Genomic DNA, 121896 nt, shown 5'->3' on the forward strand with positions numbered 1-121896 from the left:
TATGCAACCCCCACCAAACTGCTGAAGCCTGATTGCAATATGATACAGGCTGGGGGGGGTATGGTCACTTACATCCCAAGACATAGTATTACAGCAAATACAGTGAGAAGGTAAAATACATCACATGGCATCTTATACAAAAATATGGGATGGAGAAAACTACATACATCATGACAATTCCTTCCCCTCCCAACTTGTGTACGTACTAGGGACTATATATAATACGAATATTGATCTCATAATAGCAACATAAACATTATTTTTTTTTTAAGTTCTTGAAACCACTAAAATATATAAATAAAAGCTATAGAAAAAGAGGTGGCCCGCACATTCAATTTATATACTGTCCCTGAACATGAAGTTCTTGGTTTCTTATTCTGATCAGACTGTATGAATCCGCTGCCACGTCACGGCGAACCTCTGAGTGGGTCCCTAAGTTATTTGAAGCCTTAAAAAAGGGGCGTTGCACGCCAACAGCCGCCGAAGCAACAGTGCCCGTGACCTGGTGCCTCACAACACCCATGCTGCAAGATAGAGCCCCCATGGCTCCAGGACCCACCGACACAAAACCACCACAGCAATGGCCGCCACACGGCACCAGTTTGTGGAAGGTGAGTTGTTCAGCAACTTCCACATTGTGTTTGTGCTGTGTGGCGGCCATTATTTTGGTGGTTTTATGTCAGTGGGGCAGTAGAGTCATGGGGACTCTGCTTTGTAGAATGGGTGTTGTGAGGCACCAGGTCACCTGCCCTGCTGGTGCACAGTCGCTGCGGCGGTGGTTGGCGTGCAGCACCGCACCTTTTAAGGCTTAAGATAAGTTAGGGACCCACTCAGAGGTTCACCGTGACGTGGCGGTGGCTTTATACAGTCTGATCAGAATGTTATATAGGTAAGGATGGTTGACCTTAGGGAGATCAACATCCAGCACCGCGGAGCACCATCACGTGTTTTCTCAACGCAGTGATTCTAGAGCAATGCCCCCTGGGAAATATTCAAAACAAGGAAGTCGCGGAGACACCATCACATGTTTCTCAACACTGGCAGATAACTAGCCAGGTCTTTCACCGGGAAGGAAAAACCACGGGAAGGGCAGTCTCCAGTCAAGGAGACCACCTATGCCAAACATGGTATCCATCCACAGACAGCCGTTTCGGGGTATTTGCCTCTCATCAGTGTTGAGTAGGAATCTGGCTAGTGGGAGCAATGCCTAGTAGAAGACTCCTACTCCACACTGATGAGAGGCAAATACCCCGAAACAGCTGTCTGTGGATGGATACCATGTTTGGCATAGGTGATCTCCTTGACTGGAGACTGCCCTTCCCGTGGTTGTTCCTTCCCGGTGAAAGACCTGGCTAGTTACCTGCCAGTGTTGAGAAACATGTGATGGTGTCTCCACGACTTCCTTGTTTTGATCAGAATGTTAAACCAAGAACCTCATAATCAGGTATTTACATTTTTGACGAGCAGCATTAGATCGACTGATAATTTTTCGGGATAATTTTTGGAGGTGCGGCCATGTCTAATTCTCTACTTATTCTAAGACATATAAAACCTATATAAGATGGGAATCTCTATAATATTACTGACCCAAGTATTCATCCCAGATCATTTTAACAATAAATGCTAGAAAAACAAAAACCCTGTGGATCTGCATTTTCTTTTCACTATTTCATCCCACTTGGATTTTCTCATTTTTCATCATATTATTTGGCAAAATGAATGGTGTCATTCATGTCTTTATAGGGATTTTTGACTTTTAGATAAACTTTTGACTTTTTTTTTTTTCCTCATGTCTTTAATGTGTGATTCTTGCAGGAAAGTTCAGGTGGAACGATGAGTGGACTTGAAAACCCCACATCGGTTCCAATGATTGGTAAGAGCCACTCGTAAATCTTGTTTCATTTAGGGGAAGTTCCCAAATGATGTCTTGTTGGTGATTAAATTTCTTGAAAATTTAAAGTAATAATAATTAAAGTGAAGGGTCCTGTAAAGGGGGTGTGGCCTTTGGAACGGTGTGGTCTATGGAATGGGTGTGGTCTGTGAAATGGGTGTGGCCTTTGGAACGGTGTGGTCTATGGAATGGGTGTGGTTTGTGAAATGGGTGTGGCCTTTGCAACAGTGTGGTCTGGAATTGGTGTGGCCTTTGGAATGGTGTGGAATGGGTGTGGTCTTTGGAACAATGTGGTCTGTGGAATGGGTGTACATAGGTAAGGATGGTTGACCTCGGGGAGATCAACATCCAACACCGCAGAGACACCATCACGTGTTTCTCAACGCAGTGACACTAGAACAAGGCCCCCTGGGAAAATATGCAAAACAAGAATGCCGCGGAGACACCATCACATGTTTCTCAACCCTGGCAGGAAACTAGCCAGGTCTTTCACCGGGAAGGAACAACCACGGGAAGGGCAGCCTCCAGTCAAGGAGACAACCTATGCCAAACATGGTATCCATCCACAGACAGCCGTTTCGGGGTATTTGCCCCTCATCAGTGTGGAGTAGGAAACTGGCTAGTGGGAGCATTGCCTAGTAGAAGACGACATAGGTAAGGATGGTTGACCTCGGGGAGATCAACATCCAATACCGCGGAGACACAATCGCATGTGTGGAATGGGTGTTGGCTGTGGAACGGTGTGGTCGGTGGAATGGGTGTGGTCTGTGGAATGGGTGTGGTCTTTGGAACAATGTGGTCGGTGGAAGAATGGGTGTGGTCTGTGAAATGGGTGTGGCCTTTGCAACAGTGTGGTCTGGAATGGATGTGGCCTTTGGAATGGTGTTGAATGGGTGTGGTCTTTGGAACATGTAGTCTGTGGAATGGGTGGCTGTGGAACAGTGTGGTCTGTGGAATGGGTATGGTCTGTGGAATGGGTGTGGCCTTTGGAATGGTGTGGTCGGTGGAATGGGTGTAATCTGTAAAATGGGTGTGGCCTTTGGAACAGTGTGGCCTTTGGAACAGTGTGGTCTGTTGAATGTGTGTGGCCTGTGTGTGGAATGGGGGTGGTCTCTGGAATGGGTGTGGTCTGTGGAATGGGTGTGGTCTGTGGAATGGGAGGCGTAGTGAGATTATACTCTGGGATTTCTCCATGTATTATTTTCTTAAATGTCCATTTCATTTTGCTACTTGTTATTGTCTTGGACTCAGATTTCTCCAGAAAAGAATGCCATTTATTTATTTTTTTTCTTTTTCCAGATGAACATGGAATGACTGACTTTGGGGCACATCACAATGCCTCTCTCTGTTATGACGTAGAAGATAACAATATCATACAGGCCAAATTAATAACGGATGATGAACCTGCCGTCCTTCAGTGCATTGATTTATCCTCTGATGTCACTGATCACTGGATACCTTCAGCTGATCAATCACCGATCCAGTTCCAAACTGGAAATGTATGGAAATACTTTAAAAAGAAATCTAATCTTGCTTTGCCCAAGCAAAATGCAACAGACACACAGCCATTTTTATGTTCAGAATGTGGGAAATGTTTTGCCAAAGAAATTCAACTTAAGAGACATCAAAGAACTCACACAGGTGAGACGCCGTATTCATGTACTCAGTGCGGGAAATATTTTACTCAGAAATCTCACCTTATGGACCATCTAAGAATCCACACGGGAGAGAAACCTTTTGTGTGTTTAGAATGTGGGAAATGTTTTAACCATAAGAAAAATTGGTTAAGTCATCAGAGGACTCACACCGGAGAGAAGCCGTTTCCATGTACTGAATGCGGAAAGAGTTTTAGTCGGAGATCGTATCTTGTGACTCATCTAAAAATCCACGCAGGGGAGAAGCCATTCGCTTGCTCAGAATGTGGGAAATGTTTCAGTAATAAATCGCATGTTTTGGAACATTTAAGAACTCACACAGGGGAGAAACCGTATTCGTGTTCCGAATGTGGGAAATGTTTCGCCCACAAATCAAATTTTGAAAGGCATAAGAAAACTCATTTTAATGTTCAGATTGTTTTATAACATATCTCAGAGGTGAAGTGGCTGCCCATATATAATGCCTTCTGATATATACAATGTAACCCTTTCAGGTCTTGTGTTTTTAACAGAATGGCACAGCCAGAAGTCTCCCATACTAGAGCGGGACATTAGTGCTTAGTAGGCGTTCACTTTCCACCTCTGTACTCGGACGCCACGGACTCCTCGTTTGAAAGGTTAAACAACTGTCACTAAATGTCCTTTATTTTAGCCTCGCATGGATTTACATTTACAGAGAGACAAGCTACCATCCCATAGTATAGACCGGTTCTAGGAGCCAGTATGTGTGCTCGAGAGCCTCACTTCGTGGATTGTTCATTATTAAGTCTAAATAAATAATGATAACTTTTGACCTTTTATTTCTGACACCTAAAAATGTTCTGTTTTTTGTGAACTCGCTCATATCCAGTTCTCAGAACAGATGATATGAAAGTATTCGTGAGGCAGGGGGGCAGCGATTGCCCGAGTGGGTATTTCTGCCCATTTTCAGTGTGCTGAGACGGGAAGAGATGTAATAAAAATGAAAAAATAAAAAAAAAATAGATAAGGATATTGATTGAGTGAACATTTTGGTAGCACAAGCGAATAAACAGAGTGAGGAAGCACAAACAAGAAAGGTCCCATTCATCTGTAGTTTTTTTTTTTGGGGGGGTTTCATTTTTCTTTTTTAGTCTTGTGGTATTCTTTGCCATTTCTTTGTACCATAATTCTTAAAAATGGCACAGTTGGTTCACGAATGTTGTGTAAAATCAAAACTGCTCTTTATTTTCACCTTTATTCTTTTTGCGACTTTTTTAGCTTAACAAGTTGGATGTACAGACACAGTGAGAAAAATCACTTTGGGGATGAAGGGCGCGGTTGGAGCACATTTGCACCAAAATGTTGTGACTTTGTAAAACGTTGCAACTGATGAATCAGTCGAAAACATCCGGAGGCTGTCCCAATCCTCCCCCACGATGACTATATATATATATATAATCAAAATAGACAAAGACGACCAACCACCAGGATATTCCTATATAAACTAAAGCCAATGCTATTCTGGGGCTATCATGCTGATTCTATATATACCCTTAGGGCGGCTTTGCACGTTGCAACATCGCAGGTGCGATGTCGGTGGGGTCAAAACGAAAGTGACGCACATCCGGCGTGACTTTCGACATCGTAGTGTGTAAATCCTAGATGATACGATTAACGAGCGCAAAAGCGTCATTATCGTATCATCGGTGTAGGCTCCGACGTTTTCATAATTACGCTACTGCGACAGGTGCGATGTTGTTCCTCGTTCTTGTGGCAGCACACATCGCTGTGTATGAAGCCGCAGGAGCGAGGAACATCTCCTTACCTGCCGCCGCCGGCTATATGGAAGGAAGAAGGTGGGCGGGATGTTTACATTCTGCTCATCTCCGCCCCTCTGCTCTGATTGGCCGCCTGCCGTGTGACGTCGCTGTGATGTTGTACGACCCGCCCCCTTAGGAAGGAGGCGGGACGCCGGCCACAGCGACGTCGCAGGACAGGTGAGTGCATGTGAAGCTGGCGTAGCGATAATGTTCGCTACACCAGGAATCACAAGATATCGCTGCTGCGACGGGGCGGGGACTATTGCGTGCGACATCGCTTGCGATGTCGCAACGTGCAAAGCTCGCCTAAGTTGTGAGATCGGATGTATAGTTTCTGAAATACAGGCAAGTAAAGTTTGTGACATGTACTGTTATTTGATTGCTAGCAGCTGTAGAATATCTAATAGGTGGTTTAGATTTTGCTAGTTATTCCTGCCCCTGTCTGCCTGTCCTTCCTCCCCCTTTAATAAGAGACAGGGGAAGGAAGGACAGGCAAAACCTGATCCACCTATTAGATATTCTGTAGCTGCTATCAATCAAATAATAGTGCATTTCACAAACTACTCGCCTGTATTTCCGAAAGTATACATTCGATTTCACAACTAAAGCTATGTATAGAATCGGCCTGATAGTGACAATATAGCAGTGACTTTAGTTTATATAGGAAAATCCTGGTGGTTGGTGCACTTTAAAAGAAGACGCAAAGGAAAAAGTGTTACAGAGCAACAGAATTTAGACAAAGGGTGTAAGTTCAATAGGGAATCTGGCCTGAAATATTTTCAATATGTTAACATATCTATTCCTGATACAGCATCTGGTGCTGTTCAGTCTAAGCGATGCTTTTTGCCCTTTGGTTCTGTGTTCATGGGTGTTTTTTGCCGCAGCGGCTCAGTATCCTGCATGTTTGCTGTGTGCACTCGTTTGACGGCCACACACATGTGCAGTATGGTATGGCAGCTACAGTGGTTTGGTAAGAGGATCATGGGTGGCACTTACACCAATGAGACTCATTTAATCTTAGTCATGTAGGCCACAACCTTCCTCCTTTTATTGGTTATTTACAGGTAACCTCAACCTTCTGATGAAGACAGGCGAAACATGCATTGGGGTGTAGGATATTTCCTTTGTGGTAAGCTGCTCTTTAACATGTTTGTTTTAGCATCTTTATCTTTGACAAAGCTGTTACTTGGATTATAACATGTCACTTCTGTACTTTCAGAGTTATTTGTTGCCCCCAAGGATATACGTTTACATGAGTTATATGTACTTGTACCTATGCTTGTCATTTTCTATCCTCTATATTTGTTACATGTGACATCTTTAACTTACGGTCATGTTCTTTTTATACCGGATTCCTTATATAGATTATGCTCATGCTGCTGTAAATGGGATTTACCGTATTTTTCGCTTTATAAGACGCACTTTTGTTCCCCCAAATTTTGGGGGAAAGTAGGCGGTGCGTCTTATAAACCGAATATATGGGGGGGTGTACATATATATATATATATATATATATACAGTTAGGTCCAGAAATCTTTGGAGAGTGACACAATTTTGGCGAGTTGGGCTCTGCATGCCACCACATTGGATTTGAAATGAAACCTCTACAACAGAATTCAAGTGCAGATTGTAACGTTTAATTTGAAGGTTTGAACAAAAATATCTGATAGAAATTGTAGGAATTGTCACATTTCTTTACAAACACTCCACATTTTAGGAGGTCAAAAGTAATTGGACAAATAAACCAAACCCAAACAAAATATTTTTATTTTCAATATTTTGTTGCGAATCCTTTGGAGGCAATCACTGCCTTAAGTCTGGAACCCATGGACATCACCAAACGCTGGGTTTCCTCCTTCTTAATGCTTTGCCAGGCCTTTACAGCCGCAGCCTTCAGGTCTTGCTTGTTTGTGGGTCTTTCCATCTTAAGTCTGGATATGAGCAAGTGAAATGCATGCTCAATTGGGTTAAGATCTGGTGATTGACTTGGCCATTGCAGAATGTTCCACTTTTTTGCACTCATGAACTCCTGGGTAGCTTTGGCTGTATGCTTGGGGTCATTGTCCATCTGTACTATGAAGCGCCGTCCAATCAACTTTGCGGCATTTGGCTGAATCTGGGCTGAAAGTATATCCCGGTACACTTCAGAATTCATCCGGCTACTCTTGTCTGCTGTTATGTCATCAATAAACACAAGTGACCCAGTGCCATTGAAAGCCATGCATGCCCATGCCATCACGTTGCCTCCACCATGTTTTACAGAGGATGTGGTGTGCCTTGGATCATGTGCCGTTCCCTTTCTTCTCCAAACTTTTTTCTTCCCATCATTCTGGTACAGGTTGATCTTTGTCTCATCTGTCCATAGAATACTTTTCCAGAACTGAGCTGGCTTCATGAGGTGTTTTTCAGCAAATGTAACTCTGGCCTGTCTATTTTTGGAATTGATGAATGGTTTGCATCTAGATGTGAACCCTTTTGTATTTACTTTCATGGAGTCTTCTCTTTACTGTTGACTTAGAGACAGATACACCTACTTCACTGAGAGTGTTCTGGACTTCAGTTGATGTTGTGAACGGGTTCTTCTTCACCAAAGAAAGTATGCGGCGATCATCCACCACTGTTGTCATCCGTGGACGCCCAGGCCTTTTTGAGTTCCCAAGCTCACCAGTCAATTCCTTTTTTCTCAGAATGTACCCGACTGTTGATTTTGCTACTCCAAGCATGTCTGCTATCTCTCTGATGGATTTTTTCTTTTTCTTTGTCGCTCTATTGGGAGACCCAGACAATTGGGTGTATAGGCTATGCCTCCGGAGGCCGCACAAAGTATTACACTCAAAAGTGTTAAGCCCCTCCCCTTCTGCCTATACACCCCCGTGCTCCCACGGGCTCCTCAGTTTTTTGCTTTGTGCGAAGGAGGCAGACATGCACGCACAGCTCCACAGATTGGTCAGCAGCAGCTGCTGACCATGTCGGATGGAAGAAAAGTGGGCCCATATAGGGCCCCCAGCATGCTCCCTTCTCACCTCACTCTTGTCGGCGGTGTTGTTAAGGTTGAGGTATCCATTGCGGGTACGGAGGCTGGAGCCCACATGCTGTTTTCCTTCCCCATCCCCCTCAGGGTTCTGGTGGAAGTGGGATCCTTTCGGTCTCCAGGCACATGAGACCGTGCTTCATCCACAACTCCTGTGGAGCCTGCTGGATAGGAGCCGGGTATCGTTCAGGGACATGGCCCTGCTACTTGGAGGTACTCTGTGTCCCCGTGGGGACCGCGCACAGCAACACTCCAGATTTGCTGGGTGTGCTAGTGCACCGGGGACCGCGGAGGACCGGGTTAATATGTGCCATTACACACTCAGCGTTGCTGAGTGTGTTTATGTATAGGGACTGTCGCATTGACCACCGCTGCCTTGGAAATACTGCGGCGCGGCTGGGACTTGTAGTGCGCCGGGGACTTCCACGCCGGCCGCGCTTTTACGGCGGCCGCATTTATTACTAGAGTCCCCGGCTTTTTGCAGCCTAGTTTCCTTTCCTCCCGCCCATAGCCCTGACAGGCAGGGGAAGGGCGGGACGCTGCATAGAACGAGCAGCACTGAGGGCTGGAGCATGCTTTGCATACTCCACTCCCCTCACTGTGCACAGTGCGGGCACCAGTTCCCGCACTTTCTGGGTCACGCCCACGGCTCTCTCCTCTCCTCAGGACGCATTCCTGTCACGCTGCAGAAGGGGACAAAATCTGGGAGACCCAGGCAGGGACTCTGGTGGCCTCACAACCGCTTTTAAGCGGGTGGTAAGCAGCACCTGTGGTGCTAGCCCCATTGTGCAGTAGTGTAACATTATATGTTTACTTTACACTGTATAGTGCACAGTTGTTTTTCTGGCTATATACCCTATTGTGTTGCTCAGGGAAGATAATAGCATGGCGCCCACGAAAGGCAGGGGTGCCAAAACACAGGCTTATTATGTTGCCTGCGCCGCATGTACGACCCCGCTACCGGCAGGTTCCACTGACCCTCATTGTCTGCACTGTTCAGCCCCTGTGGCACTTGCTCAGCTAGAGCCTCTGCTAGGGGGGGCCCAGGGGGAGCCACCTGCTAACACTGTTCAGGTGACAGGGACGGAGTTTGCAAAACTCTCTGAGACTATGGCTAAGATACTAGAAGCCTTGCAGTCCAGGCCGGTATCTCAGCACAGGGACTCTGTTGATTCTTTGTTCCCGGGCCCACCTCAGCTGGACCAACAATGTCCTCCCAGGGTATCTCATGGATCCCAAGCTGAGGGTTCTGACACAGACCCCAGCCCCAGACCGACTAAGTGAGCTCGCTTAGATTTTCCCTCGACATCATCATATTGTTCAGGGTCTCAGCGAGGGGAATCGCTGGTCGATGACGCGGAAGTAGCTGATCAGGATTCTGATCCTGAGGCCGCTCTCAATCTTGATACTCCGGACGGGGACGCCATAGTGAACGACCTTATTGCGTCCATCAATCGTATGTTGGATATTTCTCCCTCAGCTCCTCCGGCGGAGGAGTCGGCTTCCCAGCAGGAGAAATTCCGTTTCAGGTTTCCCAAGCGTACACCGAGTATGTTTCTGGACCACTCTGATTTCAGAGAGGCAGTCCAGAATCACCATGCTTGTCCAGATAAGCGTTTTTCTAAGCGTCTTAAGGATACACGTTATCCTTTTCCCCCTGACGTGGTTAAAAGTTGGACTCAGTGTCCTAAAGTGGATCCTCCAATCTCCAGACTGGCGGCTAGGTCCATACTTGCAGTGGAAGATGGAGCTTCACTCAAAGATGCCACTGACAGGCAGATGGAGCTCTGGTTGAAATCCATCTATGAAGCTATCGGCGCTTCTTTTGCCCCAGCATTCGCAGCCGTATGGGCGCTACAAGCTATCTCAGCAGGTCAAGCGCAAATTGACGCAGCCACACGCACGTCCGCGCCACAGGTGGCGTCCATAACCACTCAGACGTCGGCATTTGCGTCTTACGCTATTAATGCTATCCTGGACTCTGCGAGCCGTACGGCGGTTGCAGCCGCCAATTCGGTGGTACTCCGCAGGGCCTTGTGGCTACGGGAATGGAAAGCAGATTCTGTTTCCAAAAAGCGCTTAACCAGTTTGCCAATTTCGGGCGAACGATTGTTTGGCGAGCGTTTAGATGCAATCATCAAACAATCCAAGGGAAAGGATACATCCTTACCCCAGCGCAAACCGAACATACCCCAACAGAGGAAGGGGCAGTCGAGGTTTCGGTCCTTTCGGGCGCGGGCAGGTCCCAATTCTCCTCGTCCAAAAGGCCTCAGAAAGATCAAAAGAACTCTGATGCATGGCGGTCTAAGTCACGTCCTAAACAGACCACCGGAGGTGCCGCTACCAAAGCGGCTTCCTCATGACTTTCGGCATCCCCACTCCGCATCCTCGGTCGGTGGCAGGCTCTCCCGCTTTTGCGACACCTGGCTGCCACGGGTAAAAGACCGTTGGGTGAGAGACATTCTGTCTCACGGTTACAAGATAGAGTTCACCTCTCGTCCCCCGACTCGATTCTTCAGGTCATCCCCGCCTCCCGAGCGAGCCGAGACTCTTCTGCAGGCGCTGGGCATTCTGAAGGCAGAAGGAGTGGTGGTCCCTGTTCCTCTTCAGCAACAGGGCCACGGTTTTTACTCCAACTTGTTTGTGGTCCCAAAGAAGGACGGGTCTTTTCGACCTGTCCTGGACCTGAAACTTCTCAACAAACACGTAAAGACCAGGCGGTTCCGGATGGAATCCCTCCGCTCCGTCATCGCCTCAATGTCCCAGGGAGATTTCCTTGCATCGATCGATATCAAGGATGCTTATCTCCACGTACCGATTGCTCCAGAGCACCAGCGCTTCTTGCGCTTCGCCATAGGGAACGAACACCTGCAGTTCGTGGCACTGCCGTTCGGCCTGGCAACAGCCCCACGGGTTTTCACCAAGGTTATGGCTACTGTAGTAGCGGTCCTCCACTCTCAGGGTCACTCGGTGAACCCATACTTGAACGATCTGTTGATCAAGGCACCCTCTCTAGAGGCATGCCAACACAGCCTCGACGCTACCCTGGAGATTCTCCAGAGTTTCGGGTGGATCATCAATTTTCCAAAGTCAAATCTGACACCGACTCAATCGCTGACATACCTTGGCATGGAGTTTCATACCCTCTCAGCGATAGTGAAGCTTCCGCTGATCAAGCAGCGGTCACTACAGACAGGGGTACAATCTCTCCTTCAAGGTCGGTCACACACCTTGAGACGCCTCATGCACTTCCTGGGGAAAATGGTGGCAGCAATGGAGGCAGTTCCTTTCGCGCAGTTTCACCTGCGTCCTCTTCAATGGGACATCCTTCGCAAATGGGACAGGAAGCCGACGTCCCTCGACAGGAACGTCTCCCTCTCGCAGGCGACCAAAGCTTCCCTTCGGTGGTGGCTTCTTCCCACTTCATTATCGAAAGGGAAATCCTTCCTACCCCCATCCTGGGAGGTGGTCATGACGGACGCGAGTCTGTCAGGGTGGGGAGCGTTTTTTCTCCACCACAGGGCTCAGGGTACGTGGACCCAGCAAGAGTCCTCGCTTCAGATCAATGTTCTGGAAATACGGGCAGTGTATCTTGCCCTGAAAGCGTTCCAGCAGTGGCTGGAAGGCAAGCAGATCAGAATTCAGTCAGACAATTCCACAGCGGTGGCATACATCAACCACCAAGGCGGCACACGCAGTCGGCAAGCCTTCCAGGAAGTCCGGCGGATTCTACTGTGGGTGGAAGCCACGGCCTCCACCATCTCCGCAGTTCACATTCCAGGCGTGGAAAACTGGGAAGCAGATTATCTCAGTCGCCAGGGCATGGACGCAGGGGAATGGTCCCTTCACCCGGACGTGTTTCAGGAGATCTGTTGCCGCTGGGGGGTGCCGGACGTCGACCTCATGGCGTCCCGGCACAACAACAAGGTACCAGCGTTCATGGCACGGTCTCAAGATCCCAGAGCTCTGGCGGCAGACGCCTTAGTTCAGGATTGGTCGCAGTTTCAGCTCCCTTATGTGTTTCCTCCGCTGGCACTGTTGCCCAGAGTGTTACGCAAGATCAGGGCCGACTGCCGCCGCGTCATCCTCGTCGCTCCAGACTGGCCGAGGCGGTCGTGGTACCCGGATCTGTGGCATCTCACGGTCGGCCAACCGTGGGCACTACCAGACCGACCAGACTTGCTATCTCAAGGGCCGTTTTTCCATCTGAATTCTGCGGCCCTCAACCTGACTGTGTGGCCATTGAGTCCTGGACCCTAGCGTCTTCAGGGTTATCTCAAGACGTCATTGCCACTATGTGACAAGCTAGGAAACCAACGTCCGTCAAGATCTACCACAGGACGTGGAAAATTTTCCTGTCATGGTGCTCTGCTCAGGGTATTTCTCCCTGGCCTTTTGCTTTGCCCACTTTTCTGTCCTTCCTTCAATCTGGACTGGAAAAGGGTTTGTCGCTCAGCTCCCTTAAGGGACAAGTCTCGGCGCTCTCTGTGTTTTTTCCAGAAGCGCCTAGCCAGACTTCCACAGGTACGCACGTTCCTGCAGGGGGTTTGTCACATCGTCCCTCCTTACAAGCGGCCGTTAGAACCCTGGGATCTGAACAGGGTGCTGATGGTTCTTCAGAAACCACCATTCGAGCCAATGAGGGATATTTCTCTCTCACGCCTTTCGCAGAAAGTGGTTTTTCTAGTAGCAGTCACATCACTTCGAAGAGTGTCTGAGCTAGCAGCGCTGTCATGCAAAGCCCTTTTCCTGGTGTTTCACCAGGACAAGGTGGTTCTGCGTCCGGTTCCGGAATTTCTCTCTAAGGTGGTATCCCCCTTTTCATCTCAATCAGGATATCTCCTTACCTTCTTTTTGTCCTCATCCAGTTCACCAATGTGAAAAGGATTTGCACTTGTTAGATCTGGTGAGAGCACTCAGACTCTACATTTCTCGTACGGCGCCCCTGCGCCGCTCGGATGCACTCTTTGTCCTTGTCGCTGGCCAGCGTAAAGGGTCACAGGCTTCCAAATCAACTCTGGCTCGGTGGATCAAGGAGCCAATTATCGAAGCTTACCGTTCGGCTGGGCTTCCGGTTCCCTCAGGGCTGAAGGCCCATTCTACCAGAGCCGTGGGCGCGTCCTGGGCTTTGAGGCACCAGGCTACGGCTCAGCAGGTGTGTCAGGCGGCTACCTGGTCGAGCCTGCACACTTTCACGAAGCACTATCAGGTGCATACCTATGCTTCGGCGGATGCCAGCCTAGGTAGACGAGTCCTTCAGGCGGCGGTTGCCCACCTGTAGGAAAAGGCCGTTTTACGGCTCTTTTACGAGGTATTATTTTACCCACCCAGGGACTGCTTTTGGACGTCCCAATTGTCTGGGTCTCCCAATAGAGCGACAAAGAAGAAGGGAATTTTGTTTACTTACCGTAAATTCCTTTTCTTCTAGCTCTAATTGGGAGACCCAGCACCCGCCCCTGTTTTTTTGTGTACACATGTTGTTCATGTTGAATGGTTTCAGTTCTCCGATATTCCTTCGGATTGAAGTTACTTTAAACCAGTTTATAATTCTTTTTCCTCCTTCTTGCTTTTGCACCAAAACTGAGGAGCCCGTGGGAGCACGGGGGTGTATAGGCAGAAGGGGAGGGGCTTAACACTTTTGAGTGTAATACTTTGTGCGGCCTCCGGAGGCATAGCCTATACACCCAATTGTCTGGGTCTCCCAATTAGAGCTAGAAGAAAAGGAATTTACGGTAAGTAAACAAAATTCCCTTCTTTTTCAGCCTCAGGATGTTCTGCTTCACCTCATTTGAGAGTTCCTTAGACCGCATGTTGTCTGGTCACCGCAACAACTTCCAAATGCAAAACCACACACCTGTAATCAACCCCAGACCTTTTAACTACTTCATTGATTACAGGTTAACGAGGGAGATGCCTTCAGAGTTAATTGCAGCCCTTAGAGTCCCTTGTCCAATTACTTTTGGTCCCTTGAAAAAGAGGAGGCTATGCATTACAGAGCTATGATTCCTAAACCCTTTCTCCGATTTGGATGTGAAAACTCTCATATTGCAGCTGGGAGTGTGCACTTTCAGCCCATATTATATATAGAATTGTATTTCTGAACATGTTTTTGTAAACAGCTAAAATAACAAAACTTGTGTCACTGTCCAAATATTTCTGGACCTAACTGTGTGTATATATATATATATATATATATATATATATATATATATATATATATATATATATATATATATATTTATATATATTTATATATATAATATATTATACTGCAGGGTCCGCTCTCGAGCGGTGCTGGGGGCAGGTGACAGCTGCGGGTGGCAGCGTTTGATCTCCTGCTCCCGCTAATATAATATGCACAGCCGTGTCCATCAGCAGTGTGGTGCTGAAACTGCATCACGCTGAGGGGCTGGGGCAGCAGGGCATATTATATCTGCCTGCGCCCTCCTTTGATCGCACATGATTCCCCCTGGGTTAGATATGGCCCCCGTGCTGCTGCCCATAGTAAAATAAAAAAAGCTTTACTTACCTCCAGCGCTGATCTCCGGTCTCCTGCTGCTGCTGTCTGTGATAAGGCACGCAGAGATGATATCACTCTGCCGTGCCGATCACATGACCGGCAGCAAGAACCAGGAAGTAGAGGAAGCCGGAGCTCAACTGCGAGGAGGGAGACACGAGGAGGGACAGCGCTGAGAAGGTAAGGAAAGAGTGTTTTATTTTATTATGGGCAGCAGCATGGGGGCCATATCTAACACAGGGGAGATGTGCCATCTATAGGGGCCATGGGCAGCACACATGTGGGCCATATCAAACACAGGGGAGGTGTACCATCTATAGGGGCCATGGGCAGCACACATGTGGGCCATATCAAACACAGGGGAGGTGTACCATCTATAGGGGCCATGGGCAGCACAGGGGGACGTGTCCCAGCACAAGGGGGCTATATTCAATATAAGGGGGCCGTATCCAGATTACGGGGGGCTAATTTTAGGATGGGGGCTATGAGGGACATATACCCTATATGATTTGTTAGACAGACACTGGCATTATAAGATGGACCCCATTTAACATTAAAAAAAAAAAATTCTCTTTTCCTTCACCAAATTTGGGCGTGCGTCTTATAATCAGGTGCGTCTTATAAAGCGAAAAATACGGTAATTGACTACTCATAATTTTACATGAAAAAAAATAACACTATAGTTATATGGACAACCCAACTACCAATCTCAAATATTTTAAAAAATGGGTGCTATATAGACGACTAGTATAAAAAAAACAAACAAACAACTGAACATCTATTAGGACTTATTATTAAATAGGTTAGTATATCGAAGGCCACTGCTATAAAAAAAAAAAAAAGACATGTTAGTGGAACTGTATGATACAACCCATTAGTTAATAGTGTTATCGAAACCTGTCTTTAGGGAGAACTTTAAGGGGGAAATAAGGGGTCTTGCATGTTGCCGGTGTTGATCAAATCAGGGCGCCGATTGATTGGAGACAAGAACATACACCATGGAATCGGTGGGGATACAAGGTTTTTCAATCCCGCTGACCGAGGCAGAGGTTTTTATTGAGAAACTATCATATCACTACTAAATAAGACCTATCAGAATGATAGAAGGGAATTGCTTGTGTAGCAAAATCAAGTAAATAATTTCTGACTGTGTTGCAGTTCTTTAGGTTTTTTGCACCCAGTTCAGACATAGAATGGAGTTCCAAACGTTATTCCTTAATGTTAGTAGTTTTTCGTTTGGGAACCCTCCCCATACACACCTATTGCCAATCCACATCGTATATATAGCCTGGGTCTCAGTTTCCCATACACGGTAGGTTTTTTAACTGCATGAGAGGACACACAAGCTAGGGACCCCAACGTAGAGAAATACTTTGGCGTAGTGTTGGGGCTCTATTGCATTGATCAATTCAGTAGCTAAATTTCTCTTGATTCATATGTTCATGGCAGTAATGCAGGTTCCATTTTTCACATTTCATTCTATACAAATAGCTATTGAATTTTTCATGTCAGTATTCACACAGCAGTTTCTGCTATTACATGTATTCCCCTTCCATAGTCACTGGTGTGCATACCTTCTCTCCCCATAATTATGTTGCAGTTCTAACCCTTGCAATGGTTTACTACATGATAATGTCCTGTCTTTTGCTTTTATTTGACAAATTGTGAAATAATAATATGATAATTTTTATTTCTATAGCGCCAACATATTCCGCAGCGCTTTACAATTCAGAGGGGACATGTACAGACAATATGAGACAATACAAAATAACAAAATTCAGATACAAGAGGTGTGAGGGCCGTGCTGGTAAGCTACAGTCTATGAAGAAATAGGGGGGCACAAAAGGTGGATGGGGGGGGGAAAGCTTGTTATATATGGTCCAGCCATCGATTTAATAGGGGATGCAAAACCAGCTGTGTGGACCGGTCGCCAGCCAGAATATATACAGGTACAGAGTGTAAAAAATTCATGAAGAGGAAGGAACCGGAAGGACAAGGGGACAAGAATTGGAAGTAAATTTTATGAAGGGCAGAAAGGGACTAGATCAGGGCGGGGAGGTGATAGGCTAGTCTAAAGAAATGTGTTTTTAGGGCCCGCTTAAAGGCGTGGATGTTGGGAATTAATTGGATTTCTCTTGGTAGTGTGTTCCAGAGCATAGGCGCAGCTCGTGAGAAATCTTGAAGACGGGAGTGGGAAGTTCGAATTGTTGAGGATGTCATTCTTGGGTCATTAGCAAAGCGGAGGGCACGGGTGGGATAATAGAGATGAGGGAGGAGATGTAGGGTGGTGCAGCACTGTGGAGAGGATGGGTGGGATGATAGACAGAGATGAGGGAGGAGATGTAGGGTGGTGCAGAACTATGGAGAGGATGGGTGGGATAATAGACAGAGATGAGGGAGGAGATGTAGGGTGGTGCAGCACTATGGAGAGGATGAGTGGGATAATAGACAGAGATGAGGGAGGAGATGTAGGGTGGTGCAGAACTATGGAGAGGATGGGTGGGATAATAGACAGATGAGGGAGGAGATGTAGGGTGGTGCAGCACTATGGAGAGGATGGGTGGGATAATAGACAGAGATGAGGGAGGAGATGTAGGGTGGTGCAGCACTATGGAGAGGATGGGTGGGATAATAGACAGAGATGAGGGAGGAGATGTAGGGTGGTGCAGCACTGTGGAGAGGATGGGTGGGATAATAGACAGAGATGAGGAAGGAGATGTAGGGTGGTGCAGAACTATGGAGAGGATGGGTGGGATAATAGACAGAGATGAGGGAGGAGATGTAGGGTGGTGCAGCACTATGGAGAGGATGGGTGGGATAATATACAGAGATGAGGGAGGAGATGTAGGGTGGTGCAGCACTATGGAGAGGATGGGTGGAATAATAGACAGAGATGAGGGAGGAGATGTAGGGTGGTGCAGCACTATGGAGAGGATGGGTGGGATAATAGACAGAGATGAGGGAGGAGATGTAGGGTGATGCAGCAAGCACTATGGAGAGGATGGGTGGGATAATAGACAGAGATGAGGGAGGAGATGTAGGGTGATGCAGCAAGCACTATGGAGAGGATGGGTGGGATAATAGACAGATGAGGGAGGAGATGTAGGGTGGTGCAGTACTATGGAGAGGATGGGTGGGATAATAGACAGATGAGGGAGGAGATTTAGGGTGGTGCAGCACTATGGAGAGGATGGGTGGGATAATAGACAGAGATGAGGGAGGTGATGTAGGGTGGTGCAGCACTATGGAGAGGATGAGTGGGATGATAGACAGAGATGAGGGAGGTGATGTAGAGTGGTGCAGAACTGTGGAGAGGACAGGTGGGGTGATAGACAGATGAGGGAGGTGATGTAGGGTGGTGCAGCACTATGGAGAGGATGGGTGGGATAATAGACAGAGATGAGGGAGGTGATGTAGGGTGGTGCAGCACTATGGAGAGGATGAGTGGGATGATAGACAGAGATGAGGGAGGTGATGTAGAGTGGTGCAGAACTGTGGAGAGGACGGGTGGGGTGATAGATGAGGGAGGTGATGTCGGGTGGTGCGGAACCGTGGAGCGCTTTATGGAGGAGAGTGATAAGTTTATATTTGACTCTGTAGCGGATAGGCAACCAGTGCAATGACTGGCACAGAGCAGAGGCATCGGTGAAGCGGTTGGAGAGGAAAATGATCCTGGCTGTGGCATTCGGGATGGATTGGAGAGGGGAGAGTTTAGTAACAAGGAGACCAATTAGTAAAGAATTACAATAATCCAGGCGAGAATGAATGAGAGCGACAGTAAGAGTTTTTGCAGAGTCAAACGGTAAGAAAAGGACGAATTCTAGAGATGTTTGTGAGGTGGAATTGACATGAACGAGCAAGTGAATGAATGTGGGGAGTGAAGGAAAGATCGGAGTCACATATAACCCCAAGACAGCGGGCGTGCTGCTGGGGCGTAATGGTAGAGCCACACAAGACAGCGGGCGTGCTGCTGGGGCATAATGGTAGAGCCACACAAGACAGCGGGCGTGCTGCTGGGGCATAATGGTAGCGCCACACACAGAAATGGTAATATTGGGTTTCGGAAGATTGGGAGAGGGAGGAAACAGGAGAAGTTCAGTTTTCGACAGGTTCAGTTTTAGATAGAGGGAGGACATGATGTTGGAGACAGGTTATATCTAATATGCCTAAATGAAGTTATATAATAACCTTGCCATAAAACATGGCTTAAAGGGAATCTGACAGCAGAGTTTTGCTACCTCATCTGAGAGCAGAATGATGTAGGCAAAGAGACCCTGAATCCAACAATGTATCACTTAGCTTACTTTGTGCAGCGGTTCTGACACAAAGTTGTTTTGATTTAGCAATGCAGCAGAGCTTGGAGAGCTGCGCCCCCCCCCCGCCCCCGCCCCTAAAACGTTTGACTGCTGTGCCGGCAACAAGGCTTTTGCTACTAGGTATTAAGTCTTGTTTGCCAGAGGGATCAAATACTTATTTATCTCTGCAAAATGCAAATACATTTATACAATGTGATTTTCTGGATTTTATTTTGGATATTCTATCTCTCACTGTTAAAGGGAACCAAACATCAGGATTCTTGTATATAAGATGCAGCCAGTGCAGCACTGGCTTTATCAGGCAGAGTGTGTACATACCATTAGGGGGCAGCTCGGATGTTTAGGCTGTGAAATCCATGTTTATAAAGTTTGAAAATTCATCATGTTTTTGATTGACGTGCGCACCTCTGCTGATAATGTCCGGGCGGGTTATGCACGTGGATTCCCGCCCCACCGCCGCCTGTTCCTCCCTCTCTCTGGCTGTATGTAAATTTTTCTATTCAGAAACACTGCGTCGGAGTTAGCGCCTGCGCATAGCGCTTATCTCCGGCGCCATGTTTATGAAGCCCGCAGTACCTAGTATTGTGCATGAGAGGGCGGCGCATGCGCCCTCGCTTCTTCAGAGCTTGTTGTGACCGCGGGAGCGTGCACGGTCACAACGAGCTCTGAAGAAGCGAAGGCGCATGCGCCTCCCTCTCATGCACAATACTAGGTACTGCGGGCTTCAGAAACATGGCGCCTGCGCATAGCGCTCATCTCCGGCGCCAACTCCGACGCCGTGTTTCTGAATACAAAAATTTACATACAGCCAGAAAATAATAGACTGTTCATGTCTTTGTCAGTGGGCAAACTTACAAAATCCGCAAGAGGTCAAATAATTATTTCCTTCACTGTATTTGGCAAACTTGAGTTTGTTTCAAGATTAAAGAACACCAGCCGGTCTAGGACAGGTTTATCTTTCAAAGAGACCGGTCATGCATCAATCCCCCCTATATGAGAGATGACTGTGCCATGAGACGTGGTCCACCATAACCGGTTCCTGCCCGCCAAGGTAGGAACTGATATGTCCACAGAACAACCAATCCTCTACACAATTCTGTAAAGGCTACTTTACACACTGCGATATCTGTCCCGATATCGCTAGCGTGGGTACCCGCCCCCATCTGTTGTGCGTCATGGGCAAATCGCTGACCGTGCCGCACAACATCGCCCAGACCCGTCACACATACTTACCTGCCCGGCGACGTTGCTGTGACCGTCGAACCGCCTCCTTTCTAAGGGGGCGGTCCGTGCGGCATCACAGCGACGTCACTGAGCGGCCGCCCAATAGCAGCAGAGGGGCGGAGCTGAGCGGGACGTAACATCCCGCCCACCTCCTTCCTTCCGCATAGCGGCCGGGAGGCAGGTAAGGAGAGCTTCCTTGTTCCTGCGGTGTCACACGGAGCGATGTGTGCTGCCGCAGGAACGAGGAACAACCTCGTTACTGCTGCAGTAACGATTTTTGAGAATGGACCCCCATGTCACCGATGAGCGATTTTGCAAGTTTTTGCAACAATGCAAAATCGCTCATCGGTGTCACACGCAACGGCATCGCTAATGCGGCCGGATGTGCGTCACCAATTCCATGACCCCAACGAGTTCGCATTAGCGATGTCGCAGCTTGTAAAGCCCGCTTAAGCATTGCCCTGTACAGGAGGTTCGGCAAGAACTATGCAATAAAGCCCGTAGTGTATAAATAGGGAACAGCCGCATTGTTAGAGATCCTCCAATAAAATGATCGTGCCCATATCCCCAATATAACGATATAAGTAATATAAATGCAAAGAAAAGTTTTGTATAGCAACAATAGTCGTATAATAACAGTCACACTAAGATAAATGGTGAAAAAAAAACTTTGTGAGGGATCACGTCACGGAAAGTTATCAGATGATCAGACTTTTCAAGAACAGTTGTGGGGTCCACGTTCTGCCGACGTGGGCAGGTGGACCAGAAATGATCTGAGTAATAACGGTTTGGTATGTGAGTGATCAAGTCCAGGAATTTATTGTGAAATGGGGTAAAATGTGTTTTACTGATGAAAATATTCTCTTTATTACTTGTCCCATAAGAATTACTCTCTGCTGGGGCCTACTCAACCAAAAATATAAAAGTAAATTATTAAAAAAAAAAATCCCCAAAACCTTACCACACAATTTGGTGTAATTCAATTGTGAGATGTGGTGTGGTAGGTTTCAAAACAGGGGGAGATAAAGGCCTTGTTAGGATGGGGGCAATTATACCAGGAATTCCGCCTACTGCTACCTACAAACGTGACCTGTTTTGGGGGGGATACTTTTGGGTGGTCGTGGGAGGGGCAAATGAAATGGCGTTCTCACAGTCTCTGGATATCCTCTGACTCGAAGGCTTCCTCCTGTGCCGTTGAATCAAACAGGAGGCACTGAACAATCTTCTCCTGGTATTGCAGGAAAGTGAGTAGTCTGTTAAATGGAAGCAGTCTTTATGAGGTAGATTGCTGCCTTTCTGTTCCAGGCCCTGGTCTTACGTGTCCTCAGATATGGTTGAAGCACCTGGTCCAAAATGCAGGGCCGGCTCCAGGTTTTTGTGTGCCTTAGGTGAAAGAGTCTCAGCGGGCCCCATGCAACGTACATGCACAGATGCATACCCATACAGGCATACGTACTACGCACATATACATATTTGAAAACAAATTAAAAAAATAACCATAAATAGACAAATATATAAGCATTAATATACACTGACATACATAGATATACACATCATACCCCTACAGGCATACATACTATACACACACAGTACAGACCAAAAGTTTGGACACACCTTCTCATTCAAAGAGTTTTCTTTATTTTCAGGACTCTGAAAATTGTAGATTCACGTTGAAGGCATCAAAACTATGAATTATCACATGTGGAATGAAATACTTAAAGTGTGAAACAACTGAAAATCTGTCTTATATTCTAGGTTCTTCAGTAGCCACCTTTTGCTTTGATTACTGCTTTGCACACTCTTTGCATTCTCTTGATGAGCTTCAAGAGGTAGTCACCGGAAATGGTCTTCCAACAGTCTTGAAGGAGTTCCCAGAGATGCTTAGCACTTGTTGGCCCTTTTGCCTTCACTCTGCGGTCCAGCTCATCCCAAACCATCTCGATTGGGTTCAGGTCTGGTGACTGTGGAGGCCAGGTCATCTGGCGTAGCACCCCATCACTCTCCTTCTTAGTCAAATAGCCCTTACACAGCCTGGAGGTGTGTTTGGGGTCAATGTCCTGTTGAAAAATAAATGATGGTCCAACTAAACGCAAACCGGATGAAATAGCACGCCGCTGAAAGATGCTGTGGCAGCCATGTTGGTTCTGTATGCCTTCAATTTTGAATAAATCCCCAACAGTGTCACCAGCAAAGCCCCCCCCCCCACACCATCACACCTCCACTATGCTTCACGGTGGGAACCAGGCATGTAGAGTCCATCCGTTTACCTTTTCTACAAAGACACGGTGGTTGGATACAAAGATCTCAAATTTGGACTCATCAGACCAAAGCACAGATTTCCACTGGTCTAATGTCCATTCCTTGTGTTCTTTAGCCCAAACAAGTCTCTCCTGCTTGTTGCCTGTCCTTATCAGTGATTTCCTAGCAGCTATTTTACCATGAAGACTGCTGCACAAAGTCTCCTCTTAACAGTTGTTCAAGAGATGAGAAGGTGTGTCCAAACTTTTGGTCTGTGCTGTATGCCGGTACATATTTGAAGACAAATTAAAAAAATACCTATAAATAGACATAAATATATAGACATTAATATACCCTGACATACATAGGTATACACATCATACATGCACACACACACAGACACATTAGAGATATTAGTAATAGGAGGATGCCGGCAGCAGTCTCACTCACCTCCCCCACTTGTCTCCAGTCAAGCTCCTCCTAGGCATGTGGCTATGCCACACTGATTGATGGCCATTACTAACAGGCAAAGCCACACAGTGCACAGTGAGACTGCTGTATATACATCACAGGAGACATGGGGGCTAAATTATACACATCACAGGAGGGGCTGGGGGCAAATATATCACAGGGGAGGCTGGAGGGCATAGACAGCATTGGGGAGCATACACATTACTGGGGGGCATAGACATCACTGGGGGAAAATACATATTACTGGGGGAGCATAGACAGCACTGGGGGGCATAGACATTACGAGGGCATACATTTTACTGGGGAGCACACAAATTACTGGGGGGCATACACAGTACTGGTGGGCAGATAATTTACTGTGGGGCATACACGTTATTATTATTATTTATTATTATTATAGCGCCATTTATTCCATGGCGCTTTACAAGTGAAAGAGTGTATACATACAGCAATCATTAACAGTACAAAACAGACTGGTATAGGAGGAGAGAGGACCCTGCCCGCGAGGGCTCACAGTCTACAGGGAATGGGTGATGGTACAATAGATGAGGACAGAGCTGGTTGCGCAGTGGTCTACTGGACTGAGGGCTATTGTAGGTTGTAGGCTTGTTATTGGGGGTATACTAACGTTACTGGGGAACATACACATTACTGAAGGGAATACACATCACGAGGGGGAGCATACACGTTACTGGGGGGGGAAATACACATTCCTGGAGGGCATACACTTTACTGAGGCCAGTGGAGGGCATGCACGTACTGGGAACGCAAAGGGGCATAAACATTACTGGGGCCAGTGGGGCATACACATACAGTTTTTTGCTGAGGGGCATAAACATTACTTGGGCTAGTGCATAGCATATACATACTGGGGGCCATACACATTACTGAGTCCAGTGGGGGGCATACACATACTGGGGACGCTGAGGGGTATACACATTACTGGGTACACTAAGGGACATACACATTACTATGGCCAGTGGGGGCGTACACATTACTTTGGCCAGTGAGGGGCATACACATTACTAAGGATACTGGGGGGCATACACATTACTGGGGCCAGTGGGGAGCATACACTTACTGGTGACGTTGGGGGACATACTCATTTATTACTGGGGCCAATGAGGGGCATACACATACTGGGTATGCTGAGGGGCATACACTTACTGGGGACACTATATACACATTACTGGCGCCAGTGGGGGGAATACAAATACTGGGGACACTGAGGGGCATACACGTTACTAGGGCCAGTGGGGGGAATACAAATACTGGGGACACTGAGGGGCATACACAATACTGGGGACACTGAGGGGCATACACATTACTGGGAACACTGGGGGGCATATACATTAATGGGGCCAGAAGGGGGCATAGACATACTGAGGACTTGCACATTAATTACTGGGGCCTGTGGGGGACATACACATACTGGGGATGCTGATAGGTATACACATTACTGGGGATGCTAAGGAGCATACACATTACTGAGGCCAGTGGGGAACATACACATTACTGGGGATCCTGGGAGCACATGCAGCCTTGGGGGATGTTGGGAGCACATAAAGCCCTGGGGGATGCTGGGAGCAAATGCAGCTCTGGGGGACACTGTGAGCACATGCAGCACTGGGGGGACACTGTGAGCACATGCAGCACTGGGGAACGCTGGGAGCACATGCAGCACTGGGGGGACACTGTGAGCACATGCAGCACTGGGGGGACACTGTGAGCACATGCAGCACTGGGGAACGCTGGGAGCACATGCAGCACTGGGGAACGCTGGGAGCACATGCAGCACTGGGGAACGCTGGGAGCACATGCAGCACTGGGGAACGCTGGGAACACATGCAGCACTGGGGAACGCTGGGAACACATGCAGCTCTGGGGGACACTGTGAGCACATGCAGCACTGGGGGGACACTGTGAGCACATGCAGCACTGGGGAACGCTGGGAGCACATGCAGCACTGGGGGACGCTGGGAGCACATGCAGCACTGGGGGACGCTGGGAGCACATGCAGCACTGGGGGACGCTGGGAGCACATGCAGCACTGGGGAACGCTGGGAGCACATGCAGCACTGGGGGACGCTGGGAGCACATGCAGCACTGGGGAACGCTGGGAACACATGCAGCACTGGGGAACGCTGGGAGCACATGCAGCACTGGGGGACGCTGGGAGCACATGCAGCACTGGGGAACGCTGGGAACACATGCAGCACTGGGGGATGCTGGTAGCCTTTTCTCTTCATCTGTGGAACAGGAACGCATTGTGCACTAACTACACTCACAGATGAACCCTCTCCTGCAATGCATGTGCACACAGCCTTCATTAGTGAACGCTGGGGTCGCGGGCTCGGAGGATTTAAAGGGCTGGTAGCCAGAAAATCTGTCTGGGGGCCAAAGGAAAGCTGGTGACCTAGTCCTGACAACTTTGAGTGGGCTACCAGGACCCCGACACTTGCTCGAGTGCTGACGCTGGCCCTGCCAACAGGTCAATGCCACCCATAAATTTATTGTACTCTGTTTCTCTTTGTCCCTGTGGCACCCCTGTCTCTGACCGCCTAAGTGCATGCAGGGTGGTCCGCATATAGACGTTCTTCCTGTCATTTACTTCACTTCAAGTAGTTGGCCATTTACCAGTGATATTGATGCCCCTTTCTCTAAACGTATAGATACCAACTGTGATGGAAAACCTACTCCGATATTTCTTACTGTCCCACAGGCCCCTGTATTTGCAGCGTGGAGGGGTTTATATAGGGGGAAATTGTATAGTATTTGTTGGTGTACACGGGGTTCTTTCTCTAGAAATGGGGTAATTAGCTCCCAGACAATTTTACCTGGGAGGCCAATCGTCTGGGGGCAGATTGGAGGATTGATTTGGAGGTCCCTACTTTCATAAATGAGAAAGAAGCGCATGTACCCACTTGTGCTTTCACACATTTTGTATAAATTGATGCCATATTTGGTGCGCGTGCAAGGAATAAATTGTCAGAATGACAGGCCGCCCTTGTAACACATCAAGGACTCGTCAACGGAAACATTTTGTTTGGGGGTAAAGGAATTTGTAAACAAATCTTTTAGGAGGGAAATTAGGGGTCTCAATTTGTTTAGTGGATCATAGTTTGTGTCATTTCTTAGGGGGCCTGGGAATTGTTCTAAAGCAGAGGAATCTCAAAAGGGTCACATATCCGGATCTGGTCATGATGTCTGAAAATACAGGGGTGCTGTGGATGTTTTTTGTTGCCAAGTAGGAGTGGAGATTGGGTTTTTTAACAAACCCCATCTTTAGGGTAATGCACAAATATTTTCTTAGTTCAGGGACATTGCTGGGGATCCAGAGACTGGAATGGATGGATGAGGGATTTTGGGATGTACACTGCTCAAAAAATTAAAGGGAACACTCAAATAACACATCCTAGATCTGAATGAATTATTATTATAGCGCCATTTATTCCATGGCGCTTTACACGTAAAAGAGGGTATACGTACAACAATCATTAACAGTACAAAACAGACTGGTACAGGAGGAGAGAGGACCCTGCCCGCGAGGGCTCACAGTCTACAGGAGGAGGACCCTGCCCGCGAGGGCTCACAGTCTACAGGAGGAGAGAGGACCCTGCCCGCGAGGGCTCACAGTCTACAGGAGGAGAGAGGACCCTGCCCGCGACGGCTCACAGTCTACAGGAGGAGAGAGGACCCTGCCCGCGACGGCTCACAGTCTACAGGGAATGGGTGATGGTACGATAGGTGAGGGCAGAGCTGGTTGCGCAGTGGTCTACTGGACTGACGGCTATTGTAGGTTGTAGGCTTGGTGGAAGAGGTGGGTCTTGAGGTTCCTCTTGAAGATTTCCACGGTAGGTGAGAGTCTGATGTGCTGAGGTAGAGCATTCCAGAGTATGGGGGAGGCACGGGAGAAATCTTGTACACGATTGTGGGAAGAGGAGATAAGAGAGGAGTAGAGAAGGAGATCTTGTGAGGATCTGAGGTTGCGTGCAGGTAGGTACCGGGAGACTAGGTCACAGATGTATTGGGGAGACAGGTTGTGCATGGCTTTGTATGTCATGGTTAATGTTTTGAACTGGAGTCGTTGGGTGATGGGAAGCCAGTGAAGGGATTGGCAGAGTGGCGAGGCTGGGGAGTAGCGAGGGGAGAGGTGGTTTAGGCGGGCCGCAGAGTTTAGGATAGATTGGAGGGGTGCAAGAGTGTTGGAAGGGAGTCCAGAGAGCAGGAGGTTGCAGTAGTCGAGGCGAGAGATGATGAGGGCATGTACTAATGTTTTTGCTGATTCTTGGTTAAGGAAAGCACGGATCCGGGAGATATTTTTGAGTTGTAATCGGCATGAGTTGAAGAGGGCTTGGATGTGTGGCTTGAAGGATAGAGCAGAGTCGAGGGTTACTCCAAGGCAACGAGCTTGTGAGACTGGGGAGAGTGAGCAACCATCAAGTTTGATAGAAAGGCTTGTTGGAGGAGATGAGTGAGGAGGGGGAAAGACAATGAACTCTGTTTTGTCCATGTTAAGCTTTAGGAATCGTGCAGAGAAGAAGGATGAAATAGCAGACAAACATTGTGGGATTTTGGTTAGTAGAGAGGTAATGTCAGGTCCAGAGAGGTAGATCTGTGTGTCATCGAATGAATGAAATATTCTCATTGAATACTTTGTTCTGTACAGTTAAGTTAAATGTGCTGACAACAAAATCACACAAAAATCATCAAATGAAATCAAAAGTTTTAACCAATGGAAGCCTGGATTTGAAGACACACACAAAATGAAAGTGTAAACAAGTCAAAATGAAAATCAAAACAAGACAAAATTAAGGTGGAAACAAGTCAAAATGAGGCTTAGTATTGTGTGTGGCCTCCACGTGCCTTTATGACCTCACTACAATGCCTGGGCATGCTCCTCATGAGGTTGCGGATGGTCTCCTGAGGGATCTCCTCCCAGACCTGGACTAAAGCATCCGCTAACTCCTGGACAGTCTGTGGTGCAACATGATGTTGCTGGATTGAGCGAGACAGATGTGCTTAATCGGATTCAGGTCTGGGGAACGGGCGGGCCAGTACATAGCTTCAATGCCTTCATTTTACAGGAACTGCTGACACACTAAACCCACATGAGGTGTGGCATTGTCCAGCATTAGGAGGAACCCAGAGCCAACTGCACCAACATATGGTCTCACAAGGGGTCTGAGGTTCTCATCACGGTACCTAATGGCAGTCAGGCTAACTATGGCGAACACATGGAGGGCTGTGCGGCACTCCAAAGAAATCCCACCCCACACCATTACTGACCCACTGGCAAACCGGTCATGCTGAGGATGTTACAGGCAGTAGATTGCTCTCCATGGCGTCTCCAGACTCTGTCAATTCTGTCACATGTGCTCAGTGTGAACCTGCTTTCATCAAGAGCACAGGGCACCAGTGGCGAATTTGCCAATCCTGGTGTTCTGTGGCAAATGCCAAGCGTCCTGCACGGTGTGAACGTTGGGCCTTCATGCCATCCTCATGGAGTCGTTTTCTAATCATTTGTGCAGACACATGCACATTTGTGGCCTGCTGGAGGTCATTTTGGCAGTGCTCCTCCTGTTCCTCCTTGCACAACGGCGGAGGTAGCGGTCCTGCTGCTGGGTTGTTGCCTTCCTACGGCCCCCTCCACATCTCCTGTCTCCTGGTAGCGCCTCTATCCTCTGGACACTACGCTGACAGACACAGCAAACCTACTTGCCCCAGCTCGCATTGCTGTGCCATCCTGGATGAGCTGCACTACCTGTGCCACTTGTGTGGGTTGTAGAGTCCGTCTCATGCTACCACGAGTGTGAGAGCACAACCAACATTCAAAAGTGACCAAAACATCAGCCAGAAAGCATCGTACTGAGATGTGGTCTGTGCTCCCCACCTGCAGAAACACTCCTTTATTGAGGGGGTCTTGATAATTGCCAATAATTTCCATCTGTCTATTCCATTTACACAACAGCAGGTGACATTGATTGTCAGTCAGTGATTCCTAAGCGGACAGTTTGATTTCACAGAAGTTTGATTAACTTGGAGTTACAGTATATTCGGTTGGTTAAGTGTTCCCTTTAATTTTTTGAGCAGTGTATATTAACAGGCATATAAATTGTTTCGGTGGGCAATTAATTGAAGGACTTCTAGGGTAACAAAAATTTTGAAAAAAACCTCAAAGGGGTAAAATTGGTGATTTATACATTTATACCAGGGGTTGCTAAAAATGGGGGAATTTGAGGGGAAAAGGACTAGTTGGGATACCACACAGCAGGGGGAAGAGCAGTACTTGGCCCTTTTGCTGATGTTTCAGCAGTGATGGCTGACTCAGCTACTATTGGGCTATGGGATCCCATGAAGGAAGTCGAGTCTTCACTATCTGAAAACGGTTCTACCTCAGAAGCATATTCCGTATCCGACCCGGAACTGCCTGGGGCAAGCAGCGTAAACGCCTGCTCCGCGGTGAACGTTCTATGCACCATTATACTTCATGTCCCTGCCTAACTAAAAAAAAAACGAAATCCAAGCAAACACTATTTAAAAAAAAAATGTTTGGCCTCAACCCTAGCCTAAGTAAATAAAAAGGATGAAATAAGGGGAAAAAACAAAATGAAATTCTGCTACCTAAGGTAATGACACAGGAGGAGGAGGGATGATCAGAATATTGGGAAGACGGGCAAGGAGTTATGGCGATTGATAATACATTTAATTTTTTTTCACTAGCAGCGCTTGTAGTCTCTTTCTTCTCTCCCAGATCAACTATGAGGGGGAGAGGAAAGAGGCAAGACCCAAGTGCTGCCATATTTTACCATTGATTGATTTATCACAGTGATCAAATGTCAGGAACCAGTGAAATTGGTTCCTGATGTTGCTATGTGGATGTGTATCGCCCCGCGCTCGGCTGCAGCTGAGCCGCTCAGACCCGGGCTCGTCGGTGGGTGGCTCGAGCGCCTCCGGACCCGGGGTCACGTCGCTCTGAAAGGAAGCTGGCGCTACGTAGGGGGTTGGTAGGTAGGTTTACGGCCGGGGCCGTGGTTTGGGTTAAGTTCTTGACGCCACCTACGGGTTGTGGTGAATGTAGACACCACCGCTGCTGTTTACTTGGCACCCCTGGGGACGGTGTTGCGCAGCCAGGTTTTGACCCCTCCGTGGGTAGGGGGTTGATGGTCCCGGGGCCCGGTTGTGAGGGTACGGACGGATTGGTGTGGTGCGGGGCGGTGCGCGGCCTGAGAGCACAGTTGTACTCACTCTGACAGATACACCGGAGTCTCTGGTAAACTAAAAAGATGGTGGTATGTGCCCGCAGCCGGCTGCGTCTGGTCCCCCACCCGATTTGGTGGTCCCCGCCTTTCTCTTGCACCTTGTTTTGTAGCTGTGGACTGCCTGCGCGTCAGCGACGGGAGTCTGTTCCCCGGCTGTGTGTGTGTCGGGAGAGCCCATTTGCCCGCAGACGCTGGCCCGTGGGATCTGCCTGAGCGGTGGCTTTCTATCCCCCTCGTTGGGCTGTTGTCTTCAGTCGGGACTTGGTTGGGAAAGGACCTAAAGTCCAGAGCTCAATCAGTGAATTAACTTAAGGCCCCGTCACCCTAAGCAACATCGCTAGCAACATCGCTGCTAACGAACAACTTTTGTGACGTTGCTAGCGATGTCGCTGTGTGTGACATCCAGCAACAACCTGGCCCCTGCTGTGAGGTCGTTGGTTGTTGCTGAATGTCCTGGGCCATTTTTTAGTTGTTGCTGTCCCGCTGTGAAGCACAGATCGCTGTGTGTGACAGCGAGACAGCAACAACTAAATGTGCAGGCAGCAGGAGCCGGCTTCTGCGGAGGCTGGTAACCAATGTAAACATCGGGTAACCAAGAAGCCCTGTCCTTGGTTACCCGATATTTACCTTTGTTACCAGCCTCCGCAGCTCTCAGTCAGTGCCGGCTCCTGCTCTGTGCACATGTAGCTGCAGGACACATCGGGTTAATTAACCCGATGTGTGCTGTAGCTAGGAGAGCAAGGAGCCAGCGCTAAGCATTGTGCGCTGCTCCCTGCTCTGTGCACATGTAGCTGCAGCACAGATCGGGTAGTTAACCCGATGTGTGCTGTAACTAGGAGAGCAGGGAGCCAGCGCTCAGTGTGCGCTGCTCCCTGCTCTCTGCACGTGTAGCTGCGTGCGCTGGTAACCAAGGTAAATATCGGGTTGGTTACCCGATATTTACCTTAGTTACCAAGCGCAGCATCTTCCACGCGGCGCTGGGGGCTGGTCACGGGTTGCTGGTGAGCTCACCAACAACTCGTGTAGCGACGCTCCAGCGATCCCTGCCAGGTCAGGTTGCTGGTGGGATCGCTGGAGCGTCGCAGTGTGACATCTCACCAGCAACCTCCTAGCAACTTACCAGCGATCCCTATCGTTGTTGGGATCGCTGGTAAGTTGCTTAGTGTGACTGGACCTTTAGTCCAGTAGATTCAGGACCTCGTTTCAGGGTCTAAGTACCCCCCTCTGTGCTCCGGTTTCCAGTCGGTTCCCCGGTTCGTTACCGGCGGGCCACTACCCTGTCCCGGTCCCTTACGGTTCCACCAGGCCGTCTGCCAGGCTCCTGTAGGCGGCGACCACCATCTGCCTCTTGGCCAAAGGGTGTCCAGGCTACGACCCAGACCCCTGTCAGACGTTTACTCCTCTCAACTCCTCTCTCTTTCACCTCCAAAACTAATCTGCTCTGTTTTTCCCGCCTCAGGCTATCCGAACTCCTCGGTGGGCGTGGCCAACCACCTGGCTCCACCCCCTGGTGTGAACGTCAAGACCCGAGAGGGGTGACCAAGGTTTTTAGGTTGGCTGCTGTTACCTTTTTAGGGGGATGGGTGTTTGTGCAAGGGCCTGTCTGTGACTACCTGGCTAGTCCAGGGCATCACAGAGGGAGACTTCGGCGGGCGCACAACGCATGCATCCACCATTTTACAAAAAGAAGTGGGGGAGGAGGAAGGGAGTCAGGGGATGGCGTCACTGGTATTGTGGTCCCGGGTGAGGACTTTTCTCTCTCATCTCATGTGTGATTACGTCAGATAAGATAGAAATTATTTTAAAAGTCGATTTACTTTTTTGTTGACGTGATCGACGGTATTCATTTAATAACGCCGGTCACGTGACCAGGACCGAAAAAACCCATCCTGGATCGTTATCTCCAGGGTCTCAGTAGCTGAAACACTGAAGATTTTCTGACCCAAGAGGGCGCTGTACCCTTACTCTTGAGTGCTGCTAAAAAGTGGCGCTGAGGAATAAGTACCCTTAAGTGTTTCCATCAAAAGGCGTATCGGCAGCTGTTAAAGGGTTACTCGTAAACAACGCTCTCAGTGCTGACTTATTCTAGGGGTTTCCGCATCCTGGAAGGGCACTTGTAGGGACGGAACTTATGGACTATTCTCCATCGTGGTTACGGCTATGTGCCACGTCTGATTGCGGCCACGGCTATGTGCCACGTCGGATTGCGGCCACTGCTAAGTGCCACGTCTGATTGTGGCCACGGCTATATGCCACGTCGGATTGCGGCCACGGCTATGTGCCACGTCGGATTGCGGCCACGGCTATGTGCCACGTCTGATTGTGGCCACGGCTATGTGCCACGTCGGATTGCGGCCACGGCTATGTGCCACGTCGGATTGCGGCCACGTGCCACGTTGGATTGCGGCCACGGCTATGTGCCACGTTGGATTGCTGTCTCCCTGCAAAATGTATCCAAATCCCCCCAAAACTAATAATCATCAGGCACCAATGAACCTAATGGACTAGAATGGATTTTCCTATATCTAGATAAAAAAAAAAAAAGCAACCGCATCCTTGTCATTTCCGCTTGAAAAAGCGTTGCCATAACAACAAGCTTCTATACAAGTCAGCCGCACCGGAAATGAGGTAATCTCTTCGCGCAGTCACGTGACCGGAAAAGGCTCCTTCGTTTCCGGTTTGCGCATTTTGGCTGCTTCCTGTCACCCGGCCGCGCTGTGTACGAATTTCAGAGGCTGTGAAAGTGGCGCTGGATCTATGGAGGCCGCTCAGCTGTCCCCCCCTGATGGGGAACGGCCCTGCGATCCCCGGTCCCTGGAGGCCGGGGATACGGAGCCCATTGGCGGGAATGAGGCCACCTGCCATGACAATGGCCGGACCCAGAGACGTGAGGACAATGAGGGGGCCAGGGATTCCAGGATCTGGAATGATGAGACCTCCAGGGCTCGGGATGCTGAGGGGCCCAGGAATCCCAGTGCCTGCACTGATGAGGGATCCTGTGCCACCAGGTCTGAGGGGCCCCGGGATCCCAGGGCCAGGACTGGGGAGGGGAATGGGGATTCCGGGACCGATGGGGATGCCGGGGCCCGGATCATTGAGGGGCCCGGGACCTGGAGGGATGAGACCGCCAGGGCTTCCAGGTCCGGGTACTCTAAGAGGACTGATGCAAGCCCCAGTGAGGGGCCCCGGGCCCGGACTGATGAGACCGCCGTCACAACCTCCAGTGAGGGGCCCCGGACTGATGAGACTGCCGTCACAACCTCCAGTGAGGGGCCCCGGGCCCGGACTGATGAGACCGCCGTTACAACCTCCAGTGAGGGGCCCCGGGCCGGGATTGATGAGACCGCCCTTGCAATCTCCAGTGAGGGGCCCAGGGCCCGGACTGATGAGACCGCCGTTGCAATCTTTGAGGGGCCCCGGGCCTGGACTGATGAGACCGCCGTTGCAATCTCCAGTGAGGGGCCCCGGAGTGATGAGATCTCCCTCACTCCCAGGTTCTCTAAAGGGGCCCTCACAATCTCCAGTGAGGGGCCCCGGAGTGATGAAACCTCCTTCGCTCCTGGGTTCTCTAAAGGGGCCACCTCCAGTGAGGGGCCCCGTGCCCGGACTGATGAGATCTTCCTCACTCCCGGGTTCCCTAAGGGGACCGTCACAGTCTCCAGTAAGAGGCTCCGGAGTGATGAGACCACCCTTGGTTCCAGGTCTGGGTTCTCTAAGGGGGCCAATACAACCAGCAGTCAGGGGCCCAGGAATCCTGGCGCCATCACCGGCAGCAATGAGGAACCTGGGAGTCCAAGGGATGGGGCCCATGCGGTCCCCTATGCTGCCAGGGAAAATTCCTCAAACCAACGGCTTACCGGGCCTGAGGGGACCTATGCTGCCAGGACCTGCAATGAGGGGCCCAATGATGTTAGGCCCACAGAATCCGAGGATGCTGGGACCAAGGATGCCACAAAACAACCCCATTCCGAGTCTAATAAGGGGGGAAATGGGTCCGGCGGCAGCACCCTGGAGGGCTCCTCTGAGGGGACCGAGTCCTTTAAGAAACCCATCGGTCCTTTCAGGTCCAGCTGGAATGAAAAGACCTTGGACCAACATGACCAACCCAGCAGCTCCACTCTTTCCTCCATCAGCAGCAGGGAAACGACCACGGATGACCGCTCCAGGCTTCCCTCTGATGCCTATCGAGCCAACCCTGCCATTCCCTATCGGGAGCCTTCCTGGTCCGGGCGGCCCCAGACCCTTTACTGCTTGGAATTGCTGAAGGGCGGCAGCATCCTGTCAACAAAGAGCTTGAATGACTCCAGCTGGACTATTTTCGGCAGGCTTCCTACTTGCCACGTGTCTCTTGAACATCCCTCTGTTTCCCGGTACCACGCAGTTTTACAATACCGCTCAGTCCCGGGGACGGAGCCGGATCAGGAGCCTGGGTTCTATGTATATGACCTGGGCAGCACCCATGGGACCTTCGTCAACAAGCAGAGGATCCAATCCAAGACCTACTGCCGCATCCGAGTGGGGCACGTGCTGAAATTTGGAGGGAGCACCAGATTGTTCATCCTGCAGGTCTGTTGAGTTCTGGCAAAATCTCTATTTGCGTTTTTTTGGGTTTTTTTTGTTGTATTCAGAGACTAAAGTCTCATACAAATCTGATCTTTCTCACAGCTGAGTGTTTGCTACAATTTTATCACCTCAAAAGAATCCTTTTGTGAGCTCCTCTGCTTCAGGCCTTCTTCTCACGTTCGTGTCTCCGGTACGTGTTTGGGCTGTCTCCTCACGGGCACACGTAGACCCATTAAAATCAATGGGTCTGCGCTCACATGGGTGTTTTGCTGTGGATCATGTGCTCCACACGTAGACATGTCTGTTTTTCTCCGGCATCATGGGTGTCCCAAGGACCGCATGGATGTGATCCGTGTGACACGCACCGGAGAAAACACGTGCCTATGAAATAAAAAGAATTTCTATACTCACCTTCTCCAGCTCTGCAGTCTCTGCCGCTGCTGCCACTTGCTTCCGACCCCCGCTCATTATGCTCATTGCATATTCACTCCACTGCGGGCCGGAAGCAGCAGCAGCGGGGAGTCGTCAGGACCGGAGACCGTAGATCAGCACCACGGACAGCAACACCAGGTGTTATAACGGATAACATAAACACGGCACACGGAGGGCAATACGCACCTTTGACACGTCCGTGAATAATGTGCGTGATTTTCACGGACATGTGAAAAAGGACTCAGATTGATACGTTTCCCCTGCAGTCATACATTGTCACAAACTACCATGACAGGGTGTTTACTCTCTGTGGTAGATCGCGGGATTATCAGATGTGCCGTACATGTAATATGGTGGTGGGGAGATCAGAACAAGTGATGAGGCGGGGAGGAGTACAGGGCTACATGCGGCTCCTGTCAGGGAGGGTAGCAGAAGCCAGATGGAGTATTGAAGGTTGCAGATGGTTGCCATCCAAATAATATTCTGCCAGACAGCCGGTCTTCCCCGCTCTGCTCTGCCGGGCAGCCAGTGTTCTCTGCTTGGCTCTGCCGGGCAGCTGGTGATCTCTGCTCAGCTCTGCCGGGCAGCCGGTGATCTCTGCTCAGCTCTGCCGGGCAGCCGGTGATCTCTGCTCAGCTCTGCCGGGCAGCCGGTGATCTCTGCTCAGCTCTGCCGGGCAGCCGGTGATCTTTGCTCAGCTCTGCCGGGCAGCCGGTGATCTTTGCTCAGCTCTGCCGGGCAGCCGGTGATCTCTGCTCAGCTCTGCCGGGCAGTCGGTCCTCCCTGCTCTGCCGGGCAGCCGGTGTCCCCCCTCTCGGCTCTGCCGGGTCGTCGGTATTCCATGCTTTGCCGGGCAGTCTGTGTCCCCCCCCCCATCTCGGCTCTGCCCCGGGCAGCCCCCACCCTCATAGGCATCAATAAAGCAGGATGTAGCAAAGGTCCCAGACTCTGCCACTGTGATATGCCCACTCGGTGTGATTTTTCCATACTGCCTTCGATAAAAGAAAGTGTAACCAAGAGTCTTTTCTGCAGTGGTCCCGTGATGGCTCCTGCCTTTTTGCTGAAATGCAGAGAATTTTTTTTAACCCTCTGGTGCAAGTTTAATGTTGAGATCGGTTTCTTGTTTCTTTAGGGCCCAGATGAAGATCAAGAAGCAGAGTCCGAGTTGACTGTAACACAGATCAAAGAAGTGCGGCGTCAGAAAGAAAGTCTGCAGAAGAGGATGCTGGGAGATGATTCTGATGAAGAAGACAACACCGAGGAGAAAGAAGTGACGGAGCAGAAAGAGCGGGGAGGGTCAGAAGAAGCCGGCTGCACGTGGGGGATGGGTGAGTCTTCAGCTGACTGTCGACGTGACATTCTAGACTGCAGATCCCATCAGTATATGATGTTTTTGGATCTGCTGTCCACGCTGTACATGATGGATTTCATTACTTTTGGTGTCTGCTTGCTGTAAGTGAATGGGAACATCTTAGTGAATGAAAAGCCTGTGCAGTGCTGCGTTGTGTACCTAACAGAGAGATTGTCTGGACTGGATGAAGCCGAACCAAACCCTCAGCTGTGAAAAGCATTGATTCAGGGGGGTCTGGGATATTTCCATTCAAGGATGGGTGAGAATTTGATACCAAAAAGTAGTATTAATGTATATATATTTTTTTTCCTTTTCATTTTACAGGGGAGGACGCGGTGGAGGAGGAGAATGACGTGAACCCCATTGCTATGGAGTATCAGGCGGAGAGAGAAGCTTTGTACTCTGGGAATCCCAAGAAAGCTCTCCAGGGATTCTTTGATAGAGAAGGTAATAATCCAGAGCGGATCACCGGCTGAGGAGATTACTCGGTGCTCGTGTTACAATGACGACAGATTCACTTAAAATAATTGGTACCTAAACGATAGCAATCATGTAATAAACAATATAACGTACTTTCTTCGGCGCTCTATTGGGAGACCCAGACGATTGGTGTATAGCACTGCCTCCGGAGGCCACACAAAGCAATTACACTAAAAAGTGTAAGGCCCCTCCCCTTCTGGCTATACACCCCCAGTGGGATCACTGGCTCACCAGTTTTCTGCTTTGTGCGAAGGAGGTCAGACATCCACGCATAGCTCCACTGTTTGTAGTCAGCAGTAGCTGCTGGCTCTATCGGATGGAAGAAAAGAGGGCCCATATGGGGCCCCCAGCATGCTCCCTTCTCACCCGCGGTTGGTGCTTGTAAGGTTGAGGTACCTATTGCTGGTACGGAGGCTGGAGCCCACATGCTGTTTTCCTTCCACATCCCCTGGAGGGCTCTGTGGAAGTGGGATCTTGCCGGCCCCCAAGCCCTGGGGCCGGGCTCCATCCACAGACCCATAGAACCTGCTGGATGTGGAGCGGGAGTGCCGTTCAGGGACAAGGCCCTGCGACTTTCAGGTACTCTGTGTCCCCGGCAGGCACGGACACTCTCAGGGCTTGCTGAGCGTTGTAGTGCGCCGGGGACAGCGGCGCTGTACGCTGGGGGTTAGGTCACTGCAGCTTTGCTGAGTGACGTTGTGTATTGGGAACTACTGCGCCGACCGCTCCTGGAGCGGCGGCGCAGCTGCGACTTGTGGTGCGCCGGGGGCTTTGCGCCGACCGCGCTTTTACGGCGGCGGCGCTTCTAACTTTAGCCCCCGGCTTCTGCGGCCTAGCGCCGCTTCGTTCCCGCCCCCACCCTGTCAATCAGGGTAGGGGAGAGACGCTGCTCAATAGGCAGCGCCGAGGGCTGGAGCTTTATTTACATGCTCCAGCCCTCTCACTAGGCACAAGGGGAAGCAGACTTCCCGCTCTTCGTCGGTGTACGCCCAGGGCCCGCCCCCCCCTCTCCACAAGGACGCCGGCAGCCATTACACATGCGATCTGGCTGGGGAGAGGCAGCAGGCTCTGGGAGACCCAGACTAGAGGGATTTCTGGCGACCACACACCGCTCCTAAGCGGGCGGTAAGCTGCACAGTAGTGCTGGCCCCACTAGTGCCTCAGTGATATATAGTGTACTTTTGTCTTGGTACCATATATATATATATATATATATATAGTTGCACTGTAGGTCGCTTCTTGGCTGGACACCCTGTACTGCTCTGAGGAGGCAGCAACATGTCATCCGCAAAACGCAAGGCTGCCAAGGCACGGGCTGTGTGCACGGTTTGTGCTGCATGTGGGGCTGATCTACCGGCAGGCTCCAATGATTCACATTGTGTGCAATGTTCAGTCCCAGTGGCACTTCGTCAGCCAGAGCCTATTGTGGTGGTAGCCCAGGCAGAGACGCCTGTGAACCCTGCCCCGGTGACGGGGACAGACTTTGCAGTGTTTGCTGATAAAATGTCTGAGGCTATGACAAAAATCCTGGAGACCTTGCAGGCCAGGCCAGTTCCTCAGACCATGGACACTGCTGTGGCTATGCTCTCTGGTCCCCCTCAGTTGGAACTAATCCGTACTTCAAGGGGGTCTCAAGCATCACAGGCTGAAGTCTCTGACTCAGATGACAGTCCCAGGCAGCCTAAGCGAGCTCGCTGGGAAAGACCCTCCACGTCATCACACTGCTCAGGGTCTCAGCGAGAAGAATCTCTCTGTGATGAGACTGAGGACGGTGATCAGGATTCTAATCCTGAGGTCCCTCTCAATCTGGATGCCCCTGAGGGTGACGCCATGGTTAATGACCTTATATCGGCAATTAATAGACTGTTGGATATTTCTCCCCCAGCTCCTTCAGCAGAGGAGGCAGCTGCACAGCAGGAGAAGTTCCATTTCCGGTATCCTAAGCGTAAATTAAGTGCTTTTTTGGACCACTCTGACTTCAGAGAATCAATCCAGAAGCACGACGCTCATCCAGACAAGCGTTTCTCTAAACGTTCTAAGGATACCCGTTATCCTTTTCCCTCTGAAGTAGCCAAACGCTGGACCCAGTGCCCAAAGGTTGATCCCCCAATTTCCAAGCTTGCGGCTAGATCCATAGTCGCAGTAGAGGATGGCGCTTCACTTAAAGATGCCAACGACAGACAGATGGACCTTTGGTTGAAATCTGTCTATGAAGCTATCGGCGCGTCGTTTGCTCCAGCATTCGCGGCCGTGTGGGCACTCCAAGCTATTTCAGCTGGTTTAGCACAGGTGGATGCTATCATACATCCAGCAGTGCCACAGGTGGCGTCCCTAACTTCGCAAATGTCTGCGTTTGCGACTTATGCTATCAATGCTGTCCTAGAATCTACGAGCCGTACCTCTATGGCAGCCGCCAATTCTGTGGTTTTGCGCAGAGCCTTATGGTTAAAGGACTGGAAAGCAGATGCTGGTTCCAAAAAATGCTTAACCAGCTTGCCATTATCTAGAGACAGACTGTTTGGTGAGCCATTGGCTGAAATCATAAAACAGTCCAAGGGTAAGGACTCTTCCTTACCACAGCCCAGAGCAAGTAAACCTCAACAGAAAAAGTGGCAGTCGAGGTTTCGGTCCTTTCGAGGCTCGGGCAAGCCCCAATTCTCCTCGTCCAAAGGGACTCAGAAAGGACAAGGGAGCTCAGATTCCTGGCGGGCTCACTCACGCCCCAGGAAAGCAAATGGAGGAACCGCTTCCAAGGCGGCTACCTCATGACTTTCGGCCTCCTCCCTCCGCATCCTCGGTCGGTGGCAGGCTCTCCCGCTTTTGCGACATTTGGCTGTCTCAGGTCAAAGACCGGTGGGTAACAGACATTTTGTCTCGCGGGTACAGAATCGAGTTCAGTTCTCGGCCTCCACTTCGGTTCTTCAGAACCTCCCCACACCCCAACCGAGCAGATGCCCTGCTGCAGGCGGTGGACTCTCTAAGAGCAGAAGGAGTCGTGATCCCTGTCCCCCCTCTAGAACGGGGGCGAGGATTTTACTCCAATCTCTTTGTGGTTCCAAAAAAGGACGGCTCCTTCCGTCCTGTTCTGGACCTAAAACTGCTCAACAAGCATGTGAACGCCAGGCGGTTCCGGATGGAATCCCTCCGCTCAGTCATTGCCTCAATGTCCCAAGGAGATTTCCTAGCATCAATAGACATCAAAGATGCTTATCTCCACGTGCCGATTGCTACAGAGCACCAACGCTTTCTGCGCTTCGTGATAGGAGACGAACATCTTCAGTTCGTGGCTCTGCCATTTGGTCTGGCGACAGCCCCCCGGGTGTTCACCAAGATCATGGCAGCAGTGGTAGCAGTCTTGCACTCTCACGGACACTCTGTGATCCCTTACTTGGACGATCTACTAGTCAAGGCACCCTCTCAGGAGGCATGCCAACTCAGCCTGAATTTTGCACTGGAGACTCTCCAGGCGTTCGGGTGGATCATCAACTTCCCAAAGTCAAATCTGTCACCGACCCAATCACTAACGTATCTTGGCATGGAGTTTCATACTCTCTCAGCGATAGTGAAGCTTCCGCTGAGCAAGCAGCGGTCACTACAGACAGGGGTGCAGGCTCTCCTTCAAAGTCAGTCGCACTCCTTAAGACGCCTCATGCACTTCCTCGGGAAGATGGTGGCGGCAATAGAGGCGGTTCCGTTTGCGCAGTTTCATCTGCGCCCACTTCAATGGGACATTCTCCGCCAATGGGACGGGAAGTCGACATCCCTGGACAGGAAGGTCTTCCTTTCCCAGACGGCCAAGGACTCTCTGCAGTGGTGGCTCCGGTCCACCTCATTATCACAGGGAAGATCCTTCCTACCACCGTCCTGGGCGGTGGTCACGACAGACGCGAGTCTGTCAGGGTGGGGAGCAGTGTTTCTCCACCACAGGGCTCAGGGTACGTGGACTCAGCAGGAGTCCATCCTTCAGATCAATGTTCTGGAAATCAGAGCAGTGTTTCTTGCCCTACTAGCCTTCCAGCAGTGGCTGGAAGGGAAGCAGATCCGAATTCAATCGGACAACTCCACAGCGGTGGCTTACATCAATCACCAAGGAGGGACTCGCAGTCGGCAAGCCTTCCAGGAAGTCCGGCGCATTATGATGTGGGTGGAAGCCACGGCCTCCACCATATCCGCAGTTCACATCCCCGGCGTAGAAAACTGGGAAGCAGACTTCCTCAGTCGCCAGGGCATGGACGCAGGGGAATGGTCCCTTCACCCGGACGTGTTTCAGGAGATCTGTCGCCGATGGGGAAGGCCGGACGTCGACCTAATGGCGTCCCGGCACAACAACAAGGTCCCAACATTCATGGCACGGTCTCGCGATCAAAGAGCTCTAGCAGCAGACGCCCTAGTGCAAGATTGGTCGCAGTTCCGGCTCCCTTATGTGTTTCCACCTCTGGCACTCTTGCCCAGAGTGCTACGCAAGATCAGATCCGACTGCAGCCGCGTCATACTCGTCGCTCCAGACTGGCCGAGGAGGGCGTGGTATCCGGATCTGTGGCATCTCACGGTCGGCCAACCGTGGGCACTCCCAGACCGACCAGACTTACTGTCCCAAGGGCCGTTTTTCCATCGGAATTCTGCGGCCCTCAACCTGACTGCGTGGCCATTGAGTCCTGGATCCTAGCGTCTTCAGGCTTATCCCAAGGGGTCGTTGCCACCATGAGACAGGCTAGGAAGCCCACGTCTGCTAAGATCTACCACAGAACGTGGAGGATATTCTTATCCTGGTGCTCTGCTCAGAGAGTGTCTCCCTGGCCATTTGCATTACCTACCCTTCTTTCTTTCCTCCAATCTGGGTTAGAAAAAGGTTTGTCGCTCGGCTCCCTTAAAGGGCAAGTCTCGGCGCTATCCGTCTTTTTTCAGAAGCGTCTAGCACGACTTTCTAAGGTGCGCACGTTCCTACAGGGGGTTTGCCATATAGTTCCCCCGTACAAGCGGCCGTTAGATCCATGGGATCTGAACAGGGTACTAGTTGCCCTCCAGAAGCCGCCCTTCGAGCCTCTGAAGGAGGTTTCACTTTCTAGACTTTCACAGAAAGTGGCTTTTCTGGTAGCGATCACATCTCTTCGGAGAGTGTCTGAGCTAGCAGCGTTGTCTTCCAAGGCTCCCTTCCTGGTCTTCCACCAGGACAAGGTAGTGCTGCGCCCCATTCAGGAGTTTCTCCCGAAGGTGGTATCCTCTTTTCATCTTAATCAGGATATCTTTTTGCCTTCGTTTTGTCCTCATGCAGTTCATCGCTATGAGAAGGATTTACATTTGTTAGATCTGGTGAGAGCACTCAGAATCTACATTTCCCGCACAGCGCCCCTGCGCCGTTCGGATGCACTCTTTGTCCTTGTCGCTGGTAAGCGCAAAGGGTCGCAGGCTTCTAAGGCCACCCTGGCTCGATGGATCAAAGAACCAATTCTTGAAGCCTACCTTCTGCAGGGCTTCAGGTTCCATCAGGGCTGAAGGCCCATTCTACCAGAGCCGTGGGTGCGTCCTGGGCATTGCGACACCAGGCTACGGCTCAACAGGTGTGCCAGGCAGCTACCTGGTCGAGTCTGCACACTTTCACCAAACATTATCAGGTGCATACCTATGCTTCGGCGGACGCCAGCCTAGGTAGAAGAGTCCTGCAGGCGGCAGTTGCCTCCCCGTAGGGGAGGGCTGTCTTGCAGCTCTAACATGAGGTATTTCTTTACCCACCCAGGGACAGCTTTTGGACGTCCCAATCGTCTGGGTCTCCCAATAGAGCGCCGAAGAAGAAGGGAATTTTGTTACTTACCGTAAATTCCTTTTCTTCTAGCTCTTATTGGGAGACCCAGCACCCGCCCTGTTGTCCTTCGGGATTTTTGGTTGTTTTTCGGGTACACATGTTGTTCATGTTGAACGGTTTTCAGTTCTCCGATGTTACTCGGAGAGAATTTGTTTAAACCAGTTATTGGCTTTCCTCCTTCTTGCTTTTGCACTAAAACTGGTGAGCCAGTGATCCCACTGGGGGTGTATAGCCAGAAGGGGAGGGGCCTTACACTTTTTAGTGTAATTGCTTTGTGTGGCCTCCGGAGGCAGTGCTATACACCAATCGTCTGGGTCTCCCAATAAGAGCTAGAAGAAAAGGAATTTACGGTAAGTAACAAAATTCCCTTCACTCCCCTTCCCAGGTCCAGCTCACCGCCACAGCTACTTGTTTATCTGTGCGCTGCCTGCAGCGGTGACGTCCAGCTGCTTCGAGCTTGTGTCAATTTGACGTCACTGCTGCAGGCAACACAGAGACAGGTAAAGCAGCGAAGAGCCAATATTGGACCCAGGGAAGGGGCGCAGCACCTGATTGTTGGGCGCATTAATGCCTTCCCTGTCCCTCTAGCTCCTACAATAGCCCTATATATATTAGTAACCCAAGGATGATGACTCCCGCCAGTGTAAACACTGTTCTTGGGTCATTAGTACTCTTTCATTCTTGATCTTGTATCTTGCAGGAGAGGAACTGGAATTCGAATATGAAGCCCGAGGCGTGGGGTCGTGGCTCTGCAGTGTAAAGTATGTCAGACCAGCACAATAAATGCACAAAAACCTATACATAAGCCAATGTAGAGAGGATGATGATGGGAGTAGTAGTGGAGGACACTACTAGGAGAATCAGTAACTACAAGCGCACAAAGAGCTGATGTGTAGATTAATGCAGCAATCTAATGGTCATCATCAGTAATATAAAGGGGTGATAAAGACAATGATGGTATAAACACGTGATATTTATTCAGCGCTATTTACATCATCACTGTCCCCATTGGGGCTCACAGTCTAAATTCTGTATCAGTCTTTGGAGTTGTGGGTAGAAATCCAGAGACCACATAGGAAACTCGCTAAAATACGGGGAGAACATATAGACTACTGGCAGATATTGTCATTGGTAGGATTTGAACCTGCTAATGTGGCGCCCCTGACCTGGTCAGGCACCACTGAGTACTGCACCCATGCTGGGACCCTAAAGGCCAGAATGAGGTGTGTACGCACAGACACATAGCAACCAGGTCTCCCACACCTTTGGAGGGGACCCTTGGGTAGTCTCCAGAGGGGGGCTAGCCTTCAATTCTTTTCAAGAGGTGTAGCGGAGGGGCTGTCAGGAAAGGAGTGGAGCGAGCCAGTCTGGTGGTGAGCGGCGGTTGCTAAGGCATACGCGCTCTCACACTAGTCAGACCCTGCATGGTGTAGTGACAGTTAGTAGAGGAGAACGGTCATCGAGTGAGGACGCTGAAAAGGTGCTCCTGATGACTAGGCACGTACGGGGAACAGGTCCCTAGAGCAGACTTCAGTTTTAACTATCTGCTAAATCTGCCGGTGAGGGGAACTATAAGTACCTCACCAACCACACAGAGTCCGAGCCGCAGCAGCAACACAGGGACCCATAAGGAGACAGAGCATGAAGTGATCTCACCTGGTCCACGCTGCCGGCAAATGGTCCAAAAAGGGAGAAAAGGCAGTTGCGACTCCCTGGATAGACCCCACGGTACTTCAGGTCAGGGGGTTATCCGAACACAGAAGTGCTAGACAGGCGAGCTAAGTGTCACCCTCAGACTGGCCCGAAGGATACCTGGTTTCACCTGGTTTATTGAAGCATCGCCCGGGTCAGCTCACAGCAACATCAAAGTGAGTAAAAAGCAGTTGAAAGACTTTTGGACTGAGCCTGAGTTATTCCTGACCCGCTACCTTACACACCCGAGCCCCTGGGGCCTGCCTTATTCACGGGAGGCCACGCCATCCGACTGCAGACCCCATCAGCCCCAGACGCTCGTTAAATTTGCAGTGGCGGTCACCCATATCCCTGACCGCAAGCCGTGAGTGGCGTCACGACACATATATACAAAACCGACATACCTTTTGCCATATACAGAAGAAGACCCTGTGGCGTCCCTGAAGCTGGATCGGTATCTCTGGGGCGACACAGTAACCACTGAGTCACCGTGCTGCCCCATTTGCTGATTTAAAAAAGACCAAAGGGAAAAGGGCTGTAAAATCATTGTCAGTCACCAAAATATCTTATATTGCCCTTAAAGTAGGATTAAACATTCGGAAAAACTCCATCACTATGACCTCAAAAACAGTGTGTCTCGAACACACAAAAAGGAGTACAACTTCCATAAAATATAATAATCTTTATTTAGAAAATAGAATAAAAACCACAAACATGTACAGTCCAATATTACATCAATTATGAGGAAGTAGGAGGACCCCTACCAAACATCACCCCCCACAGCAGTATATGTGTGTGCCCAGTAGAGGCATATATAAATAATGCCAGTGGCAACCAAGCAGACAAGAAAAGTCAGCGTATCCTGAAATTAAGCAGTCAACAGATCCTAAAAGACTGCTGTATAGGAGCAAAACCACTCCCAAACTGACCCAGGGTAAGTGCTTATATCGTGGTCAGGAAAGAGCAAGAAGTGAAATAGTTAAATGCAACTTACCCATAGAAGGACAGGGAGCAGGAAGCCACACACAGTGGGGGGAAGAGGAACCGCAACCAATCCCGAACGCGTATCGCTATCGCTTCCTCCGCAGGACGGAGGCAGGGGTGGAAGTGCGTTCATTCCTCAATCGTCAGGTTTAAATACCCTTAGTCAGTTAATCAATCCCCAGGTGACGCGCCAGCGTAATGGCGGCGCACGCGCAATGAGCAGCGCACGCGCAGTGAGCACTCCCCGGTCAATGTGTATTGCACGAGGCAGCACTCCACCCTCAGTGTGCATGTCCCGGGAAGAAATCCCGATGACGTCATTGGGCATGCGCAATGGGCAGAGGGAGTCCGCAAGGTGCATACATACACCCGGAGGACTGCCAGAGGGCGCGCGCACAGACGCACGCACGTCACAGGGGGATAAGGAGCCGCTATAAACACCAGCAAATTATGTTAAGTATCAACAATACAATACAGTCCTGAATTCCCCAATATTTTTAATACAAAGCACACACATGCAGCGCGTACATGTAAAGTTAGAAGATCTGTTCACCATCTAATAATGGAATAAATGTGATCATTATTCTCCACAATAGGTAACTACAGCCCACCCTAAAGAACAGCAATAATACATATTTCTTTGTCGCTCTATTGGGAGACCCAGACAATTGGGTGTATAGCTACTGCCTCCGGAGGCCACACAAAGTATTACACTTAAAAGTGTAAGGCCCCTCCCCTTCTGCCTATACACCCCCCGTGGGATCACGGGCTCCTCAGTTTTCATGCTTTGTGCGAAGGAGGTCAGACATCCACGCATAGCTCCACTGTTTTTAGTCAGCAGCAGCTGCTGACTTTGTCGGATGGAAGAAAAGAGGGCCCATACTAGGGCCCCCAGCATGCTCCCTTCTCACCCCACTTTTGTTGGTGGTGTTTGTTAAGGTTGAGGTACCCATTGCGGGTACGGAGGCTGGAGCCCACATGCTGCTTTCCTTCCCCATCCCCTTAGGGCTCTGGGTGAAGTGGGATCCTATCGGTCTCCAGGCACAGGAGACCGTGCTCCGTCCACAGCCCCTGGGAATCTGCTGGACATGGAGCTGAGTATCGTCAGGGACAGGGCCCTGCTACATTAAGGTACTCTGCGTCCCCGTACAGATCGCGCACACACACACCAGCATTGCTGGGTGTGTTAGTGCGCCGGGGACAGCAGCGCGGCGCGCGTGTGCTATTACTCACTGCAGCTTTGCTGAGTGAGTTTATGTATTAGGAACTGCCGCGCCGGCCGCTGCTGGCGGTTTTTTACACTGCGGCGCGGCTGGGACGTGTGGTGCGCCGGGGACTTCCGCGCTGGCCGTGCTTATACGACGGCCGCGCTTATAAATAGAGTCCCCGGCTTTTGCGGCCTAGTTCCGTTTCGTTCCCGCCCCCAGGCCTGCCAGTCAGGGGAAGGGCGGGACGCTGGTCAGAACGTCAGCGCCGAGGGCTGGAGTCTGCTTAGCATACTCCAACCCCCCTCACTAGGCACAGTGGGACGCTAGTTTCCCGCACTTTGTCTGGGGCACGCCCACGGCCCGCCCCTCTTCACAGGACGCCGGCAGCCATTCCTGTTTGCAGTCTGAGTGGAGAAGGGACACGAGCTCTGGGAGACCCAGACACGGGATTCTGGCGACCACACACCCGCTTTTCAGCGGGCGTTAAGCAGCCCTCGAGGGCTCACCCCACTAGTGCCGCAGTGTTCATTTGTACTTTATGCTTGTATGCTATACATTGCATTGTACGGTCGCTATTCTTGGCTATATACCCTCCTAGATTGCTAGACAACAGCATGTCGTCCGCAAAAAGCAAGGGGGCCAAGACACAGGCTTTCTATGCTACTTGTACCGCATGTAAGGCTGTTCTACCGGCAGGTGCCACTGACCCCCATTGTGTGCAATGTTCGGCCCCTGTAGCACTTGCTCAGCCGGGGTCTCTGCTAGAGGTGGCCCAAGGAGAACCACCGGTGAACACTGTCCAGGTGACAGGGACGGAGTTTGCAGTTTTTGCTGATAGATTGTCGGTGACTATGACTAAAATCCTTGAGACTTTGCAGTCCAGACCGGTAACTCAGACCATGGGCACTGTTGATTCAATGCTCCCTGGCCCCCCTCATTTGGAACAAATCCGTGCTCCGGAGGTGTCCCATGCATCCCGGGGTGAAGGCTCTGACACGGACGACAGTCCCAGACAGCCTAAGCGAGCTCGCTATGAGCGGCCCTCTACTTCATCTCACTGGTCAGGGTCCCAGCAGGAGGACTCTCTGTATGATGAGGCAGAGGTAGCTGATCAGGATTCTGATCCTGAGACCGCTCTCAATCTGGATACACCTGATGGGGACGCAATGGTGAATGATCTCATAGCGTCCATCAATAAAATGTTGGATATTTCTCCCCCAGCTCCTCCAGTGGAGGAGTCAGCTTCACAGCAGGAGAAATTCCATTTCAGGTATCCCAAGCGTAAATTGAGTACTTTTCTGGACCACTCTGACTTTAGAGAGGCAGTCCAGAAACACCACGCTTATCCAGATAAGCGTTTCTCCAAACGTCTTAAGGATACACGTTATCCCTTTCCCCCTGACGTGGTCAAAGGCTGGACCCAGTGTCCAAAGGTGGATCCCCCAATCTCCAGGCTTGCGGCTAGATCCATAGTTGCAGTGGAGGATGGGGCTTCACTCAAAGATGCCACTGACAGGCAGATGGAGCTCTGGTTGAAATCCATCTATGAAGCTATCGGCGCGTCGTTTGCTCCAGCATTCGCAGCCGTATGGGCACTCCAAGCTATTTCAGCTGGTCTTACACAGGTCGACACGGTCACACGTACATCTGTTCCGCAAGTAGCGTCCTTAACCTCTCAAATGTCTGCATTTGCGTCTTACGCTATTAATGCTGTCCTGGACTCTACGAGCCGTACGGCAGTGGCGTCCGCCAACTCCGTAGTTTTACGCAGAGCCTTGTGGTTAAGGGAATGGAAGGCAGATTCTGCTTCCAAGAAGTGCTTAACCAGTTTGCCATTTGCTGGTGACAGACTGTTTGGTGAGAGATTGGATGAAATCATTAAACAGTCCAAGGGTAAGGATTCATCCTTACCTCAGCCCAGACCAAATAAACCCCAACAGAGGAAGGGACAGTCGAGGTTTCGGTCCTTTCGAGGCTCGGGCAGGTCCCAATTCTCCTCGTCCAAAAGGACTCAAAAGGATCAGAGGAGCTCAGATTCTTGGCGGGCTCAGTCACGCCCAAAGAAAGCAGCCGGAGGAACCGCTACCAAGGCGGCTTCCTCATGACTTTCGGCCTCCTCTCTCCGCATCCTCGGTCGGTGGCAGGCTCTCCCGCTTTGGCGACATTTGGCTGCCACATGTCAAAGACCGTTGGGTGAGAGACATTCTGTCTCACGGGTACAGGATAGAGTTCAGTTCTCGTCCTCCAACTCGATTCTTCAGAACTTCTCCGCCTCCCGACCGAGCCGATGCTCTTCTGCAGGCGGTGTGCTCTTTAAAGGCAGAAGGAGTGGTGATCCCTGTTCCTCTTCAGGAGCAAGGTCACGGTTTTTACTCCAATTTGTTTGTGGTGCCAAAAAAGGACGGGTCTTTCCGTCCTGTTCTGGACTTAAAACTGCTCAACAAGCATGTAAAAACCAGGCGGTTCCGGATGGAATCCCTCCGCTCCGTCATCGCCTCAATGTCTCAAGGAGATTTCCTAGCATCAATAGACATCAAAGATGCTTATCTCCACGTGCCGATTGCTCCAGAGCACCAGCATTTTCTACGCTTCGTTATAGGAGACGAACATCTTCAGTTCGTAGCCCTGCCTTTCGGGCTGGCGACAGCCCCACGGGTCTTCACCAAGGTCATGGCAGCAGTAGTAGCAGTCCTGCACTCTCAGGGTCACTCTGTGATCCCTTACTTGGACGATCTACTTGTCAAGGCACCCTCTCAAGAGGCATGCCAGCACAGCCTGAACGTTGCGCTGGAGACTCTCCAGAGTTTCGGGTGGATCATCAACTTTTCAAAGCAAATCTGATCCCAACCCAATCGATAACATACCTTGGCATGGAGTTTCATACTCTCTCAGCGATAGTGATGCTTCCGCTGGACAAACAGCGTTCACTACAGACAGGGGTGCAATCTCTCCTTCAGAGCCAGTCGCACCCCTTGAGACGCCTCATGCACTTCTTGGGGAAGATGGTAGCAGCAATGGAGGCAGTCCCTTTCGCGCAGTTTCATCTGCGTCCACTACAATGGGACATTCTCCGCCAATGGGACGGGAAGTCGACGTCCCTAGACAGGAACGTTTCCCTCTCTCAGGCGGCCAAGGATTCTCTTCAGTGGTGGCTTCTTCCCACCTCTTTGTCAATAGGAAAGTCTTTCCTACCCCCATCCTGGGCGGTGGTCACAACGGACGCGAGTCTATCAGGGTGGGGAGCAGTTTTTCTCCACCACAGGGCTCAAGGTACGTGGACTCAGCAAGAGTCCACCCTTCAGATCAATGTTCTGGAAATCAGAGCAGTGTATCTTGCCCTACAAGCCTTCCAGCAGTGGCTGGAAGGCAAGCAGATCTGAATTCAGTCGGACAACTCCACAGCGGTGGCATACATCAACCACCAAGGAGGGACACGCAGTCGGCAAGCCTTCCAGGAAGTCCGGCGGATTCTGACGTGGGTGGAAGACACGGCATCCACCATATCCGCAGTTCACATCCCGGGCGTAGAAAACTGGGAAGCAGACTTCCTCAGTCGCCAGGGTATGGACGCAGGAGAATGGTCTCTTCACCCGGACGTGTTTCAGGAGATCTGTTGCCGCTGGGGAATGCCGGACGTCGACCTAATGGCGTCCCGGCACAACAACAAGGTCCCGGCCTTCATGGCACGGTCTCACGATCTCAGAGCTCTGGCGGCGGACGCCTTAGTTCAAGATTGGTCGCAGTTCCAGCTGCCTTATGTGTTCCCACCTCTGGCGCTGTTGCCCAGAGTGCTACGCAAGATCAGGTCCGACTGCCGCCGCGCCATCCTCGTCGCTCCAGACTGGCCAAGGAGGTCGTGGTACCCGGATCTGTGGCATCTCACGGTCGGCCAACCGTGGGCACTACCAGACCGACCAGACTTGCTGTCTCAAGGGCCGTTTTTCCATCAGAATTCTGCGGCCCTGAACCTGACTGTGTGGCCATTGAGTCCTGGATCCTAGCGTCTTCAGGATTATCTCAAGAGGTCATTGCCACCATGAAACAGGCCAGGAAACCAACGTCCGCCAAGATCTACCACAGGACGTGGAAGATATTCTTATCTTGGTGCTCTGCTCAGGAAGCTTCCCCCTGGCCATTTGCTTTGCCTACTTTTCTTTCCTTCCTGCCAGGGCTGTGGAGTCGGTAAGCCAAACCTTCGACTCCGACTCCTCAAATTCTCTTGCACCGACTCCGACTCCAGCTCCGACTCCGACTCCGGCTCCGACTCCGACTCCTACATATATTGCTTATAGTTAGGTGAAAAATATATTGTAGTACATGAACATGTGTATGTGAACATCAGACATTTAATAATTTTTATGATACGATAATCAAGATATTTGGATAGAACATAAAATATATTTATTGGAATACAACTTTAGAACACAAAAAAACTGTAATAAATTGTAAATAAGTAATACACTATGTAATATACAGTAGATTACATATATATCTTGTGTGTGTATATACACTGTATATATATATATATATATATATATATATATTTATTACATATTTACAATTTATTAGTTTTTTGTGTTCTAAAGTTGTATTCCAATAAATATTTTATGTTCTATCCAAATATCTTGATTATTGTATCATAAAAACAATTAAATGTCAGATGTTCACATTGTACTACAATAAATTTTTCACTTAAATATACGCATTATACTAAATGTTATTATTTAGTAAAATATTCAGCACATTCTGCATTGCACTCCTGTCCCCAATTTATTATATATTTTAGGAGTCGGAGTCGGTGCATTTTATACCGACTCCGACTCCACCAAAATGAGCTCCGACTCCGACTCCACGACTCCGACTCCACAGCCCTGCTTCCTGCAATCCGGGTTGGAAAAAGGTCTGTCGCTCGGCTCCCTTAAGGGACAAGTCTCTGCGCTATCTGTATTTTTTCAGAAGCGCCTAGCACGACTTCCTCAGGTACGCACGTTCCTGCAAGGGGTTTGTCATATCGTCCCTCCTTACAAGCGGCCGTTAGAGCCCTGGGATCTGAACAGGGTTCTAATTGCTCTCCAGAAGCCGCCTTTCGAGCCTATGAAGGAGGTTTCCCTTTCTCGCCTTTCACAGAAAGTGGCCTTTCTAGTAGCGGTCACGTCTCTTCGGAGAGTGTCCGAGCTAGCAGCGCTGTCATGCAAATCTCCCTTCCTGGTGTTTCACCAGGACAAGGTGGTTCTGCGCCCGATTCCGGAGTTTCTCCCTAAGGTGGTATCCCCCTTTCATCTCAATCAGGATATCTCCTTACATTCTTTGTGTCCTCGTCCAGTTCATCAATGTGAAAAGGATTTGCATTTGTTGGATCTGGTGAGAGCACTCAGAATCTACATTTCCCGCACGGCACCTCTGCGCCGCTCGGATGCACTCTTTGTCCTTGTCGCCGGCCAGCGTAAAGGGTCGCAGGCTTCCAAGTCAACCTTGGCTCGGTGGATCAAGGAACCAATTCTTGAAGCCTACCGTTCTGCGGGGCTTCCGGTTCCCTCAGGGCTGAAGGCCCATTCTACCAGAGCCGTGGGTGCGTCCTGGGCATTGCGGCACCAGGCTACGGCTCAGCAAGTGTGCCAGGCGGCTACCTGGTCGAGTCTGCACACTTTTACCAAGCATTATCAGGTGCATACCTATGCTTCGGCGGACGCCAGCCTAGGTAGACAAGTCCTTCAGGCGGCGATTGCCCACCTGTAGGACGGAGCCGTTTTTATGGCCCTATCATGAGGTATTATTTTACCCACCCAGGGACTGCTTTTGGACATCCCAATTGTCTGGGTCTCCCAATAGAGCGACAAAGAAGAAGGGAATTTTGTTTACTTACCGTAAATTCCTTTTCTTCTAGCTCTAATTGGGAGACCCAGCACCCGCCCCTGTTTTTTTGTATACACATGTTGTTCAGGTTGAATGGTTTCAGTTCTCCGATATTCCTTCGGATTGAATTTGCTTAAACCAGTTTATTGGCTTTCCTCCTTCTTGCTTTTGCACTAAAACTGAGGAGCCCGTGATCCCACGGGGGGTGTATAGGCAGAAGTGTAATACTTTGTGTGGCCTCCGGAGGCAGTAGCTATACACCCAATTGTCTGGGTCTCCCAATTAGAGCTAGAAGAAAAGGAATTTACGGTAAGTAAACAAAATTCCCTTCTTTATTTATATATGCCTCTACTGGGCACACACATATACTGCTGTGGGGGGTGATGTTTGGTACCGGTCCTCCTACATCCTCATAATTGATGTAATATTGGACTGTACATGTTTGTGGTTTTTATTCTATTTTATAAATAAAGATTATTATATTTTATGGTAATTGTACTCCTTTCTTCAGCGCTCTATTGGGAGACCCAGACGATTGGGGTATAGCTACTGCCCTCCGGAGGCCACACAAAGCACTACACTAAAAAGTGCAAGGCCCCTCCCCTTCTGGCTATACCCCCCCGTGGTGTCACGGGTTCTCCAGTTTTTCAAGCTTTGTGCGAAGGAGGTCAGACATCCACGCATAGCTCCACAGATTTTAGTCAGCAGTAGCTGCTGACTATTTCGGATGGAAGAAAAGAGGGCCCATATAGGGCCCCCAGCATGCTCCCTTCTCACCCGTGGATGGTGTTGTAAGGTTGAGGTACCTATTGCTGGTACGGCGGCTGGAGCCCACATGCTGTTTTCCTTCCCCATCCCCCTGAGGGGCTCTGGGTGAAGTGGGATCCTGCCGGCCTCAAACCTCTGACGCCGGGCTCCATCCACAGACCCATTTGAACCTGCTGGATACGGAGCTGGAGTACCGTTCAGGGACATGGCCCTGCACCATTAACAGGTACTCTGTGTCCCCGTACACACAGGCACAGCACACTCCAGACTTGCTGGGTGTGCTAGTGCGCCGGGGACAGTAATGGGTTACAGTCACTGCAGCCTTGCTGAGTGACTTTGTGTTTTGGGAACTACCGCGCCGGACGCTCCGGGAGCGGCGGCGCGGCTGGGACTTGTAGTTCGCCGGGGACTGGGCGCCGACCGCGCCTTTACGGCGGCGGCGCTTATAAATCCAGTCCCCGGCTTCTGCGGCCTAGTGCCGCTTCGTTCCCGCCCCCTCCCTGTCACTCAGGGAAGGGGACAGGCGCTGAGCAATCAGCAGCGCCGAGGGCTGGAGCCTTATTTACATGCTCCAGCCCTCTCACTGCACACTGTCGGACGCCGGATTCCCGCTCTGCCTTGGGGGCACGCCCACGGCCCGCCCCTCCTCACATGAGCTGGGGAAGAAGCCGGCAGCCATTACTGCAGTCCGAGCTCGGACTTTCAGCAACCAGGCAGGACGGTGGCGATCATACACCCGCTTATAGGCGGGCGGTAAGCGGCACACATAGTGCTGACCACATATAACTGCAGTGTGTACATGTGTTGTTTTTAACTGCATAGGTCGCTATATGCCCGCTTGGGGAGCGACACATCAGCAGCAGGAAAGCAGGTGTGCTAAGGCACAGGCTTTCTAGGCTGCTTGTATTGCACGACTGAGGTGTTCATTTGTGTTTATGCTTATGTGCTATACATTGCACTGTACAGTCGCTAGTCTTAGCTATATTCTCCTGGAATGGCTAGACTACAGCAGCAGAAAACCAAGGGTGCTGGGGCACAGGTTTTTTTCTATGCTGCTTGTATTGCATGGGCTGCAGTGTGCATTTGTACTTGTGCTTGTATGCTATACATTGCACTGTATGGTCACTCTTCTGGGCCATATTCCCCTAGAGGACTAGTCTACAGCAGCAGAAGAGCTGGGGTGCCAGGGCACAGGCTTCTATGCTGCTTGTATTGCATGTGCTGCAGTGGTCATTTGTACTTTATGCCTGTATGCTATACATTGCACGGTACGGTCACCAATCTTGGCTATATACTTCTAGATAGCTAGTCGGCAGCGGCAAAAAAGCAACACAGATTTTCAGTGCTGTTTTTACTACATGGGATGCTGTTCATGACACCGTCCCATTGTGTGCATGCTCCCCTGTAGCACGTCGTCTGCGGGGGTCTCTAGCACTTCGTCTGCCGGGGTCTCTACTAGTTGTGGCCAAAGAAACCACCTGTCAACCCTGTCCATGGACAGGGACGGAGTAGTCATAATATAGAGACTTGCAGTCCAGACAGGCCATGGGCAATCTACTTGACCAAAAGGCAGCTCTTCAGGGCTTTGATACTGACATCGCTATCGATCCGGATACACCGGGTGGTAACGCCATACGGAATGTCCTATACCGTCCATCAATGGAAGGTTGGATCTTTCTCCCTCAGCTCCCCCAGTGGAGATAGGAGACGAACAGGAGAAGTCCCTTTTCAGTATCTCACACAGATATTGAGTATTTTTCTGGCCACGCTGACTTCAGAGAAGCAGTCCAGGAACACCACGCTTACCAGATAAGCGTCTTCTCCAAACGTTTTTAGGATACACGTTATCCCTTTTCCCCTGACGTGGTCAGCGCTGGACCCAGGGTCCAAAGGTGGATTCTCCAATCTCCAGGCTTGCATCTAGAGCCATAGTTGCACTGGAGATGGGGCTTCACTTAAAGATGCCAGTCACAGACAGATGGACTCTGGTTGAAATCTGTCTAGGAAGCTATCGGCGTGTCGGTTGCTCCGGCATCCACAGCCGTATAGGCAACCTAACCTTTTCAGCTGTTCTTGCGCAGCTGGCCTTGAGCACAGGGACATCTGTACCGCAGAGGCGTTCGTAACCCCGCAATGTCTGCACTGCGACTTACCCTGTTAATACTGTCCTAAAAGTACAGTCGAGGTTTCGGTCCTTCCCAAGCTCCGGCAGGTCCCAATTGTCCTCGTGCAAAAGGGCTACAAAACCTCAGACGGGCTCAGATTCCGGCCGGGCTCAATCACGCCCAAGGAAGGCAGTCGGAGGAACCGCTACCAAGGCGGTCTCCTCAGGACTCTCAGCTCTCTCTCTCTCTCTCCGCATCCGCGGTTGATGGCAGACTCCCCCGCCTTTGGCGACATTTAGCTGCCACAGGTCACAGACCGGTGGGTGACGGACATTGTGCTCACGTGCACAGGACAGTGTTCTGTTCTCGTCCTCCGACTCCATTTCCCTGCTGCAGGCGGTGGATGCTCTAAGAGCAGAAGGAGTGGTGATCCCGGTCCCCCCTCAGGAACGAGGGCGAGGGTTTGTACTCCAATCTCTTTGTGGCTCCAAAAAAGGACGGTTCCTTCCGTCCCGTTCTGGTCCTGACACTGCTCAACGAGCATGCGAACGCCAGGCGGTTCCGGATGGGATCCCTCCGATCCGTCATTACCTCAATGTCTCGAGGAGACTTCCTTGCCTCAACAGACATCAAAGATGCCTATCTCCACGTGCCAATTGCTACGGAGCACCAACGTTTTCTACGTTTTGTGATAGGAGACGAACATCTTCAGTTCGTAGCTCTGCCATTCAGTCTGGCGACAGCCCCACGGGTGTTCACCAAGGTCATGGCAGCAGTGGTAGCAGTCTTGCACTTTCAGGGACACCCGATGATCCCGTACTTGGACGATCTACTCGTCAAAGCACCCTCCCTCGAGGCATGCCAACGCAGCCTGAATGTTACGCGGGAGACTCTCCAGACTTTCGGGTGGATCATCAATTTGGCAAGGTCAAATCTGTCTCCGACTCAATCACTAACGTATCTCGGCATGGAGTTTCATACTCTATCAGCAAGAGTGAAGCTTCCGCTGAACAAGCAGCGTTCACTGCTGACAGAGGTGCAGTCTCTCCTTCAAGGCCAGTCGCACCCCTTAAGGCGCCTCATGCACTTCCTAAGGAAGATGGTGGCAGCCATCGAGGCAGTTCTCTTTGCGCAGTTTCATCTGCGCCAACGGCAATGGGACATTCTCCGCCAATGGGACGGGCAGTCAACCTCCCTGGACAGGGAAGTCTCCCTTTCCCAGACGGCCGAGGACTCTCTGCTATAGTGGCTCATTGTCATAGCCCCCATCCTGGGCAGTGGTCACGACAGATACGAGTCTGTCAGGGTGGGGAGCAGTTTGTCTCCGCCACATGGCTCAGGGGACGTGGACTCAGCAGGAGTCCACCCCTCAGATCGATGTTCTGGAAATCGGGGCAGGGTATCTTACCCCATTAGCCTTCCAGAAGTGGCTAGAAAGAGAGCAGATCCGAATCCAGTCGGACATCTCCACAGCGGTGGCATACATCAACCACCAAGAAGGGACGCGCAATCCACCATATCCGCAGTTCTCATCCCGGGCGTAGAATTCTGGGAAACAGACTTCCTCAGTCGCCAGGGTATGGACGCGGGGGAATGGTCCCTTCACTCGGACGTGTTTCAGGAAATCTGTTGCCGCTGGGGGGTGCCGGACGACGACCTAATGGCGTCTCGGCACACCAACAAGGTCCCGGCATTTATGGCACGATCGCGCGATCACAGAGCTCTGGCGGCAGACGCCTTAGTGCAAGATTGGTCGCAGTTCCGGCTCACATATGTGTTTCCACCTCTGGCACTCTTGCCCAGAGTACTGCGCAAAAAATCAGATCCGATTGCAGCCGCGTCATACTCGTCGCACCAGACTGGCCGAGGAGATCGTGGTACCCGGATCTGTGGCATCTCACGGTCGGCCGACCGTGGTCACTACCAGACCGACCAGACTTACTGTCCCAAGGGCCGTTTTCTCCATCGGAATTCTGCGGCCCTGAACCTGACTGGGTGGCCTTTGTGTCCTGGATCCTAGCGTCTTCAGGATTATCCCAAGGGGTCGTTGCCACCATGAGACAGGCTAGGAAGCCCACGTCTGCTAAGATCTACCACAGAACGTGGAAGATTTTCTTAATCTGGTGCTCTACTCAGGGAGTGTCTCCCTGGCCATTTGCATTGCCTACTTTTCTTTCCTTCCTACAATAGGAGTTAGAAAAGGGCTTGTCGCTCGACTCCCTCAAAGGGCAAGTCTCAGCACTATCCGTGTTTTTTTTTCAGAAGCGTCTAGCACGTCTTTCTAAGGTGTGCACGTTCCCGCAGGGGGTTTGTCATATCGTACCCCCGTACAAGCGGCCGTTAGATCCATGGGATCTGAACAGGGTTCTAGTTGCTCTCCAGAAGCCGCCTTTCGAGCCTCTGAAGGAAGTTCCTTTTTCTCGCCTGTCACAGAAGGTGGCGTTTCTCGTTGCGTTCACATCGCTTCGGCGAGTGTCTGAGCTGGCAGCTCTGTCATCCAAGGCTCCCTTCCTGGTGTTTCACCAGGACAAGGTAGTGCTGCGCCCCATTCCGGAGTTTCTCCCTAAGGTCGTATCCTCGTTTCATCTTAATCAGGATATCTCCTTACCGTACTTTCTTCAGCGCTCTATTGGGAGACCCAGACGATTGGGGTATAGCTACTGCCCTCTGGAGGCCACACAAAGCACTACATCAAAAGTGCAAGGCCCCTCCCCCTCTGGCTATACCCCCCCGTGATATCACGGGTTCTCCAGTTTTAGCTTTGTGTGCGAAGGAGGTCAGACATTCCATGCATAGCTCCACAGATTTTAGTCAGCAGTAGCTGCTGACTATTTCGGATGGAAGAAAAGAGGACACATATAGTGTCCCCAGCATGCTCCCTTCTCACCCCTGGATGGTGTTGTAAGGTTGAGGTACCTATTGCTGGTACAGGGCTGGAGCCTGACATGCTGTTTTCCTTCCACATCCCCTGGTAGGGCTCTGTGGAAGTGGGATCCTGCCGGCCTCTCAGCTCTGACGCCGGGCTCCATCCACAGACCCATTAGAACCTGATGGATTCGGAGCAGGAGTACGATCAGGGACAGGCCCTGCATCATACAGGTACTCTGTGTCCCCGGCAGGCACAGACACACTCCGGGCTGGCTGGGTGTTGTAGTGCGCCGGGGACCGCAACGTTGGAGTTAGTGTCCCTACAGATTACTGGGGGATTTTTTGTGTATGGGAACGCAGCGCCGACCCCCTCTGGACCGGGCGGCGCTGCTGTGACTTGTGGTGCGCCGGGGATCCGCCGTCCGCGCTTTTACGGCGGCGGCGGTTATAAATTGAGTCCCCGGCTTTTTGGGCCTAGGACGCCGGCAGCTCCGATTCGTTCCCGCCCCCACCCTGTCATTCAGGGTAGGGGAGAGACGCTGTTCGCTAGCAGCGTCGAGGGCTGGAGCCTGATTTACATGCTCCAGCCCTCACACTAGGCACAGAGGGAAGCAGGCTTCCCGCTCTTAGCCAGGAACGCCCAGGGCCCGCCCCCCCTTCCTCTCAGGACGCCGGCAGCCATTACATGCAGTCTGGCTGGAGGAAGGACGCAAGGCTCTGGGAGACCTGGACTAGGGGCTATCTGGCGACCACACACCCGCTTTTTAAGCGGGCGGTAAGCGATTTTTCTGTGCTGGTCCCTCTAGTGCCTCACGGTGTATCGGTGTACTGTGTACAGATATATAAATATTGTATTTCTTGCACTGTGAGGTCGCTTCTGGCTGCATATCCCAGATCACTCTGTGGAAGCAGCAACATGCCATCCTCAAAACGCAAGGCTGCCAAGGCCAGGGCTGTGTGTACTGCGTGTGCTGCATGTGGGGCTGATCTACCAGCAGGCTCCCATTGTGTGCAATGCTCCGACCCGGTGCTGCTTCGCCAGCCGGAGTCAGGAGGGAGAGTGACCCAGGCTGAGACGCTTGTAAGTTCTGCCCCGGTGACAGGGACAGACTTTGCAGTTTTTGCTGATAATATGTCTCTGTCTATGGCAAAAATCCTTGAAACCTTGCAATCTATGCATGGGGCTCAGTCTTTGGGCACGGCGAGGCCTCTGTCCTCAGGTCCCCCTCACTTGGAATTAATCCAGCCCACAGGGGGGTCCCCGGCTTCACAGGCCGAGGATTATGACTCAGATGATAGCCCCAGCCACCCTAAGCGAGCTCGCTGGGAAAGACCCTCGACGTCATCACACTGCTCAGGGTCTCAGCGCAATCAGTCTCCCTGTGATGTGTCTGATGAGAGTGATCAGGAATCCATTCCTGGAACCCCTCTCAACCTGGATACCCCTGATGGGGATGCCATGGTAAACGACCTTATCTCAGCCATCAATAGGCTGTTGGATATTTCTCCCCCAGCCCCTTCAGCAGAAGAGGCGGCTGCGGAGCAGGAGAAGTTTCGTTTCCTTTATCCCAAGCGTAAATTGAGTGCTTTGTTGGATCACGCTGACTTCAGAGAATCAATCCAGAAGCACGACGCTCACCCAGAAAGGCGTTTCTCTAAACGATCTAAAGATACGCGTTTCCCTTTCCCCCCTGAGGTGGTCAAGCGCTGGACACAGTGTCCAAAGGTAGACCCCCCGATTTCCAAACTCGCAGCTAGGTCCATAGTTGCAGTGGAGGATGGCGCTTCACTTAAAGATGCCAATGACAGACAGATGGACCTTTGGTTAAAATCTGTCTATGAAGCTATCGGCGCGTCGTTTGCTCCGGCATTCGCAGCCGTATGGGCACTCCAGGCTATTTCAGCTGGCTTAGCAAAAGTGGATGCTATCATACATCCAGCAGTGCCGCAAGTGGCGCATCTTACCACGCAGATGTCGGCGTTTGCGTCTTACGCTATCAATGCGGTCCTAGAATCTACCAGTCGCACCTCAATGGCGTCCGCCAATTCGGTAGTTTTGCGCAGAGCCTTGTGGTTAAAGGACTGGAAAGCAGATGCTGGTTCCAAAAAATGTTTAACCAGTTTGCCTTTATCTAGAGATAGACTGTTTGGCGAGCCATTGGCTGACATCATTAAACAGTCCAAGGGTAAAGACTCCTCTTTACCCCAGCCCAGATCAAGCAAACCTCAGCAGAAAAAGTGGCAGCAGAGGTTTCAGTCCTTTCGAGGTTCGGGCAAGACACCATTTACCTCGTCCAAAGGGACTCAGAGGACGCAAAGAAACTCAGATTCGTGGCGGGCTCACACGCGCCCCAAGAAAGCAAATGGAGGTACCGCTTCCAAAGCGGCTACCTCATGACTTCCAGCCCCCTCCCTCCGCATCGCCGGTCGGGGGCAGGCTCTCCCGCTTTTCCGGCATTTGGATGTCACAGGTCAAAGACCGGTGGGTGACGGACATTTTGTCTCGCGGGTACAGAATCGAGTTCAATTCTCGTCCTCCAGCTCGGTTCTTCAGAACCTCCCCACATCCAGACCGAGCAGATGCTCTGCTGCAGGCGGTGGACTCCCTAAGAGCGGAAGGAGTGGTGATCCCAGTCCCTCCTCAGGAACAAGGGCAAGGGTTTTACTCCAACCTCTTTGTGGTTCCAAAAAAGGACGGCTCGTTCCGTCCTGTTCTGGACCTAAAACGGCTCAACAAACATGTGCACGCCAGGAAGTTCCGGATGGAAACCCTGCGTTCTGTCATTGCCTCAATGTCCAGAGGAGACTTCCTTGCCTCAATAGACATCAAAGATGCTTATCTCCACGTGCCAATTGCTACAGAACATCAACGTTTTCTACGTTTTGTGATAGGAGACGACCATTTTCAGTTCGTAGCTCTGCCATTTGGTCTGGCGACAGCCCCACGGGTCTTCACCAAGGTCATGGCGGCGGTGGTAGCAGTCTTGCACTCTCAGGGACACTCGGTGATCCCTTACCTAGACGATTTATTGGTCAAAGCTCCCTCTCAAGAGGCATGTCAGCACAGCCTGAATGCTACGCTGGAGACCCTACAGTCTTTCGGATGGATCATCAACTTTCCAAAGTCGATCCTATCACCGACTCAATCACTAACGTATCTTGGCATGGAGTTTCATACTCTAGCAGCGATAGTGAAGCTTCCGCTGAACAAGCAGCGGTCACTACAGACAGGGGTGCAATCTCTTCTGCAGGGCCAGTTGCATCCCTTGCGGCGCCTCATGCATTTCCTAGGGAAGATGGTGGCAGCCATGGAAGCAGTTCCCTTTGCGCAATTTCATCTGCGCCCACTTCAATGGGACATTCTCCGCCAATGGGACGGGAAGTCAACGTCACTGGACAGGAAAGTCTCGCTTTCCCAGACGGCCAAGGACTCCCTACAATGGTGGCTCCTTCCCACCTCATTGTCTCAGGGAAGATCCTTCCTGCCCCCATCCTGGGCAGTAGTCACGACAGATGCGAGTCTGTCAGGGTGGGGAGCGGTATTTCTCCACCACAGGGAGGGGACGTGGACTCCGCAGGAGTCCACCCTTCAGATCAATGTTCTGGAGATCAGAGCAGTGTATCTTGCTCTACTGGCCTTCCAACAGTGGCTGGAAGGGAAGCAGATCCGAATCCAATCGGACAACTCCACAGCGGTGGCATACATCAACCACCAAGGAGGGACGCGCAGTCGGCAAGCCTTCCAAGAAGTCCGGCGCATTCTAATGTGGGTGGAGGACACAGCATCCACCATATCCGCGGTTCACATCCCAGGCGTAGAAAACTGGGAAGCAGACTTCCTCAGTCGCCAGGGCATGGACGCAGGGGAATGGTCCCTTCACCCGGACGTGTTTCAGGAAATCTGTCGCCGCTGGGGAGTGCCGGACGTCGACCTAATGGCATCCCGGCACAACAACAAGGTCCCGGCATTCATGGCGAGGTCGCGCGATCAAAGAGCTCTGGCGGCAGACGCCTTGGTTCAAGATTGGTCGCAGTTTCAGCTCCCATACGTGTTTCCGCCTCTGGCCCTCTTGCCCAGAGTGCTACGCAAGATCAGATCCGAGTGCAGCCGCATCATACTCGTCGCTCCAGACTGGCCGAGGAGGTCGTGGTATCCGGATCTGTGGCATCTCACGATCGGTCGACCGTGGTCACTGCCAGACCGACCAGACTTGCTGTCCCAAGGGCCGTTTTTCCATCAGAATTCTGCGGCCCTGAACCTGACTGTGTGGCCATTGAGTCCTGGATCCTAGCATCTGCAGGATTATCTCAAGGAGTCGTTGCCACAATGAGACAAGCTAGAAAGTCGAATTCGGCTAAGATCTACCACAGAACGTGGAAGATTTTCTTATCCTGGTGCTCTGCTCAGGGAGTGTCTCCCTGGCCATTTGCATTGCCCAAGTTTCTTTCCTTCCTGCAATCGGGGTTAGAAAAGGGCTTGTCGCTCAGCTCCCTTAAAGGGCAAGTTTCGGCACTATCCGTGTTTTTTCAGAAGCGTCTAGCACGTCTTTCGAAGGTGCGCACGTTCCTGCAGGGGGTCTGTCATATTGTGCCCCCGTACAAGCGGCCGTTAGATCCATGGGATCTGAACAGAGTACTAGTTGCTCTCCAGAAGCCGCCCTTCGAGCCTCTGAAGGAAGTTTCCTTTTCTCGGCTGTCACAGAAAGTGGCGTTTCTTGTTGCGATCACATCGCTTCGGCGAGTGTCTGAGCTGGCAGCTCTGTCATCCAAGGCTCCCTTCCTGGTGTTCCACCAGGACAAGGTAGTGCTGCGCCCTATTCCGGAGTTTCTCCCTAAGGTCGTATCCTCTTTTCATCTTAATCAGGATATATCCTTGCCTTCGTTTTGTCCTCATCCGGTTCACCGGTATGAAAAGGACTTACGTTTGCTAGATCTGGTGAGAGCACTCAGAATCTACATTTCCCGCACGGCGCCCATGCGCCGTGCCGATGCACTTTTTGTCCTTGTCGCTGGTCCGCGCAAGGGGTTGCAGGCTTCTAAAGCCACCCTGGCTCGATGGATCAAAGAACCAATTCTAGAGGCCTACCGTTCTGCGGGGCTTCCGGTTCCTTCAGGGCTAAAAGCCCACTCAACCAGAGCCGTGGGTGCGTCCTGGGCATTTCGTCACCAGGCTTCGGCTCAACAGGTGTGCCAGGCAGCTACCTGGTCCAGTCTGCACACTTTCACCAAGCATTATCAGGTGCATACCTATGCTTCGGCGGATGCCAGCTTAGGTAGAAGAGTCCTGCAGGCGGCAGTGACACCCCCGTAGGGGAGGGCTGTTTTGCAGCTCTAACATGAGGTATTTCTTTACCCACCCAGGGACAGCTTTTGGACGTCCCAATCGTCTGGGTCTCCCAATAGAGCGCTGAAGAAGAAGGGAATTTTGTTACTTACCGTAAATTCCTTTTCTTCTAGCTCTTATTGGGAGACCCAGCACCCGCCCTGTTGTCCTTCGGGATGTTTTTTTGTTGTTTGCGGGTACACATGTTGTTCATGTTGAACGGTTTTTCAGTTCTCCGATGTTATTCGGAGTTAATTTGTTTAAACCAGTTATTGGCTTCCTCCTTCTTGCTTTGGCACTAAAACTGGAGAACCCGTGATATCACGGGGGGGGTATAGCCAGAGGGGGAGGGGCCTTGCACTTTTGATGTAGTGCTTTGTGTGGCCTCCAGAGGGCAGTAGCTATACCCCAATCGTCTGGGTCTCCCAATAAGAGCTAGAAGAAAAGGAATTTACGGTAAGTAACAAAATTCCCTTCTTTGCACTCATCCGGTTCACCGGTATGAGAATGATTTACATTTGTTAGATCTGGTGAGAGCACTCAGAATCTACATTTCCCGCACGGCGCCCATACGCCGTTCCGATGCACTTTCTTTGTCCTTGTCGCTGGTACGCGCAAGAGGTTGCAGGCTTCTAAAGCCACCCTGGCTCGATGGATCACAGAACCAATTCTGGAAGCCTACCGTTCTGCAGGGCTTCCGGTTCTTTCAGGGCTGAAAGCCCATTCAACCAGAGCCGTGGGTGCGTCCTGGGCACTACGACACCAGGCTTCGGCTCAACAGGTGTGCCAGGCAGCTACCTGGTTGAGTCTGCACATTTTTCACCAAACATTCTCAGGTGCATACCTATGCTTCGGCGGATGCCAGCTTAGGTAGAAGAGTCCTGCAGGCGGCAGTGATTTCCCCGTAGGGGAGGGCTGTCTTGCAGCTCTAACATGAGGTATTTATTTACCCACCCAGGGACAGCTTTTGGACGTCCCAATCGTCTGGGTCTCCCAATAGAGCGCTGAAGAAGGGAATTTTGTTACTTACCGTAAATTCCTTTTCTTCTAGCTCTTATTGGGAGACCCAGCACCCGCCCTGTTGTCCTTCGGGATTTTTTTGTTGTTTGCGGGTACACATGTTGTTCATGTTGAACGGTTTTTCAGTTCTCCGATGTTACTCGGAGTTAATTTGTTTAAACCAGTTATTGGCTTTCCTGCTTCTTGCTTTGGCACTAAAACTGGAGAACCCGTGACACCACGGGGGGGTATAGCCAGAGGGGGAGGGGCCTTGCACTTTTTAGTGTAGTGCTTTGTGTGGCCTCCGGAGGGCAGTAGCTATACCCCAATCGTCTGGGTCTCCCAATAAGAGCTAGAAGAAAAGGAATTTACGGTAAGTAACAAAATTCCCTTCTTTTGTGTGTTCGAGACACACTATTTTTGAGCCCATTTGCTGATTGTAGCATCCGCTTCACATCCGGCGGAATAAGACGTTTCTCCTGGCGGTGACTTCACCTCGTGTGCATTCCGATGAGCGTTGCTTGCGGTGACCGGCAGCTTCCCAGGCAAGTGCGAGGTGGTGTACTCGGATACGTGGGATGTCACGGTCTGAGAATAGTCGGCTTAAAGAGAACCTGTCGCCAGATTTGTCCCCTATGAGCTGCGACCACCACCAGTGAGCCCTTACATACAGCTTTCTACATTACTGTATATAAGAGCCCAGGCCGCTGTGTATAACATAAAATCACTTTATAATACTCGCCTGGGCGCGGTCCGGTCCAGAAAGAAGCTCTTCCTCCTTTCGCCATCCTCCTGCCCAGCACCCTGTGGATGACAAAGTCCTACGTCTTTCACACAGAGGCCTCCCTTGCACATGTGCACTTTGATCTGCCCCGGCTGAGGGCAGATGAAAGTACTGTAGTGTGCATGAACGGACTGTCTTTGACCTTTTCTCGCACCTGTGCATTCCAGTACTTTGCGTGGATGGATGAGCTGCAGCCATCCACCCACCTTCCTTCATCAGTTCAGCACTGAGGACTAGGGGGCACTTACTACAGGTGGAAGAAAGGAGATTCAAGCAGCTGAATAGGAAAGGGTTCTTTACTGTTAGAGCAGTAACACACCCCGCTTTTCTCTGCACTTTCCAATATGATTGTGTTATAACATAGGAGTCGGTGGCTGCTCTTATGGTCAGCTTCTTTCTCGTTGTGTACAGGCTGCCCGCAGACGATTCTTCAGGGAAGCAGCTGAATAGGAAAGGGTTCTTTACTGTTAGAGCAGTAACACCCCACTTTTCTCTGCACTTTCCAATATGATTGTGTTATAACATAGGAGTCGGCGGCTGCTCTTATGGTCAGCTCCTTTCTCGTTGTGTACAGGCTGCCCGCAGACGATTCTTCAGGGAAGCAGCTGAATAGGAAAGGGTTCTTTACTGTTAGAGCAGTAACACCCCACTTTTCTCTGCACTTTCCAATATGATTGTGTTATAACATAGGAGTCGGCGGCTGCTCTTATGGTCAGCTCCTTTCTCGTTGTGTACAGGCTGCCCGCGGACGATTCTTCAGGGAAGCAGCTGGTAGCGGAGGTGGTTCATTCAGGAAAGAAAAAGGAGGCGATGAGGCTGTGCGCTCTGGAGGCCTGCCGCATGCTGGACATGAGAGGGTTACTCCGCCAGGAGGCCGGTGAGTCCCATCACAGGCGTCTGCCCAGGAAGTTTGATTCCTCGTGCCCCCTCAGATTGGTTGATGAGGGGACCCTCACCCCATCGGTCATTGTACGGAGGCATGCACAAATTCATGCTGCTGATAAAAGCTGAGGGAGATGGATGCTGACGACTCTGGATACGTGATTACTTTCTGTTATCAGCCATTTCAAACAGAAGAGACAGAAAAAGAGAAAATTCACAGAAGCCCTTATTCTCTGGTGTTGAGAACTTCCAATAATGTGTGTATCTGATAAGCCTAGCTCCCTGCCATCTCTGGACTAGACTGGCTGATAACAGAGAGCATTAGGGAGGATACAGATAATATCTGTCGGTCGTCTGTCCGGACAAGAATAACCACCTGCCTTTATCTCTAGTGTCGCGCAAAAGAAAAGCCAAACAGTGGGAGGCCGAGGATTTCTACGACAGTGACGACGACACTTTCCTCGACCGCACGGGAGTCGTGGAGAAGAAGCGGCTGAATCGTATGAAGAAAGCCGGGAAGATCGATGAAAAGCCAGAAACCTACGAGTCCTTGGTGAGTATGGAAGACGTGGGCCGAAATGAAGCTTCACTCCAATCACATACGAAGCTGCAGATATGACTGACGCAGATTCACTCCAGTCACATACGAAACTACAAATATGGCTGACACAGATTCACTCCAGTCACATACGCAGCTGCAGATATAACTTACACAGATTCACTCAAGTCATATGAAACTGCAGATATAACCGATGCAGATTCACTCCAGTCACACACGAAGCTGCAGATATGACTGACACAGATTCACTCCAGTCATATACAAAGCTGCAGATATGATAGGTGCAGATTCACTGCAGTCACACACAAAGCTGCAGGTATGACTGACGCAGTCACTCCAGTCACATATGAGGCTGCAGATATGGAAGGTGCAGATCCACTCCAGTCCCACACGAAGCTGCAGGTATGACTGATGCAGTCATACAAAGCTGCAGATATGACTGACTAGTTCACTCCAGTCACATACAAAGCTGCGGATGACTGACGCAGCTTCACTCCAGTCACACACGAAGCTGCAGATATAACTTGACACAGCTTTAGAAACATGAAGCTGCAGATATGACCGATGCAGATTCACCTATTAATATGGAAGATTTAGTGTTGTCTTCAGGTATAACATGTCTTACGCTCCAGTCACACCTAAAGCTGCTCTCCTGCTTATTCGGTGTACCTAGAGCGCCCTCTGCTGCCGTACAGTGTGTAAGGTGTAGGCGGCCATTGTTCTGTTTGGAAGCAAAGAGGGTTTAAGGGGTCGCAGCTTATCTGTCGGGTTGTGGGGATGATTTATGCAGAACTCCAAATCTGCACAGATATTAGAATAGCGGTGGCTGCAGCCTCCACTAGGGGGAGCTAACTGCTGTGTGTCTTGTCAGGGAGGTCAGGGTATGCAGGAGCTCCCTCTAGTGGTGGCTGCAGGGATCCAGATTTTACTTTCCATTGGAGCACTGACCACAATAGAAATCTATGAAGCAAATAATTGTCACCATTATTTTGGACTATATTAGATGAAAAGTGTTTTTTTTTGTAAATATTTTTGAGTTTGACAGATCCGATCTTTCCATTACATTTTCCTTACGGAGTGGCCATTGTTTTAGTTCATGTCGTAGTGGGCCGTTGTATGAGGGATTATTACACTATTACACATCTGCTAGAAGCTTTCGCAGCTCCTGAGGCCGAGTCTGTAGGTGATTGATCGGATTTTTTGGTTTCTGTTTTTAGACTGTAAAACTGGATCTTGTCGAGAAAGAAATCGAGGAGATCGCGACAAAGCTGAAAACAAATCGACAAGGTAATAAAGAATGGAGACCGTCCCCCCCCCGCCCTAAATAATAATGGATTGAGTCGCACCCCGGCCTCTTTCTTTACCTAATAATTTAGAAGAGTCACCGCCTCACTCCCAAATATCATTATGGGGGGGGGTTTCTTACCCCCCTTTCACCACATTTGTTTGCATGTATAAATGTTAAAAATGAGTAACTGAGCCCATGTGACAGCGCTGAATATTGGGGCGACGTGTGTTCTTACATTAAGGGGTCGTGCTGGGAACACAACACCCTCTCAACACCACAAATGTTGCTGCCGAACCTTCTCCCCCACCCCCCCCCAAATACTCACCAAGGTTCTCCATAAACAAAAAAAAAAAATGGAAAGTGCAGGATAACGTCCAGCATGTTCCTAGCCGAGAAATGAACAGCGCTGATTCTTTACTATCTTTTATTTATCAGTCCAAATGCATGAGTCATCACCCGGATGCATGAGTCGTCACCGGAATGCATGAGTCGTCACCGGAATGCATGAGTCGTCACCGGAATGCATGAGTCGTCACCGGAATGCATGAGTCGTCACCGGAATGCATGAGTCGTCACCGGAATGCATGAGTCGTCACCGGAATGCATGAGTCGTCACCGGAATGCATGAGTCGTCACCGGAATGCATGAGTCGTCACCGGAATGCATGAGTCGTCACCGGAATGCATGAGTCGTCACCGGAATGCATGAGTCGTCACCGGAATGCATGAGTCGTCACCGGAATGCATGAGTCGTCACCGGAATGCATGAGTCGTCACCGGAATGCATGAGTCGTCACCGGAATGCATGAGTCGTCACCGGAATGCATGAGTCGTCACCGGAATGCATGAGTCGTCACCGGAATGCATGAGTCGTCACCGGAATGCATGAGTCGTCACCGGAATGCATGAGTCGTCACCGGAATGCATGAGTCGTCACCGGAATGCATGAGTCGTCACCGGAATGCATGAGTCGTCACCGGAATGCACGAGTCGTCACCGGAATGCACGAGTCGTCACCGGAATGCACGAGTCGTCACCGGAATGCACGAGTCGTCACCGGAATGCACGAGTCGTCACCGGAATGCACGAGTCGTCACCGGACTGCACGAGTCGTCACCGGACTGCACGAGTCGTCACCGGACTGCACGAGTCGTCACCGGACTGCACGAGTCGTCACCGGACTGCACGAGTCGTCACCCACACGCCTTTTGGAGACGGACTGTCCCTTTCGTTGGGAAACGCCTAGTGTGGCATACTGATGATGTTTTCTCTGATGGAGAGGACAGTCCATATACAAAACTCGCAGTGTCCTGCACATCTGGAACAGTATAAGACAGAAATGTCACTGTCCATTCCCTGGTCCGTAGAGGAACGCGTCGGCCGTTATCCTTCTTGATAAATTTTTTTGTTCACGGTGAAAATTTTTATGACTGGGGCTTAGGAGCAGCAGTTAGCGAGAACGGCCGACCGCAGAGCCATGAGTCTTGGTCAGATCCGTTCTCGCTCTGCTACGTCAGAGGCAGCCCGCGATTGCCTGCTCCAGCGGAGGCGATTGCATTGCTACAAGTACAGAGGGTGGCTGATGAATATCTGGGGGGTTTCGGGGCTCTGTGTTCAGCAGTGAATGGCGTGGCGCTGGTGTTCCCTGCTGCTTTATTTTTCTTTATGAAGTTGATAAAGATGCTATAGACAGTAAAGCGGCCGCGCGACCCTTCTGCTCAATCCTATCTGTAGGGATTTGCCGATTATACACCAGGAGCTTTCAGTCGTTGTCGGATCCGGTCAGGTTGGCAGTGGTACTTGTGGTTTCGCTGTGACCTGATATCTCTCACCTGCGTCCTCTCTCCCCAGATGAAGCCCAGGCATCCTCCCAAGACTCCCTGGACGCCTTCATGACTGAAATCAAAGCTGGCTCTTCTGTAGACGGCGTGACCCGCAGGAAGCTTCACCTGCAATCCCTGGAGCTGAAGAAGGAGCAGCAGAGACTAAAGACCCTGATAAAGATCGTTCAGCCGACAAGACTCCCCGAGCTCAAGGCGGGGTAAGTGACGGCCATTAAAGGGAACTCGTGCTGCCCGAGCCACAGGCAGCATGAATCTGAGACCGGCGGCATTATTGCGGATACGTGTGTATTACTCCAAAATGCAGCGGCCTACATTGATATCATGGCCGGGACCAGGTGACTTGAATAAATAATTTGAGGCCGGTCCCTGGCAGCTTCTTCGTGATCGGTTTCCCAAGACTGACCGGTCTCTCCTTATACACACACATATGGCGAGGACTGTCAGTCCGGGGGGGAGAAGCGGCCGGGGGCCCAGGCTCAATCGAGAAGCCCGGTCCCATATTTTCAAAGTATGTCTTCAAGATGCCGCAGCGCTTCAGGGTAAAACATAAATGGCTGAAATCTGCTGCGTTTACACCACAGAGGAACAGAGTAAAGGTGTTATCTAATGGAAGCGAGTTATGGAATATTCCACACCCTCATAAATACTCTGTGCTGCTGGGGAGCCTGGTACATTCACTGTGTAATTAAATCTGTCACTTCCCAAAAGTCAGCACTTTTCCTATACTGAAATACTCTGTGCTGCTGCGCTGCCCCAGTCACTGACCGACCTATAGAGTGAATCCTATGGGCGGCACGGTGGCTCAGTGGTTAGCACTGTAGTCTTGTAGTGACTCAGTGGTTAGCACTGCAGTCTTGTGGTGGCTCAGTGGTTAGCACTGCAGTCTTGTGGTGGCTCAGTGGTTAGCACTGCAGTCTTATGGTGGCTCAGTGGTTAGTATTGAAGTCTTGTGGTGGCTCAGTGGTTAGCACTGCAGTCTTGTGGGGGCTCAGTGGTTAGTATTGAAGTCTTGTGGTGGCTCAGTGGTTAGCACTGCAGTCTTGTGGGGGCTCAGTGGTTAGTATTTTAGTCTTGTGGTGGCTCAGTGGTTAGCACTGCAGTCTTGCAGCGCTGGGGTCCTGGGTTCAAATCCCACCAAAGACACCATCTGCAAGGAGTTTGTATGTTCTCCCCGTGTTTGCGTGGGTTTCCTCCGGGGTCTCCAGTTTCCTCCCACACTCCAAAGACCTACAGACAGGGACTCTAGATTGTGAGCCCCAATGGGGACAGTGTTGCCAATGTATGTAAAGCACTAAGGAATTAATAGCGCTATATAAATGAATAAAATTATTATATTATTATTAATTATCCTCACCTTGTCATTCCAGTGCCGCTTCTCAGGACCCGAAAACGAAGAAACTGACGTTACCGATGTTCGGGGCCATGAAAGGAGGAAGCAAATTCAAGCTAAAAACTGGGACGGTCGGGGTAAGAGGCGGAGGGTGACTGTTCTAGTAGGCGCCGGTAAGATGGATATAGAGATCTGAGCAAAAGGGGGTTAATTGACGAGTCCAAAGTCTGACATTTGAAGGGGTAATCTGACTGCTCCCTTCCGGAGCAGGGTCGGTGAGGGCAGGTATTTTCTGGGGCCGTGTGATGCGCAGGGGTCACCCACCAGTGAGCGGAGCCAGATTACCCTTTTAATTCGTCCTCCTCGCCCAAAAATGCTGGCCACGTTCACAATCGTTGCTCGCAGTGCTAGCCTAATTGTCTGCTTCTAGGAAAGCTGGGTGGCTACCAACATACAAGGTCAAGTCACCCTTAAAGGTGTCTTCCACTTCTAATAGCGCAAACCCCAAAGTTTCCTGTACCATTGACTCAGAGGGTACTCGCCCTCCCCGAGTCCAGCATCGGCCCCCACCGCTCTCCTCAGTGATTGGCTGCAGTATTGACAGTGCACAACACCGCTGCAGCCAATCTTGTCTGGAGCCGTCTGCGTCAGCTGCGTCCAGTGATGTGAGCTGTCGAGGGACGTCACCGGTGATGTCAATCACTGAGACTGGAGCATGGATGCAGAGCCAGCGCTGGCCTCGGGATGGGCGACATGTCAGGAAACCGTGAGGTAGATCTGCCTTTCTGGACTCTGGTAAAGCTGGGTGACCACCCTTATTTTATGATAATGGCAGTTTCTCCAGGTTTTTTTTTTTTTCTTCAGCGCTCTATTGGGAGACCCAGACGATTGGGTGTATAGCACTGCCTCCGGAGGCCACACAAAGCAATTACACTAAAAAGTGTAAGGCCCCTCCCCTTCTGGCTATACACCCCCAGTGGGATCACTGGCTCACCAGTTTTCTGCTTTGTGCGAAGGAGGTCAGACATCCACGCATAGCTCCACTGTTTGTAGTCAGCAGTAGCTGCTGGCTATATCGGATGGAAGAAAAGAGGGCCCATATGGGGCCCCCAGCATGCTCCCTTCTCACCCGCGGTGGTGCTTGTAAGGTTGAGGTACCTATTGCTGGTACAGAGGCTGGAGCCCACATGCTGTTTTCCTTCCACATCCCCTTAGGGCTCTGTGGAAGTGGGATCTTACCGGCCTCCAAGCCCTGAGGCCGGGCTCCATCCACAGACCCAGAGAACCTGCTGGATTTGGAGCGGGAGTGCCGTTCAGGGACAAGGCCCTGCAACTTTCAGGTACTCTGTGTCCCCGGCAGGCACGGACACTCTCAAGGCTTGCTGAGCGTTATAGTGCGCCGGGGATAGTAGCGCTGTGCGCTGGGGTTAGGTCACTGCAGCTTTGCTGAGTGACGTTACATGTTGGGAACTACTGCGCCGACCGCTACTGGAGCGGCGGCGCAGCTGCGACTTGTGGTGCGCCGGGGACTTTGCGCCGACCGCGCTTTTACGGCGGCGGCGCTTCTAACTTTAGCCCCCGGCTTCTGCGGCCTAGTGCCGCTTCGTTCCCGCCCCCACCCTGTCAATCAGGGTAGGGGAGAGACGCTGCTCAATTGGCAGCGCCGAGGGCTGGAGCTTTATTTACATGCTCCAGCCCTCTCACTAGGCACAGTGGGAAGCAGGCTTCCCGCTCTTCGTCTGTATACGCCCAGGGCCCGCCCCCCCTCTCCACAAGGACGCCGGCAGCCATTACACATGCGGTCTGGCTGGGGAAAGGCAGCAGGCTCTGGGAGACCCAGACTAAAGGGATTTCGGCGACCACACACCCGCTCCTAAGCGGGCGGTAAGCTGCACTTTAGTGCTGGCCCCACTTGTGCCTCAGTGTTATATTAGTGTACTTTTTTCTTAGTACCATATATATATATATTTGCACTGTAAGGTCGCTTCTTGGCTGGACACCCTGTATTGCTCTGAGGAGGCAGCAACATGTCATCCGCAAAACGCAAGGGTGCCAAGGCACAGGCTGTGTACACTGTTTGTACTGCATGTGGGGCTGATCTACCGGCAGGCTCCAAAGACTCACATTGTATGCAATGTTCAGTCCCAGTGGCACTCCGTCAGCCAGAGCCTAATGTGGTGGTAGCCCAGGCAGAGACGCCTGTGAACCCTGCCCCGGTGACGGGGACAGACTTTGCAGTTTTTGCTGACAAAATGTCTGTGACTATGTTAAAAATCCTGGAGACCTTGCAGTCCAGGCCAGTTACTCAGACCATGGACACTGCTGTGTCTATGCTCTCCGGTCCCCCTCAGTTGGAACTAATCCGTACTTCAAGGGGGTCTCAAGCATCACAGGCTGAAGTCTCTGACTCAGATGACAGTCCCAGGCAGCCTAAGCGAGCTCGCTGGGAAAGACCCTCCACGTCCTCACACTGCTCAGGGTCTCAGCGAGAAGAGTCTCTCTGTGATGAGACTGAGGACGGTGACCAGGATTCTAATCCTGAGACCCCTCTCAATCTGGATGCCCCTGATGGTGACGCCATGGTTAATGACCTTATATCGGCAATTAATAGACTGTTGGATATTTCTCCCCCAGCCCCTTCTGAAGAGGAGGCAGCGGCACAGCAGGAGAAGTTCCATTTCCTGTATCCCAAGCGTAAATTAAGTGCTTTTTCGGACCACTCTGACTTCAGAGAATCGATCCAGAAACACGACGCTCATCCAGACAAGCGTTTTTCTAAACGTTCTAGGGATACCCGTTACCCTTTTCCTGCTGAGGTGACCAAACGCTGGACCCAGTGTCCAAAGGTGGATCCCCCAATTTCCAAGCTTGCGGCTAGATCCATAGTCGCAGTAGAGGATGGCGCTTCACTTAAAGATGCCAACGACAGACAGATGGACCTTTGGTTGAAATCTGTCTATGAAGCTATCGGCGCGTCGTTTGCTCCAGCATTCGCGGCCGTGTGGGCACTCCAAGCTATTTCAGCTGGTTTAGCACAGGTGGATGCTATCATACATCCAGCAGTGCCGCAAGTGGCGTCCCTAATTTCGCAAATGTCTGCGTTTGCGACCTATGCTATCAATGCTGTCCTAGAATCTACGAGCCGTACCGCTATGGCGTCCGCCAATTCTGTGGTTTTGCGCAGAGCCTTGTGGTTAAAGGACTGGAAAGCAGATGCTGGTTCCAAAAAATGCTTAACCAGCTTGCCATTATCTAGAGACAGACTGTTTGGTGAGCCATTGGCTGAAATCATAAAACAGTCCAAGGGTAAGGACTCTTCCTTACCACAGCCCAGAGCAAGTAAACCTCAACAGAAAAAGTGGCAGTCGAGGTTTCGGTCCTTTCGAGGCTCGGGCAAGGCCCAATTCTCCTCGTCCAAAAGGACTCAGAAAGAACAAGGGAGCTCAGATTCCTGGCGGGCTCACTCACGTCCCAGGAAAGCAAATGGAGGAACCGCTTCCAAAGCGGCTACCTCATGACTTTCGGCCTCCTCCCTCCGCATCCTCGGTCGGTGGCAGGCTCTCCCGCTTTTGCGACATTTGGCTGTCACAGGTCAAAGACCGGTGGGTAACAGACATTTTGTCTCGCGGGTACAGAATCGAGTTCAGTTCTCGACCTCCACTTCGGTTCTTCAGAACCTCCCCACACCCCAACCGAGCAGATGCCCTGCTGCAGGCGGTGGACTCTCTAAGAGCAGAAGGAGTCGTGATCCCTGTCCCCCCTCAGGAACGGGGGCGAGGATTTTACTCCAATCTCTTTGTGGTTCCAAAAAAGGACGGCTCCTTCCGTCCTGTTCTGGACCTAAAACTGCTCAACAAGCATGTGAACGCCAGGCGGTTCCGGATGGAATCCCTCCGCTCAGTCATTGCCTCAATGTCTCAAGGAGATTTCATAGCATCAATAGACATCAAAGATGCTTATCTCCACGTGCCGATTGCTACAGAGCACCAACGCTTTCTACGCTTCGTGATAGGAGACGACCATCTTCAGTTCGTAGCTCTGCCATTTGGTCTGGCGACAGCCCCTCGGGTGTTCACCAAGATCATGGCGGCAGTGGTAGCAGTCTTGCACTCTCACGGACACTCTGTGATCCCTTACTTGGACGATCTACTGGTCAAGGCACCCTCTCAAGAGGCATGCCAACTCAGCCTGAACGTTGCACTGGAGACTCTCCAGGCGTTCGGGTGGATCATCAACTTCCCAAAGTCAAATCTGTCACCGACCCAATCACTAACGTATCTTGGCATGGAGTTTCATACTCTCTCAGCGATAGTGAAGCTTCCGCTGGACAAGCAGCGGTCTCTACAGACTGGGGTGCAGGCTCTCCTTCAAAGTCAGTCGCACTCCTTAAGACGCCTCATGCACTTCCTCGGGAAGATGGTGGCGGCAATAGAGGCGGTTCCGTTTGCGCAGTTTCATCTGCGTCCACTTCAATGGGACATTCTCCGCCAATGGGACGGGAAGTCAACATCCCTAGACAGGAAAGTCTCCCTTTCCCAGACGGCCAAGGACTCTCTGCAGTGGTGGCTTCTTCCCACCTCATTATCACAGGGAAGATCCTTCCTACCACCGTCTTGGGCGGTGGTCACGACAGACGCGAGTCTGTCAGGGTGGGGAGCAGTTTTTCTCCACCACAGGGCTCAGGGTACGTGGACTCGGCAGGAGTCCAGCCTTCAGATCAATGTTCTGGAAATCAGAGCAGTGTATCTTGCCCTACTAGCCTTCCAGCAGTGGCTGGAAGGAAAGCAGATCCGAATTCAGTCGGACAACTCCACAGCGGTGGCATACATCAATCACCAAGGGGGGACACGCAGTCGGCAAGCCTTCCAGGAAGTCCGGCGGATTCTGATGTGGGTGGAAGCCACAGCCTCCACCATATCCGCAGTTCACATCCCCGGCGTAGAAAACTGGGAAGCAGACTTCCTCAGTCGCCAGGGCATGGACGCAGGGGAATGGTCCCTTCACCCAGACGTGTTTCAGGAAATCTGTCGCCGCTGGGGGGTGCCGGACGTCGACCTAATGGCGTCACGGCACAACAACAAGGTCCCAACCTTCATGGCACGGTCTCGCGATCAAAGAGCGCTGGCGGCAGACGCCCTAGTGCAAGATTGGTCGCAGTTCCGGCTCCCTTATGTGTTTCCACCTCTGGCACTCTTGCCCAGAGTGCTACGCAAGATCAGATCCGATTGCAGCCGCGTCATACTTGTCGCCCCAGACTGGCCAAGGAGGGCGTGGTATCCGGATCTGTGGCATCTCACGGTTGGCCAACCGTGGGCACTACCAGACCGACCAGACTTGCTGTCCCAAGGGCCGTTTTTCCATCGGAATTCTGCGGCCCTGAACCTGACTGTGTGGCCATTGAGTCCTGGATCCTAGCGTCTTCAGGATTGTCCCAAGGGGTCGTTGCCACCATGAGACAGGCTAGGAAGCCCACGTCCGCTAAGATCTACCACAGAACGTGGAGGATATTCTTATCCTGGTCCTCTGCTCAGGGAGTGTCTCCCTGGCCATTTGCATTGCCTACCTTTCTTCTTTCCTGCAATCTGGGTTAGAAAAAGGTTTGTCGCTCAGCTCCCTTAAAGGGCAAGTCTCGGCGCTATCCGTCTTTTTTCAGAGGCGTTTGGCACGCCTTTCTAAGGTACGCACGTTCCTGCAGGGGGTTTGTCATATTGTACCCCCGTACAAGCGGCCGTTAGATCCATGGGATCTGAACAGGGTACTAGTTGCCCTCCAGAAGCCGCCCTTCGAGCCTCTGAGGGAGGTTTCACTTTCTAGACTATCACAGAAAGTGGCTTTTCTGGTAGCGGTCACGTCTCTTCGGAGAGTGTCTGAGCTAGCAGCACTATCATCCAAGGCTCCCTTCCTGGTCTTCCACCAGGACAAGGTTGTGCTGCGCCCCATTCAGGAGTTTCTCCCGAAGGTGGTATCCTCTTTTCATCTTAATCAGGATATCTCCTTGCCTTCCTTTTATCCGCATGCAGTTCATCGGTATGAGAAAGATTTACATTTGTTAGATCTGGTGAGAGCACTCAGAATCTACATTTCCCGCACGGCGCCCTTGCGCCGTTCGGATGCACTCTTTGTCCTTGTCGCTGGTCAGCGCAAAGGGTCGCAGGCTTCTAAGGCCACCCTGGCTCGATGGATCAAAGAACCAATTCTTGAAGCCTACCGTTCTGCTGGGCTTCAGGTTCCGTCAGGGCTGAAGGCCCATTCTACCAGAGCCGTGGATGCGTCCTGGGCATTACGACACCAGGCTACGGCTCAACAGGTGTGCCAGGCAGCTACCTGGTCGAGTCTGCACACTTTCACCAAACATTATCAGGTGCATACCTATGCTTCGGCGGACGCCAGCCTAGGTAGAAGAGTCCTGCAGGCGGCAGTTGCCTCCCCGTAGGGGAGGGCTGTCTTGCAGCTCTAACATGAGGTATTTCTTTACCCACCCAGGGACAGCTTTTGGACGTCCCAATCGTCTGGGTCTCCCAATGGAGCGCCGAAGAAGAAGGGAATTTTGTTACTTACCGTAAATTCCTTTTCTTCTAGCTCCTATTGGGAGACCCAGCACCCGCCCTGTTGTCCTTTGGGATTTTTGGTTGTTTTCGGGTACACATGTTGTTCATGTTGAATGGTTTTCAGTTCTACGATGTTACTCGGAGAGAATTTGTTTAAACCAGTTATTGGCTTTCCTCCTTCTTGCTTTTGCACTAAAACTGGTGAGCCAGTGATCCCACTGGGGGTGTATAGCCAGAAGGGGAGGGGCCTTACACTTTTTAGTGTAATTGCTTTGTGTGGCCTCCGGAGGCAGTGCTATACACCCAATCGTCTGGGTCTCCCAATAGGAGCTAGAAGAAAAGGAATTTACGGTAAGTAACAAAATTCCCTTCTTTCCTGTGCCATCTGACCCCCTATTATTCTTATCCATTGTTATTGAACTGGGGGACTACAAGTCCCAGCCAGCTCTGTACACTAGCTTTAGCAGTGACTAGGACCCTACAAATGTTTGAGAATACATTCTTGTTACAGAGGCTGCCCCCAAAACGGAGCGACCTTCCCCCCAGCCTGTTCACCATGAAAGGTGATGATGAGCCAGAAGAAGAGGAGGAGGAAGAAGACAACAGCATGGAGACCGCCAGCGACAGCATGGAGACCGCCAGCGACAGCCGCGCAGAGAGCCGACCGGTACAGAGCGACACTATGGAGCCAATCCCTGAGAACAGCGTCTGCCCCGCCCGGGGTAAGGGAGGTACTCCATGCTTCTGGGACTCTCCTAGCTTCCTGCACGACCTGTATATAAAATCACTGTCTGGGAATACTGCAGCGTTCTCACCATTTTCAGGATCTCTGCTTGCTTACATCCAGAGGCTGAAAAACCTGAACATTTCCCACAGCTGAGGGTCTGTTACACTGTTTCCAATCTAGACAATCCTCTGTGAGCAAAACCCTGTTCTGAGCTTTTCCGCTCCCAGATGATTGCTTGGCCTGGATGTAACTGTAACGGCCCCTCAGATGTGAGAAGTAATTTGCTTTTCCAGGTTTTCAGCCTGTGCGCAATGACGTGCTCCTCCAGTGACAGCAAGCAGAGATTTTAAAAATGGCTAGGAATTGAAATGCCAGGTCTACAAGGGCCAAGTTACAGAACCTACAGATCTAATATCAGGTATCAGTAACCAGTGGTACTCCAGCTGATGGGAATCCACAGCTCCGAGCCTACCTCATGGGCCTGGGGAGAGTTGTATCTTCACAGCAGCTGAAGTACCTCTGCTTGCTGACCCCAGACCTGTGTACTCCGTGCTGGGACTCGTCACATGTAGCAGAGGTAGTGCAGCCGCCGATGGTTTCCGGGAGGTAGATGAAATGTCACATGACCTGGTCTTGTGTTTGCAGTTACTGATGTGGAGGAGAAAATCCAAAGTGAAGAGCCAAAAAAAAGATCAGAGCCCCCCTCCGCCAGCCCGAGGACCCCGAAGAGCCGCAGTCCTCCAGGTAAGCAACGATACACACAACTCACATAAAATGTCACTCACGATGTGCAGAATACATAAAGTGAGAGTCCTGTAATCCGGCATCTGATAATCCAGAACTATATATATATATTACACACACACACACACAGTGAGAGTCCTGTAATCTGGCATCTGATAATCCAGAACTATATATATATATATATATATTACACACACAGTGAGAGTCCTGTAATCTGGCATCTGATAATCCAGAACTATATATATATATATATATATATATATATATATATATATATATATATATATATATATATATATTACACACACACACAGTGAGAGTCCTGTAATCTGATAATCCAGAACTATGTATATATATATATATATATATATATTACACACACACACATACACACACAGTGAGGATCCTGTAATCCGGTGCTTTATAATCCAGTGCAGAATATATATACTCTGATTCTGATAGTCCAGCAGAGAATATATACAGTGGAATTTTTATAATCCAGTGACTATTATACCCAGTGAAGATCCTGTAATCCGGTAGTTGATAATTCAGAATTATAGATATAGAGAGATACCGTATTTTTCGGATAAGACGCACTTTTCCTCCCAAAAATTTGGGAGGAAAATGAAGGGTGCGTCTTAAAATCCAAATATAGCCTTACCGGGGGGGCGCTGTCTGTGCGGTGACCGGGTGTGTGTGGGAGGCAGCTGGGTGCCTGTGGCTGCGTGCGGGAGGCAGCTGGGTGCTTGTTGGTACCGGCTGCCTCTCTGTGTGGGTGGGCGGGCGGCCTGCTGGCTGCCACTCTCTGCGTGCGGGCGGATGGCTGTGCGGCAGGTGTCTGTGTGTCCGCGGTCCCGGTTTTCAAGGATGCCCTTGGATGAGAGCGCCATCTGCTCATGCGCCGCTCCAGCCGCCAATCATTTGAACTGGGATCACGGCCTGCTCCGCCACTCACCCGCTGCTGACGCTGCGGACCGGCCCCTGCTGACGCTGCGGACCGGCCCCTGCTGACGCTGCGGACCGGCCCCTGCTGACGCTGCGGACCGGCCCCTGCTGACGCTGCGGACCGGCCCCTGCTGACGCTGCGGACCGGCCCCTGCTGACGCTGCGGACCGGCCCCTGCTGACGCTGCGGACCGGCCACGAAAAGGAGCACCCCCATCTGAGCCCCACAGGTCATTAGTATACCTAATGGTCAGGTTTTATTCGGGGTCTGTCAGAGGCATCAGGCCCAAGGTGCACCTTCATAGCATGCAGCCCCGGAGCCGCAGAAGGGGATTCTTTCGGTTTCATAGTGGAAAAACCTGGTGACTGGTTCCCTTTAACACTATGATAAAGACTTGGCTTGGAAGAATTGTGGTTTTTTTAAATATTTTTTCCGAAAATATTCTATATTTTTAGAGTGATCCCTGTAACCGTATCGTCAAAATATCTTAATGACCTCCAGAAATGACTGAGCTACTTTGTTTGGAACCATATTTCCTGTTTTTTTTTAGCCACCAAGACTGAAGATGAGGAAGAGGAGACGACAGGTCCGAAGGCCTCGGCCGCGAGACAGAAGCGGGTGCTCGGCCCGAGCCGGGTGAGTGACTCTCTATTGTCCCGGTGTCTGTATTCTGCAAGGCGAGAAGCAGAGGATAATGGTCCGGGAATGTCTCTGTCTCTGCAGCCCCCACCAGGAGCGCTCTCCTCCACCTACCCAGAGGACGACCCCGACTATTGTGTGTGGACCCCACCGACAGGTAACTACCACCTCTACATGGGGCTCAAAATATCTGAATTAACCCCTTCATGATATGGCTGTTATCAATATTTATTTATTTTTTTTTTCCTCCCGTTCTTCCAAGAGCCATAATAATAATAATAATAATAATTGTATTCATTTATATAGCGCTATTAATTCCGCAGCGCTTTACATACATTGGCATCACTGTCCCCATTGGGGCTCACAATCTAAATTCCCTATCTGTATGTCTTTGGAGTGTGGGAGGAAACCGTAGACCCCGGAGGAAACGCAAACACGGGGAGAACATACAAAGTCCTTGCAGATGGTGTCCTTGGTGGGAATTGAACCCAGGACCCCAGCGCTGCAAGACTGCAGTGCTAACCACTGAGCCCCCGCAAGACTGCAGTGCTAACCACTGAGCCCCCGCAAGACTGCAGTGCTAACCACTGAGCCCCCGCAAGACTGCAGTGCTAACCACTGAGCCCCCGCAAGACTGCAGTGCTAACCACTGAGCCCCCGCAAGACTGCAGTGCTAACCACTGAGCCCCCGCAAGACTGCAGTGCTAACCACTGAGCCCCCGCAAGACTGCAGTGCTAACCACTGAGCCCCCGCAAGACTGCAGTGCTAACCACTGAGCCCCCGCAAGACTGCAGTGCTAACCACTGAGCCACCGTGCCGCCCGTAACTTTTCTTTTAGCTCTACATCCATGTAACTGTCATATGAGGTTGGTTTTCTTCGGCGCTCCATTGGGAGACCCAGACGATTGGGGTGTATAGCACTGCCTCCGGAGGCCACACAAAGCAATTACACTAAAAAGTGTAAGGCCCCTCCCCTTCTGGCTATACACCCCCAGTGGGATCACTGGCTCACCAGTTTTCTACTTTGTGCGAAGGAGGTCAGACATCCACGCATAGCTCCACTGTTTGTAGTCAGCAGTAGCTGCTGGCTATATCGGATGGAAGAAAAGAGGGCCCATATGGGGCCCCCAGCATGCTCCCTTCTCACCCGCGGTGGTGCTTGTAAGGTTGAGGTACCTATTGCTGGTACAGAGGCTGGAGCCCACATGCTGTTTTCCTTCCACATCCCCTGGAGGGCTCTGTGGAAGTGGGATCTTGCCGGCCCCCAAGCCCTGAGGCCGGGCTCCATCCACAGACCCAGAGAACCTGCTGGATTTGGAGCGGGAGTGCCGTTCAGGGACAAGGCCCTGCAACTTTCAGGTACTCTGTGTCCCCGGCAGGCACGGACACTCTCAAGGCTTGCTGAGCATTATAGTGCGCCGGGGACAGTAGCGCTGTGCGCTGGGGTTAGGTCACTGCAGCTTTGCTGAGTGACGTTACATGTTGGGAACTACTGCGCCGACCGCTCCTGGAGCGGCGGCGCAGCTGCGACTTGTGGTGCGCCGGGGACTTTGCGCCGACCGCGCTTTTACGGCGGCGGCGCTTCTAACTTTAGCCCCCGGCTTCTGCGGCCTAGCGCCGCTTCGTTCCCGCCCCCACCCTGTCAATCAGGGTAGGGGAGAGACGCTGCTCAATTGGCAGCGCCGAGGGCTGGAGCTTTATTTACATGCTCCAGCCCTCTCACTAGGCACAGTGGGAAGCAGGCTTCCCGCTCTTCGTCTGTATACGCCCAGGGCCCGCCCCCCCTCTCCACAAGGACGCCGGCAGCCATTACACATGCAGTCTGGCTGGGGAAAGGCAGCAGGCTCTGGGAGACCCAGACTAAAGGGATTTCGGCGACCACACACCCGCTCCTAAGCGGGCGGTAAGCAGCACTTTAGTGCTGGCCCCACTAGTGCCTCAGTGTTATATTAGTGTACTTTCTTCGGCGCTCCATTGGGAGACCCAGACGATTGGGTGTATAGCTACTGCCTCCGGAGGCCACACAAAGCATTACACTAAAAAGTGTAAGGCCCCTCCCCTTCTGGCTATACACCCCCAGTGGGATCACTGGCTCACCAGTTTTCTGCTTTGTGCGAAGGAGGTCAGACATCCACGCATAGCTCCACTGTTTAGTCAGCAGTAGCTGCTGACTATATCGGATGGAAGAAAAGAGGGCCCATATGGGGCCCCCAGCATGCTCCCTTCTCACCCCGCTTGTGGTTTGTAAGGTTGAGGTACCTATTGCTGGTACGGCGGCTGGAGCCCACATGCTGTTTTCCTTCCACATCCCCCTGAGGGGCTCTGAGGAAGTGGGATCTTACCGGCCCCAAAGCCCTGAGGCCGGGCTCCATCCACAGACCCATTGAACCTGCTGGATACGGAGCTGGGTACCGTTCAGGGACATGGCCCTGCACCATTCAGGTACTCTGTGTCCCCGTACACACAGGCACAGCACACTCCAGACTTGCTGGGTGTGCTAGTGCGCCGGGGACAGTAAGGGGTTACAGTCACTGCAGCCTAGCTGAGTGACTTTATGTATGGGGAACTACCGCGCCGGACGCTCCGGGAGCGGCGGCGCGGCTGGGACTTGTAGTGCGCCGGGGACTTGGCGCCGACCGCGCTTTTACAATCCGGATACACCGGATGGTGACGCCATAAGGAATGATCCTATAGCGTCCATCAATGGAATGTTGGATCTTTCTCCCTCAGCGCCCCCAGCGGAGGAGTCAGCTTCACAACAGGAGAAGTCCCATTTCAGTAGCTCAAACGTATTTTGAGTTTTTTTCTGACCACGCTGACTTCAGAGAAGCAGTCCAGGAACACCACGCTTACCAGATAAGCGTTTTCTCCAAACGTATTAAGGATACACGTTATCCTTTTCCCCTGACGTGGTCAAGCGCTGGACCCAGGGTCCAAAGGTGGATTCTCCAATCTCCAGGCTTGCGGCTAGAGCTATAGTTGCAGTGGAGATGGGACTTCACTTAAAGATGCCAGACAGACTGTGGTTGAAATCTGTCTATGAGGCTATCGGCGGGTCGGTTGCTCCGGCATTTACAGCCGTATGGGCACCCTAAGCTTTTCAGCTGTTCTTGCACAGCTGGTCTTGAGCATATGTACATTTGTGCCGCAGGGGCGTCCGTAACCTCGCAATGTCTGCATTGCGACTTACCCTATTAATGCTGTCCTGGAAGGACAGTCGAGGTTTCGGTCCTTCCCAAGCTCGGGCAGGTCCCAATTGTCCTCGTCCAAAAGAGCTGAAAAGCCTCAGAGGGGCTCAGTTTCCGGGGGCTCAATCACGCCCAAGGAAGGCAGCCGGAGGAACCGCTACCAAGGCGGTCTCCTCATGACTCTCAGCTCTCTCATCTCTCCGCATCCGCGGTTGATGGCAGACTCGCTCGCCTTTGCGACATTTAGCTGCCACAGGTCACAGACCGGTGGGTGAGGGACAGTGTGCCCACGTGCACAGGACAGGGTTCTGTTCTCGTCCTCCGACTCGATTCTTCAGAACGTCCCCACCTCCCCACCGAGCCGATGCTCTTCTGCAGGCAGAAGGAGTGGTAATCCCTGTTCCTCTTCAGGAACAAGACACGGTTTTCCTCCAATCTGGTTGTGGTGCCAAAAAAGGATGGCTCTTCCCGTTCCGTTCTGGACCTAAAACTGCTCAACAAGCACGTGGAGGCCAGGCGGTTCCGGATGGAACCCTCCGCTCCGTCATTGCCTCAATGTCTCAAGGATATTTCCTAGCATCAATAGACATCAAAGATGCTTATCTCCACGTGCCGATTGCTACAGAGCACCAATGTTTTCTACGTTTCGTGATGGGAGACGACCATCTTCAGTTCGTAGCTCTGCCATTCGGTCTGGCGACAGACAGCCCCACGGGTGTTCACCAAGGTCATGGCGGCAGTGGTAGCAGTCTTGCACTCACAGGGACACTCTGTGATCCCTCCCTTGGACGATCTACTTGTCAAGGCACCCTCTCAAGAGGCATGCCAACTCAGCCTGAATGTTGCGCTGGAGACTCTCCAGACGTTCGGGTGGATCATCGACTTCTCAAAGTCAAACCTGTCACCGACCCAATCACTAACGTATCTTGGCATGGTGTTTCATACCCTCTCAGCGCTAGTGAAGCTTCCGCTGGACAAGCAGCGGTCACTACAGACTGGGGTGCAGACTCTCCTTCAAGGTCAGTCGCACTCCTTAAGACGCCTCATGCACTTCCTCGGGAAGTTGGTGGCGGCAATGGGACGGTTCCGTTTGCGCAGTTTCATCTGCGTCCTCTTATTAGGACATTCTCCGCCAATGGGACGGGAAGTCAACATCCCTGAACAGGAAAGTATCCTTTTCACAGAAGGACTCTCTGCAATGGTGGCCTCTTCCCACCTCATTATCACAGGGAAGATCCTTCCTACCACCGTCTTGGGCGGTAGTCACGACAGACGCGAGTCTGTCAGGGTGGGGAGCAGTTTTTCTCCACCACAGGGCTCAGGGTACGTGGACTCAGCAGGAGTCCACCCTTCAGATCCATGTTCTGGAAATCAGAGCAGTGTATCTTGCCCTACTAGCCTTCCAGCAGTGGCTGGAAGGAAAGCAGATCCGAATTCAGTCGGACAACTCCACAGCGGTGGCATACATCAATCACCAAGGAGGGACACGCAGTCGGCAAGCCTTCCAGGAAGTCCGGCGGATTCTGATGTGGGTGGAAGCCACGGCCTCCACCGTATCCGCAGTTCACATCCCCGGCGTAGAAAACTGGGAAGCAGACTTCCTCAGCCGCCAGGGCATGGACGCAGGGGAATGGTCCCTTCACCCGGACGTGTTTCAGGAAATCTGTAGCCGCTGGGGAAGGCCGGACGTCGACCTAATGGCGTCCAGGCACAACAACAAGGTCCCAACCTTCATAGCACGGTTTCGCGATCACAGAGCTCTGGCGGCAGACGCCTTAGTGCAAGATTGGTCGCAGTTCCGGCTCCCTTATGTGTTTCCACCTCTGGCACTCTTGCCCAGAGTGCTACGCAAGATCAGATCCGACTGCAGCCGCGTCATACTCGTCGCCCCAGACTGGCCAAGGAGGGCGTGGTATCCGGATCTGTGGCATCTCACGGTCAGCCAACCGTCGGCACTACCAGACCGACCAGACTTACTGTCCCAAGGGCCGTTTTTCCATCGGAATTCTGCGGCCTTGAACCTGACTGTGTGGCCATTGAGTCCTGGATCCTAGGGTCTTCAGGATTATCCCAAGGGGTCGTTGCCACCATGAGACAGGCTAGGAAGCCCACGTCCGCTAAGATCTACCACAGAACGTGGAGGATATTCTTATCCTGGTGCTCTGCTCAGGGAGTGTCTCCCTGGCCATTTGCATTGTTTACCTCTCTTTCTTTCCTGCAATCTGGGTTAGAAAAAGGTTTGTCGCTCGGCTCCCTTAAAGGGCAAGTCTCGGCGCTATCCGTCTTTTTTCAAAAGCGTCTAGCACGACTTCCTAGGGTGCGCACGTTCCTGCAGGGGGTTCGTCATATTGTACCCCCGTACAAGCGGCCGTTAGATCCATGGGATCTGAACAGGGTACTAGTTGCCCTCCAGAAGCCGCCCTTCGAGCCTCTGAGGGAGGTTTCACTTTCTAGACTATCACAGAAAGTGGCTTTTCTAGTAGCGATCACATCTCTTCGGAGAGTGTCTGAGCTAGCAGCGCTATCATGCAAGGCTCCCTTCCTGGTTTTCCACCAGGACAAGGTAGTGCTGCGCCCCATTCAGGAGTTTCTCCAGAAGGTGGTATCCTCTTTTCATCTTAATCAGGATATCTCTTTGCCTTCTTTTTGTCCTCATGCAGTTCATCGGTATGAGAAGAATTTACATTTGTTAGATCTGGTGAGAGCACTCAGAATCTACATTTCCCGCACGGCGCCCCTGCGCCGCTCCGATGCACTCTTTGTCCTTGTCGCTGGTAAGCGCAAAGGGTCGCAGGCTTCCAAGGCCACCCTGGCTCGATGGATCAAAGAACCAATTCTTGAAGCCTACCGTTCTGCTGGGCTTCCGGTTCCATCAGGGCTGAAGGCCCATTCTACCAGAGCCGTGGGTGCGTCCTGGGCATTGCGACACCAGGCTACGGCTCAACAGGTGTGCCAGGCAGCTACCTGGTCGAGTCTGCACACTTTCACCAAACATTATCAGGTGCATACCTATGCTTCGGCGGACGCCAGCCTAGGTAGAAGAGTCCTGCAGGCGGCAGTTGCCTCCCCGTAGGGGAGGGCTGTCTTCGCAGCTCTAACATAAGGTATTTCTTTACCCACCCAGGGACAGCTTTTGGATGTCCCAATCGTCTGGGTCTCCCAATGGAGCGCCGAAGAAGAAGGGAATTTTGTTACTTACCGTAAATTCCTTTTCTTCAGCGCTCTATTGGGAGACCCAGACGATTGGGGTATAGCTACTGCCTCCGGAGGCCACACAAAGCACTACACTAAAAAGTGCAAGGCCCCTCCCCTTCTGGCTATACCCCCCCGTGGTATCACGGGTTCTCCAGTTTTCAAGCTTTGTGCGAAGGAGGTCAGACATCCATGCATAGCTCCACAGATTTTAGTCAGCAGTAGCTGCTGACTATTTCGGATGGAAGAAAAGAGGGCCCATATAGGGCTCCCAGCATGCTCCCTTCTTACCCATTGATGGTGTTGTAAGGTTGAGGTACCTATTGCTGGTACGGAGGCTGGAGCCCACATGCTGCTTTCCTTCCACATCCCCCTGAGGGGCTCTGAGGAAGTGGGATCCTGCCGGCCTCAAAGCTCTGACGCCGGGCTCCATCCACAGACCCATTTGAACCTGCTGGATACGGAGCTGGAGTACCGTTCAGGGACATGGCCCTGCACCATTACAGGTACTCTGTGTCCCCGGACACACAGACACAGCACACTCCAGACTTGCTGGGTGTGCTAGTGCGCCGGGGACAGTAAAGGGTTACAGTCACTGCAGCTTTGCTGAGTGACTTTGTGTATTGGGAACTACCGCGCCGGACGCTCCGGGAGCGGCGGCGCGGCTGGGACTTGTAGTCCGCCGGGGACTGGGCGCCGACCGCGCTTTTACGGCGGCGGCGCTTATAAATCCAGTCCCCGGCTTCTGCGGCCTAGTGCCGCTTCGTTCCCGCCCCCTCCCTGTCACTCAGGGAAGGGGACAGGCGCTGAGCAATCAGCAGCGCCGAGGGCTGGAGCCTTTTTACATGCTCCAGCCCTCTCACTGCACACTGTCGGACGCCGGATTCCCGCTCTGACTTGGGGCACGCCCACGGCCCGCCCCTCCTCACACGAGCTGGGGAAGACGCCGGCAGCCATTACCGCAGTCCGAGCTCGGACTTTCGGCAACCAGGCAGGACTATGGCGTCCATACACCCGCTTATAGGCGGGCGGTAAGCGGCACACATAGTGCTGACCCCAATATATACTGCAGTGTGTACATGTGTATTTTAACTGCATAGGTCGCTATATGCCCGCTTGGAGAGCGACACATCAGCAGCAGGAAAGCAGGTGTGCTAAGGCACAGGCTTTCTATGCTGCTTGTATTGCACGTACTGAAGTGTTCATTTGTATTTATGCTTGTATGCTATACATTGCACTGTACAGTCGCTAGTTTTAGCTATATTCTCCTGGAATGGCTAGACTACAGCAGCTGAAAACCAAGGGTGCTGGGGCACAGGTTTTTTTCTATGCTGCTTGTATTGCATGGGCTGCAGTGTGCATTTGTACTTGTGCTTGTATGCTATACATTGCACTGTATGGTCACTCTTCTGGGCTATATTCCCCTAGATGACTAGTCTACAGCAGCAGAAGAGCAGAGGTGCCAGGGCACAGGCTTCTATGCTGCTTGTATTGCTTGTGCTGCAGTGTTCATTTGTACTTTATGCTTGTATGCTATACATTGCACTGTACGGTCACCATTCTTGGCTATATACTTCTAGATAGCTAGTCGGCAGCGGCAAAAAAGCAACACAGTTTTTCAGTGCTGTTTTTACTACATGGGATGCTATTCATGACACCGTCCCATTGTGTGCATGCTCCCCTGTAGCACTTCGTCTGCCGGGGTCTCTAGCACTTCGTCTGCCGGGGTCTCTACTAGTCGTGGCCTAAGAAACCACCTGTCAACCCTGTCCAAGGACAGGGACGGAGTTGCAGTTTCGACAGATATATTGTCATAAGATAGAGACTTGCAGTCCAGACAGGCCATGGGCAATCTTCCTGACCAACCTCATTTGGAACGGGGGGGTCCCAGGAGGACTCTCTGTATGATAAGGCAGCTCTCCAGGACTTTGATCCTGACATCGCTCTCAATCCGGATACACCGGATGGTAACGCCATACGGAATGATCCTATAGCGTCCATCAATGGAAGGTTGGATCTTTCTCCCTCAGCTCCCCCAGTGGAGGAGTCAGCTTCACAGCAGGAGAAGTCCCTTTTCAGTATCTCAAACGGATATTGAGTTTTTTTCTGGCCACGCTGACTTCAGAGAAGCAATCCGGAAACACCACGCTTACCAGATAAGCGTCTTCTCCAAACGTTTTTTAAAGATACACGTTATCCCTTTTCCCCTGACGTGGTCAAGCGCTGGACCCAGGGTCCAAAGGTGGATTCTCCAATCTCCAGGCTTGCGTCTAGAGCCATAGTTGCACTGGAGATGGGGCTTCACTTAAAGATGCCATTCACAGACAGATGGACTCTGGTTGAAATCTGTCTAGGAGGCTATCGGCGTGTCGGTTGCTCCGGCATTCACAGCCGTATAGGCAACCTAACCTGTTCAGCTGTTCTTGCGCAGCTGGCCTTGAGCACATGTACATCTGTACCGCAGAGGCGTCCGTAACCCCGCAATGTCTGCACTGCGACTTACCCTATTAAGGCTGTCCTAAAAGTACAGTCGAGGTTTCGGTCCTTCCCAAGCTCGGGCAGGTCCCAATTGTCCTCGTGCAAAAGGGCTACAAAACCTCAGACGGGCTCAGATTCCGGCCGGGCTCAATCACGCCCAAGGAAGGCAGCCGGAGAAACCGCTACCAAGGCGGTCTCCTCATGACTCTCAGCTCTCTCTCTCTCTCTCCGCATCCGCGGTTGATGGCAGACTCCCCCGCCTTTGGCGACATTTAGCTGCCACAGGTCACAGACCGGTGGGTGGCGGACATTGTGCTCACGTGCACAGGACAGTGTTCTGTTCTCGTCCTCCGACTCTATTCTTCAGAACGGCCCCACCTCTCCACCGAGCAGATGCCCTGCTGCAGGCGGGGGACGCTCTAAGAGCAGAAGGAGTGGTGATCCCTGTCCCCCCCTCAGGAACGAGGGCGAGGGTTTGTACTCCAATCTCTTTGTGGCTCCAAAACAGGACGGCTCCTTCCGTCCTGTTCTGGACCTAAAACTGCTCAACAATCATGTGCACGCCAGGCGGTTCCGGATGGAATCCCTCCGATCCGTCATTACCTCAATGTCTCGAGGAGACTTCCTTGCCTCAACAGACATCAAAGATGCCTATCTCCACGTGCCAATTGCTATGGAGCACCAACGTTTTCTACGTTTTGTGCTAGGAGACGACCATCTTCAGTTCGTAGCTCTGCCATTCGGTCTGGCGACAGCCCCACGGGTGTTCACCAAGGTCATGGCAGCAGTGGTAGCAGTCTTGCACTCTCAGGGACACTCGGTGATCCCTTACTTGGACGATCTACTCGTCAAAGCACCCTCCCTCGAGGCATGCCAACGCAGCCTGAATGTTACGCTGGAGACTCTCCAGACTTTCGGGTGGATCATCAATCTGGCAAGGTCAAATCTGTCACCGACTCAATCACTAACGTATCTCGGCATGGAGTTTCACACTCTATCAGCGATAGTGAAGCTTCCGCTGAACAAGCAGCGTTCACTGCAGACAGAGGTGCAGTCTCTCCTTCAAGGCCAGTCGCACCCCTTAAGGCGCCTCATGCACTTCCTAGGGAAGATGGTGGCAGCCATGGAGGCAGTTCCCTTTGCGCAGTTTCATCTGCGCCAACTTCAATGGGACATTCTCCGCCAATGGGACGGGCAGTCAACCTCCCTGGACAGGAAAGTCTCCCTTTCCCAGACGGCCAAGGACTCTCTGCAATGGTGGCGTATTTCCACCTCATTGTCACAGTGAAGATCCTTCCTACCCCCATCCTGGGCAGTAGTCACGACAGATGCGAGTCTGTCAGGGTGGGGAGCAGTTTGTCTCCGCCACAGGGCTCAGGGGACGTGGACTCAGCAGGAGTCCACCCTTCAGATCAATGTTCTGGAAATCAGGGCAGGGTATCTTGCCCTACTAGCTTTCCAGCAGTGGCTAGAAAGAGAGCAGATCCGAATCCAGTCGGACAACTCCACAGTGGTGGCATACATCAACCACCAAGGAGAGACGCGCAGTCGGCAAGCCTTCCAGGAAGTCCGGCGAATCCTCATGTGGGTGGAGGACACAGCATCCACCATATCCGCAGTTCACATCCCGGGCGTAGAAAAATGGGAAGCAGACTTCCTCAGTCGCCAGGGTATGGACGCAGGGGAATGGTCCCTTCACCCGGACGTGTTTCAGGAAATCTGTCGCCGCTGGGGGGTGCCGGACGTCGACCTAATGGCGTCTCGGCACAACAACAAGGTCCCGGCATTTATGGCGCGGTCGCGCGATCACAGAGCTCTGGCGGCAGACGCCTTAGTGCAAGATTGGTCGCAGTTCCGGCTCCCATATGTGTTTCCACCTCTGGCAATCTTGCCCAGAGTACTGCGCAAAAATCAGATCCGATTGCAGCCGCGTCATACTCGTCGCCCCAGACTGGCCGAGGAGATTGTGGTACCCGGATCTGTGGCATCTCACGGTCGGCCGACCGTGGTCACTACCAGGCCGGCCAGAATTACTGTCCCAAGGGCCGTTTTTCCATCGGAATTCTGCGGCCCTGAACCTGAATGTGTGGCCATTGAGTCCTGGATCCTAGCGTCTTCAGGATTATCCCAAGGGGTCGTTGCCACCATGAAACAGGCTAGGAAGTCCACCTCTGCTAAGATCTACCACAGAACGTGGAAGATTTTCTTAACCTGGTGCTCGGCTCAGGGAGGGTCTCCCTGGCCATTTGCATTGCCTACTTTTCTTTCCTTCCTGCAATCGGGGTTAGAAAAGGGCTTGTCGCTCGGCTCCCTTAAGGGGCAAGTCTCGGCACTATCCGTATTCTTTCAGAAGCGTCTAGCACGACTTTCTAGGGTGCGCACGTTCCTACAGGGGGTCTGTCATATCGTACCCCCGTATAAGCGGCCGTTAGATCCATGGGATCTCAACAGGGTACTAGTTGCTCTCCAGAAGCCGCCTTTCGAGCCTCTGAAGGAAGTTTAATTTCTCGCCTGTCACAGAAGGTGGCGTTTCTCGTTGCGATCACATCGCTTCGGCGAGTGTCTGAGCTGGCAGCTCTGTCATCCAAGGCTCCCTTCCTGGTGTTCCACCAGGACAAGGTAGTGCTGCGCCCCATTCCGGAGTTTCTCCCTAAGGTCGTATCCTCATTTCATCTTAATCAGGATATATCCTTGCCTTCCTTTTGTCCTCATCCGGTTCACCGGTATGGAAAGGACTTACGTTTGTTAGATCTGGTGAGAGCAATCAGAATCTACATTTCCCGCACGGCGCCCACGCGCCGTTCCGATGCATTTTTTGTCCTTGTCGCTGGTCCGCGCAAGGGGTTGCAGGCTTCTGAAGCCACCCTGGCTCGATGGATCAAAGAACCAATTCTAGAGGCCTACCGTTCTGCGGGGCTTCCGGTTCCTTCAGGGCTAAAAGCCCACTCACCCAGAGCCGTGGGTGCGTCCTGGGCATTACGACACCAGGCTTCGGCTCAACAAGTGTGCCAGGCAGCTACCTGGTCCAGTCTGCACACTTTCACCAAGCATTATCAGATGCATACCTATGCTTCGGCGGACGCCAGCTTAGGTAGAAGAGTCCTGCAGGCGGCAGTGACACCCCCGTAGGGGAGGGCTGTTTTGCAGCTCTAACATGCGGTATTTCTTTACCCACCCAGGGACAGCTTTTGGACGTCCCAATCGTCTGGGTCTCCCAATAGAGCGCTGAAGAAGAAGGGAATTTTGTTACTTACCGTAAATTCCTTTTCTTCTAGCTCTTATTGGGAGACCCAGCACCCGCCCTGTTGTCCTTCGGGATTTTTTTGTTGTTTGCGGGTACACATGTTGTTCATGTTGAACGGTTTTTCAGTTCTCCGATGTTACTCGGAGTTAATTTGTTTAAACCAGTTATTGGCTTTCCTCCTTCTTGCTTTGGCACTAAAACTGGAGAACCCGTGATACCACGGGGGGGTATAGCCAGAAGGGGAGGGGCCTTGCACTTTTTAGTGTAGTGCTTTGTGTGGCCTCCGGAGGCAGTAGCTATACCCCAATCGTCTGGGTCTCCCAATAAGAGCTAGAAGAAAAGGAATTTACGGTAAGTAACAAAATTCCCTTCTTCTTCTAGCTCCTATTGGGAGACCCAGCACCCGCCCTGTTGTCCTTCGGGATTTTTGGGTTTTTTCGGGTACACATGTTGTTCATGTTGAACGGTTTTTCAGTTCTCCGATGTTACTCGGAGTGAATTTGTTTAACCAAGTTATTGGCTTTCCTCCTTCTTGCTTTTGCACTAAAACTGGTGAGCCAGTGATCCCACTGGGGGTGTATAGCCAGAAGGGGAGGGGCCTTACACTTTTTAGTGTAATTGCTTTGTGTGGCCTCCGGAGGGCAGTGCTATACACCCAATCGTCTGGGTCTCCCAATAGGAGCTAGAAGAAAAGGAATTTACGGTAAGTAACAAAATTCCCTTCTTTTTCTTGGTACCATATATATATATAGTTGCACTGTAAGGTCGCTTCTTGGCTGGACACCCTGTACTGCTCTGAGGAGGCAGCAACATGTCATCCGCAAAACGCAAGGGTGCCAAGGCACAGGCTGTGTACACTGTTTGTACAGCATGTGGGGCTGATCTACCGGCAGGCTCCAATGACTCACATTGTGTGCAATGTTCAGTCCCAGTGGCACTTCGTCAGCCAGAGCCTAATGTGGTGGTAGTGGCCCAGGCAGAGACGCCTGTGAACCCTGCCCCGGTGACGGGGACAGACTTTGCAGTTTTTGCTGATAAAATGTCTGTGACTATGACAAAAATCCTGGAGACCTTGCAGTCCAGGCCAGTTACTCAGACCATGGACACTGCTGTGTCTATGCTCTCCGGTCCCCCTCAGTTGGAACTAATCCGTACTTCAAGGGGGTCTCAAGCATCACAGGCTGAAGTCTCTGACTCAGATGACAGTCCCAGGCAGCCTAAGCGAGCTCGCTGGGAAAGACCCTCCACGTCCTCACACTGCTCAGGGTCTCAGCGAGAAGAGTCTCTCTGTGATGAGACTGAGGACGGTGATCAGGATTCTAATCCTGAGGCCCCTCTCAATCTGGATGCCCCTGATGGTGACGCCATGGTTAATGACCTTATATCGGCAATTAATAGACTGTTGGATATTTCTCCCCCAGCCCCTTCTGAAGAGGAGGCAGCGGCACAGCAGGAGAAGTTCCATTTCCTGTATCCCAAGCGTAAATTAAGTGCTTTTTTGGACCACTCTGACTTCAGAGAATCGATCCAGAAACACGACGCTCATCCAGACAAGCGTTTCTCTAAACGTTCTAAGGATACCCGTTATCCTTTTCCCTCTGAGGTGGCCAAACGCTGGACCCAGTGTCCAAAGGTGGATCCCCCAATTTCCAAGCTTGCGGCTAGATCCATAGTCGCAGTAGAGGATGGCGCTTCACTTAAAGATGCCAACGACAGACAGATGGACCTTTGGTTGAAATCTGTCTATGAAGCTATCGGCGCGTCGTTTGCTCCAGCATTCGCGGCCGTGTGGGCACTCCAAGCTATTTCAGCTGGTCTGGCACAGGTGGATGCTATCATACATCCAGCAGTACCGCAGGTGGCGTCCCTATCTTCGCAAATGTCTGCGTTTGCGACCTATGCTATCAATGCTGTCCTAGAATCTACGAGCCGTACCGCTATGGCATCCGCCAATTCTGTGGTTTTGCGCAGAGCCTTGTGGTTAAAGGACTGGAAAGCAGATGCTGGTTCCAAAAAATGCTTAACCAGCTTGCCATTATCTAGAGACAGACTGTTTGGTGAGCCTTTGGCTGAAATCATAAAACAGTCCAAGGGTAAGGACTCTTCCTTACCACAGCCCAGAGCAAGTAAACCTCAACAGAAAAAGTGGCAGTCGAGGTTTCGGTCCTTTCGAGGCTCGGGCAAGGCCCAATTCTCCTCGTCCAAAAGGACTCAGAAAGAACAAGGGAGCTCAGATTCCTGGCGGGCTCACTCACGCCCCAGGAAAGCAAATGGAGGAACCGCTTCCAAAGCGGCTACCTCATGACTTTCGGCCTCCTCCCTCCGCATCCTCGGTCGGTGGCAGGCTCTCCCGCTTTTGCGACATTTGGCTGTCACAGGTCAAAGACCGGTGGGTAACAGACATTTTGTCTCGCGGGTACAGAATCGAGTTCAGTTCTCGGCCTCCACTTCGGTTCTTCAGAACCTCCCCACACCCCAACCGAGCAGATGCCCTGCTGCAGGCGGTGGACTCTCTAAGAGCAGAAGGAGTCGTGATCCCTGTCCCCCCTCAGGAACGGGGGCGAGGATTTTACTCCAATCTCTTTGTGGTTCCAAAAAAGGACGGCTCCTTCCGTCCTGTTCTGGACCTAAAACTGCTCAACAAGCATGTGAACGCCAGGCGGTTCCGGATGGATACCCTCCGCTCAGTCATTGCCTCAATGTCTCAAGGAGATTTCATAGCATCAATAGACATCAAAGATGCTTATCTCCACGTGCCGATTGCTACAGAGCACCAACGCTTTCTACGCTTCGTGATAGGAGACGACCATCTTCAGTTCGTAGCTCTGCCATTTGGTCTGGCGACAGCCCCTCGGGTGTTCACCAAGATCATGGCGGCAGTGGTAGCAGTCTTGCACTCTCACGGACACTCTGTGATCCCTTACTTGGACGATCTACTGGTCAAGGCACCCTCTCAAGAGGCATGCCAACTCAGCCTGAATGTTGCACTGGAGACTCTCCAGGCGTTCGGGTGGATCATCAACTTCCCAAAGTCAAATCTGTCACCGACCCAATCACTAACGTATCTTGGCATGGAGTTTCATACTCTCTCAGCGATAGTGAAGCTTCCGCTGGACAAGCAGCGGTCTCTACAGACTGGGGTGCAGGCTCTCCTTCAAAGTCAGTCGCACTCCTTAAGACGCCTCATGCACTTCCTCGGGAAGATGGTGGCGGCAATAGAGGCGGTTCCGTTTGCGCAGTTTCATCTGCGTCCACTTCAATGGGACATTCTCCGCCAATGGGACGGGAAGTCAACATCCCTGGACAGGAAAGTCTCCCTTTCCCAGACGGCCAAGGACTCTCTGCAGTGGTGGCTCCTTTCCACCTCATTATCACAGGGAAGATCCTTCCTACCACCGTCCTGGGTGGTGGTCACGACAGACGCGAGTCTGTCAGGGTGGGGAGCAGTGTTTCTCCACCACAGGGCTCAGGGTACGTGGACTCAGCAGGAGTCCACCTTTCAGATCAATGTTCTGGAAATCAGAGCAGTGTATCTTGCCCTACTAGCCTTCCAGCAGTGGCTGGAAGGGAAGCAGATCCGAATTCAATCGGACAACTCCACAGCGGTGGCATACATCAATCACCAAGGGGGGACACGCAGTCGGCAAGCCTTCCAGGAAGTCCGGCGGATTATGATGTGGGTGGAAGCCACGGCCTCCACCATATCCGCGGTTCACATCCCCGGCGTAGAAAACTGGGAGGCAGACTTCCTCAGTCGCCAGGGCATGGATGCAGGGGAATGGTCCCTTCACCCGGACGTGTTTCAGGAAATCTGTCGCCGATGGGGGGTGCCGGACGTCGACCTAATGGCGTCACGGCACAACAACAAGGTCCCAACCTTCATGGCACGGTCTCGCGATCAAAGAGCGCTGGCGGCAGACGCCCTAGTGCAAGATTGGTCGCAGTTCCGGCTCCCTTATGTGTTTCCACCTCTGGCACTCTTGCCCAGAGTGCTACGCAAGATCAGATCCGATTGCAGCCGCGTCATACTTGTCGCCCCAGACTGGCCGAGGAGGGCGTGGTATCCGGATCTGTGGCAGCTCACGGTCGGCCAACCGTGGGCACTCCCACACCGACCAGACTTACTGTCCCAAGGGCCGTTTTTCCATCGGAATTCTGCGGCCCTGAACCTGACTGTGTGGCCATTGAGTCCTGGATCCTAACGTCTTCAGGATTGTCCCAAGGTGTCGTTGCCACCATGAGACAGGCTAGGAAGCCCACGTCCGCTAAGATCTACCACAGAACGTGGAGGATATTTTTATCCTGGTGCTCTGCTCAGGGAGTGTCTCCCTGGCCATTTGCATTGCCTACCTTTCTTTCTTTCCTGCAATCTGGGTTAGAAAAAGGTTTGTCGCTCGGCTCCCTTAAAGGTCAGGTCTCGGCGCTATCCGTCTTTTTTCAGAAGCGTTTGGCACGCCTTCCTAAGGTGCGCACGTTCCTACAGGGGGTTTGCCATATCGTACCCCCGTACAAGCGGCCGTTAGATCCATGGGATCTGAACAGGGTACTAGTTGCCCTCCAGAAGCCGCCCTTCGAGCCTCTGAAGGAGGTTTCACTTTCTAGGCTATCACAGAAAGTGGCTTTTCTGGTAGCGATCACATCTCTTCGGAGAGTGTCTGAGCTGGCAGCGCTATCATCCAAGGCTCCCTTCCTGGTCTTCCACCAGGACAAGGTTGTGCTGCGCCCTATTCAGGAGTTTCTCCCGAAGGTGGTATCCTCTTTTCATCTTAATCAGGATATCTCTTTGCCTTCGTTTTGTCCTCATGCAGTTCATCGGTATGAGAAGGATTTACATTTGTTAGATCTGGTGAGAGCACTCAGAATCTACATTTCCCGCACGGCGCCCTTGCGCCGTTCGGATGCACTCTTTGTCCTTGTCGCTGGTAAGCGCAAAGGGTCGCAGGCTTCTAAAGCCACCCTGGCTCGATGGATCAAAGAACCAATTCTTGAAGCCTACCGTTCTGCTGGGCTTCAGGTTCCGTCAGGGCTGAAGGCCCATTCTACCAGAGCCGTGGGTGCATCCTGGGCATTACGACACCAGGCTACGGCTCAACAGGTGTGCCAGGCAGCTACCTGGTCGAGTCTGCACACTTTCACCAAACATTATCAGGTGCATACCTATGCTTCGGCGGACGCCAGCCTAGGTAGAAGAGTCCTGCAGGCGGCAGTTGCCTCCCCGTAGGGGAGGGCTGTCTTGCAGCTCTAACATGAGGTATTTCTTTACCCACCCAGGGACAGCTTTTGGACGTCCCAATCGTCTGGGTCTCCCAATAGAGCGACGAAGAAGAAGGGAATTTTGTTACTTACCGTAAATTCCTTTTCTTCTAGCTCTTATTGGGAGACCCAGCACCCGCCCTGTTGTCCTTCGGGATTGTTGGTTTGTTTGCGGGTACACATGTTGTTCATGTTGAACGGTTTTCAGTTCTCCGATGTTACTCGGAGAGAATTTGTTTAAACCAGTTATTGGCTTTCCTCCTTCTTGCTTTTGCACTAAAACTGGTGAGCCAGTGATCCCACTGGGGGTGTATAGCCAGAAGGGGAGGGGCCTTACACTTTTTAGTGTAATTGCTTTGTGTGGCCTCCGGAGGCAGTGCTATACACCCAATCGTCTGGGTCTCCCAATAAGAGCTAGAAGAAAAGGAATTTACGGTAAGTAACAAAATTCCCTTCTTTTTTTTTTTTTCTTTGTCGCTCTATTGGGAGACCCAGACAATTGGGGTGTATAGGCTATGCCTCCGGAGGCCGCACAAAGTATTACACTCAAAAGTGTTAAGCCCCTCCCCTTCTGCCTATACACCCCCGTGCTCCCACGGGCTCCTCAGTTTTTTGCTTTGTGCGAAGGAGGTCAGACACGCACGCACAGCTCCACAGATTGGTCAGCAGCAGCTGCTGACCATGTCGGATGGAAGAAAAGTGGGCCCATATAGGGCCCCCAGCATGCTCCCTTCTCACCTCACTCTTGTCGGCGGTGTTGTTAAGGTTGAGGTATCCATTGCGGGTACGGAGGCTGGAGCCCACATGCTGTTTTCCTTCCCCATCCCCCTCAGGGTTCTGGTGGAAGTGGGATCCTATCGGTCTTCAGGCACTGAGACCGTGCTTCATCCACAACTCCTGTGGAGCCTGCTGGATAGGAGCCGAGTATCGTTCAGGGACATGGCCCTGCTACTTGGAGGTACTCTGTGTCCCCGTGGGGACCGCGCACAGCAACACTCCAGATTTGCTGGGTGTGCTAGTGCACCGGGGACCGCGGAGCTGACCGGGTTAATATGTGCCATTACAGCGTTGCTGAGTGTGTTTTATGTATAGGGACTGTCGCATTGACCGCCGCTGCCTTGGAAATACTACGGCGCGGCTGGGACTTGTAGTGAGCCGGGGACTTCCACGCCGGCCGCGTTTATTACTAGAGTCCCCGGCTTTTTGCGGCCTAGTTTCCTTTCCTCCCGCCCATAGCCCTGACAGGCAGGGGAAGGGCGGGACGCTGCACAGAACGAGCAGCACTGAGGGCTGGAGCATGCTTTGCATACTCCACTCCCCTCACTGTGCACAGTGCGGGCACCAGTTCCCGCTCTTTCTGGGTCACGCCCACGACTCCCTCCTCTCCTCAGGACGCATTCCTGTCAGCTCCTCGGACGCTGCAGAGGGGGACAAAGTCTGGGAGACCCAGGCAGGGACTCTGGTGGCCTCACAACCGCTTTAAGCGGGTGGTAAGCAGCACCTGTGGTGCTAGCCCCATTGTGCAGTAGTGTAACATTATATGTTTATTTTACACTGTATAGTGCACAGTTGTTTTCTGGCTATATACCCTATTGTGTTGCTCAGAGAAGATAATAGCATGGCGCCCACGAAAGGCAGGGGTGCCAAAACACAGGCTTATTATGTTGCCTGCGCCACATGTACGACGGCAGGTTCCACTGACCCTCATTGTAGGCACTGTTCGGCCCCTGTGGCACTTGCTCAGCCAGAGCCTCTGCTAGGGGGGGCCCAGGGGGAGCCACCTGCTAACACTGTTCAGGTGACAGGGACGGAGTTTGCAAAACTCTCTGAGACTATGGCTAAGATACTAGAAACCTTGCAGTCCAGGCCGGTATCTCAGCACAGGGACTCTGTTGAATCTTTGTCCCCTGGCCCCCCTCAGCTGGACCAACAATGTCCTCCTGGGGTGTCTCATGGATCCCAGGCTGAGGGATCTGACACAGACCCCAGCCCCAGACCGACTAAGCGAGCTCGCTTAGATTTTTCCTCGACATCATCATATTGTTCAGGGTCTCAGAGGGGGGAATCGCTAGTTGATGATGCGGACACAGCTGATCAGGATTCTGATCCTGAGGCCGCTCTCAATCTTGATACTCCGGACGGGGACGCCATAGTGAACGACCTTATTGCGTCCATCAATCGTATGTTGGATATTTCTCCCTCAGCTTCTCCGGCGGAGGAGTCGGCTTCCCTGCAGGAGAAATTCCGTTTCAGGTTTCCCAAGCGTACACCGAGTATGTTTCTGGACCACTCTGATTTCAGAGAGGCAGTCCAGAATCACCGAGCTTGTCCAGATAAGCGTTTTTCTAAGCGCCTTAAGGATACACGTTACCCTTTCCCCCCTGACGTGGTCAAGGGCTGGACTCAGTGTCCCAAGGTGGATCCCCCAATCTCCAGACTGGCGGCTAGATCCATACTTGCAGTGGAAGATGGGGCTTCACTCAAAGATGCCACTGACAGGCAGATGGAGCTCTGGTTGAAATCCATCTATGAAGCTATCGGCGCTTCTTTTGCCCCAGCATTCGCAGCCGTATGGGCGCTACAAGCTATCTCAGCAGGTCAAGCGCAAATTGACGCAGCCACACGCACGTCCGCGCCACAGGTGGCGTCCATAACCACTCAGACGTCGGCATTTGCGTCTTACGCTATTAATGCTATCCTGGACTCTGCGAGCCGTACGGCGGTTGCAGCCGCCAATTCGGTGGTACTCCGCAGGGCCTTGTGGCTACGGGAATGGAAAGCAGATTCTGTTTCCAAAAAGCGCTTAACCAGTTTGCCAATTTCGGGCGAACGATTGTTTGGCGAGCGTTTAGATGAAATCATCAAACAATCCAAGGGAAAGGATACATCCTTACCCCAGCCCAAACCGAACATACCCCAACAGAGGAAGGGGCAGTCGAGGTTTCGGTCCTTTCGGGCGCGGGCAGGTCCCAATTCTCCTCGTCCAAAAGGCCTCAGAAAGATCAAAAGAACTCTGATGCATGGCGGTCTAAGTCACGTCCTAAACAGACCACTGGAGGTGCCGCTACCAAAGCGGCTTCCTCATGACTTTCGGCATCCCCACTCCGCATCCTCGGTCGGTGGCAGGCTCTCCCGCTTTTGCGACACCTGGCTGCCACAAATAAAAGACCGCTTGGTGAGAGACATTCTGTCTCACGGTTACAAGATAGAGTTCACCTCTCGTCCCCCGACTCAATTCTTCAGGTCATCCCCGCCTCCCGAGCGAGCCGAGGCTCTTCTGCAGGCGCTGGGCATTCTGAAGGCAGAAGGAGTGGTGGTCTCTGTTCCTCTTCAGCAACAGGGCCACGGTTTTTACTCCAACTTGTTTGTGGTCCCAAAGAAGGACGGGTCTTTTCGACCTGTCCTGGACCTGAAACTTCTCAACAAACACGTAAAGACCAGGCGGTTCCGGATGGAATCCCTCCGCTCCGTCATCGCCTCAATGTCCCAGGGAGATTTCCTTGCATCGATCGATATCAAGGATGCTTATCTCCACGTACCGATTGCTCCAGAGCACCAGCGCTTCTTGCGCTTCGCCATAGGGAACGAACACCTGCAGTTCGTGGCACTGCCGTTCGGCCTGGCAACAGCCCCACGGGTTTTCACCAAGGTTATGGCTACTGTAGTAGCGGTCCTCCACTCTCAGGGTCACTCGGTGATCCCGTACTTGGACGATCTGTTGATCAGGGCACCTTCTCTAGAGGCATGCCAACACAGCCTCGACGCTACCCTGGAGACTCTCCAGAGTTTCGGGTGGATCATCAATTTTCCAAAGTCAAATCTGACACCGGCCCAATCGCTGACATACCTTGGCATGGAGTTTCATACCCTCTCAGCGATAGTGAAGCTTCCGCTGATCAAGCAGCGTTCACTACAGACAGGGGTGCAATCTCTCCTTCAAGGTCGGTCACACACCTTGAGACGCCTCATGCACTTCCTGGGGAAGATGGTGGCAGCAATGGAGGCAGTTCCTTTCGCGCAGTTTCACCTGCGTCCTCTTCAATGGGACATCCTTCGCAAATGGGACAGGAAGCCGACGTCCCTCGACAGGAACGTCTCCCTCTCGCAGGCGACCAAAGCTTCCCTTCGGTGGTGGCTTCTTCCCACTTCATTATCGAAAGGGAAATCCTTCCTACCCCCATCCTGGGAGGTGGTCACGACGGACGCGAGTCTGTCAGGGTGGGGAGCGGTTTTTCTCCACCACAGGGCTCAGGGTACGTGGACCCAGCAAGAGTCCTCGCTTCAGATCAATGTTCTGGAAATACGGGCAGTGTATCTTGCCCTACAAGCCTTCCAGCAGTGGCTGGAAGGCAAGCAGATCCGAATTCAGTCAGACAATTCCACAGCGGTGGCATACATCAACCACCAAGGCGGCACACGCAGTCGGCAAGCCTTCCAGGAAGTCCGGCGGATTCTGATGTGGGTGGAAGCCACGGCCTCCACCATCTCCGCAGTTCACATTCCAGGCGTGGAAAACTGGGAAGCAGATTATCTCAGTCGCCAGGGCATGGACGCAGGGGAATGGTCCCTTCACCCGGACGTGTTTCAGGAGATCTGTTGCCGCTGGGGGGTGCCGGACGTCGATCTCATGGCGTCCCGGCACAACAACAAGGTACCAGCGTTCATGGCACGGTCTCAAGATCCCAGAGCTCTGGCGGCAGACGCCTTAGTTCAGGATTGGTCGCAGTTTCAGCTCCCTTATGTGTTTCCTCCGCTGGCACTGTTGCCCAGAGTGTTACGCAAGATCAGGGCCGACTGCCGCCGCGTCATCCTCGTCGCTCCAGACTGGCCGAGGCGGTCGTGGTACCCGGATCTGTGGCATCTCACGGTCGGCCAACCGTGGGCACTACCAGACCGACCAGACTTGCTATCTCAAGGGCCGTTTTTCCATCTGAATTCTGCGGCCCTCAACCTGACTGTGTGGCCATTGAGTCCTGGATCCTAGCGTCTTCAGGGTTATCTCAAGACGTCATTGCCACTATGAGACAAGCTAGGAAACCAACGTCCGCCAAGATCTACCACAGGACGTGGAAAATTTTCCTGTCGTGGTGCTCTGCTCAGGGTTTTTTCTCCCTGGCCTTTTGCCTTGCCCACTTTTCTGTCCTTCTTTCAATCTGGACTGGAAAAGGGTTTGTCGCTCGGCTCCCTTAAGGGACAAGTCTCAGCGCTCTCTGTGTTTTTCCAGAAGCGCCTAGCCAGACTTCCACAGGTACGCACGTTCCTGCAGGGGGTTTGTCACATCGTTCCTCCTTACAAGCGGCCGTTAGAACCCTGGGATCTGAACAGGGTGCTGATGGTTCTTCAGAAACCACCATTCGAGCCAGTGAGGGATATTTCTCTCTCACGCCTTTCGCAGAAAGTGGTTTTTCTAGTAGCGGTCACTTCACTTCGGAGAGTGTCCGAGCTAGCAGCGCTGTCATGCAAAGCCCCTTTCCTGGTGTTTCACCAGGACAAGGTGGTTCTGCGTCCGGTTCCGGAATTTCTCCCTAAGGTGGTGTGAGGCAAATCCCGGGATATGAAGATGAATTATGACTTCCAGTCATAATCGCTCATCACTCCCTGGCAGTGCCCCCCTCCCTTCTTGTCCTCAATGTCCAGCATCTGTGAAGGTGTCACATCCCATGGCCATCTCCTATGATATGGAAATTAGGTGATGTGGGAACAATGGACACAGGATGACTCCCTGCCGTGACCCTGTGGTAGGAGCTGCTATCTAATTAGCAAGCTTGGAAGTATCCAGACAGAACGACTCCAGTAAAAAATGGTTCATATCTCGCAAGCCATATTTCCGATAAATATGGCAACCATAAAAATGGTGTCTCCGCATGCGGACGATGCTGGCACACCCTTTTTATGGGAGCGGGAGCTTGGGAAATACCCCAGGCGTGATATCAGCCAATGGGGAACTAGTAGACAAGTCATGAAACCTCTCGTTCTGTAGCTAAATTCATAGCTGTCACAATGAGAGCGTCGGCGTCCGCCTACGACGCTCCCAGGCAAAGTTATGGCCCATATTCCATGTTGTGGATTGTCCATAACTCCAGCCAGGGGTGGAGCAGTGCTCCCTCTGAGGTCACGAAGGTAGGAGGGGACCTGGATTTGCCCAGGTTGATAACCCTACTTCGGCCATTTTCCTGGGTTCTTTCGCTGGGGGTCACGTGCAGGAAACATCTGTGGGAGTTCCTAGAAACCTGGTCTACAGCGCCCCCCTGTGGCCAGACGCACAAGGTAACTGATTGAATTGCATACCTGTTTGTAAACCATGCTTTATCTGTAACTGTACTCTGACATATGTATATTCTGTAGACTCCCTATTGTATATATTGTAGTTTCTAGTGTGCTTTAGGCTGATTAAATTATATAATTAATCTTGGGCTGTTCTGTTATCTCGATCTTGAATCCCACGTCTGTGTGTTCGGCTAATAGTTACCGTGAAGCGGTTGGTGGCAGCGAGTTGTGCCAAGGATTATTGTGGGGAGGCCAGTGAGATTCGGGGAGGTTTTATATATTCCGCCCGCGGAGGTCGGGGGAATATATACCCTACTCTCACTGGGGACCCTTCAATAATCGGCATAAGTAGTATAGCGGCCTCCTTGCTTATTGTCGGGCAATTCCATAATTGGCCTGACTATAAGAGGGGCGCTAGAGAGCGCGTCACGTGCTCTGTCTGTCGGTCGGGAGGTATAAAGGAGGGGTGACCCCCACTTGTTACCCCCCGATTGTGACGTACTGGTAGCCAGCGCGGGGGATTTCTGAGTGACCCCCCCGGTGGTTTGTGACAGGTGGTATCCCCCTTTCATCTCAATCAGGATATCTCCTTACCTTCTTTTTGTCCTCATCCAGTTCACCAATGTGAAAAGGATTTGCACTTGTTAGATCTGGTGAGAGCACTCAGACTCTACATTTCTCGTACGGCGCCCCTGCGCCGCTCGGATGCACTCTTTGCCCTTGTCGCTGGCCAGCGTAAAGGGTCACAGGCTTCCAAATCAACCCTAGCTCGGTGGATCAAGGGGCCAATTATCGAAGCTTACCGTTCGGCTGGGCTTCCGGTTCCCTCAGGGCTGAAGGCCCATTCTACCAGAGCCGTGGGCGCGTCCTGGGCTTTGAGGCACCAGGCTACGGCTCAGCAGGTGTGTCAGGCGGCTACCTGGTCCAGCCTCCACACTTTCACGAAGCACTATCAGGTGCATACCTATGCTTCGGCGGATGCCAGCCTAGGTAGACGAGACCTTCAGGCGGCGGTTGCCCACCTGTAGGAAAAGGCCGTTTTACGGCTCTTTTACGAGGTATTATTTTACCCACCCAGGGACTGCTTTTGGACGTCCCAATTGTCTGGGTCTCCCAATGGAGCGACAAAGAAGAAGGGAATTTTGTTTACTTACCGTAAATTCCTTTTCTTCTAGCTCTAATTGGGAGACCCAGCACCCGCCCCTGTTTTTTTGTGTACACATGTTGTTCATGTTGAATGGTTTCAGTTCTCCGATATTCCTTCGGATTGAAGTTACTTTAAACCAGTTTATAATTCTTTTTCCTCCTTCTTGCTTTTGCACCAAAACTGAGGAGCCCGTGGGAGCACGGGGGGTGTATAGGCAGAAGGGGAGGGGCTTAACACTTTTGAGTGTAATACTTTGTGCGGCCTCCGGAGGCATAGCCTATACACCCCAATTGTCTGGGTCTCCCAATTAGAGCTAGAAGAAAAGGAATTTACGGTAAGTAAACAAAATTCCCTTCTTTTTTTAATTTTCTTCGGCGCTCCATTGGGAGACCCAGACGATTGGGTGTATAGTACTGCCTCCGGAGGCCACACAAAGCATTACACTAAAAAGTGTAAGGCCCCTCCCCTTCTGGCTATACACCCCCAGTGGGATCACTGGCTCACCAGTTTTCTGCTTTGTGCGAAGGAGGTCAGACATCCACGCATAGCTCCACTGTTTAGTCAGCAGCAGCTGCTGACTATGTCGGATGGAAGAAAAGAGGGCCCATACTAGGGCCCCCAGCATGCTCCCTTCTCACCCCACTTTATGTCGGCGGTGTTTGTTAAGGTTGAGGTACCCATTGTGGGTACGGAGGCTGGAGCCCACATGCTGTTTTCCTTCCCCATCCCCCTGAGGGGCTCTGAGGAAGTGGGATCTTACCGGCCCCCAAGCCCTGAGGCCGGGCTCCATCCACAGACCCATGGAACCTGCTGGATACGGAGCTGGGTACCGTTCAGGGACAAGGCCCTGCGACATTCAGGTACTCTGTGTCCCAAACAGGCCGCGCACATTCCAGACTTGCTGGGTGTGCTAGTGCGCCGGGGACAGTAGCGCTGCGCGCTGGGGTTGCAGTCACTACAGTTTTTCTGAGTGACTTTATGTGTTGGGGACTGCCGCGCCGGCCGCCCCTGGAGCGGCGGCGCGGCTGCGACTTGTAGTGCGCCGGGGACTTAGCGCCGACCGTGCTTTTACGACGGCGTCGCTTATAAATTTAGTCCCCGGCTTCTGCGGCCTAGCTCCGCTTCGTTCCCGCCCCCACCCTGTCAATCAGGGCAAGGGAGAGACGCTGTACGATTAATCAGCGCCGAGGGCTGGAGTCTTATTTACATGCTCCAGCCCTCTCACTGAGCACAGGGGGACGCTGGTTTCCCGCTTTTTTGTCTGCACACGCCCAGGGCCCGCCCCTCTCCATAGGACGCCGGCAGCCATTCCTACATGCAGTCTGGCTGGAGAACGGACACAGGCTCTGGGAGACCCAGACAAGGGATTTCTGGCGACCACACACCCGCGTTAAGCGGGCGGTAAGCAGCACTTAAGTGCTGGCCCCACTAGTGCCACAGTGTTATTTTGGTGTACCTTTTTTCTCTATACCATATATATATGTATATATATATTGCACTGTAAGGTCGCTTCTTGGCTGTATACCCTATCTTGCTCTGAGGAGACGACAACATGTCATCCGCAAAACGCAAGGGTGCCAAGACACAGGCTGTAAGCGCTGCTTGTGCCGCTTGTGGGGCTGATCTACCGGCAGGTTACAATGACCCCCATTGTGTGCAATGTTCGGTCCCTGTGCCACTTCGTCAGCCGGAGTCTATGGTGGTAGTGGCCCAGGCAGAGTCGCCGGTGAACCCTGTCCCGGTGACGGGGACAGAGTTTGCAGTTTTTGCTGACAAGATGTCTGTCACTATGACAAAGATACTAGAGACCTTGCAGGCCAGGCCAGTTACTCAGACCATGGACACTGCTGCGGCAACGTTCCCCGGTCCCCCTCAGTTGGAGTTAATCCGTGATTCAAGGGGGTCCCAGGCATCTCAGCCTGACGGCTCTGATTCAGATGACAGTCCCAGGCAGCCTAAGCGTGCTCGCTGGGAGAGACCCCCCACGTCATCACGCGGATCAGGGTCTCAGCGAGAAGAGTCTCTACATGATGAGACAGAGGAGGGGGATCAGGAGTCTAATCCTGAAACCGCTCTCAATCTGGATACTCCTGATGGTGACGCCATGGTAAATGACCTTATAGCGGCCATCAATAGTTTATTGGAAATTTCTCCCCCTGCCCCTTCTGCAGAGGAGGCAGCGGCACAGCAGGAGAAGTTCCATTTCAGGTATCCCAAGCCTAAACTGAGTACTTTTCTGGACCACGCTGACTTCAGAGAATCAGTCCAGAAACACCATGCCTACCCAGATAAGCGTTTCTCCAAACGTCTTAAGGATACACGTTATCCCTTTCCCCCTGACGTGGTCAAACGCTGGACCCAGTGTCCAAAGGTGGACCCCCCAATCTCCAGGCTTGCGGCTAGATCCATAGTTGCAGTGGAGGATGGGGCTTCACTTAAAGATGCCAATGACAGACAGATGGACCTTTGGTTAAAGTCTGTCTATGAAGCTATCGGCGCGTCGTTTGCTCCAGCATTCGCGGCCGTGTGGGCACTCCAAGCTATTTCAGCTGGTCTGGCACAGGTGGACTCGATCATACGTCCAGCAGTGCCGCGAGTAGCGTCCCTAACCTCGCAAATGTCTGCGTTTGCGACTTACGCTATCAACGCTGTCCTGGACTCTACAAGCCGTACCTCAATGGCGTCTGCCAACTCTGTGGTTTTGCGCAGAGCCTTGTGGTTAAAGGAATGGAAAGCGGATTCTGCTTCCAAAAAATGTTTAACCAGCTTGCCACTATCTGTAGATAGACTGTTTGGTGAACAATTGGCTGAAATCATTAAACAATCCAAGGGTAAAGACTCCTCCTTACCCCAGCCCAGATCAAGCAAACCTCAACAGAGGAAGTGGCAGTCGAGGTTTCGGTCCTTTCGAGGCTCCGGCAAGACCCAATTCTCCTCGTCCAAAGGGACTCAGAAGGAGCAAAGGAGCTCAGATTCCTGGCGGGCTCACTCACGCCCCAAGAAAGCAACCGGAGGAACCGCTTCCAAGGCGGCTGCCTCATGACTTTCGGCCTCATCCCTCCGCATCCTCGGTCGGTGGCAGGCTCTCCCGCTTTTGCGACATTTGGCTGCCACAGGTCAAAGACCGGTGGGTAACAGACATTTTGTCTCACGGGTACAGGATAGAGTTCAGTTCTCGTCCTCCGCCTCGGTTCTTCAGAACCTCCCCACATCCCGACCGAGCAGATGCCCTTCTGCAGGCGGTGTGCTCACTAAAAGCAGAAGGAGTGGTGATCCCTGTTCCTCAGCAGGAACAAGGGCAAGGTTTTTACTCCAATCTCTTTGTGGTTCCAAAAAAGGACGGCTCGTTTCGTCCTGTTCTGGACCTAAAGCTGCTCAACAAGCATGTGAACGCCAGGCGGTTCCGGATGGAATCCCTCCGCTCCGTCATTGCCTCAATGTCTCAAGGAGATTTCCTTGCATCAATAGACATCAAAGATGCTTATCTCCACGTGCCGATTGCTACAGAGCACCAACGTTTTCTACGTTTCGTGATAGGAGACGACCATCTCCAGTTCGTAGCTCTGCCATTTGGTCTGGCGACAGCCCCACGGGTTTTCACCAAGGTCATGGCGGCAGTGGTAGCAGTCTTGCATTCTCAGGGACATTCGGTGATCCCTTACTTAGACGATCTACTTGTCAAAGCACCCTCTCAAGAGGCATGCCAACACAGCCTGAATGTTGCGCTGGAGACTCTCCAGACTTTCGGGTGGATCATCAACTTTTCAAAGTCAAACCTGGCACCGACTCAATCACTAACGTATCTTGGCATGGAGTTTCATACTCTCTCAGCGATAGTGAAGCTTCCGCTGGACAAGCAGCGGTCACTACAGACAGGGGTGCAGTCTCTCCTTCAGGGTCAGTCGCACCCCTTAAGGCGCCTCATGCACTTCCTAGGGAAGATGGTGGCAGCAATGGAGGCAGTCCCGTTCGCGCAGTTTCATCTGCGCCCACTTCAATGGGACATTCTCCGCCAATGGGACGGGAAGACAACTTCCCTAGACAGGAAAGTCTCCCTTTCTCAGACGGCCATGGACTCTCTGCAATGGTGGCTTCTTCCCACCTCATTATCACAGGGAAGATCATTCCTGCCCCCATCCTGGGCAGTGGTCACGACAGACGCGAGTCTGTCAGGGTGGCGAGCAGTTTTTCTCCACCACAGGGCTCAAGGGACGTGGACTCAGCAGGAGTCCACCCTTCAGATCAATGTTCTGGAAATCAGGGCAGTGTATCTTGCCCTATTAGCCTTCCAGCAGTGGCTGGAAGGAAAGCAGATCCGAATTCAGTCGGACAACTCCACAGCGGTGGCATACATCAACCACCAAGGAGGGACACGCAGACGGCAAGCCTTCCAGGAAGTCAGGCGGATTCTGATGTGGGTGGAGGAAAGAGCATCCACCATATCAGCAGTTCACATCCCGGGCGTAGAAAACTGGGAAGCAGACTTCCTCAGTCGCCAGGGCATGGACGCAGGGGAATGGTCCCTTCGCCCGGACGTGTTTCAGGAAATCTGCCGCCGCTGGGGGGTGCCGGACGTCGACCTAATGGCGTCTCGGCACAACAACAAGGTCCCGACCTTCATAGCGCGGTCTCGCGATCAAAGAGCTCTTGCGGCAGACGCCTTAGTGCAAGATTGGTCGCAGTTCCGGCTCCCTTATGTGTTTCCACCTCTGGCACTCTTGCCCAGAGTGTTACGCAAGATCAGATCCGATTGCGGCCGCGTCATACTCGTCGCCCCAGACTGGCCGAGGAGGTCGTGGTACCCGGCTCTGTGGCATCTCACGGTCGGTCAACCGTGGGCACTACCAGACCGTCCAGACTTACTGTCCCAAGGGCCGTTTTTCCATCGGAATTCTGCGGCCCTGAACCTGACTGTGTGGCCATTGAGTCCTGGATCCTAGCGTCTTCAGGATTACCCCAAGGGGTCGTGGCCACCATGAGACAGGCTAGGAAGTCCACTTCTGCTAAGATCTACCACAGAACGTGGAAGATTTTCTTATCCTGGTGCTCTGCACAAGGAGTATCCCCCTGGCCATTCGCGTTACCTGTCGTTCTTTCCTTCCTGCAATCTGGGTTGGAAAAGGGCTTGTCGCTCGGCTCCCTTAAAGGGCAAGTCTCGGCACTATCCGTGTTTTTTCAGAAGCGTCTAGCACGACTTTCTCAGGTGCGCACGTTCCTGCAGGGGGTTTGTCATATCGTACCTCCGTACAGGCGGCCGTTAGATCCGTGGGATCTAAACAAGGTCCTTGTTGCTCTCCAGAAGCCGCCCTTCGAGCCTCTGAGGGATGTGTCACTTTCTCGACTCTCACAGAAAGTGGCCTTTCTGGTAGCGGTCACGTCTCTTCGGAGAGTGTCTGAACTAGCAGCGCTGTCATCCAAAGCTCCTTTCCTGGTGTTCCACCAGGACAAGGTAGTGCTGCGCCCCATTCAGGAGTTTCTCCCTAAGGTGGTATCCTCTTTTCATCTTAATCAGGATATCTCCTTGCCTTCCTTTTATCCGCATGCAGTTCATCGGTATGAAAAGGATTTACATTTGTTGGATCTGGTGAGAGCACTCAGAATCTACATTTCCCGCACGGCGCCCCTGCGCCGCTCGGATGCACTCTTTGTCCTTGTCGCTGGTAAGCGCAAAGGGTCGCAGGCTTCCAAAGCCACCCTGGCTCGATGGATCAAAGAACCAATTCTTGAAGCCTACCGTTCTGCTGGGCTTCCGGTTCCATCAGGGCTGAAGGCCCATTCTACCAGAGCCGTGGGTGCGTCCTGGGCATTACGACACCAGGCTACGGCTCAACAGGTGTGCCAGGCAGCTACCTGGTCGAGTCTGCACACTTTCACCAAACATTATCAGGTGCATACCTATGCTTCGGCGGACGCCAGCCTAGGTAGAAGAGTCCTGCAGGCGGCAGTTGCCTCCCCGTAGGGGAGGGCTGTCTTTGCAGCTCTAACATGAGGTATTTCTTTACCCACCCAGGGACAGCTTTTGGACGTCCCAATCGTCTGGGTCTCCCAATGGAGCGCCGAAGAAGGGAATTTTGTTACTTACCGTAAATTCCTTTTCTTCTAGCTCCTATTGGGAGACCCAGCACCCGCCCTGTTGTCCTTCGGGATTTTTGGTTGTTTTTCGGGTACACATGTTGTTCATGTTGAATGGTTTTCAGTTCTCCGATGTTACTTCGGAGTGAATTTGTTTAAACCAGTTATTGGCTTTCCTCCTTCTTGCTTTTGCACTAAAACTGGTGAGCCAGTGATCCCACTGGGGGTGTATAGCCAGAAGGGGAGGGGCCTTACACTTTTTAGTGTAATGCTTTGTGTGGCCTCCGGAGGCAGTACTATACACCCAATCGTCTGGGTCTCCCAATAGGAGCTAGAAGAAAAGGAATTTACGGTAAGTAACAAAATTCCCTTCTTTTTCATATTTTTAAAACTTTTTTTTTTTCTCGTATTCGTTAGTTCCCTTAGAGGACTTGAAGCTGTGATCATCCAATCACTTGTGCTATACATAGTAGTGCATCAGCACTGCTAGGTATAGTGAAAATCATGGTCTACTATAAATGACAGCTAAATGCAGGCTTTCACAGGAGGCTCGAAATGACAGATATGAGGGTCTCCAGCAGAACCCCCAGGTGTCATGGCAAACCATCAGCACCTCATGAGTAGGTCACAGGCGCGCCCATGAGTGCATGGATTGGCTCGCTCCTCCTGCCGGCATGTGTTAAATGTCACTGTCAGAGATGTTCTCGCGGCAGATGATGGCTGAATTCTTCAACCATCATCTGCCGGGAAAGATATAGGTTCAGGTTCTGAGCCCCCATCAACGGCAGGGACACGTAAGTTTACGACATTTGTAAGTTTACGACCACCGTTGGTGCGAATACCTGAGCTCAGCCCACACCATACACTGCAATGCCGGCTGCATTATACAGCCGCCTCCTCCCTCCAATAGCTGTTACTCTGATAGCCACATTTACGTGGCTGGATTTCAATGGGGCGTCTGTTCGGGCGCTGATCCCCGCAGTGACTTGGCATGGCAGCTTGGGGCCTACTGAAAGCTCAAATTCCCGCCATCTTTGTACTCCTCTTGTGAAGCCCAGCCAATCACTAAAATATCAGAAGAAGGAGAGGAAAACATGAAGGTAAAAAACTTAAAATTTTCCTCTACTGGAAGAGGTTAATACCAAATAGACTGAGCTCATTGTACTTACAGTATCCATGATGCAATGGCCGGTCATCCAGCTGAACTATGAGTGCAGCTCTGGCTGTGACAGGAGGATTTCATACCATTATTCCATGTATTTGCAGTTTTTTCATAGAACTTTTTTTTTTTTCCCTCGAATCTTATGACGCTCGTCTGCTTTTGTTTTTCAGGGCAAACGGGTGACGGACGGACCCATCTGAACGAAAAGTACGGTTACTGACACCCCCTGCTGATCGTGATCCACACGCGCCTTCTCAGAGGCGGCCGACACCTAAAGGTTTGTCTGCGGTTGTCCCCGGGCGTTGCTGCTTTGTGTTACATGGACACTGGATAAACGCGTCCAAACTGAGCGGATCCTTCTCCATCCACTATGGCGGCAGAGAAGCCGGACCCCCGACAGACCACGACGTACCGAGCCTCCGGCACCACTTTGTACTGAGCCTCCGGCGTCACTCGCCCCTCCCCCATTTTAGTTTTACTGAATTTACAAGCGATTCATTAATACAAGTCTTTTGATAAGACGATGTAGGAGGCGTCTCCTGTGCACCGACCCCACAGCTCCTCCAGGACGCTCCATTCTGTGGGGGGTTTTTATTTGTTGCTTGTGTTTTGTGTTTTGTTTTATTTTTTTTATTATTATCACCTTGTACAATTTGGAAGCTGTAAATACCATATTAATTTGTAGAACTTTCTAAAAGAATATTAAAAAATGTGAGATTATTCTGTTTGATATCCGCCGAGCTGCACTCGCTATTCTGCTGGTGCAGTCACTGTGTACATACATTACATTACTGATCCTGTATTATCCTCCAGAGCTGCACTCACTATTCTGCTGGTGCAGTCACTGTATACATACATTACTGATCCTGTATTATCCTCCAGAGCTGCACTCACTATTCTGCTGGTGCAGTCACTGTATACATACATTACTGATCCTGTATTATCCTCCAGAGCTGCACTCACTATTCTGCTGGTGCAGTCACTGTGTACATACATTACATTACTGATCCTGTATTATACTCCAGAGCTTCACTCACTATTCTGCTGGTGCAGTCACTTTGTATATACATTACTGATCCTGAGTTACCGCCTGTATTCTACTCCAGAGCTGCACTCACTATTCTGCTGGTGCAGTCACTGTGTATATACATTACTGATCCTGAGTTACCTCCTGTATTATACTCCAGAGCTGCACTCACTATTCTGCTGGTGCAGTCACTTTGTATATACATTACTGATCCTGAGTTACCGCCTGTATTCTACTCCAGAGCTGCACTCACTATTCTGCTGGTGCAGTCACTGTGTATATACATTACTGATCCTGAGTTACCTCCTGTATTATACTCCAGAGCTGCACTCACTATTCTGCTGGTGCAGTCACTGTGTACATACATTACATTACAGATCCTGAGTTACCTCCTGTATTATACTCCAGAGCTGCACTCACTATTCTGCTGGTGCAGTCACTGTGTACATACATTACATTACAGATCCTGAGTTACCTCCTGTATTATACTCCAGAGCTGCACTCACTATTCTGCTGGTGCAGTCACTGTATACATACATTACATTACTGATCCTGAGTTACCTCCTGTATTATACTCCAGAGCTGCACTCACTATTCTGCTGGTGCAGTCACTGTGTATATACATTACTGATCCTGAGTTACCTCCTGTATTATACTCCAGAGCTGCACTCACTATTCTGCTGGTGCAGTCACTGTGTACATACATTACTGATCCTGAGTTACCTCCTGTATTATACTCCAGAGCTGCACTCACTATTCTGCTGGTGCAGTCACTGTGTACATACATTACTGATCCTGAGTTACCTCCTGTATTCTACTCCAGAGCTGCACTCACTATTCTGCTGGTGCAGTCACTGTGTACATACATTACATTACTGATCCTGAGTTACATCCTGTATTATACTCCAGAGCTGCACTCACTATTCTGCTGGTGCAGTCACTGTGTACATACATTACATTACTGAGCCTGAGTTACCTCCTGTATTATACTCCAGAGCTGCACTCACTATTCTGCTGGTTTAGTCACTGTGTACATACATTACATTACTGATCCTGAGTTACCTCCTGTATTATACTGCAGAGCTGCACTCACTATTCTGCTGGTGCAGTCACTGTGTACATACATTACATTACTGATCCTGAGTTACCTCCTGTATTATACTCCAGAGCTGCACTCACTATTCTGCTGGTGCAGTCACTGTGTACATACATTACATTACTGATCCTGAGTTACCTTCTGTATTATACTCCAGAGCTGCACTCACTATTCTGCTGGTGCAGTCACTGTGTACATACATTACATTACTGATCCTGAGTTACCTCCTGTATTATACTCCAGAGCTGCACTCACTATTCTGCTGGTGCAGTCACTGTGTACATACATTACATTACTGATCCTGAGTTACCTTCTGTATTATACTCCAGAGCTGCACTCACTATTCTGCTGGTGCAGTCACTGTGTACATACATTACATTACTGAGCCTGAGTTACCTCCTGTATTATACTCCAGAGCTGCTCTTCTGTGTTGGGCGACACATACAAGTCACCATTTGAAGACCTGCTCTTCATTGCCTGTTGTTGACAGCCACGAGCCCCACATCACAGGCCTGGGGGCCGCAGGTTGGAGCCCCCTGGTCTACAGGAATAGTCAGGAGCGCAGGGGGCTTTCGTGGCCTCTTATTCTGAGCAGTGATGGGGATCGGGAGTTTGAGCCTCCACCGGTTACACTTCTATGGATGATCTACCAGACAGGTAATGTTCACCATGAAGACCAGCCCTGCCCGTGTGTTACTGTGTAATATGGAGGTCATGCAGCAGTCCTCCCTGCCCGTGTGTTACTGTGTAATATGGAGGTCATGCAGCAGTCCTCCCTGCCCGTGTGTTACTGTGTAATATGGAGGTCATGCAGCAGTCCTCCCTGCCCGTGTGTTACTGTGTAATATGGAGGTCATGCAGCAGTCCTCCCTGCCCGTGTGTTACTGTGTAATATGGAGGTCATGCAGCAGTCCTCCCTGCCCGTGTGTTACTGTGTAATATGGAGGTCATGCAGCAGTCCTCCCTGCCCGTGTGTTACTGTGTAATATGGAGGTCATGCAGCAGTCCTCCGCTTCACACCTAATACTGGAAAGACATTGATAAGCGGAGCTCTCATGTGGTTTCTGGCCATTTCTGCTTGTAGTAACATCTAATCTTTGGGGGGTTTTGTAGCAGAAACTCGGGGTCTGATGGGATGAATCCGATTATTATCAGGCCGGAGCCATGAACTCCAAGTCTGATGGAAGAAAATCAAGGCCGATCACAAAACCTGTGATCAGTATATACAATATATTATGCGGCATCTAGGGTATATACAGAACATGTGTATGGCAGCTCGGAACAAGCGAAGGGGAAATATACAGTGTGTTCCAAATTATTATGCAAAAAGAGTTTAGGAGTGATAAGGTCAGAAATCTTTTGTTTGTCATTTATACTCATTGCTGGTGATGTGTGTCCGGGCTCTTGATATCACTTTATATCATTGATGGTGCTGTGTGTCAGGGCTCTTGATATCACACTATATTATTGATGGTGCTGTGTGTCAGGGCTCTTGATATCACTTTATATCATTGATGGTGCTGTGTGTCCGGGCTCTTGCTATCACTTTATATCATTGATGGTGCTGTGTGTTAGGGCTCTTGATGTTACTTTATATCATTGCTGGTGATGTGTGTCAGGGCTCTTGATATCACTTTATATCATTGCTGGTGATGTCTTTCAGGGCTCTTGATATCACTTTATATCATTGATGATGGTGCTGTGTGTCAGGGCTCTTGATATCACTTTATATTATTGATGGTGATGTGTGTCCGGGCTCTTGATATCACTTTATATCATTGGTGGTGCTGTGTCCGGGCTCTTGATATCACTTTTTATATCATTGCTGGTGCTGTGTGTCCGGGCTCTTGATATCACTTTATATCATTGCTGGTGCTGTGTGTTAGGGCTCTTGATATCACTTTATATCATTGCTGGTGATGTGTGTCCGGGCTCTTGATATCAGTTTATATCATTGATGGTGCTGTGCGTCAGGGCTCTTGATATCACTGAAAGCAATTGCGGAGACCTGTGCACATTAGTTTGGCGTTAGGTGTGTCCAAATAAAGGCCAGACTACTTAAGAGGAATGTTCCACATTATTAAGCAGTCTACATTTTTAGCCAAAATGGGAAAAAGAAAGGATGTCGTCTGCTGAGAAGCAACAAATTGTGGAGTATTTAGGTGAAGGCATGACTACAATCAGCACTGCCAAGACACTTCAGCGTGAGCATCGCACAATCCAGAAGTATGTAGCGGATTCCCAGCACACGCGTGTGCGTGCTGATAAGGAGAAACTGAGGACTTTTTCCAACAGGCAATTGCGTCAGGTTAAAAGAGCAGCTGCTACAATGCCTTGTCATAGCAGCAGACACGTTTTTGAAGCTTCTGGTGCCTCCAACGTCCCCCGAACAACCAGATTCAGGGTCCTTCAGAGGTTTGCAGCTGTGCGTAAGCCATCCTGTCCACCTCTATCCACTGCACACAAGCAGAAACGGCTCCAGTGGCCAAACCATACATGAAGACTGACTTCCAAACTGTTTTGCTCACCGATGAGGGCCGTGCAATGCTCGAGGGTCCAGATGGATGGAGTGGAGGATGGCTGGTTGATGGACACCCCATGAAAACACGGCTAAGGCGCCAACAAGGAGGAGGTGGAGTAATGTTGTGGGCTGGAATCATGGGGAGAGAGATTGTCGTCCCCTTTAGGATCCCAGAAGGGGTAAAGATGAACTCCATAATCTATGGGGAGTTTCTAAAACAGCCCTTCCTGCCATGGTTCAGGAGGAAGAACCGTGCATTCCACAGCAAGATCATTTCCATGTATGATAATGCTGCAAATAACACATCTGCATCTCTGGCTGCCATGGGCATAAAAGAGGACAAACTTATGGTGTGGCCACCATCTTCCCCTGACCTCAACCCCATTGAGAACCTCTGGAGCATCATCAAAAGGAGTGTCTATGATGGCGGGAGGCAGTTCACATCTAAGCAGCAGCTCTGGGAGGGTATTCTGTCCACATGCAAAACAATTGAAGCACAAACCATCCAAAAACTGACAAATTCAATGGACGAGAGAGTTCAGAAGCTTCTTTCGAACAAGGGGTCCTATGTGCAAATGTAACATCACCTAGAATTACGTTTCTTCGGCGCTCCATTGGGAGACCCAGACGATTGGGTGTATAGCTACTGCCTCCGGAGGCCACACAAAGCATTACACTAAAAAGTGTAAGGCCCCTCCCCTTCTGGCTATACACCCCCCGTGGGATCACGGGCTGATCAGTTTTCAAGCTTTGTGCGAAGGAGGTCAGACATCCACGCATAGCTCCACTGTTTTTAGTCAGCAGCAGCTGCTGACTATGTCGGTTGGAAGAAAAGTGGGCCCATATGGGGCCCCCAGCATGCTCCCTTCTCACCCCACTTTTGTCGGGTGTTTGTTAAGGTTGAGGTACCCATTGCGGGTACGGAGGCTGGAGCCCACATGCTGTTTTCCTTCCCCATCCCCCCTCAGGGCTCTGGGCGAAGTGGGATCTTACAGGTCTCCAGGCACTGAGACCGGGCTCCATCCACAGACCCAGAGAACCTGCTGGATATGGAGCTGAGTATCGTCAGGGACAGGCCCTGCTACATTAAGGTACTCTGTGTCCCCGGGCAAGCGCGCACACACACACCAGCATTGCTGGGAGTGTTAGTGCGCCGGGGGCAACAGCGCGGAGCGCTCGTGCTATTATTCACTACAGCTTTGCTGAGTGACTTTATGTATTGGGAACTGCCGCGCCGGCCGCTGCTGGGTGTTTTTTACATTGTGGCGCGGCTGGGACTTGTGGTGCGCCGGGGACTTCCGCGCTGGCCGTGCACATGGACGGCCGCGCTTATTACTCGAGCCCCCGGCTTTGCGGCCTAGTTTTCGTTTCGTTCCCGCCTCCAGCCCTGCCAGTCAGGGGAGAGGCGGGACGCTGTACAGACAGTCAGCGCCGAGGGCTGGAGTCTGCTTTGCATTCTCCAGCCCCCTTCACTGGACACAGTGGGACGCCAGTTTCCCGCTCTTGTCTGGGGCACGCCCACGGCCCGCCCCTCTTCACAGGACGCCGGCAGCCATTCCTGCACGCAGTCCGAGCTGGGGAACGGAGACATGCTCTGGGCAACCAGTCACAGGGCTCTGGCGACCACACACCCGCGTTATAGGCGGGCGGTAAGCAGCACCTGAAGTGCTGACCCCACTAAATACCGAAGTGTCCATTTGTATTTTATGCTTGTATATACACTGCACTGTAGGTCGCTATCTTTGGCTATATGCCCTCCTAGATGGCGAGATAACAGCAGCAAAAAAGCAAGGGCCTAAGCTAGCTCCCTGGGTGCGGCACTCGGCTTCATCACTGGTCAAGGTCCCAGCAGGACGACTCTCTGTATGATGAGGCAGACGTAGCTGATCAGGGCTTTGGTCCTGACACCGCTCTCAATCCGGATACACCGGATGGGGACGCCATAGTGAATGATCTTATAGCGTCCATCAATGGAATGTTGCATATTTCTCCCTCAGCTCCCCCAGTGGAGGAGTCAGCTTCACAGCAGGAGAAATCCTTTTTCAGTATCTCATGCGTATATTGAGTACTTTTCTGGCCACGCTGACTTCAGAGAAGCAGTTCAGAAACACCACGCTTACCAGATAAGCGTTTTCTCCAAACGTATTAAGGATACACGTTATCCCTTCCCCCTGACGTGGTAAAGCGCTGGACCCAGGGTCCAAAGGTGGATCCCCCAATCTCCAGGCTTGCGGCTAGATCCATAGTTGCAGTGGAGATGGGACTTCACTTAAAGATGCCATTGACAGACAGATGGACCTCTGGTTGAAATCTGTCTGTGAAGCTATCAGCGTGTCGGTTGCTCCGGCATTCGCAGCCGTATGGGCACTCTAAGCTATTTCAGCTGGTCTTGCGCAGCTGGTCTTGAGCACATGTACATCTGTGCCGCAGGTGGTGTCCTTAACCTCGCAATGTCTGCATTGCGACTTACCCTAGTAATGCTGTCCTGGGGGGACAGTCGAGGTTTCGGTCCTTCCCAGGCTCGGGCAGGTCCCAATTGTCCTCGTCCAAAAGGGCTCAAAAGGCTCAGAGGGGCTCAGATTCCGGCCGGGCTCAATCACGCCCAAGGAAGGCAGCCGGAGGAACCGCTACCAAGGCGGTCTCCTCATGACTTTCAGCTCTCTCTCTCCGCATCCGCGGTTGGTGGCAGACTCTCCCGCTTGGCGACATTTAGCTGCCACAGGTCACAGACCGGTGGGTGAGAGACATTGTGTCTCACGTGTACCGGATAGAGCTCTGTTCTCGTCCTCCGGCTCGATTCTTCAGAACTTCCCCCCCCCCCCACCGAGCCGATGCTCTTCTGCAGGCAGAAGGAGTGGTAATCCCTGTTCCTCTTCAGGAACAAGACACGGTTTTTTCCTCCAATCTGATTGGGGTGCCAAAAAAGGGTGGCTCTTTCCGTTCCGTTCTGGACCTAAAACTGCTCACCAAGCACGTGAAGGCCAGGCGGTTCCGGATGTAACCCTCCGCTCCGTCATTGCCTCAATGTCTCAAGGAGATTTCCTAGCATCAATAGACATCAGGATGCTTATCTCCACGTGCCGATTGCTCCAGAGCACCAGCGTTTGCTACGTTTCGTTATTGAAGACGAGCATCTTCAGTTCGTAGCCCTGCCCTTCGGTCTGGCGACAGCCCTACGGGTTTTCACCAAGTTCAGGGCAGCAGTGGGAGCAGTCCTGCACTCTCAGGGTCTCTCTGTGAGCCTTACTGGGACGATCCACTTGTCAAGGCACCCTCTCAAGAGGCATGCCAACACAGCCTGAACGTGGCGCTGGAGACTCTCCAGAGTTTCGGGTGGATCATCAACTTTTCAAGGTTAAATCGGGCACCGACCCAATCGCTGACATATCTGGGCATGGAGTTTCACACTCCCTCAGCGATAGTGAAGCTTCCGCTGGACAAGCAGCGTTCACTACAGACGGGGGTGCAGTCTCTCCTTCAAGGCCAGTCACACCCCTTAAGACGCCTCATGCAGAGGCAGTCACTTTCGCGCAGTTTCATCTGCGTCCACTTCAATGGGACATGCTTTGCCAATGGGTTGGGGAGTCGACGTCCCTAGACAGGAACGTCTCCCTTCTCAGACGGTCAAGGACTCTCTTCAGAGGAGTCCATCCTTCAGATCAATGTTCTGGAAATCTGGGCAGTGTATCTTGCCCTGCAAGCCTTCCAGCAGTGGCTGGAAGGAAAACAGATCCGAATTCAGTCGGACAATTCCACAGCGGTGGCATACATCACCCACCAAGGCGGAACACGCATCGCCAAGCCTACCAGGCAATCCGGCGGATTCTGATGTGGGTGGGAGACAGAGCATCCACCATATCCGCAGTTCACATCCCGGGCGTAGAAAATTGGGAAGCAGACTTCCTCAGTCGCCAGGGCATGGACGCAGGGGAATGGCCTCTGCACCCAGAATGGTGTCAGGAAATCTGTAGCCGCTGGGGGATGCCGGACGTCGACCTAATGGCGTCTCGGCACAACAACAAGGTCCCGATTTTCATGGCGCGGTCTCACGAGCAAAGAGCTCTGGCGGCAGGCGCCCTAGTTCAGGATTGGTCGCAGTTCCAGCTACCCTATGTGTTTCCACCTCTGGCACTGTTGCCCAGAGTGC

The 121896-nt window shown here is 51.6% G+C and overlaps 2 protein-coding genes across 3 annotated transcripts in view; both read left to right on the plus strand.

The window, feature by feature from the left end:
* The window catches only part of LOC142295909 (oocyte zinc finger protein XlCOF8.4-like), a 13094-nt gene extending 8658 nt beyond the window's left edge, over positions 1–4436 (plus strand). The window contains exons 5-6 of the mRNA XM_075339024.1: positions 1816–1873; positions 3191–4436. Of these exons, the coding sequence (XP_075195139.1) occupies positions 1816–1873; positions 3191–3972 (840 nt within the window). The 3' untranslated portion in view covers positions 3973–4436. The remainder of the gene's footprint in view (positions 1–1815; positions 1874–3190) is intronic.
* A 28610-nt stretch (positions 4437–33046) lies between these two features.
* On the plus strand, positions 33047–113816 carry SLC4A1AP (solute carrier family 4 member 1 adaptor protein). Of its 2 annotated transcripts, none has more exons than XM_075339025.1 (14): positions 33047–34952; positions 36514–36709; positions 37057–37179; positions 43713–43773; positions 66334–66473; positions 66871–67031; positions 68255–68324; positions 70176–70365; positions 71536–71635; positions 78558–78777; positions 79419–79517; positions 81013–81098; positions 81186–81258; positions 113276–113816. In XM_075339025.1, exons 1-14 carry the CDS (start codon positions 33144–33146, stop codon positions 113323–113325), a joined length of 3378 nt encoding a protein of 1125 aa, XP_075195140.1. In that variant the 5' UTR covers positions 33047–33143; the 3' UTR covers positions 113326–113816. The 2 variants fall into 2 exon arrangements, with proteins under 2 accessions (XP_075195140.1, XP_075195141.1); XM_075339026.1 differs by having other exon boundaries at positions 78558–78768.
* The last annotated feature ends 8080 nt before the right edge of the window (positions 113817–121896 follow it).

The sequence above is a fragment of the Anomaloglossus baeobatrachus genome, chromosome 3 (genome assembly GCF_048569485.1).
Source record: "Anomaloglossus baeobatrachus isolate aAnoBae1 chromosome 3, aAnoBae1.hap1, whole genome shotgun sequence".
In the NCBI taxonomy this organism is placed as follows: domain Eukaryota; kingdom Metazoa; phylum Chordata; class Amphibia; order Anura; family Aromobatidae; genus Anomaloglossus; species Anomaloglossus baeobatrachus.

What these genes read in the sequence shown, in the direction of transcription:
- SLC4A1AP (XM_075339025.1), top strand. Translation starts at nt 33,144, where the DNA reads ATGGAGGCCGCTCAGCTGTCCCCCCCTGATGGGGAACGGCCCTGCGAT. An exon ending in GCTGAAAACAAATCGACAAG is followed by an intron (nt 68,325 to 70,175) that starts GTAATAAAGAAT and finishes CTCTCTCCCCAG; the next exon opens with ATGAAGCCCAGGCATCCTCC. An exon ending in TGTGTGGACCCCACCGACAG is followed by an intron (nt 81,259 to 113,275) that starts GTAACTACCACC and finishes TTTGTTTTTCAG; the next exon opens with GGCAAACGGGTGACGGACGG.